We start from the raw sequence: 144,179 nt of genomic DNA on the forward strand, positions 1-144,179 counted from the left end.
AGCAGTGTCTGGGAGGCCTTCACCGCAGACGATCGCCGTGGCCAGGGGTCCAAAATCTTAATTCCAGTCAATGGGCGTTCATCTAGATGCTCCAGCGGACATGACATAACATACAAAATACTAAGAGGATTCTAGTTCTACACACAGTGACGTTGCCTGTCAAGACATTTCTTCATGATAAGGTCATGTTTGTGCCCTGGACGGTGAACTGCCGTGTCTGTAACGTGCCTGAGACAATTGATCATTGCTTTATTATTTGCCGTAATGCTACGTCCTTTTGGGACATATTACAAAAACACCTTAAAAAGGATATTTAAATTACGCCATAGACCATCAAATTCTTGCCTCTTGACAAAAACTCTGTCGTGCCTTATGATCTATTTATGTTGATGGGACTGTTCAGTCGTTTGAAAAGCCGTGTGATGAACAGGCACGCCCAGCCACCAAGAGCTTGCAAATTTGTTTCGGGAGCAGTGTGTTTTGGTTAAGAGTGTATATACTGCACACGAACAAACTCCAAACTGGATGCCGTACCTTGATGCATGTGTGTGCCTCCCAGAATTTTGATGCTTTGATGATGAGGCATTGTCGGACTAGGGATATGGCGGGCTCGCATTAAGCAGCCCAATAACTTCAGACATAGACAAATATATGCAAGTGGAGTTTTTCCTTTTTTACGGAAATTTTTCCATGTAAATAAAAAAGTTCTCGCCGTGGCTGAGTTGTCAGCGTAAAAGGCTACGGAACAAGAAATACTGAGTTCGAGTCCCACCTGCATTGTCTTTTTGCTACTAATAATTATTTTTATGCTTTTTTTATGTACTTGAGATGCTTTGTTAATTTTAGCCTATATTTTGTATCTGAGGCCTTTTTTTCGCCGGGCGACCAGTTGACCGGGCGTGTCAATATGCCAGGTCCCAGTACGCCCAGTCTCCAGCGTCATACAGGGCCCATAATCATGTGTGGCGCTAGGGAGCTGGGCCCAGAGACGCTCATTTTTTAATAGTGTAGGCCAAGTTTAATATGTTCATGGATAGGTGCAATAAAGAAGCGGTGCAGACAAAGCTCGAATAGAATAAATTTTTTTAACCAGTAAGAGAATGTACTGAAGTTCTGAACGAAGTATGATCAGCTGTGGCTTCCCTATAGTGCTTTCGTTGATAGTCAAAAGCCATATTTAGGCTTAGCTTGGTTCAATTAATTGAAATGACGCAATTTGTTTCTCAATTTTCAATTCGTGTGGCACAACGGGAGTAAATTGATCAAGAAAGCTGGGCTCAAAAACGGTTTTGCGCAACGACAGCATAGCTATGACCAGGCAGGCGAATCATTACAATTAAGAAAGGACAAAAACTACAAACTCGAACATAAAATCGTAAACATTCTACTGCCTTGTTAATGAAAGCGGTATGTATGTTGCCGGTTTGAGTGATGTCGATCACGATGTTGCTAAACAGTCTCTTGAAAGAGAAATGTGTCTAGTCTTACGCGCACACTTTGACAGCCTTTCTACAGGCTCGAAAAGCTGTCTCTCACTGAAGAGCATCACATCATGAGACACCAAGTAGACAAGAAGCAAGTGTGAAGGATGTTGACATGACAGGCAACAGCATTCTTTATTCCATCCAACAGTCATGCGCGAATTGTTCCATACTCTTCGGAATGGTTTGAGAGAGCAGCGCTAGGGGTCCAAATTGTCGTCTAGAGAAAAGGAGGAGGAGAAAACAACTTTATTCAAAGCACTTTTAAGCGTCGAGAATGTCCTGGGCCAGAATCAGCAAGGCCAACTGGTCCTTAATTTGTCAGAGGCTAACTAAGCCCGCCAGGTTGGTGGAGGAGGGTGTGGAAAGGGAAGCGACTATATTGCAACCGGGCAGGAAAACATGCAGTGTTCTAAGTTTGCATAATATTCAGAACAATTCGGGCATGTGGGGGATTGTCTGATTCGGTATAGATGATAGCGCAGAAGTAAGGATTGTATTTAGTTGTATGCGTCAAAATATGCGTATTTGCGTGGTAGTGAGGGATTTATCAGGAAAATGAAGTGTACGAAGAGTTTCCCTAATATTGTCATAGTGAGTGTTGATTACTTTTTGTAGTGAAGAATAGCGTCGCACGTGGGTGGATAAGGGCAGGGAATCCCAGGCGCCCGGTGCTGAAGTTCGCGGGCGAGGCGATGGATTACCTCATTGCCTGAGATTCCAGCGTGACCAGGAATCCACCTCAGTGTGACAGTGTTGGGACGTAGTTTGGTGAGAGCTCTGTGCAAATCATCCTGCGTTCTTCAGGAATGCGACCAATGTGAATGGCGCGTATAGCCTATATTGAATCAGTGTATATTGTATATCCTGAAAGGATAGGGTGTGCTTGTGCGAGGTCTTGAATGCTGGCGACTATTGGTAGGGTCTCGAGAGTCACTGTAGGAGGAGGATCTATGTAAGGACCGACGGTCTGCGTCACTATTTTGCTGAAGCTCTAAATTGAGTAAGCAGCTGCTCTGATGTCAGTTCGTGATGCATCTGTGTAGGCGATCGTGGAATCAGTAGGATGAACATGATTGAAAACGCGAGCGGAACGTCTGCCTGGGTTATTATCTAGAGCTATGGCGCGTCCCTCGCAGGCAGGGGTGCCTATGTGCCATTAAATACTGCTGCTGTGCAAATAACATTACAACTCTCAGTCATCCATTTCACCACTTGACTGATTCCTAGGAATATAGACGGACACAAAGCCCACGGCCGCGTAAACAGGTCATATTTGATGTACCATGCATTAGATTTTCCAACCATTACTAACTATGCCTCAGGTGTCATAGTTTTCATAAACTTGTTAAAACCATAAAAAAGAGATAAGTAATTATCATGATTCACACTGCGTGTACGGGGTCGCAAAACTGAAAAAGCGCAAATGTTTCCCTACGCCATGGTAAAATAAATTATATGTAGATTTCTTTCGCCCAGTGAAACGAACTGGCCTTAAAATTGTAGGGGTAGTTTATCTGATTTAGAGGCGAAAGGATGAGGACTAGGTTTTCGCTCCTAAGAACCCAACTCTATATTAGTGCAATCTATTTCCATTGTCCAATTGCTTTGTTTGCCTTTTTAATACACAGACTGGGCTTAAACTGAACATTAAAAAGACAAAGATCATGGCGTCTTGCCCTATCAAGTCCTGGAGCATCAATGGATAAGAAGTGGAAGCTGTGACAGATTTTCTGTTCTTGGGCTCCAAGATTACCTCGGAAGGAGACTGCAGCCATGAAATTAGGAGACGCCTGCTTCTGGGAAAGAGAGCAATGGTTAGCCTTGACCGCCTAGTAAAGAGCAGAGACATTAGTCTGCCAACCAAGATCCGTATAACTCGTGCTATGGTCTTTCCAGTTGTGATGTATGGATGCGAGAGTTGGACTGTGAAAAAGGCTGACCGCCGAAGAATTGACGCGTTTGAATTGTGGTGCTAGCGAAGACTCTTGAGAGTTCCTTGGACTGCCAGAAGATCAAATCAGTCGATATTGTCGACCATAAACCCTGACTGCTCATTGGAGGGTCAAATTCTAAAGTTAAAGCTCAGCTACTTTGGTCATCTGATGAGAAGAGAGGAGTCGCTGGAGAAAGATTTGATGTTGGGAAAGGTTGAGGGTCGCCGGAGAAGGGGTAGGCAGCGAACGCGATGGTTAGATGGCATCCTCGAGGCACTGCAGATGAAGTTATGTGATGTTAAGAAGATAGTGAGAGACCGGAAAGCGTGGCGTGACATGGTCCATAGGGTCACGAAGAGTCGGACACGACTGAACGCCTGAACTGAACTGAACTGATGTATACTCCATTTTATCACCTATGAATTATGCTTTAAAACGTATATTAGCCATCGTCCAGTGTTCAGAATTATATGACAGACTTTAGGGTCAAATCAACGCCGCTATTTCAGTATAATGGAAGATTGCTTCATTGCAAACAATAAATATTTGCTCAATTCCAGGGCACAGCGTCGCCTTGAGAACATTGACATGGTTTCTACATTTAAGGTGCGTTCTCATCAAGCTCCATCAGTTCAGTTCAGTTCAGGCGTTCAGTCGTGTCCGACTCTTCGTGACCCTATGGACCATGTCACGCCACGCTTTCCGGTCTCTCACTATCTTCTTAACATCACATAGCTTCATCTGCAATGCCTCGAGAATGCCATCTAACCATCGCGTTCGCTGCCTACCCCTTCTCCGGCGACCCTCAACCTTTCCCAACATCAAATCTTTCTCCAGTGACTCCTCTCTTCTCATCAGATGACCAAAGTAGCTGAGCTTTAACTTTAGAATTTGACCCTCCAATGAGCAGTCAGGGTTTATGGTCGACAATATCGACTGATTTGATCTTCTGGCAGTCCAAGGAACTCTTAAGAGTCTTCGCCAGCACCACAATTCAAACGCGTCAATTCTTCGGCGGTCAGCCTTTTTCACAGTCCAACTCTCGCATCCATACATCACAACTGGAAAGACCATAGCACGGGTTATACGGATCTTGGTTGGCAGACTAATGTCTGTGCTCTTTACTAGGCGGTCAAGGCTAACCATTTCTCTCTTTCCCAGAAGCAGGCGTCTCCTAATTTCATGGCTGCAGTCTCCTTCCGAGGTAATCTTGGCGCCCAAGAACAGAAAATCTGTCACAGCTTCCACTTCTTGTCCATTGATGCTCCAGGACTTGATAGGGCAAGACGCCATGATCTTCGTCTTTTTAATGTTCAGTTTAAGCCCAAACTTCTCACTCTCTTCTTGTACGCGCATCAGAAGTCTCTTGAGATCCAATTCACTTTCTGCCATTAAAGTGGTATCATCCGCATATCTAAGGCAGTTGATGCGTTTTCCAGCGATCTTCACTCCAGCTGAAGACTCGTCCAGACCGGCCTTCCTCATGATGCACTCTGCATATAGGTTAAATAGGCAGGGCGACAGTATGCAGCCTTGCCTCACCCCTTTCTCAATCGGAAACCAATCAGTAAGACCATGCCCAGTTCTGACTGTGGCCTCTTGCCCTTCATAAAGGTTCCTGAGGAGACAGATGAGGTGAATTGGAACTCCCATCTCTTGGAGAGCTTGCCACAATCTGCTGTGATCTACGCAGTCAAACGCTTTCGCATAATCAATAAAGCAGAAGTAAATGGGTTTCTGGAACTCTCTTGCTTTTTCCATGATCCAGCGAAGGTTGGCAATTTGGTCTCTAGTTCCTCTGCCCTTGCGAAACCCAGCTTGCACGTCCGGAAGCTCCCGATCCACATACTGCTGCAGCCTACCTTGCAGGATTTTTAACATCACCTTGCTAGCATGCGAAATAAAGCTCCATCAGTAGGAAAATGTAATTATTCACTCCCCCATGGGTGTTTTCTCAAGAAATGTTAAAGCTACACGCAACATATACGTTGAGTCTATAGTTGGGGTAGCAGCATGTTGCGCCATATTGCGGAATTTATCTGGCCAAGGTAACGATATGTGGAATCTTTGCCCCGCACATAGGGTAGTAGATCTTCTTGTTTTCTGCCGGGCAGTTCATTCTGTAGACTCTGCTGCACTCATATGGGACGTCGTCATTTACTTTGCTGCTTGTCTGTAATAGCCGGCAACCTGTGTAGATAAAGAAAAAATATTGGTTGATTTTCGCACAGGGTCTATGCCATTGGGAAGGTTTTACCAAGCGTAGCCTATTTCTGTGTTCGGTCCTTCCCCAGTCTAAAAAAACTACAGAACTGTGTCAAAAATACGACAGACTATCCTGTAGTTCTGTCGTAACCATCAGATTTTTCTGTAGTTCTGTAGTACTTTTCTGTAGTTCTGTAGTTTTTCTGTAGCATTTCTGTCGTCTGTAGTTCTGTAGCACTTCTCTATTGTAACTACAGAGATTTCGGATGTTACTACAGAATGTTCTGTTGTCACAACAGGTTTCCCGTCAAAAACCACAGAGAAATTCTGTCGTAACATCAGAAAATTTTCTGTAGTTTTTTCCGACTGGGAATTTTTCAAAGAAATTTGGAAACTTACATCACGATGATGTTCTGTGAAAAGTATTCGTTTCTAGGGGTTACTCTCAACATTTTATTGGGGCCCCCTAGAACATTCGTCAGTTAAAATTGGGAGCAGTGAAGGGCTGGAGAAAAAATTTGATCACATTGCTTTCTTTACCTACAATTGCGCAGCGCAGCTCATGGTTTGGGTTGTTTACCGCCCTCAAATCGAGAGATCAAATTCTTCCTGGTAAGTTTGCCACAGCTTCGAGTGTTATAAGGACACCCCACTAAAGCTACTGTCATTAACCTAACTGACCAGTCCACCCAGTGGCCTAAACTAAGCCACACAGATAAGTATTATAGAAAAGGGTGGAAGGGTGTTGCATTGATCAGCTGAATAATGAGCAGCTGTAAAATATGGAAGACGGGCTGAAAAATGTGTTGAAAAGTTTGATTGTTGAAAAGTTTTTAATCATCAACACATATAACCATGTTATGTAGGTTGGGCTGTTAAGCATGTACTGCTTTGTTCTCCGGAGAGGTCTTACTTTTTCTGCCTACTCGTGAATGATCAACTTCAGGCACTGTTTGTCTTGATAATTCATATTTAAAACATAAAATAAACACGAAATGTTGTTTTGATTGGCTTTGCAATAACATACAGTACGACCCAGCACTTCATATAGAGCGCTTGTGGACAACTTTAATTCTCATTGTGTGCATTCACTTGGCTGATCAACACCCTAAAATCAGTATTTTAGGATTTTCAGAGACAAGCATATCAATTGGTTACTCATTGACCAGCGGCAGCATTGTTATGCGACATCTAAATTTACATAAAAACATTTATAAATATAAGTTTTATTGTATGAAGGATATAAAGAGGCCAACGTACCCCTTCCACCACGTCCGCCAACAGTAACGATAATGAAACAGCCATTGTCTGAGTCAGCATACAACATCTTGAACTTAATCATTCTGCCATCTAGAAAAAAAAAAACGTCAAGACAGACTGTTGAGTTCATAATTGATAATCATGGCAAAGAACATTCAAGTGCGTTTAATAATTGCCCATCAGGATATAGAATTTTAAAAATTTTTTCACATCCCGCAAATCCGAAGAGTTCATTTAGGCCATCACTAGGCAGATCATTCCTGAAACACTGAAGGTGGTCTCAAGCAAATTAAAAAGGAAGCTTTATGTTTTCCTCTTCTGTAAAGATGGATGCATAGGACGCCACTATGCAGCAAACGCAATTAGAAATGCTGTAGTGGGGGATGTTAAAATAGTTAATGTTGTCAGTGGTCATACTCACTATTTTGTAATGTGCTAATGTGTGTTGGTATTACCACTTACCAGTTTCCCGAGTGAGCGTTAGATAGTGCAAGGTGACTGTTATAAGCATGCCATATGAATATATGTTTTAACCTGCGCATATAAAGCAGATAATTTATGAATGTATTCCGAAGCATTTTTAACCTGAATGACAACTTTTTAGTACCCTTGAAACAGCTACATATTGTGAAAGCAAACTCCATATTCTGAATACGACTGATAGGGAATGTGGGCTTTAGCAAGAGTCCTCTTGCAGGGAGGGGGGGGGGGGAGCATGCAACCACTGGTCTGTATGGTAAACACAATGCATGACATCGTCTTTGGAACTGACAAGTCCTTGGAACTCGAATAAGTATCTTGCCAAAACTCTGCACCAGTCCGTTTAAAACACATGTATTGCCATTGAATAACTCCCACTATTACGTCTATCCCCTATGCCAATCATCTCTAAATATTCGTTAATGACTGCGACATTGCAATAAGCGTGAAAAGCACAGTCAGCGACAAAAGGTACCGACGGGTACCTCTAGCGGTACAAAAGGTACCGCTAGCGTGTTGTCCCATCAGTACCTTTTGTCGCTGTCCTTTTTGTTTTCCACGCTAGTTGCAATGTCGCAGTCACATACGAATGAACACCAACCAGCCCAAGTGTCTTCCATGATCGTACTCTATTATACCAGGGACATTTTTCTCACTAACAACCCATACATGGTAACTAATTATAGCTAGGAGGTTCCATGATCGCTCCTTAAAACATATGCTTAGCTTCGAATCCACTCAATTCAAATGGTTTATTATTCGTTTGACTGTTTATATGTTGTTGCTATGCTAAAAAAATGTATTTAAGCCCAGGTGACCACTTTTACTCAGGTTTTGCTGCGTGGCTCGTGAAGCATCGTTTTCACTAAAAAATTGTTCACAACCGCACAATAACTTGGGCATGATGGACCAAGTATACGTCTGGGAATAAATGAAAACGACTACGTGTCTTATTTCTGAATTGTGCACTGCTCTATAGCAGTGCGACAACTAAATGCGCACTAGATTCAGTTTATTATTTCAATACTAAAATGCTGTTGTTAACACTCAATGAACTTTAATAAGTGGATTGACAGTAAGATCTCCACATCTGAGCTCTCACAGAAATTTGATGGAATATATAGTTATGGGTGGTTTTATGCTTCCGCTTAATAAGATATAGAGAAGCCAGAGGCCCCCTGAGAGGAGCTATATTCATTAAAAAAAAGAAAATATATTTGTATTTTAATTTTTGCATTCAGGACTGCTTAGGCTCCCGCATGAAGAATTCTATTTCAATATTTTATGTCTGTGTGCAGTGAATATTACCTTTGGCATACTATTAGGTTAGGACTCCCAGCAAGCGTCACAAGCAAGCATCCTGTTTTTTTATGTTCCTCACAATGGCAGTGAAGAACGGTAGATAGGTAAGACACAGATATGTTTCGTCACACTACGGCTGTGTTTTCTCTGACCTGCGCTTATGACTTACAGCTATGGCTATACAAGCCAAGTATGAGACAGTGCAATAATATCTACTACCGAGGATGCATGAGAGATTGTCGGCGATATTCATTGTAGAAAACTGTGGAATTGTGTGATTTTTAGGATCATGGATGTGGCCTATGTTAAGACTGAATATTGCACAGCGAGTACCCGCATTATATAAAAGTTATGAATTCTCATGGTGTTAGCCCGAAGCTGGAGTCTCCAAATGGTCGCTTGTCCTTCCTAAAACAAATTTGAACTGCTAGAGATTGGTGAAGATGGCACCACCGCTGAACTTGGTGATGCGAATTTCGGCATGCCGAAGGCGCAAGGTGAAGCATTGAGGAAGGCGCATCATTTTCTGTAGACTGTCAAAGTTTGTATGGGGCAGCTAAACCACTAGATGACATTCAACTGGATAGACGGCTTGCAGCTTGTGATATCAGATTTCCCCGTGAAACACGCCTTGCTGACTTTGTCGTCCCGTAAACATGCATTACTAAGAAGGACTCGCTTGCTTATATATCTGCTGCACATGGGCGTCACAAGAGTATACTAGGTGCCTCCCGATGAGCTACTAAATTTGTGGCACTCCCGTTCTCCCTGATATAGCTATTCGTCATCATAAGTCGAAAAGCAACTGTTTTTCTCTATATTAAAATAGCTTTTAACGTATTCACGTTGCGTATACGTTAGCAGACATCTTTGGTATATAGCTGCTCGCCATTTATTCTATTTGCTGGCATGTCAGGCTGTCGGAGTTCTGTGGCCCATAGGTAGTCAATAGGACATCGCTGACATCTGCCACAGTCGCATTTTGCGGCGTGTAGGCGTTGTGTGTAGTTGTTGCGCAATGCGCCCGCTCGAAAAAGATAATGCTGTCTTTCTTCTATAGATGTTTGCACACTAGCTCTCATTGCTAAGCTACGCACTGATGATGCCGCATTGTTTGGAGAACTCTGCATCTAAATGCGTGATTTAAATCTATCGCGAATTCTCGCAGCCGGAGCCTTGAGTAGAATCCGAGTGGGCACTTCGCTGACCCAAGCAGTAGAATTCTTCTGGGCATCGAAGACAGCTGATATGCCCTATTGACCTACTCCGGACGCAGAGACGCAGGAAGCTCATTCATTATTATTTTGCACTTACCATCAGGAAGTGTGCAAACTACAAATGGGCAGGAGCGCTAATGTATCAGCAAAATCATACGACAAAAAATCATTCCACATGAGTCCACAGCTCTGGCTCAGTGGCGTTTATAGATGTCACATATTCGGATCTTTCGCTTTAGGTCATTAATTCGGCAATGTATATTTTTGGAAAAAGAGACTATTTACTTATAGTTAACCTTTATTAACAGCCCCTTAAATAGCCTTTATGATAAAATCGTAAGAATTCACATTATGAACCACTTAGGCACTTCTGTAAGGTGCATACTCCCTTTCAGAAACAACTGACGTCAGGAAGCAGTGGAATCATAAGGCAAAAGGACTAAACCTCCAATATTTTTACAAATCGTTTACCCTTTTTCCTTTTGCCTTATGATTCCACTGCTTCTTGACGTCAGTTGTAATGCAGCCAATGCCACCGTTTCAGGCAAACCTATAATCTGGCAAGTATGCGTCACGAGGATACGAGCAATATATGCAGTAGGCGTTTCACGCGTCAAGCGAGTACAAAAGGTAAAAGGACCTACCCTACATTCGGCATCGCATTTTGAGAGCAATCCTTGCAGCAGAACCTGAAGTCATAATGAAATTGTTGCGATCTCTTCAATTCCCCCGATAATAACTCCGAAGAGCCCCGACGGGGTGGCGCATTACTTACCGCGCTCGACTACTGTCTGTACCCAAGGGTGCAGGATTGAATCCGCGCCTCGGCGACCGCTGTGCAATAAAAACGCAAAGCCACTGATTCTTGACGTCAGTTGTAATGCAGCCAATGCCACCGTTTCAGGCAAACCTATAATCTGGTGCCTGTGTGCTGCGCGACGTCGGTGCACAATAAAGAACCCTAGGTAGTCGATATTTCCAGAGTCCACCACTCCGGCCTCTGTCATTGCCTGAATCGCTTTGAGACGTTAAAGCCCACAAACCAAACCACTAATTCAAAAGACAAAAATCAAGACAAGACAGCAATTTTGTAGTTTAAATGGCTAGCAACGACAACCCATTCGCAGCAATACCCGATAAATATTTCAATGTCGCTCATTGAAGCATTAAACAACCGGTTTTAGACGCAGTTACGTAGGCAAAATAAATCCTACGTTGTATGTTTTGCACCAAGAAAAATATTTTACAACTTGTTCCCTCCAACGCACAGTGACTGTGACGCCAAATATGCAGCCGGGCACAGCTGCGCACTGCTTCCTTTGCGAAACACCGGTGGCTGTCAGGGATACTCGAAGTTGTGACCCGCAGGTTTTTAGGCCTTGCCTGGAGACTGTGACTTGTTTAAACAAGGGAAAGAACTGTGCTTTGGTCTAACGTGTTCATGTAACTGCTTGTCTCTTTGTGAGCTTCTGTCCTTGCAACTTCTTTTCATGTCTGGCATGAAAATCATTACTCGCCATCTCTTGGGGGTCTGGTCAATGTATATATTTCGGCCCATCTACAGGTGGGATGTCTGAAGCCATTAACTTTAGCAATATCGCGTTAGCACCGCAAGAAGCAAAACCTCATTTTTTACAGAACAAGGCTTTCGCAATCTCAGAACATTGTATTCACCTCAACATAACCTGAGCGTAGGCTACGTGGTCATAGTCATATGGCGCTGCAGATGCACAAAGGACCAGCTGGAAAATGGGTAAGTGCTATCTGACCAGACCCCTCGAAAAATACTATTCTGTCAGAAGGTGCTCCTTGTAGGGATGTTATTTATATTCGCAGGTTGGAATGCGAAAACCTTTTTCTGCTCACGTGCACCGTGTACAGACACTGCGATCGGAAAGTGGGGAAAAAATGTACACCGCACTACCACTTAAAAAATAAACTGCCGCCTACACCAGGAATCGAACCACTATCCACCTGATCAGCCACAAACGCGCGCCGCCCACTACACAACACCAGGATCGCTAGGATCAGAACGAAATTCTTGCCTTGCGAGCATGCGTTACCATGGCAACGTAGGGTGCGCCACGGTTTCGCCCAGCCGCGGAGAGCTCTGGGGTACACTGTATCTGATCGATGTGTACTCCGCCGTTGGACAGCAGGAAAAGAGGCACCATAGATGGGCACACCGCAGCGCTGAGGTGAGAAGGAAGTAATGACAACCCCGCGCGTGCACAGGCGGCCGGGCCAGCAGTGCTCAATCAAGGGACGTCGGGTGATGAAAGCGCGGTATTCGGTCAAAGTCATTCGGCCCGTGTAACTATAAGCGGCGCATTCTCTGCATCATATCTAGCCATGGATTCTGATACTGATGCTGGACCGAGTACGTGCACTGTTCTACGGAAGTGCAGTGCCAATTCTGACGACCCTCTTATTGTTACAGAAGACAAAAAAACAAAATGACATTTGAAACCAGCATTATATCTGGTTTGGTTTGGTAGGTGTGGTTCAACGTCCCAAAGCGACTCAGGCTATGAGAGACGCCGTAGAGGAGGACTTCGAAAATTTCGACCACCTGGGGTTATTTAACGTGCGCTGACATCGCACAGCACACGGGCGCCTTGCTTTTCGCCTCCATCGAAAAGCGGCCGCCGAGGCCGGGATTCGATCCCGCGTCTTTGAGAACAGTAGTCGAGCGCCGTAACCACTGCGCCACCCCGGCGGATCAGCATTATATCTCATATCCAATTAGCTATTGCGCGAACTTCCGTTCGTCTTATTTGAATGTAATTATGTCTCAAAAAACAGTTATGTAAAAAACTACTACAGTAGAACTATCCCCAAAGCCTTTCGCATTAGCTGTTCAGGGGTCTTAAGTGGCCCCTATTGTTTTTGTTCACTCGTTAAGATAAATACTTATAAAAGCAGTAAGCGGTAGTCAACAAAATGATGGAATCCTTACCATTGATGTGCAAAAAGTGGGTGTGGTGTTTTTAATACCTGCACAAAACCTTGAGCAGACCAGATAGGATAGGATAGGATAGGATAGGAAATACGTTACTTTCTCTAGGAGGGTCTTGTGCTAGTAGCGGAAGAGTTCCCTCTTCCGTCTTCTCACAGGGTCGGTGCCCCTATTCCAGGGCTCCGCTGAGCTTCGCTGCTCGCTGGGCGTGCTGGAATAAATCTAGTTGGCAATCGAAATCGCCGCTGGAGAGCCGGCTCTCCCACTGTTCCGCACTCGGTTCTTTACGAAAGCTGTCGTTATTTTTACATTGCCACGTGATGTGGTATAGCGAAGGTTTGCTACCACACCATGGGCAGGTGTCACGATATTGTGACGGGTAAATTTTGCTCAGGGTATGCAGGTTAGGGAATGTTCCTGTCTGCAGTCTTCGCCAGTACACGGCCTCTTGTTTTAGATCCCGATGAGGCGGCGGATAGCGGGTCCGTACCCCCTTATAGTAGTTAAGAACGTCGGAGTACTTAGGGCCGACTCGCTCGGGTAGATCGTCCGATTGGGAGAAAGCTCGGCTCGTGTACCCTCGATCTACCTGATCGGCGCGTTCGTTCCCCGCTATGTCGGTGTGTCCTGGCACCCAGTAGATGTTGTGTTTGACTTTTGATGGGGTCGTGCTATGGAGGAGCCTGAGGGCGGCGCGACCTATGCGGCCGTTCATGTAGTTACGGCACGCTTCTCTAGAATCTGTAAGAATGGTAAGGGACGTGTTGCATCGATACCCGGCTACCACCGCAAGAGCAACGGCCAGCTCCTCCCCTTCGGTTACCGTGCATTCCCTGACTGAGGCGCTAGCTAGTTCTTTTAGGTTGGAATCAATAGCTACCGCCACTGCGCTATTATGTGAGCTTCCTGTGTACGGAGCCGCGTCCGTGTATACCGTGGTGGATCTTGTAGCTAAATTTAGTTGTACATACTTCGCCCGGGCTGTTCAACGGGCCACATGCAAGTTGGGGTCCATGTTCCGGGGAAGTGAGCTAACCTTTAGCGTCTGGCGAATTGCGTCCGGTATGCTCGCAGTACGATTCTCGATTTCCGCAGTTGCACCTAGCCCCAGTGGCCTAAGAAGCGAGCGCCCCGTAGGAGTCTGCTGGAGCCTGGCTATCTGCGTGACCAGTTGGGCTTCTTTGATCTCTTCGAAGGTGTTGTGAACGCCAAGAGCTAGCAGTTTTGCGTTAGAGGTGTTCATTGGTAGGTGCAGGGCTGTCTTGTAAGCTTTGCGGATGATAATATCTGCACTTTCCACTTCTCCTTTGTTGAGGTTGAAATACGGGAGGGCGTAGCCTACGCGACTGAGTACCAGGCTATGAACCAGGCGCAGGGTATCCCCCTCTCGCATACCGCTCCGCTTCTGCGACACACGCGTGATCATCCTGGCGACCTGAGTGGTCGATTGCTTGAGAAGGCCGAGCGTATGGCTGCATCGCTGATTGTTCTGAAGCCACATTCCTAAGACTCGTATCTTGTCTCGTTCGGGAAGTAGCTGTCCTTCGAGGGAGACATTGAGGGTCCCCTCTTTGTGCTTCCCTTTGTGAACTCGCAAGAGTTCGGATTTTTCTGTGGAGCAGGCGAGACCTCGTGCATGGACATATTCTTCTACGCAGGTAGCCGCTGCTTGCAGCCGTTCTTCTTTCTGGCCGAGCGATCCGGAGGTAACCCAAACCGTGAAGTCGTCAGCGTACATGGCGTGCTGTATGCCTTCGATCTTCTCAAGTTGTCTAGCGAGTCCGATCATAGCCACATTGAAAAGTAGTGGCGAGATGACGGACCCTTGAGGTGTGCCTTTGTTGGGGGTCAAGAATTTATCGCTGCGAAGGTCTCCGAGCCCAACCGTTGCAGTTCGGTTGGAGAGAAAGGCCTTCACGTAGCTGTGAATCTTCTCGCCACAGTGGAGGTTGTCTAGTCCTTCCATTACAGCCGCGTGGCTACCGTTGTCAAGGGCCCCTTTAATATCAAGGGCCATGACCGCGTTCTCGCCAGCGCTCGGGACATTGGTGAGGACTTCCTCTTTGAGTTGTATGAGGACGTCCTGCGTAGAGAGGTGAGCTCGGAAGCCGAACATGCTGTGGGGGTACAGGTCTTCATCCTCCATGTAATTTTGGAGCCTCCGAGTAACGACACGCTCGTAGAGCTTGCCTAGGCAGGAGGTGAGTGAGATAGGTCGGAGGTTTTCGATCTGGAGTTTCTTACCCGGTTTTGGGATCATTACGACCTCTGCATTCTTCCACTCTTCAGGAACCGTTCCTGCGGCCCAGTCCCCGTTGAGGAAGGTTGTCAATTGGTCGACTGCCCCGTCGCTGAGGTTGCGTATGAGTGCATTATGGATCTTGTCTGCACCCGCCGCCGTGTTGCGCGTGCATACCTTTATGGCAGCGAACACTTCTTCCCTGTTGATCGGTCTGTCCAGGTGGGTGTTCGGTGTTCCCAAGTATGGTTTCGGGTATGCTGCAGGCAAGGTCGTGCCGTAGCATTTCTCTTTTACTTTATCTAACAGTTCCTTCTCCGTACCCTCGAAGGCGTGGATGAGTCTGCGGATAGCTTTCCCGCTTTCGGCCCTGGTTTGGATAGGGTCGAGAAGGGTCTTGAGTATACGCCACGTTTTGGCCGTGCTGAGGGTGCCGTCCAGCGAGCTACTAAACTGCTGCCAGCTCTGCCTGGCCAGTTTGGCTGCGTACTCCTCCGCTATCTTGGTGACTTCTACAATCTTCAGCTTGAGTTTCCTGTTAAAGCGCTGCTTCTTCCAGCGCTTGGTGAGCCCTCGGCGTGCCTCCCATAGCCTGAGGAGCCGAGGGTCCACCTCTGGTGTTTGCTCGGTGCGATCCACTTCCTGAGTGTACTGCTTCTGGATGTCTTTGAGTTGTTCACACCAATCATCTATGGAAGTAATTTCCCCTTCCAGGTCCGTGCATGCCTTGCGGAAGGCCGGCCAGTTGGTGATCTTGGCCGTACCGAGCTTGCGCTTGATGTTGGTGGCTGTTATCGTGATCTTCAAGATATAATGGTCACTGCCTAGATTCTCCAGCAGATTCTCCCACGTTGCATGTTTCGCCCTCCTGGCAAAAGTTAAGTTCGGACACGTGTTCTGGCAGACAGAATTGCCAAGGCGCGTGGGTTGAGTTTCGTATGTTAAGAGGGTACATTGGATCGCTTGCGCCGCATCCTCGACCTCTATACCTTTCTGATTATTTGTGGGGTATCCCCACTGCTGTCCGCGAGCGTTAAAGTCACCTACAATTAGCAGCGTGTTGCTTTTAGCAAGTTTGCTGGCCCCTAGAAAGAGTTTATGAAAATTCGCGTCCCGCTGGCGAGGCGGGCTATAGAGGTTTACGAGAAAGACACTCTTTTCCTTGTGCTTCTTTTTAGGAATAATTTCCGTCACTAAGTGCTATATTTCGTGTTGGGAATCGGGTCATGGGCTATGGTTACCAACTTTTTGCTCACCAGGGTTGCCGTGCGTCCTTTATCGTAGCACGTATATCCCCTGAGTGTCGGTGTCGTGTTAGTTTCCTGTAAAGCTATTATATCGGGTGTGGAGTCTTGCGTGAGTAGAAACTGCATTAGGAATCCCTGTTTTTGGCGGTACCCCCTGCAGTTCCATTGCCAGATTTCTAGTGGTGTTTGTTTAGCCATGGCTTTGGGCGTTGTTCGGATTGGAGCCTTCAGTGACGAAACGACGCTCTTGTATGAGCCTATCTCGGGCCTCGTTTGTTATTCGTCGCGTATTTTGGCTTTTGACGTGGTCCTGCCACGCAACTTTTTGCTCTATTAACGTGACCTTCTGTTCTAATAGGTTGGTTTTGACATACATAGCATCTAATCTTGCATGAGTTTGGCGAAACTCTTCTTTGATGCGAACCGTGAAATTCTCCACGTGCTGCATGAAAGCTCTTAATTCCTCGGGGCTCACGTCTAAGGCGGACGGGGGTCGTTGCACTTCTGCCGGCGGGATCGGGGGCCACGGTACCTGCCCTGTTCTTTGAGCCTGCATCTATTTAATGAGGTCATTGACTTTTTTACGGAGATATGCATTCTCCTCTCTTAGAGCTTTAACCTCTTCCGAGTTACGCGTAATATTTTTTTGATCCGAGTGCGTAAACAGTGAGTTTAGTGGGCCCGCCCCCCCAGCTCACCTTAACGCCGCCCTTCTTCTGTTGTTGCTTCTGCGACTGCTGCTGTTGCTGCTCCAGCTTGGCCGTTGACCGGTTTAGCGGCGGGAAAGAGTCCTCCCTGGATCGGCTCTGGCTGCGATCTTGCACTATGCTACGGTCTTGGCTCGAGGAGCGGCCATGGTCCCGCTCCGAGCTCAGCCACCTGGTTCGGCGCTCTTGACTCAGGTTCCGGTTCCGCTGCTGCTGCTGCAATTGTTGCAATTGCTGCTGGGGCTCGCACTGCAGCTGCTGCAGTTGTTGTTGCTGCTGCTGCTGCCGCTGCCAGTGTTGTTGCCTGGACTGCCGGACGCCGGTCGTGCTGCCCCGGAGCTCGTCAGTAGTTTTGAGGCGTCGACGGCACTCTCTGGTGACGTGGTCGCCTTGGCACACTATGCATTTCGCCTTGCACTGGTGCCCTTCTGGTGGGTCGTGTGTGCCGCACGTCCTGCAGAGCTTGGTGTTCTGCGTTGGACAGACGTCCGAACGGTGGCCTTGCTTTCCGCATACGTAGCAGATCTGCCTCGTAGGACGATAAGGGTAGGTCTTGAATTCTCCAGAACGGTAAATGACCCACTACGGGATATACGGGCCGTCGAAAGTGATGAGCGCCGTTTCCGACCTGCCCAGCATTCTCGCTTCGCGAATCTCCACTCCTTGGGATCGAAGCCGGAGCCTAGATTTCAGTAGGGCCGGTGATTGCCCCGGCATAACGCCGTGGATGACGGCACGCTTGAGGTCATCCGGTAGGACTGAATAGGTGTTGGTTTCATAGGTTTGGTCATTTATAGTGAGCTTTTCGATCTTCCTGAGCACGTCGGCGATGTCCAGGTCGGGCGTGCTCGCAATAATGATGTTCGAACCAAGACGACGAAGCCGATGTGAGCGGAATCGCTTCGCTTCGGCTCCAATTTAGATAAGCTTCTGACCGGATACCATTGCCCCATTCCGCATATGTTGGTGCATTCTGCAAGATCTCCCTGAGCAGGATCTGTGGAGGCAAGTCTGTTGTCCGTGAGTGCCTTCTTTGGCCGCCCGTGGATAGTGAACTGCCAAGCGGACATCGCGGAGCTAACCCTAGCTCCGGGTTATGAGCCTTACGCCGCTTAGTCATGACCACGATGCCCAAGAGTGTGATTAAGGGGAGCACGGAGGTCGGCGCCAGCCACACTGTCGCGTCCGGCGTCATGCCATGCTTCTTCGCAAGCAGCTATCGGAAGCCACTGACGAGGAAGGGCAGTCCACGCAGATGAATAAGGGCCCATCCACTCACGGTCGCGGCGGTAGTGATGAGGCGGAAGGTGGGCGAGGCCAGACATCGTCCACCGTCGCCAGCGGAAGGCCGTCGGACAATTATGTGGAACACCTGGAAATAAAACTCGACGTAGGCGGAGAACAACATCAAATCAAGAAGGCTGCAGGCGTCGATGATTTCTTGATCCCTGACGGGGGGTTCTTCACCGGTGCCGAAGAGGCAAATACCAACCAGACAGAGGACTTACACGACTGTCCATCGACGTCCTCGGACTCCGAAGGATCGGTTAGACCCAGGAGTGGACCTAATCAGACATCGGCTCAAGGTCTGGCGAATATTCAAGAGACGAACGAATTTCCTGCCGCGTCGCCGGTCAATATGAGCCCCGGACTAGGAGAGGCAGTGAACGAAGCCATGGAGACCTCACCACCGCAGCGGGACTGCGAGGCCGATATCTACCCACTGCAAGACGAAAATGCGGAGCGCTGGACGCTTGTTTCTTCCAAACGGCGCCCAAAAATGAAAGGGTCGAAGTTCGCTGTGTCGCATAGCGACGTCATTTTGCAGCCATGCGAGCCCCGGAAAGAAACAAGGAACAAGATAGCGCCGAAAGCCGCAGCTGGCAGAGCAGTGGCGCACGCGAATGGTGTGACGCGCTCTATATCAAAACATCTGGCGGGAGCGCAGCGGCAAATAAGGCCACGTCCGCCGCCGCTGCCGAAGGATGATATCAAGATCATCTACCGCCCCAAGGAAGGTATAAAAATCAGCGAAATCCGTGTCGACCAGCAACGCAAGCCCTCGTCGCGGCCAGCGGAGGAAAGATCAAGGAACAAGACTTCATCATGAGACTCCGGCCCGGTTCGAGCAGACCAGATGTTTTTCTATGCCTAATTTGCTCTAAAGCATATCATACAGTGATAAAAATTAGGTTCTAGGCGGCGAACTTCTTTAGCGAGGTATGTATTTTGTAACTCCTGTTGATACCTTGGAGACTTCTTGCTAGACAAGGTTCAAAAATAGTTTTTGAAGTGTGGACACGAAACGCTTGAAGGCAACCTTGAATGGGCTTCTTTGGCACACAGAAATCTTATGTCTCATTGCAGCATGCATTCTCAGATTTAACAGCTTCATATTTTTGGTTGAATTCCGCAATCTGAAAGCAATTAATGCTTTGCTCTTGTCACTAGCTTCTTCTGCCTGGGCGATTGTTTAATGTCAAGGCAAATATTACACCAGCCAGACAATCCCCGTATTACAGATAAATGAACACCACCGGACACGGAGTGCAGCATGTGCGAAACATTTAAAAGATGCCCAAGAATTCGCCTCCTACTATAAGGAACATTCTACGGATATGAGGTAATCGTATTAGCTACCGCGTTATCTTCACCTAAAGCCTCAGCATTGAGGAAGCAAAAAATCCAACTTTATTTTGCGGAAAATAGGAACCGTGACTGGTAGTAGTTTGCGGCCCCGAATATAGGTCCACGTCTAATTACATACAAAATGTGGCCTAGACAGTGTATAACCTAAACCGAATTTTGTATCTTGCCTCTAACAGGGGAGTTGGGTGAAAAGTCTTATATCTCCCAGGGACACACGAATTACAGAGCCTAGTGCAAACGTTCGTATGTTCAGTTACGGTCGTAGCGGGATGGGTCACGTAAAAAATGTACTTGGCGGGAGAGGTTGTACAGCGCAGAAGTCCAAAAAAGCGACTTGCTGAATTGGATGTCGGTTGGTTGCTTCAAGCAGTGTTGGTCGCACGCTTGTGTGCACCCGTGCCTGGCAGAACGCTCTTCCCGCGGATTTTTACTGCACGGTACCGTTCCTGCTGCGGCGAGACCGACTCGCGGCAGAATTTATATGATCGAAAGAAATTCACCGGCATAACGCTCTTAAGGCTGAAGCGCTCGCGAGCAAGCGTGCCTGACCGCAGAAAAAAAATGGCGTAGAGAATGATATCTCGTTTCTTCGTTTCTTAGCTGTTCTGGTGTGAAACGTAAAATGAGAAGATGCGAAAGAATGTCGCAGACACCGCTAAATTAAATGGTCAAACGTTTACTCTTGTTTCTTCGCTAACATTGCAAGTTTTATTACCTGCTTTATCTATGCAAAAAAAAAAAAAAACCAGTTTGCAGGCACAGGTTGTGTTATCATGCACACAGTTGGTATCTAATAAATGATACAGACATTCAGTCCGCGCATTCTCTAGCAACAAAGCAATGCGGGAATATAGAGTGAATGCATGCCTTCTAATATAGCTTGTGGTTGGTATTTGACGCATCTAATCACATATTGATATGCTGTACATCACCAAAATACATAACTAAACATTTACGCTAGCTTTTTTGGAAGAATCATTGTCTTCGAAACGCACTTACACCTGTCTAGTAGGTATTAAGGGGGCAATTTCAAACAACGCAACCACAGCGGCTTTCGCCAACTGTAATAGCCAGTACAATCAGTAGAGAAGGTGGTTCATGGAGTCAGCAGGAATGAGATGGACAGCGTACAAAAGACACGGAGAACAATCTCGACTGTGGCCGATAAGCCAACAAGTAGATAATTCACGCCGCTAGCCTAGCCAGGCGACTGACGCAGACGCTGGTTACAATTCAAAACGGACGGAGCCTGAAACGGTTGCTGCGGTTGCCGCAAGGGCGCAACCACGCAGGGGAGCTGGCGACGTCATCGGTGCGAGGGGAAAATTCAAGTTGTTCTAAATTGCCTGGAGGTTAAATCGACTGGGCCACATTAGTAGGAGGGATTTGTCTGCAGTTGTAAATCATTAAAGGGAAAAGGGGTTGACTCTGCAGATAGAGTATAGGCATATTCACGTTAGTAGTTCGCCATGCAGCGGTTTCAATTCAGCAAATCATTTCCTATAGCAAATGCAGTCTTAAATACGACAATATAATTTTATAATAGTACAATATAATAGCAAGAATATTGTTAAGGTTTATTTACAGAGTGATTCTGCACCTTAGCCTTGTGCGCTAACCAACAGATGGTGAGCTTTTTCTGCCCCGACCTCTATTCTGGAGAGCCTGTTTTTCACACTTTCTTTTCCTCTTCTGTGCGCATGCCTGAAATTTCCCCCTTCGCAGACGAAGCCTCTGGGCTGTCAGTCAGAGCCCCGAAAGTGGCAGCGCTTCATTCTTGCGACATGAACTACTTGTGTTTTCCGAGTGGGGTGGCCATGGGAACATTGGCGAGACACGACGTAATTCAACTCATTGATGCGTGTGAGCACAATGAATGGGCCTGTGTAGTGCGACAACAGCTTCTGGGACAAACCACGCTTGCGGACGGGTGTCCAGACCCACACGAAGTCGCCAGGAAGATAGGAGACATCCTGATGCCGACAATCGTAGCGCTGCTTAGAGCGGTCCTGCGAGGCCAGAGTGCGTAATCGGGCGACCCGGCGAGCCTCTTCAGCGCGGTAGAGGGTGCTCGAAACAGGCGGCTCGGTGTCGAGAAAACGGCAAAATGGTATCGAGAGAACGCCGAGGCGGACGGGCGTAGAGGAGGAAAAATGCACTATAAGCAGTTGTCGCATGCTTCGAGGTGTTATAGGCGTAAGTAATGAATGGAGGCACGTCATCCCAGCTCTTGTGCTGCGAGTCAACATACATCGCACACATGTTCGTGAGTGTCCGGTTCGTACGTTCAACGGGGCCATTTGTGTGGGGATGGTATGGCGTAGAGTGACGCAACTGGCAAGAACAGTTAGCGCAGAAGCTGTTCCATAATATCTGCCGTAAACTGGCGGCCTCGGTCACTGATAATGACACGAGGAGGCCCATGACGAAGGACGACAGTGTGAAGAAAGAATAGGACGTCAGCTGCGGTGGCGGAAGGGATGACGGCAGTTTCACAGTAACGCGTGAGATGATCAACGCACACGATGACCCAGCGATTGCCTTTGGACTAGCGGGGAAACGGGCCTATGAGGTCAACACCCACTTGCTCATATGGTGTGGTCGGTGGTGTCACCGGATGTAAGTGGCACGGCGAAGTCCTGGGGAGCTTGAACCGCTGGCACTGCAAGCAGTTCCCGTAACGCTGAGTCGTTCGACGCATATTTGTCCAGTATAATCGTTCTTTATGCGGGTAAGAGTCCTGGCAAACCCCAAGTGCCCAGCTGTAACGTCATCGTACATAGCAGGCAGAACAGAGGAGTAGAGGCTAGCCGGAACGACTAGCAGAAAGCGCGCACCGCCAGTGGAGTAATTTTTTCGAAACAGCAAACCATCGCGAACGCAGAACGGGTTCGCAGATGCCGGATCACGAGCTTTTTCAAAAAGTGATACCAAGTCTTGATCTTTTCTTTGCTCTCGCTGGAAAGTGGCAAGATCTGGAAATTGTACGGAAACGGCGGCAAGATAGTCGTCAACGTTGTCATCGCAGAGGGTAGTTGCGAGAGGGAGCCGCGAGAGGCAGTCAGCGTCAGCGTGTTGGCGGCCACTTTTGTACGACATTGTAAAGTTGGACTCCTGAAGGCGTAATGCCCAGCGGGCCAAACGACCGCAGGGGTCACGCAGATTCACCAGTCAGCAAAGCGATTGATGATCGATGATGACTGTAAAGGCACGTCCAAAAGGTACGATCGAAACCACTTTACGCCAAAAACGACGGCAAGGCACTCTTGCTCCGTCACTGTATTGTTGCGTTCAGACATGCTAATGGCGCGACTTGCGTCAGCGACAACGTGTTGGTTTCCGTCATGCCGTTATATGAGCACAGCACCCACGCTGATGCCACTTGCTTCAGTGTGGAGTTCAGTGGGAGCTGTCGGGCTGAAATGACGCAGTATGGGCAGCAAGGTAAGAAGAAACTTGAGCTGGCGAAACGCAGAATCACATTCAGGAGTCCATTTGAAAGGAATAGCTTTCTGCAAGAAGCATGTGAGCGGGTAGGCTACATCAGCAAACTTAGGGATGAAGCGTTGAAAGTAAGAGCAAAGTCGCAGGAAGCTCCTGAGTTCTTTCACACACTGGCTCTTTGATGCAGCTGACAGCTTCAATTTTATGTGGCTCGGGCCTAGCACTCTCTTTGTCAAACAAATGCCCAAGCGCAACGATCTGGCGTTCACCGAAGCGGCACCTCTTAGCGTTCAGCACGAAACCCGCTTTCTCCATGCAGTTAAGGACCACAGCTAAACGGCTATTATGCTCGGCGAAGGTCCTCCCGAAAATCACTCCGTCATCTAGGTAACACATGGAAATTTGCAACTTCAGTCCATGCAAAAGAGGGTCCATAAATCTTTCAAAGGTAGCTGGAGCGTTGCATAGGCCGAAAGGCATCAAGTTAAATTCACATAAGACATCTGGAGTCACGAATACCGTCTTCTCTTTGTATTTCGGATGCATTGGTATCTGCCAGTATCCAGACCGTAAATAAACAGATGAAAAGTAGGAAGCTGAATGGAGGCAGTCAATGGCATCATCAACACGCGGAAGCGGGTAAATATCCTTCTTTGTGACAGTATTAAGGCGGCGATAGTCGACACAAAATCGCCATGTGCCATCTTTATTTTTCACGAGAATCACAAAGGCGGCCCATGGGATAGGTGATTCCTGAATAATTCCTCTTTGCATCATATCACGGACCTGCTCGTCAATTATCGTACGTTCTGAAGGTGAGACACGGTATGGTGTCTGTCTAATCGGGTGTGCAGATCCAGTGTCGATCATGTGATAGGTGTGGGAAGGCGGTGTCGGTGGTGGCTGATCTTGAGCAAAATCGAAGACGTCCGCATGTTTCATAAGAACCTCCATCAATATTCGGCGGTCATTGGTGGGTAGCGATTCGTTTATCATGGACAGAAACTGGGAATCAGCATGATCGGGACGTCTAGTTGAACGAGCAATGCCGTCACTGAACGCGGGGATGTGCATAGAAAGGCATTCATCAAAGTCGGCGTGTTTCAAACCACGCGGCAATACGGCAGGTTCATTGGTATGGTTGACAGTCCAAAGCGTGGCACGGCCCTCGTTCACTCGAACAATGCTGCGGGGCACCAACACACTCTTTTTGGCACCGGAAAGGAAAGCGGGTTCCACCGGAGCGTCGAAGGTATTGGGAACCGCACCCGAAGACACAACTGGGACGAAGATGGCGGACATCGCCGGAACGACGGTATCCTCGAAGACAGAAACACTTGGACCGCCCGCGGCGATTCTTCTATGAGGGCCGATCGAAGGCTGGGGCTTATTGATATCTCGCCACTGTTGAAGTCGAGAGTTGCGCCACACTGCTGTAAAAAGTCAACTCCTAGAATAACGTCGTGCGTAGAGCGAGGAAGCACCGTAAATTCAGTTCTAAACCCGTGTCCAGCCATCGCTACATTCACATAACAAATACCAAGCGGAACCAATAATTCTCCCCCTACACCTCGAAATATGACAGTTCTATCCCAACCAAACATAACTTTTTGGCCAAGCCGGTTCATAAAATGTAACTTCATCACGAAAACTGCAGCTCCCGTATCCACTAAGGCCATAACACAAACACTATCCACTAACACTTCCAAGCGGTTCTGTAACGTAACGACCGGTATTGGAATTGGCAATATTGATGACCTTGCGGCCTCACCTCCATCGGCCGCACACGCTAGTTTCCCGGTGGCGGAGAAGAACGGCGGGGAGAGGGCGAACGTCGGGAGAGGCGGGCAGGAGGAGTCAGGCTGCGTTCAGAAGCTGGTGAGTCGTTGAGTGGTGGTGCGTAGCGGTAGGAGCCCGAAGGAGGGGGATAGGTTGGGTCCCGGACTTCTGGATTCAAGGTAGAACGACGATTTTACCACTGGCGCTGGTAGCGTGGTGCCGGGTTCCGGCGGCGGCAGAATCTGGATATGTGGCCAAGCATACCACAGCGGTAACAGACTGGTGGTTCACGAGCACGGTTCAAATAATAGTCCTCGAAAACAAGGATCGAAGCGTTCAACAAAGTCCAGCCGCTGGGGTCGCTGCGGTGGAGGTGGCGCACTGTAGTGGGAACGAGCTAGGGGAGCAGGGCCGCATGAGTCGTTTCGGTGGTTACGCACGGGAGGAGGAGCGGTGGAATCCCAAGAAGAGGCCCACAAGATCCATCCCAATTTGTTGAAAGGACATGGTAGGGGGCGGTATCGGGTTCAGTAAACCAGCTGGTCTGATCGGCGGCGTCTTGCGTAGATGGCACTCAGGTCATGGTTTCGGATGATGGGCAATTTCGGCCAGCAGTCGCGGCCTGTAGTACTTCTGGATTCGATTCAATGTGCGCGTAAACCCGAAATGCCCTACTGTTGGCTAGTCGTACAACGCATGAGGAATTTCCTGCCGGAGCCTTTTAGGCACAAGAAGCTGCGCTGTCTTGTTGGGAGCGAAGTTGTTTACCAAAACGTCATTGCTTAAGGCGATCGACAACTGGCTCTCAAACTTAGCAGGAGATTAAGCGGTCTTGCCTTCCAAGTAATCGGCTAGGTCTTTCAGCTGAGGATGTGATCTCTGCTGTTGTGCGAAACTGCTTGCCCTTAGTAGTCCCAGAAAGGCGTCGTCGTCCTCGTCCTTCGAAGGAGCGTCGACGGGAGCACTTGATTAGCAGTCTGCGTCGAAATTCTTATAGACTTCAGCCACGTCAAAGTCTTGAAGACGTAGGCTTCATCGGGCAAGGCGGCCTGAGGGGTCTTTCGAGTTAGCCAGCCAACAGAGCGCGTGGTATTCCCTTACCACCTTGAATGGTCGACCGTATGCGTATTGACGGAACTTAGAAGTGGCCCAGATGATCGCGAGGCACCCTTCCTTGATCGTCGAGTAATTGAATTCGGCTTTCATGAGGGGCCTGCTAGCGTAGATGATTACTTTCTTTTGTCCGGCACTCTTATGTACGAGAACGGCTCCTAGGCCCACACTGGTCTCGTCGGTATGAATTTCGGTCTCGGCGTTTTCATGAGAGGGGTCAAGGACAGCAGTAGACCGTAGGCGGCACTTCAATTCTCCGAAGGATTCTCCTTGCGGTGCTTCCCATTTCAAAGGTACGTCAGCCTTTGTAAGCTGCATCAACGGCTCGGCGGTGCGCGAAACGTTTCTAACAAATCGTCGATAGTAGACGAACAGCCCAAGGAATCTGCTTTCAGCTTTCTTATCGTTAGGCGGTGGAAATTGCTTGATAGGAGCTGTTCTCTCCAGGGCTGGGCGAACACCATCCTTGCTAATAATGCGGCATAGGAATCGCAGTTTCTCGTAGGCGAAGTATCATTTCCATGGTTTTAACATTAGTACCGATTACTTTATGGCATCAAGCACTGTCTGCAGCCGTTTTAGGTAGTCTTCAAAGTTTGACGAGAAGACAACGACGTCGTGCAAGCATAAAAAAATTTGCCACTTCAAGTCAGTCAGGCCTGTGTCCATTACTCGTTGAAACGTGGCTAGTGCGGAGCAGAGGCCAAATGGCATCACCCTAAACTCAAGCAGACCATCCGGTGTAATGAATGCGGTCTTCTCGCGATCTCTCTCGTCGACCTCAATTTATCAATAACTGCTCTTCAGGTCCATCAATGAGAGCTGCCTTGCATTGCAGAGCCGGTCCAGTGTGTCATCGATGCGAGGGAGAAGGTTAACATTCTTCTTCGCTATGCTGCTTAGGCGGTGGTAATTGACGCAGAGAACTGTCTCATCTTTCTTCCCCGAAACAACTGGAGCCACAAATGCGCTCTTCGACGGCTAGATCACGTCATCACGAAGTATTTCCTCAACTTGATCGCGTATTCCCCGCGCTCGGGCGGCGTTCATGATACGTAATCTGACGTAGTTGTCGAGCATGTTCCTCCGTAATGTCGCGGTGCTTTGCAAACGAAGTTTGCCGCACCCTCTACGCTGAAGAAAAATACTTGCTTTAGCTTTCTAGAAGAGTGCGAATACGATCTTGTCGATCTCGGGGTAAAGCTGCATTGATGTCGAATTTGGGCTGCTTTGTTCGGTTTGGTGCATCGGCTTCTGGTTGGCTGGGGAAGACGAAGATATCTCGGATGCCCGTTATTTTGTCTAGGAATATTCAGGTGCCGGCATTCTTCGGTGAAGTTCATGGCCAGCACTTGAGCTTGTCCATGACGGAAATGGGCGACACCTCGTGTGATTCCCAGTCCATGCTGTAATAGCTACTGGGTGCTGCTTTTGACGATTCGGTGGTTTATGTGTCAGCGTTGCCCACGCAGGCGACGACGCTTAATCAGGGCGGCATGGTGGCCTTCGTCGAGGCAGTTTAGAGCTATTTAGTGCATTGCTGTCGTCGTGGAAGGTATGGCGTTGTCTGTCTAGAGTTTCATGTGTTTTGAACGGTCGATGATCGCCCGATGTTCGTTCAAAAATTAAATGCCCATGATCACGTTGCGCAAGCATTGCTGTAGGACGACGAAGCTGGTAGGGTCGGTTCATCCTTTTACACTAATCCGTGCGTTTAATCGCCTCGACGCCCTAATAAGGCTACTGCCAGCGGTACAGATTAGCCGGCCATCCAAAGTGGTCGTCATCTTGAGCTGTGCGGCGATCGCTCTACTGGTGACAGTATAGTCCGCTACGATGTCCACTAAAGCGGTAACCATGCGGCGGTCGACAGCACCTTCTAGGTCACTCTTTCGAGTCCGCGTATTTCATGTTGGCTTCGGTGTTCGATTTCTGCTTCGTCTCGTTATGAGGTCATCGCCGGGGCATACCGTCGTCACCTCGCTGTTCGGTGATGTCATTTTGGCGTCTACTCGCGTCGTTGTGGATATTGACGTATTGCGCAGCGGCACTGTCACTTTTTAGCCTCGCCACATTTATCACATTTATACGAGACCTTGAGTTGTCCACTTTAATAATGAGGGAGACCCTCGTTTACAGATACAAGCGAAGACTGCCTCGATACGGTTGCTGGAGTAGGTATACTTTGTAGAATGAGAATATATTGAAAACGTACTTTTATGACAATTAAAAACGTCTTCAATATAGGCTAACACAAAATTATCACAAAAAGCATAGTATTGAATGCGCTGTTGGCTGCGTGTTCTATGATGCTTGCGCTCGTGAACTGTTGTATGTGTTTCTTCCTGTGTCCTAAATTATTGCGCATTTTTCTTATATTCTATGCAGAACCAACTAGCCGGTCAACATTCTCTTCTCTTCTATGATCTGTTTCCGCCGAGGACTAGCAGCAAAATGGGCCTCATTATATATAAATCAAATTTTTAATGTTAGTGTGTCGATCCTAAACCTGGATTTCCATTTTTTCACTGCTGTTAAACACAGCAATGTTTAGAGTGCTAACACTGCTAAAGAAAGGTAATATTTCCTGCTCTTCCAGATACTTTACTTCAACTTTAGCTCTTCATATTTCTTTGAGCCGGTAGTTATCATACAGTAGATAAGAAGAAGCACTTAAGTCTCGAACAATTTTTTGTTTGTCTCAAAAATTTAGTGTTTTCTTGGTTTCCGAAGAACTTATTTCATTATTACATAGACATCTCTGTAAAAACACGTACTCACTTTCTGATGTCCGAAAAGATATGGCGTTATGATGCCGGCGGGAACCCATTGGTGTAACAGTCATGCTGGTAGTAAGTTGAGTAACGAATGCCTTTCTGCGGCAAAAACAGTCAAAGGAAGTATATATCAAATAATTGACAGCAATAATGAAACTAAAGAACAACAAAACATGAATTACTTGGTACTCACAAAGGAGCCATCGTAGATCCAGTGGCGGAGTACACGATGTATCTGAAGTGGGCCCTACGAACACGCTGTAACTTCATCATCGCCTGGCACATGGACATCGGCATCGAGGTTATACCCTTTGACTGCATCGTCACAAAGATCATCTCACTAATGGATGTAAACTGAAAATTCAAGTTCAAAAGAGTGCTTGTCATTTGCTATTTTTTTAATTCCAGACTTTTCATTTAGAGAGAAATAAGTACTGTCATGTCCGCATGTATTTTTCAGGTTGTATTTGGCAAGTTTGATATAATTGCCGGATTATGCCGCTGACTTGGAAAAATGTTTAAAGCAGTAAATATTTGTGATTCGATCCCAAGAAAATTAGGCGTATGGAGCTACCAGCCGTCTATAACTAACCTTCCTGTCTCAAAATATATAAACCAAAAAAAGCAATTATTTAAATGAGTCCAGCTAAAAGTACTTAAAGCCGAGTTAAGCATTACCCAGCACTGGGAGTAACATGAGTGATATTTTATATAAATATTTGAAACAACTATGAATGCGATGAAGGACAACACTGGAGCAACGTCTTCTATGCGAGTCTGCATTGAGAATGATGACTGCCGAGATAAGCGCATGTGACCATTAGGAGTTTCCCTTTTTTATTCGGTGTGTTTTCTTTCCAACGCATCGTGAGGCAGTCGTGCCTAGTTGGATAACTACTTGTCGGCCGGCTTGCATTTAGTCTTTCTTAGTCCATCTCTTCCGTTCCTAGATCGACGTGTGGGCCCGGCCAGCCTGAGAGATGCAAAGGAATCGCGTGAAATGAAAAAAAGAGAAAAAGAAAGAATGGAGTTCCCTTGTTCATGTAAATGTTTGTTACCAGCTGTAAAGCATACCTCGCCCCGCAACAAAAACTTCAGGTTTAGGTTCTTTCAAGTTCTAGTAAAATCCTCGGTGCAAAGCTTTTTTTTTCTAACAACTCTTGCATACAATAAATAAAAAACTGAATTTTGCCATCACATGTAGGTCAAGTATGTGCCCTGTATGATTTCAAGTTATGATAGCCATGCTCGCAGCGATGGAATTTGCGTGTAGTTACTACGGTTCGAACTCTCAAATTATCCAAGCAGAAAGAAAAAATATGCCGGCTACAACCGCATTTATTCTACTAAAGGAATTAGCAGCAACACGTCGAATTAAATGGGACTTATCGAACAATTGAGAAGCAATGAAATACCACGAAAACTGTAAGAAGTTTGGGTAACTGGAAGGCTCAAATAAAAGTTTTTCTGATTATGGTAACGGAGTGTCCATATCAGTTTCATTAAACACGAAGGCCACCATGTGGCCTACAAACTTGCATGAAGAGAATTTATCTGAGGCATTATTGGTAGTATCACCGGCTTCGCAGGGATGGCGCATAAATATTTAGCACGAATATATAAAAGAAAAAAAAAACATTACGGAATGCGTTGCATGGTTACACCAAATGCAATATTGGTTTGCAATCACTACAACTTTCACTTCCAGTTCAATGCCTTGCTTTGAAGGTTGAGAAGTCCTCAAAAGAAACTATACAAACTCTTTGGAAGAGTTTTTCAGTAGCAGCAAATTACAACATTTTCTGGCCACTCAACACAACTGTAGTAGGCAATGAGATAACAATGGGTTCTGCATTCATTGCATAAGTTGAACATTCAACTCTGTGTTTTAATTCTATACCGTATATGGGATTGAACCAACCTTGACTTCCTAAAGGTGGCATTTGAGTGTCAACTCACGGGCACTGCGAAGGATGCTGAGTTCTCAAAGTGGGGAGGTTATGTCTAAGCAAAGCGCAGCGAGCTAACGAGCGAAGATTCTACGTGTAATTTTTCATAGAGCTTCGATATATTTTAACGGTAAGTGTAGAAACGTAGAGTGGATGATAAAGGGGGTCACTTGCTAGGAAAATACTTGCAGAAAGTCATTTAAGGCTATACAGATCAGATACTGTTAGATATAAACTGAAGGAATTATTTTCAGCATCCGACAAAAAGGTTTACAGTTTAGGATTATGGAGCCTAATGCAGGAATGCGACTCTCGGTTTCAGATGCAGCGCAGTGAAGTGCTCAAGACAATTCGACCAAAGTGTGCATGTTTATAGGCACTGACATCGCACACATGACGGGAGCCTTGTTTTCTGCCTTCATTGCAAATCAGACGCCAACGGCATGATTCGATACCTCCTTCTTGGGTACAGGAGTCCTGAGCCCTAACCACTGCGCCACTGCGGCAACAATAGGAAACGTATGCGGCAACAAATACTTATTGTGCAAATCACATATTGACAAATTTCAACACTAACACTTTGGTTTCAAGCAAACAGAATTTTTTTGACGTAATTACTTTAGCCCCGTCGGTGTGGCGCAGTGCATATGGCACTCCACTGCTGTTCCAATAGACGTGGGATCTAAACGCGGCCTTGGCGGCAGCTTTTCAGTGGAGGCGAAAAGCAAGGCACCTGTGCGCTGTACGATGTCAGTGCATGTGAAAGAACCCCAGGTGGTTCACATTTCCGGCATCTCTCATAGCCCGAGTTACTTTGGGACATTAAACCCCACAAACCACAATTACATTTATTCAGCTTTTGCAGCACCGGTACACACGTGTCCTAGTTTCGAATTAGGACCGAAGTTGGTATGAAGTACAAACGATGTTCACTGAGCCTAAATGATATCAAACATCTTTTGTTTGCTATGAATAAAGCAATGAAGATTGGGAAGGACAATTTTTGTCGTTTTAAATTGGCAAAAATTGAGCATTTTGTGCATTGACAAACGCGATTTATGTTCGGTCATATACTCGACTGGCTGGGATATATTTGACATCTTTGATTGCCTATGTGTGCGCCCCGCTATTTTACAGCCTTAACTGTATAGATTAAAATGACTGTTAAAATTTACAATCAAAATTATTTTCACTACTTCACAGTTTTAAAGAAAAGCGTGCGTCTTAATGTGTCTGTAAGAAAGTAATAAGAAAATTTTAATTATTTACAACTATTTTTCAAAAGCTCTTACCCTTCAGATTTTATCTCCTTGGCCATTGATGCCGTTTACAAAATTGGCTTTACCCCGTGATTGACCCCGTAACCATTGAGGTCCTTTTTATATCGGCGAAATTTTGTTTAAGCACACTGCATATATGCCAGCGCGTGCACATTCTTCTATATTAATTAGGGATAAAGCATTAATTGTATTGAATATACATGTCGGTACACACCCATACGCATATATCAAGAAAATGCTCATGGCTCAAAAAGAGCGCCTAAAAGCAACGATAATAAGCTAGCCAAACATTCATTGTGTATCCAGCTCGCCTGATGTAGCCATGATTAATATTCATCAGGCAATTAGCTTCACTTTTTGAGCGTATAAACATATGTCAAGCAAAACAAGATATTCTTCGGTTGGTGGCTGTCAGCATGTCCTCCAAATGAGAAAAACATATCATGGTGTATTAATAAATCAAAACTCAGTTGTGAGCAATCATCCACATGCTGATTGCCGCCGCGATATTTCTTTAAATATTTTACAGCAGCTTCAGGACTAATAATAACGTCTCGGTAATTATAAATATTGGAGTGGTTTAGCAGGATTAAACCTACCGAGTGAGTGAAAGCTTCATTACAAAAGGTTAGATGTAATAAAACTCTTTATCTACACATGGTCAAATTTATCTACACATGGTCAATCTTCATGGTCAATTTGACCATGAAGATTGGGAATCTGCTAAGAAGACAGAAGAAAGGAGGAAAACGAGAAGCAAGAAGGTTTGAAAGATGATAAGAAGAAGAGCGAAGAAGGGAAGGAAGACTAGGTGCATGTCATGGCTTGCGCCCTTCACGGGGTGTAATTATGTTGTCTCGACAGTAGGGTCCTTACAGTCACTTCCGGAAGTTAGGAGTAAAATTAATCACCTAATGCAACCTAAAAAGAAAGACACTGAAGGCAAAGTTTAAAGCGTGGACTGCATCGGTGAATTTTCCGGGCGACTCGCTGGTGTCGACGTCTGCGGAGCATTTTTTTCCCTGCTGGAGAGGACATCTTCACCAAAACATCGTTTTCTCTATGAATATAAAAAACGCTGACGCCACGCAACCACCGGAAGAGGGCTGCGTTAGAGGACCAATGAGAGCGGCAGCTGCGGTTACATGATTCTGGCCGGAGAGAAGCCGTTCGAAGGAGTTCCACACCCGTATCCGTCGGCATTGACAGGGGTCATATTTCAAGTGTGGCGGCGTCTTGGGTCGTTGGGATCTCAAGTCGTCAAATCAGGTCAGTGGGGTCATATGGCCATCGCCTCTCTCAATCTGTCTTGTGGTCGTGTGAGTGGCATTTTGGGTTAGTCTTCTTCGTCGTGTCTTGTGCTCGGGGGGAGGGGGGGACGGGGCGGAGGAACGGAGAGGTCTCGTTGGGCCCTGCAGGCTGGTGACCAGTGATGCGATGCCTCCTAACCTAATGTCGACGGCGCAAGAACAAGCAGGGCGCCGAAGCTCCGCTCCCGGATGAGCGGTGATGACGTACCCAGTGCCTCCAACCAAAATGTTGCGCAGCGGCGAGCCGATGCATTCAGGAGAACAGATAGAAGAGAGATGACGTCCAATGAGTGCGAGATGAATTTCAATGTCACGCGGCAGGCATACGTGAGCGCCCGCGCCACTGACAGCTTCTTCCTCGTCCGTAACAATATTTCCGCGCTTTGTCGCCAAGTGATGCTGCGCAGAGTATCATACCGTTAAGCTAACGGAGCCACCCCGCAAGGTGAGATTGCATTTATATGGCGTAGTCAAGCTTTTGTTTAAGCAACCCCAATTGTACATTTTTGCACTCTCCATCCAAAGCCATAGATAGGCGACATTTAAAACGCGGTTTTCAGTTATAACAAAAAGTAATTGGTTCAATAGGAAGCCATAAACACGAAAAATGTTTCTACTCACATCACTGGAATGTTGGTACTTCCCGTGGGCTGGATTATCTTCGTAAAGAATACTGGACGCGATCCCGATGGTGGCTAGCGTGTATATTGCAATAGAAATTCCCATACATTTCTTTAATTTGGTTAATATTAGCGGTAAGCGCAGAAGGTTTATTTGGTAGGACGTAGTATATTTTGTAAGGACTTGGCTTTGCCCTAGTCGGAATTTGATGATGTAAATGTTTCCAGTCTAACCTGTAATAAAAATCAAAATTAGTGGCCAAACTAGCAAGCAGTTATTGCAGACTCACCTTTTCATAAGTTTATTCGTGTCTTTGAAACGGTAGCACTGGTAGGTACTGTGGACGAATTTTCGAATGTAATTGAAAAAAATATATGCTGTGCCAAATCCTTCATAAATAATATAAAATTCAGATAGTGCTGACTCAAGAGAATATTTCTACAGGGCTGCAAGATGTTTCAAAGCAGGCCATTTGCTATTCAGGGGAGAATTAATATTCAATATGCTCTACGAGCTGGAATACCTTTTTTATCGCCATACTTTTACAGCATAGCCGGAATAGATGATGATTCCATTTAGGAGGTAAACAATTTTCGCTGGAAGATTTGGAATCTTCAGATGTGACAACTTCCTTTTCTGTGCGTGTGTTAATATTTTACAGCTCTGGTATTGAATAACAGCACTACAAGTCTTTCTTTTGTCCGAAATAATAACGGCACTATATTTTTCTTCTCAAATGCACCGCTTCTTCCGTGAACAACTTCCCAGTAGAGCAAGCAAGCAGTTTACAGAAAACATTTATGTGTTGTAGGAAATAGTTATCACGGCACGTTTTTGTTCCAAGCAAATGAAATATTTTGTTTTCATCGCCACATAATGAATTTCCCTTCAATCTCTTATCCTCTTGAAAAATTTTTAATACTTCAATTTTACAAATATTTTAGCCTCTTTAAAACTGCAATGACCTATGCACTGCACTACCTTAGAGCGTCATTCTCTAATGTTTAGATTGTAACACTTTTAGAGATTGTAAGAACTTTGTAATGTGTAACAAATTAGAAAAAAATAAAACATTGCAGGAACCTAAAATTTCTTTTCAAGGCTATGATGAAATATTGTTAATTATCCAGGCTGATACTTTCCTGACGAATAATCTCGTTTCTTTGAACTTACCTTCTCGCTTAATCACTAATCACTTAAGCGTTGCCAGTATACCTTTTTATAAACTTGTTAGCATAATTTATTATAAGAGAGTAAGTAAAACTTTGACATCCACCCAAGCCCAGCAACACGCCTAAACAGGAAAGCTATACAGCTTTCTTAGAAATTTCGTAGTTAAATTAGTGCTGGCCCCCCTGGTCGACTGCCCCAAAAGGCGGTAGGCGGTGGACCCAGGTTCGATCCCCAGACAAGGAAGAATTATTATTTACCTACGAAATTTCTTAGAAAGCTGTAACGCTTTCCTTTGTTTGGCCCTGCTCCGCGCACGAGGCGGCGCAGCGCGAAAGCCACGTTTGAAGGCGAGCCGCTTCCCGGAACTCCCTGTGCACTGCATCTCTCCTCTCCCGCCGACGGGGAAACCGGTCCTTGATAGGTCTCCGTTCAGACCCCATAAAACGAGGCGCACCAGGCGTCTCGCTCCCTCTTCACTCTCCTGCTACCCGCTTGCGGCCCGATTCCTGGCTGCTTTCTCTACTTGAGAAGGCACGACCGCCTGACCCTCGATCTGGCTGACGGACCTTCCTGCCCCTGAGTGAGGTAAAGACGTTTGCTTTATGGCCCGCTGCGTGTGTGTGTCTTGCTTCTTCCTCGGGTAGACGAATCGCATACAAAATGGCACCGAACTGGGGCTGAATTAGCACCCATGTAAAAGATTTCTCTGCCGACGTGGGAGCGCACGGCAAGGCTAACGGCGGGCGTCCTTTGTATGATAGGTGCGACGTCAGTTTGGTTTTAGGGATACAGTGTTTTCGGTTATGTGTGTGTTTTTTAGCGTCGGGCGGTTCGTGTTCGAATAGTTTTGCATATCTTGTACACAGAAGTGAGGGATGTCGTCACAAGCAGCCTTTATGACTAGCCTCTTGACGCGGGCTAGGTGGTAATCGTGAGCGAGCAGTTGGTCTGCCCCTTCCGGTCGGCCTTAATTTCGGTGAAGCATGCCGCTGATGAAAAACGTGGTAGATAGGATCGCTGCTTCGGATGCCAGTGCATCCTGGAGTGAGGCAAGGGACAGGGTAGAGCCCGCACAGGTTCCCGACGCAGCCACTTTTACGCAGCACATGACTGCAATGTTGTCTGTGTTCACCCGTCAGCTCGGTTCGGTGGATAGCGCCTACCAAGCCGCAGCGGCGGCGACAGTCTCGCGCCCGCGGATAAATGTAGAGGTCCCCTCCTTTTTCTGCTACACGGACGTGAAGTCAGTTCACGATTTCTTACAAAAACTCGAGGAATATCAGAGGGTACTGGGTTCCACAGACGGCGTAGTGCTAGCGCCCGTAATTCCCGTAGCACTTGTTGAGAGCGCGTCGCGCTGGAGATGACGCCAGCCAGCCTCCCAGTCGATGGTAGACTTCACTGATCGCTTCCGCGCGGATTTCTTGCCACCTGATTACGAGCGCCGGCGGCTTGAGATGCTCGCTTTGCGCAAACAGCACCAAGAGAGGAGTCTCCTCGAGTATGCACGTGCAATGCAGAAGCTCTACAAGAGAGCAGATCCCACGGCAACTGATCTTGATTAGATCGCGCGCGTGATCAGGCAGTGCCATCCGCTCTTCAAGCCGTGTTTGTGGGGACGTGATTTTACAAATAGCGGAACCCTAGCACAGGATGCGAGGGTAGTGCAGGCGGATTTACGCGCTGAAGAGCGCTACCAGCCACTCACCAGGCCAGCGGAATCTCTAGAGCGCTGAGGCCGGAGGCAAAGAATCCGCGCCGCCCGCCAGAGGCGCAGGCGTAATGACGCCAGAGCAAGGAAGGCTAGCGGAAGGCTCCGCTGTTCCTCGTGCTCTTGATCTCTACACGTTCGAGCAGCGGCGTCGAGCTGGGCTCGTCCGCGAAGTACACGTAGGCGCGGAGAGACGGGAAAGAAGTCCCCAACCGCTTCGTAGAATGCGGAATCCCAGAACGCGTGGCAGGTGAACAATCGGCTTTGCTGAAATTGCAACCAGTCGGGCCACGTGGCACGCGAGTGTCAAGCGCGGCGTATACAGGAAAACGCGGTCCGCCGGCGGCGATGATTGGTCATACCAGCCTGTCGCCGTCGACGGGAGAATTTCGCGGTATCCACGGCGGAAAATGCGAAGGGTACTCCCACGACGCTTCTCCGTGTGACCACACCGGCGGCGCAGATGTATTTGTTCCCCTCACCAGTAGAGCGCAAAGAGTGCTGTCACGCTCAAGCCCTTTATGCTATTGCGGTTATCTGGTCAAAGCTACTCTGCACGTGTTGACACGGGGCTCAATGCTGTCACTGGTTGGTGACAACGAGGTCGAGGCCTATCATAGATCCGTGTCAGGCCAGCCGAACTCCATTTGAGCTTAGCAGCCGGGACGGAAAAAGCGAAAGGAGGAATGCGTCTCGTGCTGCGCTTTGATGGCAGAAAGCAGAGGCATTGCTTTGTCTACCTGCCAGGCTTAGCCATACCAGTTATTCTGGGAAGAGATTTTCTTCCCAGCGGCATGGGGGAGAATGGCTATCGCTGCAGCCCCTTCACCACCCTCATACCCTTTGATAGCACACCCAGGCTGGAGTGCATGGCCCAGCTGGCCAGCGTCCACGCTTGTATGGCAGACGGCTCCCCCACGACGCTGCAAGGTTGCCCATTAGAAGCAATTATCGCGTCTTTCTCAGGACACGGTAGTCAGCGCCAAAGGCTTGCGGAAACTCTACTCCCATTTTCGCATTGCTTCATAGAGAAACCTGGCATTATCGACGCGTTTCAGCACGAAATTGAAACGGCTGATGTGAGCCCTTTAAGATGTAACCCGCGGCCGTTAAGCGCGCTTAAGAGACAGCTTCTCGACAGCGCCCTTGACGAGATGGCTTATACCGGCGCGGTGAGACCCTTGCAGAGTTTCTGGGCGTCCCCAGTGGTTTTAGCGTCGAAGAAAGATCGTTAGGTCAGGCGGTTTGTTGATTATCTAAAGCTCAGCTCACTCACGGCTACGGTTGTGTATCTTTCCCAGTCAATCGAGCCTGTGATGTACGCGTTAGGTAACGCAAGGTTCTTCACACTTCTGGATTCAAGGAAAAGGTACCTGCAGATTTAGGCGGCGGAAGGGGGCATTCTGAAAACTGCATTCACCTGTCACCGCGGGCTCTTCGAATTTATTTGACTCCCATTTGGTTTGTCTAATGCCCCGAGCACGTTCATGCGAATGATGGACATCGTGCAGAGCGATGCAAGGTTCAACTACGCGATAGCTTACCTTGGCGACGTCGTGATATGCTCAAAGTCGTTCGAAGAGCTCCTCATACACCTGAATTCCGTTCTTGAAAGAATGAGACGTGCGGGTCTAATGATCCACACAAAGAAAGTGCAGTTGGCATCAAAGAGTGTGAACCTCTTGGGCTTTGTGGTTGATGATAGCACATTGAGACCGAACGATGACAAACTGCAGCAATTCTGAACTATTCCTGCCCGATAGATGTGAAAAACTTGCAGAGGTTTTAGGAATGGTTGCTTTCCACAGGCAATTCATCCCTTGTTGCAGAGATCGCAAGGCCATTGAACCTGCTGCTGCATAAAGGCTCAAAATGGGCCTGGGGCAAAGAACAAAATTACGCATTCGTTGCCTTGGGCTGCGCGATGGCCAATATCGCTAGTTTGCGCCTCCCCGACCTGCATATACAGTTTGTCTTGTAGGCATATGCTATTGACGCCGGAGTTTGAGCTGTTTTGTGCAGGAACACTAGTGCAAGCTGCGCCCTGTTGCGTCCGCTAGGCGCACGCTCACATCGGCGGAGCGGAATTACTCTGTGACTGAAAAGGAATGCTTGATTATAATGTTCGCATTGTCAAAGTTTGACATGTACCTAGACGGAGCGGAGGCATGTTCGTCCCATGCTGTGCTGCCAGAGAGAGAAGGCGCAGCAGCTGGTGGAGGCAACTGCTCGCCTGCCAAAAAACGAGGCAGCGAGAAATCTGTCTTGGGGAGTAGCAGTCAGTAGGGAAGAGCTGACTAAGGTTGGTTGGTTGGTTGGTTCATAGGAAGGGAAAGGCGCAATATCTGTCACACTTGCTCTGTGGACACCTTAACCGCGCCGTAAGGGAAGGGATGAAGGTGGGAGTGAAAGTGGATAGAGAGAAAGGGGGGCCGTAGTGGAGGGCTACGGAGTAATTTCGACCACCTGGGGATCTTTAACGTGCGCTGACATCGCACAGCACACGGACGCCACTTCGTTTCGCCTCCATCGAAACGCAGCCGCCCAAAGCAGACGGTGTATGCCAGCGGGTGCTGACAGAGCTTGCGAGTAGTGCAGCTTCCACTCGGAACGCTGAGGGCAAGTACGACGCGTATCTTGTGAGCGATGAAGGCTTACTGCTCCGCTGCATCCCCCAACTTGACGAGGAATAGGCGATGACATCCTATTTTCGAGTCGTGATCCCGGGAAAGTTGTGGAAACGATTCCTCCGGTACTTTCACGACTCAGCGCTGCCAGGCCATGACAGCGGCAGTAAGACTTACGACAAGTTATGCCATGTCGCGACCGGGCCAGGTATGAGAAAGGATGTACTTGGTTACGCCCGTACATGCCCTGTTTGCCAAGTAGCCAAGCCTTGGGTGGGGAAGCCCGCTGGCATGATGAAGCCGGAAGTTAACTACTCGTGGCAAGTGGTCGCGTGCGATATCATGGGACCCCTTCCTCGTCCCGTGAGCGGAAACCAATATATCCTGATAATACCGAACCACTATTCCTGATGGGTTGGAGTATTCCCCCTTAGGATGCTTGATTCGGAAAGAATTTGGGAGAAATTGTTGGAGATATTCATTTGTTTCCGTTTTCATTCCGACCTGATTACCGACAATGCTTGTGTTTCAGAAGCAAAGTTAGTGAATTCCTGTCGGGCCTTTCAAATCCGCCACAGGAAAACGAGACCCTACCACGCTCAGAGCAATATAACCGTGAATCGGAATATTATGAGTATGGTGGTCGCGACGACCAAGCAGCACAGAGATTGTGACGCACCGCTGTCCGAACTGGCGTTCGCCTCTAGAACGACCGTGAACAGGTATGACACCCGCTTGCTTGAATTAAAAAAAAAAAGAGATCGCTTCTCAGCTAGAGAATGCCTTACTTGACGCGAGAGGCCCCCGCCCCCTCCTCTTATGCAGTACGCGGCAAAGCTCCGCGAGCGCCTTGAGGCACCGCTGCACGCGGTTCGTGAAAACCTCGATGTCGCGAGCGTGTAGCAGGCGGATCAGTACAACAAAGGTTAAATAAATTGGTTCACAGGAAGGGAAAGGCGCAGTAACTGTCACACTTGCTCTGTGGACACCCGAACCGCGCCGTAAGGGAAGGGAGGAAGGTGGGAATGAAAGTGGACAGAGAGAAAGAGGAGCCGTAGTGGAGGGCTACGGAGTAATTTCGACCACCTGGGGATCTTTAACGTGCGCTGACATCGCACAGCACACGACGCCTCTTCGTTTCGCCTCCATCGAAACGCAGCCGCCGCGGTCGGGTTCGAACCCGGGAACTCCGGCACAGTAGTCGGGCGTCTTACCACTGCGCCACCCCGGCGGCGTTACGGGTTTTTCAACACGGGAGAACTGGTACTGAAAAGAATGGATCCACTTAATAACGCAGAGCGCCAGCCACATTTGAAGGGCGCGCCACTTCCTGGCACTCCTTGTGCACTGCCCCTCTCCTCTCTCTCTCCGGCGGGGAAACAGGTCCGTGATCGATCCCCGCTCAGACCCCATAAAACGAGTAGCGCGGGCATCTGGCTCCCTCTTCGCTTTCCTGCTGCCCGCTTATCGCCCGTTTCCTGGCTGCTCGTCCGACCTGACAAGGCACGACTCCTTGACCCCCCGATCTGCATGACGGACCTGCCTGCCCCTGAGTGACATAAAGATGTTTGCTTCACAGCCCGCACCTGTGTGTCTTGCGTCTCCTTCGGGTAAAGGAATCGCCCGTACCTTATAATCCTGTAGCTGCGTTTTCATGGATGTCAATGAGTAATTACTCCCTATTACAAACCTACTCCACTATGGGGGATTCCCTAAATGTTCAATCAACACCGTTCTCACTTAGAGTTATGTTTCACCTTGCTGTCACGCTACCATCTAATCTGCTGACCGTCCTGGTTAGCCCAATTGGTAGAGAGACTGCCGCAGAAAGGCGGTAGATACGAGTTTATTCCCTACTGGGAGGAGTTTTTATTTAACAACGAAGTTTCTGAGAATTTTGCACAACAATCGTTTATAGCTATGCGGCTGCAGTTGGGCTGGCTGTCAATGAGTAGTTACTACCTTAATGCAAATCTCCTCTACACTGGGGGATTCCCCTAAATATTCCATTAACATAATTTATATCCCAACGAAGTATACAAATGATTAACGAGCTTAGGTGGTGGTGGTAAGAACATTTATTTACACAAGGATGTTTGGATCGGCCTGTAAGGGGCCGGTCCTTACAAACACTAGGTGGAGGTCCCTAGTTGGGGACCCCAGTGGCGGTTGCCGCCGCTCGGGCGCGTCCGACTAAGGCTTGTTGGGCCTGTAAGTCGTGGCAGCCGAGCAGGACCGCCTCCCAGTTCTCCCGGGTTGGGTTGGGGATGGGGGGAATAGACGGGTTGGAGGGGCAGGCCCACACCATGTGATAGACGTCAGAAGACACCGCTCCACAGTTTGGGCAGCTGCCACTAAAGGAGGGGTCAAAATGTTTTAGGGCTGCCGGGCACAGCAATGTATTGGTGAAAAGGCGGAGAAGGAGCCGCTCATCCGCCTTTTTGAGACCTTTACATGGGCTGGGGTAAAGGCGATGACAATTTTGATAGTACGTCGTGATATCTTTGAAGGTGTAGGCCGGATTAAAATCGGGTTCCTGATCGGGTAGGGAGGAGAAAACAGCCCGGTGAGAGAGCGCGCGGGCGGCTGCGTCTGCTGCCTCGTTTCCTGCCAAACCCTGATGAGCAGGGGCCCATATAAGGTAGCGGTGTGCGGGGTCCGTATCCCGTATGCAATTTAAGTAAATTTTATAGGCTAGTAAGGGAGTCCAGCCTTGTCTGACGTTCCGACAGGCTCCTCGCGAGTCGGTAATTATGTATTTTGAGTCGGAATGAGAGGCCGCGAGAGCAATCGCCACCTCTTCTGCGTGTGTTGTACTGTGGGCTCTGAAGGTGAGACCGTTAACCGTTTTGCTGTTGTGAACTACAGCGGCCGTGTACCATCCCCCGTGGTGAGGGCCGGAGGCGTCCACGTAGTATACTCCTGTTTTGTTGCCATAATGTCGGGCTAGGGCTTCCGCTCGTGCCAGGCGCCGACCATTATGATCTTCGCGTGACATATTCGCTGGCAGAGGTCGCACGCAGAGGGCGCGTCTCCACAATTCTGGGATGCGAAACCTGTCTTCCATGAGTGTGGTGTGTTGGATACGGAGTCGAGCAAGAAGGCGGCGACCCGACTCCGTTTGCGACAAACGCGTGTACTGATTTGTAAGGTGGGCCTCCCGGAGCTCCCGGAAAGTATTCACCACCCCAAGGGCCATAAGACGCCTGTTTGAAGTAGTGATGGGGAGGTCCAGGGCACGCTTGACAATTTTACGAAGGATAACCTCAAGGGCATCCTCCTCTTGTTTCCGTAGGTGGAGATACGGTGTCGAATATAAAATCCGACTGGTCACGAAGGCGTTTGCCAGCCGCAAGGCATCCTTACTTCGCAACCCCCCGCGTTTGTTTGAAACCCGGCGGACCATGCGGCCCACCTGGTCCCCCACCTTACGGAGTTTGGCCAATGTAGTGTCTGATCGTCTGTGTTTGTGTATGTAGAGTCCGAGTACCCGTATCTCGTCAGCTTCTTGTATGGGACCACTGTCTAAAGATAGAGTGATTTGAGTTGTGCACTTTCGCGAGTGGCGGAGGTGCACAAATTCTGCTTTTTGTGGGGAACACTGAAGACCACAGCGGCGGGCGTAGCGGTCTACTATCGTCGCAGCTGTTTGCAGGCTGGTTTCAATGTCCCCGATACTGCCATGCGTGGCCCACAGGGTGATGTCATCGGCATACAGGGCGTGCTGCACACCAGCGACACCATCGAGCTGGGCAGGCAGGTGCATCATAGCCAAATTGAAGAGCAGCGGGGAAAGTACTGCGCCTTGGGGGGTTCCGCGCGTGCCGAGTAGGTAAGGACCATGCTCATTATCTTGGATGCGAATGTAGGATTGACGATCCGTGAGAAATTGCTTGATGTATTGGAATGTGTTGAGACCACAGTCGGTCTGGCTTAGGTGGGTGAGTATAATCTCGTGTGTTACATTATCAAATGCCCCTTTGAGATCTAAGGCGAGTACTACCCGGTCATTATGGGGGCATTCGAGTGGGTCAAGGACTTCCCGATTGAGTTGCAGGAGGACATCTTGAGCGGATCTGTGTGGGCGGAATCCGAACATGGTGCCTGCGAATACATGTTTTTGTTCAAGATATTCAGATAGCCGGTCCCGCACCATCGTCTCCATTAGTTTGCCCACACGGGAGGTGAGAGAGATGGGACGGAGGTTATCTGTGTCAATTGGTTTCCCTGATTTAGGAATAAAGGTTACCAGAGCCGTTTTCCAGTCGCTTGGCAGGGGGGTGTCCCCGCGCCAAATCGCATTGATGTAGTCGAGGAGGGACTGGTATGCCGAGTCGGGCAGGTTCGTCAAAAGCTTGACGGTGACCTTATCACTTCCCGGGGCAGTGCCTCGTTTCATTTTGGCAAGAGCCGCCCGCAGATCATGGAGCTGGAAAATTTGATCCAGCTCTGTGTTCTCTCTTCCTGCATAAGAGTATGATGATCCACGGGGGTCTTGGGCTGTACACAGATACTGGTCCCGGAGTTTCTGTGCCAGTTGTGTCGTGTTGCCAGAGAAAGCATGCATGGCTCTCTGCAAATGTTTCTGTGTTTCAGTTCGTGTTTGGGTTGGGTCGATGAGGGCTCGAAAGAGGCGCCATGTGTTGCGGCTAGACATTTGTCGCGCGGCCGTGTTGCATCTATCCACCCAGTTGGAGTCGGCGAGATGGGCCGCGTACTCAGCCGCTTTCTGGGTGAGCTCGGCAATTCGAGCTTTAAGCTTTCTGTTGTGTTTCTGGCGTCGCCAACGGCGGACGAGGCTGCGACGGGCTTCCCAGAGGTGTAGGAGGTGGTTATCCACGTCCGTAACCGCCTCTGAGAGCTGGATCTGTGTTTCATGCGAGCGAAGGTGTGTCAGCAGCTGTTGAGACCATGCTGAGTAGCCTTGCTCGGAAATGGGTGTGTTATCAAGTGAGTCAAAATTTTGTCTGAATTTCGTCCAATCTGGGATACGGGCTTGTGTTGTGGGACGTTTGAGCGGGCGTGTGTGTATTGTAATGTTAAGGATGCAGTGGTCACTACCGAGGGTTTCCTTGGTGTTGAGCCAGTCTGCGTGTCTTATGTTGCGAGTGAAGGTTGAGTCCGGACACGTATCCCGTGTCACGGAGTTTCCTAACCGTGTTGGGCAGACCGGGTCAGTGTGGAGGGTGAGGCCCAACGTGGACGCAAGTTCCGCCAACTTACGTCCGCGCGACTCCTCCTTGCGATACCCCCACAGCTGACTGGGAGCGTTAAAGTCGCCCACGATCAGGAGGGGATCGCGACCCGCTACTCTTAGCGCGCGGCTGAAGAGGTCCGCGAATGTCACTCGCTTCAGTTTGGGAGGGCAGTACACGTTGAGTACATGCAATGGCGGGTCCCTGCGGCGGAGTGGTAGGATTGTCACCATTACATAGGAATAATCTAGTTGGACATCGAGATCCACTAAGTCGGCTGTGCATGCTTTGTGTACGAGAAGACAAGACGCGGGATCCTGTTGGAACGTCGTGTAATTTGAAAGTGTGGCGCCCAGGCCTGGCTCCTGGAGGGCAACCACGGCTGGTACAGACTCGAATGTTTCAAGGTAGAGGCGGAAATTGGCCCGCTTAGTGCGGTCCTTAAAACCTCTACAGTTCCATTGTGTTATTAATGTTGAGATGGCCGAATTGGAGGTAGAAGAGCGTCTTTGACTAAGGTGTCTCGCCATGATTGAACATTTTTGGAGGGGAGGAGGAGGGAGTGGCTGCCCCAGAGCCAGCTACCTGCGGCACCAAGGGGGTTGCGGCAGGAGCGGGGCAGCTTTATTCATTGTCCGAATCAGTGATCCGACGGTTGAATTTTGCAGGACGGGATACGTCCCTAATGGGCCCCGACCGACGGAGGAGGCGGGGGTTGTCCGAGATGTGTTTTGAGACGACCGCGGGTATGGCAGTTATGACCTTGGTGAAGATCTGGTCCATAGCGGCCTCGATCATAGATTGCATTTTTGAGGATAAGCGTTCCTCCATCGCGGAGATCGCTGTCACGAGGGCTGGCGACAGCTCCGCATCGCTCTCCATCGCGTCCGAGTTCTGTGGGCTCGGAGCGGCGGACGCCAATTTTGATTCTAAATTTTGAATTTTGTTCAGTAAAATTTCATTCTGTGCCCGGAGCACGTCAATCTGCTTTTTGTATTCCGCATCGAGCGCGGAGACAGTGAGTGGGGAAGAGGGGGGCCGGCGAGAAGAGGAGGCGATTCCCGCCCAGTTGCTCACCTGTTATGTTCCCATGCGCGGATGCCCGGGCGCCGGCAGCGCCACCCGTCTTGAGAGCCGGGAAGTGGTGGTTGTCCGTGCCACTGGGCGGTGGCGGTGGAGGCGCCTTCTTCTTCCCAGGCGGCGTTTTGATGTCGGTAGCAGTAGGAGCAGGCGGCGTTCCGCCATTGCCACCTGAAGCTTGCTGCCTTGGCTGCCGCCGTTTTGCTGGGGGCTCACGGCGTTTGGCCTTGGGGCCTGGTACCTTCAGCTGGCGGAATTTTCCTGTGCAGTCACGTGAGTTGGTAGGGTGGGCTTGCCCGCACACTGCACAGGATGGAGTACATTCATGAGGTGCCTTGACCCCGTCGACGGTCGGCACCGTTTGGCCACACAGGCCGCACTTTTCGTTGTCCGGGCAGGGGCATTTGTCCGCCCGGTGGCCCAAGGTACCGCATCGCACTCAGGCCGGGACAGTTCGCTTGTACGCACGTACAAGGGGCACCTCTGAATTATAGTGAATGAATCGCGGCACCACTTTGCCCACAAAAGTGAGCGCCGCGACGTTTGATTTTCCAAGCTTGCGGATATCGGCAAGCTCTCCAGCACGCCACTGGATCTTGTTTTGGAGTGACTCACTGGTCTCGTAGTTGGCAACGGTGATGACGCCGCGACACACATCACCAGTCAGTTTCAATTGGCCGTACATGGGGAGGTGACCTTTGGGTGACTCAATTTCAAATTCACGCAGAAGCTTGTCAGCGACGTGCGGTTGTCGGGTGCCTGCGACGATAAGATTTTGCTCCCACGTGGGGAGGAGGCTGAGCGATGCTGCGGCCTGGGTGCCCAGGTAGGCCGCGAACGCTGCTCCCAGCTCGCCATGTTGGAAGACATCCTTGAGAGCGACGGTCACCCGGGGCTTCAGGATGATGACAATGTCTTCGGGGTGAAGCCGCGGAAACGGCTTTGGTTTCCAAACGGGTCCAGAGTTACGTGGGGGCCCGCCGTGAAGTGCTGCAGCGCGCGCAGCAGCGTTTTGCTGTGTTGAGGGGTCATTCAACTTGGTGTCCGCCTTCTTGGCGTTCCGCTTGCGGGAGCGGCGTTCAACCAATTTGAATAGCCTCGGGTTCTCGATGGGCGCAGAATCCGGGCTATCAGGCGCAGAAGTTGCCGAAATCTCGGACCAGGTCATGGTGGCCGGGTCGTAGCCACGTTGTAGCTGTTGAGCCATCTTGCCGCTGTTGGGCGACTCACCCACGGCCGGGCTGCGGCGCAGCCGTTAGGCCTAGCGTCGCCGCCACGACACGCAAGTGATGATCGGCCCTAAAAATGCCTTAATAGTCCCACCTGTGTGCGGGTGGTGTCCACAGGTAGCTGCCAATTTCACACAGACAGTCGCAGCTGGCTTGATGGGGTTGAGGTCGAAATTTCGTTGCTCCAGCCAAAACTTTGGTGGAGCCGATACGCTGCACGTCCTCTCGCTTCGCTCGCTCACAGCGCCCTTCAGCTTAGGTTAGAGTCCCAGTTTAGTAAACTGATAAAGGGATATGTGTTATTGCCTAGAGATAGCGACGTTGACTCGGGATTCCAATGCATTGGATGATTCTGTTCCCATGTCCGTTTCCAATCTTAAAGGAGCTTTCCCATTCAGTACCTTTTGTTAAATCAGCCGTGTGCTGTGGTGGCATGACGTCAGCATGCAACACAACTCGTGAAGATCATCTGCCGAAAGTATGTCCAGGATTTTGCAATCAATGTCTACGCGGAGGCCGACACCTGCGAAATGCTCGTGCGATGGCGAAGCCAGGCTCGGTATTCTGGCGCTCATGGCCCTTTAAGTGTGAGCTAGAGCACAGGATCGGACCCAATTATTCCGAAAGAATCCGAGATTCCGAGAGAATCACAACTCGTTAAGAAATTAGGACAAGCGTTGGCTTCTAGTTGTCACAGATTTAAAGCTTTATTTGCAGTATGGATTTGCTGCCACAAAGCCGGTAAGAAGACCCTGCAGCCTGGTTACTTTTGGCAAAGACGGTACATTTAGAAAGAACTGTCGCCACCAAAAAAGCTGAAATTCACAGAAATCTGGTTCATTATACACAGTACTCACTGAACTAGAATAATTTCGCAAGCCAGCTTTTTTTGTGCCAAGAAATGTTTTGGACATTAGTATTCGGTTTATCACAAATTCTTCAATGGTATACCTTCAATGATATAAATATATATCAGAAAATACTTTTGACGCATCCTGATTTTTGCAGCTCGATGCAGCAGGCGTACATTTAGGTGTCCTGAGAGGTTCATTTTATTACTTATAATGGTTCATCAAAAAATGTTCCCACAGGCATCAAAAGAGTTTAAAAAAAATTGCATTTGAAATGTTTTTGCTTTTTTATTACACCTAAACGCAGGCGTGGATTATTCTTTGCCGTCATATTGGTGACATATTTTAAAAAATGTTTTCTGCTTGCTTTTTGGGCATTCCTGGATTTTGGTATTTTGTCGAGGCCCGGAAGTGTCCTATCTATAAGTGGGCATTGTCCATCTGGTTTAGGGAAAAAACGCGAACACTCCCAGCGTTTTGTCGAGTGCCTCTGGGGCTTGTTTACTTGTCTTATTTTCCTCATCTTAGTAGTCAACTTCGTTGTCCACGTCATAAGATAGCAGAAACAGCTAGAATAAGCCCAAACTTGTGCAGTTGCGCAGAGTGGATATATGTGTGTACAACGGAATTGTGAATGTATTTTCAAACTCTCGCTAGAACAACGCGGTTATCTCGGTTTTATGCACTTCAAAAGGCATCTGCCGGCATAGTTAAGCACTAGGACAAAGTTGAAACTGATCGATAAATTTGGGGTCAGATATAACAATTTTATATTCTAGTTTAAACAAATCAAATTATACTTCGAGCCTTCCCTCCTTTATAATTGAGTGTGTATGTTTGGCGGGACATTTGAACACTATTTGCGCTCATTTCAGACACGTTGTTGAGATCTTTTACTCACAAAATTGAAAAATATATAGATTTTACCAACCATCCAAACTTAAGATCCCTTATGAGCGATAAGGCGAAAAAGGTTTTTGAGTCAAGGTTAATGCAGTGTTTAACACAAGTGTTTCTGACATACTTAATCGTTCTACGCTCCCGTATCAAATGTGTTGCGATAGCTCTAATGGTATAAGACACAATGCTGGTGTAAATGTCTATTTTATTGACGCTGTTCATCTGTGACAATTACAGAATTGTCAGATATGTGGAGCGTCTTAGCAGAAGCATCGATGCTCACGGCTTGAAACACATTTAGAATCTGACTAAAGACACGATGCAGCCACTGCGCTGCCTTATAGTTACTCACGGTAAATTGCGTTGATTGAATACTGCGTGCCGATCGCACGATGTGCCATACATATTAAACGCAACTAGTGCGGGGGGCACCGCATACGTGGGGTGTCACTACATTCTTTTTCACTTCTTCGGGGTGACATGTGCATCAGAGATACCGCCGTTCAATGTGTCCGTAACGCGACAACAGCGGCTGTGCACGCATCAGCCGGAGTTGGATCGGCCCCCTAGCCGGAGCACTCCGATGCGGCCCGCGCGTCCGCAGTTCCGCCCCTACATTGTCATGGAGATGGCAGGCTAGAGAAAGAGAATTACGATGTTATCAAAGCAACCGAAAGTAGCACATAGGACTCTCCAATGAACAAACGTTCCTTTCCCTTGCGACCATGCTTTAATCGGCAAAGTCCAGCTTTGTAGTCTGAAAAAGTATGTTTCGGCTGCAGGAGTAACGTCCATTCTTTAACAAATTGAAAAGCATACTGACCTGGAAGTGTACTATACATCGTCTTATAATAGGGTGGAAAGAACAGTAAGTAGTATATATAGCTTCTAGGCATTTTCCTGTCACGTGACTAAGAAAATGAAGGAAAAATCATGTATGAAGAAAACAGCAAACTTGTACAACTTGAAATGCCCACGATTGGCTCCTTCACTACAATACGATGTAAAACATTTAGCCAAAACTCAAGTGAACCCCAAAGCGTAAAAAATTGCTTTTGAGCATAGATGAAAAAAACAGGGGGTAACTAAATAGCGCACAAATATTTGCCATAAACGAAGACCTCCAGTTCCTACGCTTCGATACAAATTGGTTCGACGTGTCCTTTTCCAAGACAAATCCAGCAGAAACACTGCAAACACCCTGTACAAATTTTAAACATTTTGACGAACAATGTACCACTTGCATCACGTTCAACAGCTTGGTGACCAAGAACCTTCACTCGTCCAAATATAAAATATTTATTGGTTCAATCCACCAAATTATGTTGTTTTGATCTCAAATATGAAGTTATATTTCGCCACAAGTTTCACTATCATCGTGAACTTCAAGAGGGACACTATATACTTAGGTGCAGTTTTTTTTTTTTCATTATACATTGGCGGGCACACTCAGAAAACGAGGACACTCACCGCGCTGAAATACCAAACACCAAATGCTTCGCGAAAAGATTTAAAGCTTCTTGCTTCCAAATGCTTCAATAATTGAGAAGAAAGCAACGGCATCATCAGTGCATGAAAGAACACGAACCTATCTATAAATAAGGCAAGGCATCGGTTGTGAATGACACTTAAGCACAGCAGTTCATTATAGATACAAATTACAATGGTGAAAGAGGGCACTCGTGACGAACAGAACTTGATACCCGCGAATTCGTTACCAAACCTGTTTGTTAATAATAGGTCGTGTTTCGCATCAACTATTGTGAAATAATTGCGGCAATGATATCCTCTAGCAGAGTCCGAACACAATCTTGAGGGACATGGTCAAACGCTATTCCAGGGCCACTTGCATTATGGCAACATGTACCTGCAAGTATCAAGTAATTCTAGAACAGTGAGCTTCTTCTGTATGATTGTAACAGCACAGAGTCCTCTCCTAACGACGGTCTGATGAGTGCCCATATTATCTCCCTTTCACAATTTGAAGCGTTCTTGCCAACATTTTCATAAAAGTTTTTAATTGACATTTGGTAGACAAATGTGACTATAGGATTTAACTTGCGTCAGCATGGACGGCTCATCAATTTCAGGTAACAAAAGTGTACGAGGGGATACAATATCAAGACGGAGGAAGTTTGGGGGACATATATGCTGCATTACAATTTTTTTTTAAGTCGGCGCTAGTTCTTTTTTAATCCTCTGTAAGAGCGGCAGGTATTCGTCTGGTCCTGGTGATTTACAACAATTAAGGATATATCAGGATTTACCATTATGTTTCCATGGACTGCCGGGAGCAATTTGCTTGTGGGACGTCCTTCAAAGGGGTCCTAAGAAAAATTCGTCGCCTGATCCGATAAATATCAGGTATTTCTATATTAAAAACGAGGATGCTAGTTCTCATGAACTTTTGATGTCGTTGCGCCTGCATATTATATAGAGAAGTATAAAAGTCGCGCGTCACATAGTTCTTCATGCACGGCCAATGAAGGATTACTTTAATGATGACATTGCGTGGTATTGTGAAATTTCACACTTGTGATTACAGCGCACTATTTACTGTTGCACATCGAAACATTGAAATAGTGAAATATTAGTAATGTAATTTAGTGAAATACGGCTGAGTTCTTGTTTAAATATTATATTGTTTAAGGGAAACTTACACAGCGGTAAACGCCAGATAACTCTCACAAGCACACCCCACCAGCACGAACCCAGCTTAGCCTGAGCGTCGTCTTCTTCACAACACCACACCAGTGCGCCGTCGTCATCTAGATATTGCGCACCGTAACAGTATTCCCCGCACGGGAGAAGCACCGTCCCGGTGCTGCCTACACAGGAAAACTTGAATGGTATGGTTTCAGACGGGTGACGTGCGCAATTTCTGGATGAGGGGTTGTGGAAGGATACTTAGGCTGTAGAGGGGCGATCTCATAGGTCACATCGGTGACTTGCCGCAGGACGCAGTAAGGACCCACGTAACGAGGCAGAAGTTTCTCGCACATCCCCACACGACGGGCCGGTAGCCAAAGAAGCACGAGGGAACCAGGAGGGTAGTGGACGTCTCGGTGATGTAGGTCATAACGACGCTTTTGTGGGCACTGAGACGCGCCAAGCCGGTCTCGAGCAATGTGGCGGGCGGCATCAACGCGGGCGATGGCGTCCGAAGCGTAACTACAGGAAGAGTTGTCAAGAGGCAGCAAGGTGTCGAAGGGGAGTAAAGGGTTGCGGCCAAAAAGTAGATAAAAGGGAGAGTATCAGGCGGTATCATGGCGTGAGGAGTTATAGGCGAACGTGACGAAAGGTAAGGAGATGTCCCAGTCACGATGGTGATCGGGCACATACATAGATAGCATGTCGGTCAGTGTGCGATTAAGGCGCTCAGTAAGTCCGTTCGTTTGCGGATGGTAGGCCGTGGTTAATTGGTGACGAGTAGCGCATGAGCGGAGAAGGTCATGAAGCACTTTAAAAAGGAAACAGCGGCCACGATCTGTGAGCAGTTGACGCGGAGCGCCATGGATCAAGATTATGTCATGCAAAAGAAAGTCAGTAACGTCGGATGCGCAGCTGGTGGGGATGGCCCTGGTTACAGCATATCTGGTAGCATAAGCAGTCGCCACAGCAATCCATTTGTTTCCAGACGTCGACGTCGGAAAAGGCCCAAGAAGATCGAGGCCCACAAGAGAAAACGGTTCAGTCGGCACTGAGATTGGTTGCAGGGGCCCACTAGGTTTAAGCGATGGTGTCTTATGGCGCTGACATAGCTCACAAGCGGTGACGTAGCGACGGACAGAGCGGTAGAGACCAGGCCAGAAAAATCGTCGTCGCACATGGTCGTACGTGCGTGATACTGCCAAGTGTCCTGCTGTAGGGGCGTCGTGAAGTTGGGCGAGGCCAGTAGAGCGCAGATGAGCCGGGACAACCAGTAAAAGGTCCGCGCCATCTGCACGCATATTGCGTCTGTATAATGTCTCGTTATGGAGCACAAACATGCTGGCGGAAGTATCGGGGTTGTTGCGGAATTGGTCTATGATTGGTTGCAGGGCAGGATTCCGACGCAGTTCGGAGGCGATATTTATAAAGTCCAAGATGGACAAAATGTGGTCGTCAGCAGTATGGTCGGACAAATCGGGAGGATCTACGGGATGGCGGGACAAGCAGTCAGCGTCTTGGTGTAAGTGGCCGGACTTGTATGCCACAGTAAAATCGTACTCTTGTATTCGCAAGGCCCACTGACCTAAACGGCCAGTGGGGTCCTTAAGTGGGGACAGCCAACACAAAGCATGATGGTCTGTCACTACACAGAACGATCGCCCAAACAAATAAAGGGCGAAATTTGGTCAGAGCCCAAACAAGTGCAAGGCATTCCCGTTCTGTAATTGAATAATTGTGCTCAGAGGACGAAAGCATGCGGCTGGCATAAGCAATGACGCGGGAGGACCTATGCTGGGATTGAGCAAGGATAGCACCATGGAATGCCATGGCCGCTAGCGTCGGTGCGCAGTTCGGTAGGTGCAGAAGGATCGAAGTGCGCCAAAACAGGTGGTGTAGTGAGGGCGGGAATAAGCGTCGTGAAGGCATAGGCTTGGTCACAACCCCATGTGAAAGGTACGTTTTTCTTCAGAAGAGAGGTAAGCGGACGAGCGATGTCTGCGAAGTTCCGAATGAAGCGGCGGAAGTAGGAGCAAAGACCAAGGAAGCTTCGCACGTCACTTGAGCTACGCGGGGTAGAGAACTCGCGCACGGCTCGAACCTTGTCAGGGTCGGGCTGCAGACCATTTGCATCAACCAAATGACCCAGGACTTTGATTTGGCGCCTACCGAAGCTGCATTTTTTGGCGTTCAGTTGAAGACCGGCGTGGCGAAAAACGGCCAGGACTGTAGAAAGTCGATCAAGGTGGGTTGCGAACGTGGAAGAGAAAACTACGACGTCATCTAAGTAGAATAAACATGTTGTCCACTTGAAGCCACGGGGGAGCGAGTCCATCATGCGCTCGAATGTCGCAGGAGCGTTACAGAGTCCAAATGGCATCACCTTGAATTGATAGAGTCCCTCGGGGGTGAGAAATGCGGTTTTCTCGCGATCCCGTTCGTCGACATCAATTTGCCAGTAGCCTGAACGCATGTCGATGGAAGAAAAATAGCTGGCACCATGCAAGCAGTCAAGCGCGTCGACAATTCGTGGAAGAGGGTAAATATCTTTCTTTGTTATTTGATTAAGATGGCGATAGTCCACACAAAATCTCCAACTTTGCTCTTTCTTTTTGACCAATACGACAGGGGACGCCCAGGGACTGCAGGAAGGCTCAATAATGTTTTGCGTCAGCATCTTGTCAACTTCTTTCTGTATTGCATGCCGCTCAGCAAGGGAAACACGATAAGGCAGTCTGTGGATGGGGCTAGCGTCACCCGTATTAATTCGATAGGTCACAACGGATGTTTGGGCCAATGGTCGGTCCCCGAAATCAAATATATCAGCGTACGACAGCAAAAGGTCGGAGAGAGCTCTGGCTTGGTCATCTGGCAGATCCGCAGATATCATGCTTGAAAAGAGGTTCGAATGTAAAGAAGCTGATATATGCTGTTCCGACGTATGCTGAGGCTTTAGAGCAGTACCTTCGTAGTCCGCCAAAGGTAACCAGATCAGCAATTGCGATGCCATGGGTCGAGCGGCTGAAGATAAGGACGGGAAGAGAGGTGCGGTTAGCAGTGACAGTCACAACGGTATGAGGGAGTATGATGTTGCGACGCAGAGCAACATCGCTAGTTAAGCAAGTGATGTATGTACCATCAGGAACTGCGGGGAACGGGGTCAGTGGAACATAAATAGCAGCTTCGGCTGGCAGACGAACAAATTCGGCGGATCGGAGGCGGGGCTTGACATCGGTGTTTGCGGGGCAGTAGGGCAGGTCTAAGCGAAGAAGGCCAGTTGAGCAATCAATCAGGGCAGAAAGGGCCGTTAAAAGTCGATGCCGAGGATCATGTCGTGAGGGCAGCGGTCGATAACAGTGAAGAGGACAGGGGTAGTGCGACCAGAAATACTGACGCGCGCAGTGCACGGCCCCCTGACGGCAGCGACGCTTCCATCGGCGGCACGAACGGCGGATGAAGCGGCGGGTGTGACAACCTTTTTGAGACGGCGGCGAAAGGATGAGCTGAGGACTGAAATTTGAGCACAAGTGTCAATGAGGGCAGTAACAGGGGCACCATCCACACAGATGTCTAGAAGGTTGCGGCGATGAGCGATGGTCAGCAGAGGATTTTCGGGCCGGGTCGTCAACGCAGCATCACCTCCGGGAGCTGCATTGGTTAGTTTTCCGGAAGAGAGCCAGAGAAGTGAGGAGATGATGGACGGTGAGGTATGGGCGAGCGGGACCTCGGGGTCTGAGGCGACGGTGAGCGGCTGGACATGCGCGTGGCTGGCGAGTTCAAGTCACGAGAGCGCGTATCCCGGAGGTGGTTTGGGTGTGGATGTTCGGCGCTGCGATCAGGAAAGTAGCAGGGTCGAGGTGGCGGAATCCAACGGCTGCGGCAATGACGAGAAATATTGAAGACACGTGAACAGTTGAAGCAGATGGGTCGGTCATCCGAGGTTCGCCATTCGTCCGGATTGCGATAGCGGTAGCGGTATCGCGTCGGCAAGGGCGCAGTTGGAGCCGCAGCTGCTACCACCGGAACGGTGGGTTGTACGGATGACTGTGCGTTAGGTTGGAATGAGGGCTGTGCGGAAGACTGGCCAGGGTTGAAGCCCACGTTTGCGTTGAAGCCCACATTTGCGAACTCCTGGCGAACGACAGATTGTATTAAGGCTATAGTAGCATCTGCCGGCTGAGGAGCGAACGCAACGGGCGCCATAGCCTCTATCTCTCGGCGAACAATCCTGGTCAATTTGGAGGGATGAGATGGCTGCTGCAGCGTTGGACTCTCTTCTCACGAAGACGTAGCAGCTGTACTTGGTAAATGGTCGAAGCGGGGAGTAATGCGACGGTGTTTTGCTTGCTCAAACTGCCGGCAAACTTGGAGTTGAACGGTGGGTTGTACGGATGACTGTGCGTTAGGTTGGAATGAGGGCTGTGCGGAAGACTGGCCAGGGTTGAAGCCCACGTTTGCGTTGAAGCCCACATTTGCGAACTCCTGGCGAACGGCAGATTGTATTAAGGCTATAGTAGCATCTGCCGGCTGAGGAGGAAGGGAGCACTTCAGGTGAGGGTCAAAGGAAGTACCTTTGCAAGACAAACAGAACCACCTTTGCAGGCTGCGAGGTTCGAAACTGGGTTTGGGCCCACTGCGGAGGAGGGGCGCGCAGCGGGGTTTACGGAGCCTGTAAAAGCCGAGCACCAGGCCGGGGGACGCTTGTACCCATTTTTACCGGTGGGTGTCCGGCGGTGGGTTTCGAACTGACCACCTCCCGCAGCCGAGACGGGCGCTCTGTACCGAAGCGGTGGCCTTGTGGTAGAGCATCCGCCTCGCAATCGGGAGGTACCGGGTTCGATCCCTGGTGCCGCCGGGTACCCACCGGTTTTTAAATGGGTACAAGCTTTCCCCCGGCCTGGTGCTCGGCTCTTCTGGGGTGAAATGCTTGGGAAAAGGGGTCACGGCCCAAATAGTTGCGCCAATGTGGCAGTGATTCGTTCCGCCATCGGACAACAATAAGTCCGCCTTGCGCGGCAACAGCCCATTATGTGGCCCTTTTTTTTTAGGACTGCTGCAGCTGAGGCTCTAAGGGAGCACTTCAGGTGAGGGTCAAAGGAAGTACCTTTGCAAGACAAACAGAACCACCTTTGCAGGCTGCGAGGTTCGAAACTGGGTTTGGGCCCACTGCGGAGGAGGGGCGCGCAGCGGGGTTTACGGAGCTTCTCCCAAACGCACACCCCTGTAAAAGCCGAGCACCAGGCCGGGGGACTGCTGCAGCTGAGGCTCTAAGGGAGCACTTCAGGTGAGGGTCAAAGGAAGTACCTTTGCAAGACAAACAGAACCACCTTTGCAGGCTGCGAGGTTCGAAACTGGGTTTGGGCCCACTGCGGAGGAGGGGCGCGCAGCGGGGTTTACGGAGCGTCTCCCAAACGCACACCCCTGTAAAAGCCGAGCACCAGGCCGGGGGACGCTTGTACCCATTTTTACCGGTGGGTGTCCGGCGGTGGGTTTCGAACTGCGGACAGTCTTTGCAAATCAGCAGATTGTAAACATCGTTTGCAATGCCCTTTAATAAGTGGCCCACTTTGTCTCGGACATGGCGCTGTCCACTTTTCGGCATAAGGCTAGAATATCTTGGATATAAGACAAATATGATTCCGTGGAAGACTGGGCACGGCATGCGAGGTCTTTTTGTGCGCCGAGCTTGCGTCCGATCGGCTTGCCGAATAGATCGCGAAGCTTCTCTTTGCACATATCCCAGGATGTGATATCATCTTCATGCGTCTCAAACCAGACGCGCGCCGTACCCGCCAGATAGAAGATGACGTTTGTGAGCATGAGGGTCGCGTCCCAATGATTGTGCTTGCTTACGCGCTCGTACATACCGAACCAGTCTTCTACGTCGACATGGTCGGTGCCACAAAAGGTGCCCGGGTCACGAGGCTGCGTCATGACGACTGTGGAAGCCGGTGGTGCAGCTGAATCTGATGTCGCGTCGGATGGCATCGTGTTGGTACCAATCTGGCGGCCTCTACGGAGATCCAGGTTTACTACGGGTGCACTTCCAGCAATCCTCCGCCAAATGTTAAGGGAAACTTACACAGCGGTAAACGCCAGATAACTCTCAGAAGCACACACCACCAGCACGAACCCAGCTTAGCCTGAGCGTCGTCTTCTGCACAACACCACACCAGTGCGTCGCCGTCATCTAGACATTGCGCACCGTAACAATATGTTTTGAGTGAAATAAAAAAGGTTGAGTTACGCATTAGCTTGAGCGCTCTGCATGGTACCAGAGGAATTTTGTTTAGATTGGTGGTGGAGACGACGAATTTTCATATTTAACTGGAAGTGTAACGACTTTTTCTTTTCACACTTTTTTTGCACGACACGCATGAGTCACAAAAAGATCCCACCTTAATAGCCGGAACATCAGGCTATTTTGGTAAAACACGACCGTCTATTTTCGCTTTGTAGCCGTCCCTATTTTACGTGTTTCGTTTGTTAATATATCACTCAAACAGGCGCTAGTATCATTACAGTGTGAGCCCAGTTATATAAATGTAAAAAAATTACACGCGAAAATAAACTAATGAACCCGGAAAAAACATTGCTAATTATTATTATTAACATCACGTGAAGATGGAGGATTCTGGTTTTGAAATCTCGTTTGAAAAAATTTTGATTTAAAGCGAGTATTTAGGAGGGACTAAGACACAACGCGCTCCGTCTTGTGTGCTCAGATTTCATCTCATGAAGCTTCACTGAGGCGCTGCGGTGTCATGATAGCCATTAAAATTATACCTTATATAGTAGTACAACAGCGTTAAATGCAGTTATCGAAAACTCTTATGCAGGCTTCAGAGAGGACGCCGTAGTCATGATGAAAAAATGAACCATGTTTCTGGGCATTCAAGGTATAACATTACCATTGATTGGCTGTGTGATTCTGAAATATCATGATGAGACAGGCATAAGCGAATTGAGAGAAGTTTGCAATTAGGAGCCTCCGTTAAACTGTAGAGTGAAATGTGAATAAATTCTTATGGAACCACTGATTTTGACTCGGACATTTAATCACCCCGTCACGTAGGCACATTGTGGCGAAGGATGAAAACCTTTATTTGTTTTCGATATTGCTAATTTGCGACCTTATCCCTGTGATTCTTGCACGCGGGTCAATTCTGCGTCCTTTGTTCTTGTTTTTGGTCGCGAGATGCTGCTTTTCATTTTTTTCGTTGCTTTTAAGAGGCGACGAGATGTACCTCAAAGTATCCGTCCACTCGCGTGAATTTCTACAATGTTCGAGTTTATACTAGTTACCGTTTGTGGCAATATCCAGAGGCTTCATCGCCTCTTTAAAAAATTACCGACGATTACGCTACTTCCTAATGCGAAATTTGAGCGCAGCAAATAAGCTGTTTCACCTTTTAGATAGATTGAGGCAAAGAAATCGAGCAACACATGTATGCGCTATCAGAGAATTTTTTTTTTACTTTTCACACGGATTCCTTTAACAAAGACTCCACTAACAGTTCTTGACAGTGATGAAGGAAGCTTTGTGGTCGGAGAAATAGACTGATATATGTTCGACTTGGTACACCAATGCTTGATTCTCAAAGACGAGACCTATACAAGTGCCTCACGAGGTTGTCACAGCCGTGGGACGCGTTACGAGCCAAAGGAACGGGATACGAAGAGGCGTCCGTGTGCTGTGCGATGTCAGCGCACGTTAAAGATCCCCAGGTGATCGAAATTACTCCGAAGCCCTCCACTACGACTCCTCTTTCTCTCTTTCCACTTTCACTCTCGCCTTCCTCCCTTCCCTTGCGGCTTGGTTGCGATGTCCACAGAAAACAAGTGAGACAGTTACCGTGCCTTTCCATTCCTATAAAAAATAAATGAGTTTTTTCTACGCGGTCATGCCCCGCCGGGGTGGTACAGTGGTAAGACGCCCGACTACTGTCCGGAATACCCGGGTTCGAACCCGACCTCGGCGGCTGCGTTTCGATGGAGGCGAAACGAAGAGGCGTCCGTGTGCTGTGCGATGTCAGCGCACGTTAAAGATCCCCAAGTGGTAGAAATTACTCCGTAGCCCTCCACTACGGCTCCTCTTTCTCTCTTTACACTTTAACTCCCACCTTCCTCCCTTCCCTTACGGCGCGGTTTAGGTGTCCACAAACTCGTGTGACATAGTGCCTTTCCCTTCCTGTAAACCAATTATTATTATTATTATCTACGCGGTCACGTTGTCTTGACTCGCTAGCGGCGGCAGCGGCATCAGACAGTCGCTGCTAGCGCTTCCTCCGGTGACCCCTCCCCCCCCCCCCAACCCCCTTCCTTTCCTTGTGTTCTCCGGCTGCTCCGCGCTTCCTGCGAGGCTTCGGTTGCCAAGCGCCGTCTCGAACTGGGGGGATAAAAGTGGGGAGGCGCTGGTTACGAGGCCGACGCCGACGCCGACGTGAAACCCAGGAACGAGCGCCAAAGAGCTGCGGTCTAAAACAAGCGTTTGCCGGTGTTAATAGGTACTAAACGCTACAAGGGAGCTCTTTGCTGCTATCGCCATCGCCAATTTCAGCTATTTTGAGGGCACAAGTCAGCCTAATAAGGAGGTGAGTTCAGTGCAGCTGCGCTTGTGTGGTCTTTTGTGATGACGGTATTGTCATGTCTCGTGAGGATATTTAAACACATTGGCTAAACAAGTCTCCAAATTGTTGTTGCATATTTATGGTTATATGCTTAAGGCTCTTATGCTATTGGGTTTTGCACACAATTGAAGGCACAAGACAGCACTGCAGTGAGCTGAACTTTTACATTTACGTCCAACGAATAAGTGGCAGAAGTGTGAAGACACATGTGCCCACGCATCCGCTCATATGAATATATTGTCGAATATTTACCACAGCCTCCTTAGAGGATGAGACTTCTTACATTATTTTTCTTTTTACCAACAATTGTAGAATCTGCTCGCAACCAACGACCATGCAGATTTATCAGCATGGCGTAACGATCACTGTTAGGTAAACGTCAGGCGTATAAAGGCTGTTTTAGTTAAAATAACCCTTCAGAACGCTGTGAGTGCAGAAATGATTTAAAAAACAGGAGCATTCTCAAGAGAGGCACTAGTGACACCTCCATTGCACTCTTATGCGGTGCTGCTCTCAGTGTTTGAAAATTAGTTTACTTCCAAGTGCTGGCAAACAGTTCGCAATGCGGAACAGCATATTGGCGAACAGTAAGAGTTAGGGAGAGCTTCTCTACATGCATCCATATCAGAATAAAATGTGTGCCTTCCTTACGTCCCGTAGAATCTTGCGATAGCATGGCAGCGACATAGAGAAATGCAAGCGCCAAGTATTTATGAATTGCAATAGGTTCTAAAGAGCAGGCGCTTTCAGGTGTGGAGTGCTCTGCTTGTCTTTGTATACACATTGCTAGCATACACATTGCTAAAGAAATGCCAACCATAAAAGGGTGTTTTCCTTCCAATGTGGCGACAAAATATTTTGCAGGTTTTGAGGCTGCCATGTTTTGTTAGCTATATGATCGTACGTTATAGACTGTCAAAATGTTTACAAATTAGAGGTACTAATAGTACATTTTTCGTACTTTCAAACCCTAGAATAGATGTTTTCACATCGTAAATAGAATCGTAACCGTCGACACTTATATTAGTAATAATTTGGCGTCGCCACGTCACATAAAGCATAAAAATATATTTGCAAAAGGTGAAGTTGCATATTGAGAAATATTGAGATATAAAAAGGCGTTTTTAAACGTTGCAAGGAAGAAGTCACTGCCAGGACAATAATTTGAAATATAGGTTACACACGTAAGACAGGAAGGTATAAAAAATCCTGAATATTTTGCATAAAATCGTTAGTTGAATGCTGAATCAAAGAAGTTAATCATTTTTCTCATAGCATAACGTTTGCGATTGTCAAATTGTTTTCAAATTTTACAAGTATTAGTGCATTTTACTCAATTTTTGCTTTATCATTAGGCCTATATTAAAGATCCGAGTATATGGTCTATACACAATGTGGTCGTTACCTTTGACCGCTTTCTTTACTGATGTGGGACAGCATAATGGCCGCATTTTTCTTACCACAACTGTACATAGGTATATACTTGTAATGAACTATGCGTTGTTATTGAGACAAGTAATTTTTTCATTGGTGGATATTTGGGAGCAGTAACGTTTCAGATTAGTTCTTTATCTGTATGCAAATAGTTGCCAGTTATCAATTGCTTTTATGAGTAAAGGTTGCAAGGGCAAAGCCTCTCGGATGATGTGATTTTGATGCCTTTTTAGCCGCATAACTGGGTTCATGGCTGCGTGTTATGTCGCACACATAGCGGTCTACGGCCTTACTGTAGCTTTGTCCAGCATCTGTGTCAATTACTAGAATAAAGGCAAAATAATTCAAGAGCGACATCAGTAGCTCCACCGGGTTTTGTATGAACAATTGTGTTTTCACAGTAACAACACTGTATTGCTTATTTCACAGAGGATGTTGGGTTTACTTAGGTTAGTAGCGTTCAACGTTCAAAAAGAAACTAGAATACGAGAGACGCCACAGCCCCGGTAGATTTGGTGACTTGGGGTTCTTAAACATTGGGACTCTTTAACCCAATGCACAGACTTAATCGATAAGCGGCCGCCAAAGTCGGGATACAATCCTCCGATACATATCATGTATGAACTGCAATCGAAGCATTGTACAGCTAAAAGTTGTTGAGGTAGGGGTGCTTGCAATAAGTTCAGTGTGGGGCTGATATCTTTAGGAGGAACATTTGAAAAATCACGGACGACAGATTTAAAATAATTCACTATAAATTTACTTTGAAATAAATTATTGTTCAAGCAAGCCGATTAGTTTATTGCAGTTTGCACGAATTTGTTTTATGCCAATGAAGGTAAAAAATTAACGCACTTGGACTCGATACTGATGTCTAGTTATCAGTTATATTTCGGGGGCTGAATTAACCGCTGTAATGAGTTCGTTTTTAAATGAAGTAATTGTTTTGTGATCGGTTGATTGTCTACCGTAACGTGCACAAGGCAGATTCTGATTATTATACTGTTTTATAATTGGTGAAATTCACTCGTATTCATTCCTAAATTTAGGGCTACTCTTATGTTCCCCCCATTTCGGCCAGAGACGCCAGTTATTCATAAAATAACAAACCTAATGCCATTATTTCAAATTCTGAGAAAAATTGTAGGGTCTCATTGGGGTTATACGGCGTAAATCTTAAACAAAATAATTTTATCCGCTCTGTGCATTGGCCGTTCGAGACGATCTGCAGCCATATGCTTAGTGCCATTACGTAATGCTCCTGGTTTATTTTTCTGAGGGTAGTTAAGCAACGTTGAACAGTCGCCGCCTGTGCAACAGCTTGTACCGCATTTCTCAAGTGGTGTAAGCCAGATGTGGTGTGCTTTATATTCTGGTTCTTCTAATTTCATTTCGTTAACGCTTTAATGAGACAGTATCGCATGCCTTTTAAAAAGCTGCTATCAAAATGGGACAAATGCAGTCTTAAAATATTCAAAACTAAATTATATATAAATGTCATGAAGTGTACACCAGCTTGCATCCGAGATGTCGTATGACAAGCTATGGTATTTTGCGCGTTTTACATGTTGAATCTTTTGGAACATCTGGAATTCTTTTTGAGTTTATTTTGTTTTTCCGAAACTGTATCTGTAAAATCCAGAAATAATTGAACATAACCTCCTCTCAGAGACTGCAATGATGTCGAGTCATATTTTGTGTATCCCGTATTTGTCAATATGATGCGTATTTCTTTACAGTAATGCAATATAAAGAACAATTTGCTTTTTAATGTAAGTTAACGGTTAAAAAGTCACAATGATTGAAAGTTCGTGAGCTGTCCAGAATGACGCCTCCGAAAGTGTGCGCAAGTCGTGTCGTGAGGTTAAAGAACCAAAAAAAAATTACATAGGCAGGAAAATACCAGAATAGATTTATATTTTCCTTCAACACTTAAAATGCAATACATTTGAGTGAATGGTAATAATTATACATTGAGAATCGACTTAAAGAGATTGTACTAAAAATCGAAGTCGTTTGTGTTTAGTTTGGAAGCGCAGCTGACCATTTTTGTGGAGTTTGGAAGGATTTTGATACGAATTGTAATTTGAACTTACTAATATAGTTACAAATTTCATATTGCATAACGAACATGAGACGCAACCTACTGAGATAAATTTCAGTTTCGACGCCTTATTGCAGAGGATGAGTTGGAAAAAATGTTTGATGACCTTGACAGAAAATGTAGAAAAATAGGCATCAAAACTGCATGCAGAAGTCGAAGATAATGTTCAACCGTCGCGGGGAGGAAAGCAGTTTACAATAATTAGCTAAGCGTTGGAAATTGTAGCCGAATATGTCTATCTAGAACAGGTAGTAACCGTATATCCCGATTATGAAATGGAAATAACTAGGATAATAAAGTAGGGATGGAGCGCCTTTTGCAATTACTCGCAGATTATGACCAGAAACTTAGGGGTATCGCTCAAACGGAAATTATATAATAGATGCATATTACTTGTAGTCGTAAATGGGGCTGAAACGGCGACGCTAAAGAAAATGTTTCAGCTTAAGTTGACGTCAACGTAGAGGGGTATGGAGCGCAAAATGCTGGGTGTAAAATTACCAGATAGTAAGCGTGCTGAGGGGGTCAGAGAAATAACTCGTGTAAATGACATTCTAGTTGATATAATAAAGAAAATGACATGGGCAAGGCATGTAGTGCAAAGAGCCAATGTGGCCAAGGCATTCGCCACGAAGCAGCGGAACCACAGCATTTGAGGCATTCGCAACAACGTCAGCGGCACCGCGGGTAATATCGATGATAACAAAGGGAAGAGGGAGGTGACTGCGAGAAGCGAACATGGGAGAAGGTGCAAAAAGAACAGTCGCGTCGAAAGAAGACGGTACACACACGGAAACAATCACAACACAGTTGGGCGGAATGTCGGTGCCGTCCGCGACAAGTTTGGCGCAATAAAGAGACTGTGCATCGTCGAGAACCGCATCTCAGAGTGCAGAGAAGGCGACGTGGGTACGGGCGCAGTCAGTAACAGGATTGTGGCCGGGAAGAAAATCCCAGCCAAGAATTAGGTCATGCGAACATGAAGCAAGCACCACAAAACAAGACGATGTATAAAACGTCCGCGATAACGACGCTCACTGTGCAAGCCGTAGACAGACTAACGGGATCTGCGCTAGAATTGCGAATAGTCTAGAAGGCGGTGTGCTGACTTTATGAAGGGCGCGGCGAAAACATTCGCTAATGACGGAGAGTGGCGTCGGTATCGACAAGCCCAAGTGCACGAACACCTCGAACAAAAACTTCCGAGAATGTTAGGCGGGAACAGAAGAAAAATTGTGGTAGGCGAAATGTGCGCAGTTCGTTCCCCAGAAACTGCGGCTGCTAGTTTTTCGAGTCTTGTGTCACGTTGCGACGCCGCATCGGCGACGAGGACCGACGGCGAAGGGATGGCGAGCGGTCCAACAGAATGTGCTGGCGACCCGACGAATTGTGTGGTTGCCTCGAAGATGTGACCAAAGGTAGGCGCAAGGTGTCGTACTGATAATAGTAGTTAGGCATAGTGCGTGCAGGAAAAAATTCAGAATACGGCAGCTCATGCGGGTGACGTGCCCTGGAGCACCGCAAGCATAGTAGATATTCCGGTTGTAATTCGTGCGCCAAGGATTATAGAGACTCTTCGTTAATCGAAACTGCGAAGCGACAGACGGTGACGCCACAGGCGGCACGTACGCAAATGGCAGCGGCGGCGGAGGATGGGCGGTAACTTGTGCATACATGGATGGCATCTGTACTGGCACAAGTAGAGGCCGCACTACACCAGGGGGCTATAACTTAAAGGTGCAGCAAAAGGTGTGGGCTGCACTGGAACAAGGTCGACATGAGGTGCTAAAGGCGCTAGCTGGCCAGATCTGGCAGGTGCATCGCAACTTACTGCGAGATGGAGTGTAGAATAGTGGGGGTAAGCAGCTGGGCTGTAGTAAACTGACATGGGCCAGAGGGGAGCCTAAGGTGTCAGGCGACCTCGTCTCGGACGAAATCTTTGATGCGAGCAAAAAGGTCGCTGCTCAAAGCCTGGCCAGAGATGTGGTCGCAGCAGGTATGGTGAGGGTGACGAGTGCGGAGGCGTGGCGCCCCGCTACTCGTCGAATCTTTGACAACGGTTATAGACCGACGCCACTGTGGTGGGGCTTTTTTGCCCACATCATGTGAAATGCATCAGCATTAAGGCCCTTCATTATGCTCTTTATCTTGCTAGCCTCATCTAAAGATGAGCTCACACGCTTGCATAAATCAACAACGTCTTTAATGTAGCTTGTGAAGGTTTCACCTTCATGCTGAGCTCGCACGCGCAAGGCTTGTTTAGCGCGTAGTGTCAGCACTGTGGCCCGACCGAAAACATCCGCCAACGTTGCTTTGAAGGTAGCCGAAGATGGCATGTTAGCCTCATGATTTCGACACCATTTCTTAGCAATGTCGCTCACGTTGATTATGACTTTCTTGATCTTTGGGCCGCCATGCCAGTTGTTACGAGGACTCATCGGCTCATACGAAACCAACCACTCTTCAACGTCCTGGTCGCCTTGCTCGCTGAAAACTACCGGGTCTCGCTGCTGCATGGCACCGGAGCATGAGATGAACTGCGAAGGTGCTGCCCCTGGCTGTTGGCCTACCTTGTGAGTCACCATGGTTATCGTAGGGCAGCGGATATCCACGGTGATCGTGTAGGAGTCGTACCTTGTATGTCCACAAAATGAAGAGGGGTCTTTTGGGGTTGTGCGGAGGACTGGAAACGGCGACCGATGACGCGAGGCGATCGTATTGCGAAGCACATGCTCATTCTAACAAGACAGCTCGAGCTTTCAGTGCGTGCGAGAGCTGATCGCCCAAGACCCCAGCAGCCTTCATTGTCTTTTGTGTCGGCGCTGTGTCACCTTCTTCTTTGCAAGTGTTTTCGCTGTATCACAAGCAAAATAACTCATTAGAGAGTGTCCTGATGTTATATTTATTTATTTCCTAAACAAAAGTTTTAAAATATTAAAAAGCTTGGAAATGATTGTACTTGTAAATGTTACCGCAATGCATTTTGAACATACGACATTTATCAGCAGAGAAAGAGGGTTGTGGAAAATGGGAAGATAGAGGGCTAATTTGAAAAAAATAAATACCTAACCGGTTCATGTCGAAAAAACGTATCGCTTAAAGTTCCCGCCGCTTATTGTAGTTCAGAAGAGTCAATATTTCCATTTTTATAACAGGTGAAGACGTCTGATTTGACTTGATTGTTATTTGCCTTGATGCGGTACATATTAGGCATGTGAATGAATTTCTACAGAAGGAGGCCCCAAGGTAAAAACTGTCAGGGGGGCCTCCTGTGAATAAGTACAACAGTTAAAGCACAAATATAAGACAGATAAACAAAATAAGTGCACAGAGAGGACCCTAATTGTAAAACAAATTTAAAAAATGCAAGGAATGTATGAACAAAACTCAGTATAAGCACAAATACTATTTTACAAAACGATAACAAAGTAACCATGTATCATTGGCAAGGAACGACAAAGGAGGGGAATGAAATGTTATCAGTAATACAGAAAAAAGTCAATGTAAAATAACATGAAGGCAACTTTATCATAAAAAGGCATGTCAGTATGCCTAAGCCAAAACATCCAATTCCTAGTCCTGCTTTATTATGTATCTAGGAACCTGTTCAGCGAGTAGTTTTTTAATCAACAGGAAAGGTGGATCCCTTCAGCAATAGTGGGATGGATGAATACCTCAGAGTTTTTGATTTGCTTTAATTTTCTCTTTTTTTCTCATATCGTATATAAGATAAAAAACAAAGGAAAGTAGCTGTATTGTGTATTTTACTATGTAGAATTTGGAATAATGAACCTGCGTAGTCGCATATGAGTACTCTCGCTTGAGAGCAAATATTAGTCATGCGCTCCTCCACACTGGGCGAAAGCTCGTTTGCGATTGTTCAATGGTTATAGCACTGTTGCACTGAGCCAGGCATCTCAGGTGCAATCCCTGCCATGGCGGCCACGTTTCATCTGACAATAAAGTATTAGTCGCGTGGTAACTACGTGAAAGCACAATCGTTTCTGCCTCCTATTCTTCATTGCTGCACATTTTCTACTCGTGCTCCTGGACTACTTTTTTGAGCTTGTCAAAATGTAAGTTCGCACGCCTTTACTTCGCGCACAATGAGACTGTTTAAAAACATCTGTTTTTCGATTTGCTCGTGGTTCTCACGCGTAACAGATTTCTCAATCTTTCTAGTGTTCTAGATCAGTTTGATAATATTAGTAACACATTTGTAAGCATCCTTTGATCTAGATCAGCAATATGAGAAATAAGCATTAAGTAGAACCTGAATAAAATTAGTAATATTTAAGGTGAGCATTAAGTTTTTTCACCTAATATATTTTTAACGTAGTCTCTTTCGTTCGCATACGAAAATGCAATAAGCAGCTTTAAATTACGGTTGCCAAATAGTTATGTAATTGGACAACGTAGTATTTTGGAGGACATTTTTTTGTTTTTCTTTGTGCTGAATGTCCGAAACAGAGCGACGGTGCACACTCGGGGAATATACACACAGTGATGCTTCTCGGAAACATCCCATCAAAAAGCTAAATTTCACAATCGCTTTATCTGTGATGGTGGAACTCAACATACTGTTGCAGAGCAGGAAAATCTGGCCGAAAAACAACTGCATACTGTCGTGCTGCTTCATATTTTCAACGCCACATTACAAAGTGTAGTTCATGTTCTAAGGTCGCGGATGCAGTGTATTGCATCACAGCGATTTTTACACTAAGCGAAAAATGACAAAATATCAATATAAATATGGTATAAGGATAATATATCACTCCACAGTTTTACAATTAAATGGTGTTTCGTGGGTTATTTTCACCACTATAACAATAAACCAAGCGAACGTCAAAGAGCTCAAGAATTGTTAATGTAGAACACATATATTGCCCCGATTTTAGCCTATTAGGAAAATTTGGATCAATTTAAGAGCAATATCTATCAAGAAATAAGAAGTAAGAAATATTGTGCAAGCTGCTTGTTTCCCTTAAAGGGTAGTATGGCTATATAGAAGTATACAATGAAGTTTACCCTAACCTAGCTCGAACGAACGCCTGCGTCACAAAGTTGCGAGCCTTCTTTGGCGCCTCGAGCTCTAACCAGCTGGCAATGGCTTTCTGTCTCAGCATTCTTTAAGTAAATGCATTAATCTAAAGTCACGTCTATCTGCATTTGAGGCGGACCTATTATATTCATGTCTTGATACCAGCGATGTCTAAAAAGGAACATGATTCCTGAGCAACTGCTAATAATATGCAAATATATTTCTCTGTACAAATTCGGGTAGTGAGGACAAAATGCAATGGTGTTAATGCTATGCAAAATATTAAAAGTGATCAGATGCCTTGACATTTAAATTGCTCAAAATGTGCACATAGAACAGTCGTTTTGTGCCGTTTCTCAGAACAATAGAGAAAACAATTTTAGATTCTTATTAATAGTGCGGATCTCGCAACAGGCGCTGGTGTTTCAGTTGGCATAGGTTTGGACGGAGCGCCTAACTATGCTTGTCATCTGTTTAAATATATGCATTTTAACTCTTGCACGCATCGTCTCAACGGTGATCTCGTACGAAAATAATCCCAAATTTTATAAACACCAACGCGCGAATGAAGTAAGTACATTTCCATTTATTCCAGTGAAGTATCTGACTGTGCTTAGCTCTCATCTGACCCAGTGCCATTATTAAGGCCCTATTAATATAAAACGATGCCGAATTAGCGTGCACCAAATCAATACCTTTAGTGACGGAGGCAATCAGTGCAAGTCCGTCCCGAAGCAACATGAAGATTGTAATAATAAAAGCTAGTTGCATTATCATTGCATTATTAAAAGTTAAAATCTCTGGATACGAGCATTCAGCCTGATTCATGAGAAGTGACGATTGCGAATTCTGGCCAGGTAGGTGTTCAGAGTCGAAAGTCCCGTCGGGTGGAGCACCTGACATATTTTAAGGCGTTGTGATGGTTTATTGATTTTGAGGATTACTCTCCCGAACTGGCATCGGCATTAAGCGTCACAGTAGCACTGGGCTTCAGATAATTTCGACTATCTGGAATTCAATATTTCTATCATTAGGGCGCCTCGTGTTTAGATTTGCACTTCATGCGGCTTAACCTAATTCACCCATCACGTCTGCGTAGAGTGAAAATTGAGGTAGGTGCTGACAAGGCTCTTAAGACGTCAGGACGTTTTTACAATTACCGGGTGTTGGAAGAACCAAGGCAGCGATTACAGCAAATTAAGATCGGGAAGTACACCATCGCACACAGGCACATAATGAATTTTAGAAACAGTCCATACTAAACACTTGTTGATGCAATCAAGGCATGCTGCAAATATGTACGACCTTATAGCGCATCAATTTTGGTAGTAACGCATTGTTTAGTCAACGACCATATGAAATGCAGTATCGTCTCCAGAAGAAAGAAAGCTTATAAAGTTGCAAAGGCAGAAGCCTGCTAGGTGCATGGCAGAATGTAGTATTGTACCCGCGGACGAGCTTGGTTCATGCAATCGCAGACAAGATCGTATTCCGTAGATGATCATGCATGAAAATACCGATGAGGCAATATGCCGGCTCAAAATTTCTTTTTGTTTTTCATGACCAACCGAAATCCTACAAATATACGTTACTACGTAACGTACAATTCGTACTTGTTCCGGCATGCTTGAAACCCGCACTCCTGAGCGAGCCGCACATTTTTGCCCCTGCAAACGTGGAGGAAAAGGCGCCTGTGGGAGCACACTGATTACAGTTGCAGCGCAGTGCAACTGTACTTCCTTTCTGCGGAACTTTACCCCTTATCGTGAAGGCGACCCGAAGAAGTAGTAGTAGTAATAGGTTTATTAAAACAGAGGAGCATGGGGCATGCATGCCCCTGGGCCCCCTCACGGCCTCAATACACTCAAACGTTCATGTTCCTATGGTTCATGGCGTCGGCAGCCCAGTTTGTGGGGATCTTCTGCCGAACCGGGTCCTCAGTGAGCAGCAGGGTCTCCCAATCTTCCCAGGTGGTAAGACGCTCTAGACCCTGTGGGGGAGGATCCGCCGGGCATTGGAACAGGATATGTGCGAGCGTGGCGGTGGGGTTGTTGCAATGGGTGCAGGAGGGACCGGTGACGGTGTGGTGGTAGCGAGACGTACTATAAGGGGACGGGAGGGTGCGCTTCTGGAGTCGTCGCCAGAGCGTCTGGCAGTAGTTATCTAGAGATGGGTGTGGTGAGGGGTAGAGAAGTCGATCGGCATGATAGGCCTGCTTTAGCTCACTGAAGGAGTGCATGCGATCAGGCGTGAATCCCGAATCGGAGGCCGCTGGCGCCCGGTTTTAAGAACCTCGGGCTAACGCATTGGTGGCCTCTTTGCCGGGATTCCCGGAGTGCGCAGGTACCCATATCAGCTCAACATAGCGGGGCGGGTTGGCGCCGGGCGAGCTCAGTATGCTGAACGCAGAAACGTGAAACGTGAACGTGAACTGAATGGCATAGCTATAAAAGTTTTTCGTTATGTAGATGACTTTTTGGTGTTTTTGAATCAAGGATCCCCCAGAAGTGTCACTGATGTAATTAAGATTTTCAAAGAGAGGGGCCAGGGTCTAGGTTTCACTTTTGAGCTACCGGACCCTGGTTCTATACGGTTTCTTGATTTGAAGGTCTTATGCCATGAGACAGGGCTGTGTTGGGAGTATAATCTATGAACAGCTAAGCCGCTCCTAAGCTACAATTCAGGACATTCAAAGTTGGTAAAGGCAGGCATAGCGACCTCTTGTCTCAAGGCTTCTTTGGTGAAGTCGCGCTCCCAGAGGATCGAAGCCAGCTTCCAGGAGCAAGTTAAAAGGATTAGAGACGCTGGGTTTCCGGATGTTACGGTGGCACAAGTATCGGAAAGGTTAATGAATACGGGTTTAAATTTTGAAAGGAGTCTGATAAAGTTAGAGAGAACGCAAGAAAAGTGGGGATTCCATACTTACACGAAATTTCTCACCGTTTGAAAAAGGTTGTCGAAAGATACGGTTTAAAAGTACTTTTCACAGCTAAAAATAAGCTGGGCAACATCTGTAGTGCAGTGCGGAGGAAGCTGGATTCCCAATGTGCCCAGGCGAGGATGAAGTGCACAGTAGCGCGCAGGAAACCGCTCATCGACTGCGATACGGCTGTAGTATATTCCATCCCGCTTTCATGTGGGAAATCTTACATTAGTCAGACAGGCCGTTGTATTATTGAGAGCTTGTTTGAACACCGCAGATCAGTAAAAGGAACTGTGTCGTTTAACCTTGCCGTTCATTGCCGGGAGTGTAAAGATTGTTACCCCCATTTGAACAGGAGCACTATCTTGTTCAGTCACCCTGATCGGATATGCAGAGAGCTGGTCAAGGCGTTTCTGATAAATAAAGAGTTTGACGCATGCGTAGCTACACCTTCCGTTAATATTGAACAAAAAGAGATTCACGCTCTCGGTGAATATTTAGCGATGAAGTGTTAGCGGGTGTTTGCCATGTGGGAGGTTGATAGGTTTGTTAGTTGTGTTGAAGTGTTCAATCCTGACTTAGCGCACGCGCACTGTTTCTAAAAGGGCACCGCGGTGGTTTTCACGTGTGTCGTCTTGATTATATCTTGGTTGGTTCCTATATAACTACACCTTTCTACAAAAGAAAATAAAAATTCAGTTGTTAGAAAGCGCTTGTGTCGTCTCCTGTTCCTTTTAGTCCTGTGTTTTCGCGCTGCTTTAAGGTGAACTCTACCACGCGCAAAATTTAGTATCGCAGATTAAATAAACTGGGAATTTCCTCAACGTTCACGGCAGGCAGGGGACATCTTTGCCTAACTCCGCAAAATTATCGCCAGCAGGATGTCGTGTTTAGATTACAAAGGACAATATGGAGGGAATTGTGAATGGAGCATGTGCGTGGGGGTTCCTATATATGTATATTGTGAGCGCAGTGCGCAAACATCGATGTTTAAGGCTTTTCAAGTATATCTTGATACCTGGAAGTTATTGCGATGTGCGCAATTTTCAGGACTGCGCGCGGACATGTTTAAGTACATGAAAATGCTGTAACAGATCTTTCCGCTTTTACCAAACTGCTGCCAGCATCCTTCATGTGCTACAGCTCAGCAATTTTATTGTGCGCTGTTTTATAGGTACTTGGTGCTCGTTTTGTATTCATCAGGTGCATTATGGTCTATGTCCCGGCGAGTCTTACATACTGACATGAGTCCCGAATTTGAATTTATAGCTAAAGCTAGATACTCTAGCCACCACAGACAAAAATATCCCATCTTAGTTATGCCATCGCTGTGACGGGTTAAGCTGTTTCGCGGCATCACAATCACATATCGTCACGCCAGCAATTCAATTGAAGGCTGACGTAGTGACTTCAACAAGTTTGTCCGACCGACGCATCTTCAAAAGAGAACTCTTGGGAAGGTTTTCCACGTTAACTAGCAAACAGAGAATGATGCAGCATACGTCTGACGAAAGATACAGAATATCGTCATATAGTGCTTCCAAACAAGAGAAATAATATTGTCACGGTGTTGGCGACTGGGGCTAGATTAACAGAGCCGGTACAGGTAGAATTGCACGGTCCAAGGCTTAGGTACGTCCTGCGAGTCCGGAGCCGATTCACTTCAACGTCGTCTTTCACTCCGAGCGCCCCCTGGCATTCCTCCCTCCTTAAGCGTAACGCACATAGTTACACGTGCACACAAGCGTAAAAAAGCAACCTCCCCCCCTCAAAAAAAAAGTTTGTAGATGTAGTTTGTCAGTCACCGTGCAAAGTACGGTTTCAGTCGCAAGACATGAACTGTCTCTGGACGAGGTAGCCGACGGCCTGTGTGCTCTGATCCATACGGGAGCACCTCGTAATTGACGCTACTATATTCATCCTATTGAATTCAAAACTGCCGGATCCGGACGAGGGCACTCAGGCTCAGTAGCCGCGCGTCTCACCATTTAAGAAACAGTGGTATGAGAATTTTTGTGTTCTAACCTTGTTTAAGTAGTGGTAAACACCAGTTATATAACGCGGCGGCACCCAGATCAGCCATATGTGGAGCTGAACCTGCGGCTCTTCACGCGTCTAGTCATAGGACGAATCAGTTATCAACCCCAATCCAAGCGGTTGGGAACATACGTCTTAGGCCTCTGCATTTCTAACAACGGCACTAAAACCAATGAAATAAAAGCTGTTCGCAATTCTGTGTTAAGCATTGCGACACTTATCACACGCCTCATATCAGAGGCTTACACACGCCTCCTCATTCAAGCCGTTTCCTAAGCAAAATAACATATCCTCTCCCACACCTGCATCTACATCTCATCATAGAAGGAGCTGGCGAAGAGTTTTATCGGAATGGCCTATAATACGGCCCTTCTTCCCAAATCCACAGAAACCGCCAAATAGTTTCAGTGGGAGGTCTACACACCATAGATAATCTATTTGAGGCACACGTAATTGACCAATACCAAAGATACTCCATGAATAAACCGGACGCATCTCTTAAGTCAAACGCATAATCGCCTATCCAGTGAAACAACGCTCTATAATGCCCTTCCGAAGTCAAAGGCGCAACTAAACTCACCTAGAGCACAATTACTACCGACAAATTCTATTGCTAAAACACGTCACAAGCATGACCCTCTTTTCACCCCTGCCGTCGATGTGGACGCCGCTGAATGTCTTCACGTAGTGGAGGCAATGCCGTTGGCAACGAATCAGCAGGCTTGAACTTCACTGGAATAAAATATTTATTGGGCTGACTTGCGCGCGTAAGAGAACGAATTAATCAGCGGCAGGGATAGAAACAATCTTACTCGGCGGTCGTCGGTCTACTATTGCCCGTCGCATCCTTGAAAGCTCAATATAAAGGCGGTGAAGAAATATTTAGATAATGCCGTAAATTGTGACTAGCATAACATGGGACATTCTAGAAACACACGAGAGTTGATGGAATGTTTGAAATACATCGAGGAGCATCTTTTGCCAGAAAGAACATGCTAAGGCTGCGTCTCGCAGGAGTGAGCATGAACAAAAAGGGAATACGCAATAAATTCAAACACTGAAATCACACCGCTATAGCGCATGCCGGCGGCTGTCTTAAAAAGAAACATATTTTAATGGTTCGTGGCGTTACTTCCCCTCAAAAAAATCGCCTCGATGTTTGAACTTAAAGAGATATGGGCCAACATGACCATTAGCAATAAACATGAAGATTGTTTAGCGAGCGATATGGCCTAAAGCGTACAATATGCACAATTTCTGGATGCGCGCGACGTAGCTGAAATGCTGTGCCGCCACCGGAAATGACCTCTTAGTCCAATTATCCGACTCGGCGGAGCTTCTTGTAAAGGCCGAACTATCGGCGTAAAAGCTTTCCACTGAGTCCGCGGCAGCGAACAGCTTAAAAATCACGACTTGATCTCCCGTCTTGTACCCAGCATCGCGTCGTCGCAATTTTTAACGTCAGACATTGGTTGGTTGCTTATCTTTAATGCCCATTCGGACCAGTCTTCGGGCTTCATCTGTGCGGTGCGGTAGCATCTAGTGTTCCTGTGGGCTCTCTGCCAAACACAAGTACCCAAGTAGCCCAACGTGGGGGCTCGCATTGGGCCCGTAGGGGCAGCCCATACCGGCCCCATGAAGGATTGGCAACACGTACCCAGAGGAGGCCCGAAGGGGCTGCGCAAGCGGCGGTTACCTACCTGACCCAGCCCTATCAAGGCCAGGATAAGCCACCCTTCCCCTCCTGGAAAAATGTGGAGTTAGTTCAGTACATGCTCGTAAAGCGGAAAAGTTACTGCTGCATATTTTCTGCCAATACTGCATAGTTACCGTAGTGTTTAGAGTAAAAATAGATAGTCTTTATTCATGCCATGGATATGGTTAGAACAGATATCTGAAACCTCCAGAAGAGGCAAGTAGCGGCCGGTATGACATTAATTAAATATATCAAATGATGCCTTAAACATAGGGTGAAGACGTTTTAAAGCGCTAAGCCCGCCATAGCCAATTTGGGGTCCGCTGCGGCCTGTAATGGGCAACCCCAATGGGGCTGATCTTATTTTTGCCGCATGGAATACTAGCGTATATTGCACTTGCCTGAGAGTACCCCAAGAAATAGCCATGTAAACAGTGTGGGGGCATGCCCGCTTTTCAGCTCAGGCACCAACCATGCGGGGCCTATTTGGCTTTTGAATGGGCTAGCCAATCTTCTATTTACTTTAAGCGCACCTTTGCTTCGGATCCGCATTAAAGTGCCCCGTACTAGACTATTGCGGGCAGAAGCGGAAAGGAGCAATTTCCAGCCCCGCTACAGGCCAGGCGAAAATTATCGAGGTTTTTGATGGGCAGCCCTCTTCGGGCAGCCCAGCAATTTTCTGCATAAAGCCTACATTTCCGTCTGACCATCCCTAAAGTACCCCTCAAGGGTCCCATGTAGGCACTGTGCGGGCACACCCATATTTATCCCCGCCACGGCCCATGGGGGACCCATTGTGCTTTTGAGCGAGCAGCGCCTTTTATATTAGTCCAGCCGTTTTCTACACAAAGCCAAAATTTGCTTTGCATTGGCCATAAAACTCCCCAAGCGGAAAGCCCAATCTGGGCTTTCGCGCTTGATCCCTAAAATGGTTCCTCATGGGTGTTGTTGTGGTTTCCCAAGCCCAACGTGCCCATTCGAGCCCTAGGTGCGCCACGCAATGTGTGCTTTTTTGGGTAGAAACGGGCTAGGCCTGGTCGTATCTTGGACGGCAGTGTTATTCGCAAAAATGATGGTAGAAGGCGTCCCATGTCCTGTGTTTGGCGTCGACGTACACATGGCGATTATGGCCGTGATCATCTTGTTGCGGCACTCGGTAAGTCTGTTAGTCTGGGGATGATACGCGGTAGTACGTTGGTGGCGTGTATGACTGTAGGTCAAAATAGCTTGCGTCAGCTCAGCCGTAAATGCTGTTTTCCTGTTCATGATGAGTACTTCTAGGGCGCCGTGTGGAAGGAGAAATTGTCCGACAAAAACTTGGCGACTACACCCGTGGTTCCAATAGGCACGGCTTTCTCTTCAGTGTAGCGCTTAAGTTGCTTGGTTGTTACGACGATCCACTTCGTAAGCATAGATGAAGTCAGAAGAGGGCCGACCAGATAAATCCCAATGCTTTGTAAGGGTTTGGTCAGGGCCGGAATGGAAACTAGCTGGTGTCATCAGGCGTATCTTGCGCCCCTTTTTTCACGGCAATTTTTCACATAAGCGGCAGGTACCGGTGGACAATAATACGTCTTTTGGTCCGATGCGACGTGCGTGCCATCCCGAGGTGCCTGCCTTCGGCTCATAGTCGAAAGGCTGCAAAATTTGCCTTCGGAGTTCCTTAGGCATAACAAGGAGGTATGTGGTCTCGTTGGCCCGAAGTTCTTCACGAGGCCGTAACTGTTTAATCCGAATGACGATAAATGACACCTGAACAAAGGAGGAAGAGATGCAATATATCATTTGCACTAATTAGCTAGGTATTTCAAATCAGGGTTTGAGCGCTGCCGCTGTGCAATCCTACTAGCGCTTACCGGTTCGAAGAAGGCGTCTTTGTCATCATTCGGCGGAGCTTCAAATGGAGCTCATGGCAAACAGTCTGCACCGGAATGCTTGCAACCAGACTTGTAGACGACTGTAATGTCGAATGAGGTGCGGTGAGTGGCCAGCTGGCTAGGCATACTTGAAAAACCGAACTGCGCAAAAAAGGGCGACACAAGAAAAGCTCGTCTGCGCTTGTCCCGTGTTCTTTTCTTGTCCCGTCCTAGTCTAGTCAGTTCGGTTTATCAGTTATGTGATTTAGATTTCCTAAATACGCAGGCTCCATCGTTCAAAGCAGCCAGAGAGGTTTTATTTTGGCGAGGCATTCATACCATGTTGATCACTCACAACCCTGAATGGTCGTCCATACTAATAGGGGCGAAAATTTGATGTGACCCAAAAGCAGGTAACACTTTCTTCGTCGTCGAATAGTTGGCTATAGCTTTCGACAGGAAACGTGTAGACTAATCGATAACTTTTTCCGGTCCGTTAATTTCTTGAACGAGAACAGCGCTTACGCCAATGCTGGTTGCGTCGGTAAGAATTTAGGTCACTGCATTTTTGTCGAAGTAGCCGGGGACAGGAAGGGACGGTAAACGGTGCCTAAGGTCCTCAAAGGATTCTGCTTGCGGTGAATGGCACAATGGCTATGCAAAATACGTCAGAGGTTCGGCAAGGCGCGACCAGTCTGACGAATCACCGGTAATATGTGCACAGTCCCAGGAATCGCTGTACAGCTTTCATGTTACCAGACTAGGGAAACTATGCGATTGGAGCTATTTCTGGGAATGAGGGCGAACTCCATCCTTGCTTACGATATGCCCCAGAAACAACATCTCCTTGTGAGTGAAGTAACACTTCTCTGCTTTCAAAGCTAGCCCTGACGACTTGGTTGGGCCGAGCACTATCCGCAGCTTTTTCAGGTGGCCTTCAAATTTCAAAGAGAAGCCACCAACGTTGTCTAAGTTTACCAGAAAATTCGACTACTTTAAGCCACCATTATGCACTGAAACGTGCCTGATGCGCAGTGAACTCCGCAGGACATTACATTGAACTAGAATATTTCACCCGATGTGACGAACACTGTATTCTAGCGGATCTTTTCCGTCGTCCTTAATTTGCCAGTACTCGCTGTTCAAGTCCATGTCAGAGAAAGACTTAGCGTTGCAAAGATGATCTAAAGCGTTATTGATGGGTGGATGCGGGTAGACACCCTTTTTGTTACACTTTTCAAGCAGTGCAAATCCAGCATGAGCGACGTGTACCGTCTTTATTCTTCAACAATACGACTGGCGCTGCGGAGGGGATCTTCGATGGTCGGTTCACGTCATCACCAAGCATATCCTCAACTTGATCGGATATTTCCCTGGCGTTCTCGGGTGCACGGTAGAGGCTTTGACGAAGCCTTCGCGTGCGGTCATGCGTGAAGACGCAGTATTTTGCCAAAGCAATTTGCCGCACTTTTTACGCTGATTCTTAGAAACACAGTTGCTTTAGCTTTCAAGAAGAGGGCGAATCCAGTCGTGTCTGTCTCGTGGTAATGCTGCGTTGATATACAACGTGGGCTGCTAACTCGGTTGGGGGCATTGTCTTTAGGTTGACTGGGGAGGGCGAAGACATCCCGCGTGTCAGCTAGGTTGTCGAGAAAAGCGATTGGCGTGCCCTTGTTCAGGTGCCGGTATTCGGTGAAGTCTGCGACCAGCATTTGAGCTTGCCCAGTACAGAAATGGACGACGCATCTTGCGTTTCCCAATCCACGCTTCAAAACTGGGTGTTTTCGCCATGACATCTTCAAAAGTTTCTAACTTTGCCAGTAACCATGAAGACGACGATGCTTGATCGGAGTGTTACGCACAATGCTTCTTCGAGGACGTTTAGAACGATAGGTCACGTCGACCTCGTCGTAGTAGTTACCACCTTGTCTGTCGAAAGCTTGATGGGGTTTGATCGAAGGTGGATGATCACCCAATATTGACTCAGAAAATTCATACCCAGGATCATCTTACGATTTCTGAGGAATACCAAGCTTATAAGATAAGTACGCCCATTTACCGTCACTGCTGCGGTGCCCTTCACGGACGGAGTAACAAGGTGACCACCAGGGATCTGGTTTCTTGCATGTTGGCTTCAATGTTAGATCTCTGCTTCGTCTTTCGCTGAGATCACGGCCGGGACACCCCATGATCACTTCGCTGGGCGGTGGTGTCAACTTTCAGTCTCGTCATGTGGTCGCCAATTTTGTCATCGTGCGTAGCGGCTGTGTAATTATTACAGCGTCCTTTCTCTTTGTCGGCGACGGAGGATCTTTATTTCGCGTAGTAACCCGACCTCCCACGGCTGCTGTCTTCATTTATTTTATTTTTTATACATATATCAATGCACTGGGGATTTGAACAGGAAGGACATTTAATATAAAGCATACCAAGGTGAAAAGGACTATGGGAATACAGTGGCACACTTTATTACTCAGTTCTACAAAGAAGATCACCGACGGCTGGTAAACATGATCATACTGATAAGTTAGGCATTGCCCACATAGCATAACATAGAAGCGCTGATATGAACGAAAAATGCCGCACTAAACTTGAAGTTAACTATTTGGGATGACATTTGAATTATGTGATAATGACAGGAGGTGATTTTCAACACGTTTGGCAAAAGTATCGACTGATGTACTATTAATGATGTGATGATGAAGGTTATTCCACTCTCTTACTGCAAGGTGAAAAAAGGAATATTTCAGGCAGTCAGTGCGGAAGGAGTATTCTTTTGGTGTTTCGGTATGTTTGTGCCTGGATGGTCTCGCCTCTAAGGTCATGGTGTACTTAGTTTTATCAAGATTAAGCTTGTTATGCAGCAATTGATAAAGCAGCTTAAGAGGGGTAAGTTTGGTTCTATTTTCCAAATTGTGAATGCCAGCGTCAATTAGTAGTTGAGTCTGTGAGTCAGTATACCTGGACCTGTTAAACATAAACCTGACTGCTTTTCGATTCTAATTTACTTACGAGGCATTTCGTGTGTGATAACCAAGCGACAGTCGCATATTCCAGAATCGATCGAACAAAAGCGTTATATGCATTTTGTTTTGCTGAAGGCGAAGCTTCAACAAAACATTCGACTAGAGGTCTTCTGAGAAACAGGAGCCGTTTTAATGCGGCTGATGTCACATATTTGACATGCGACTCCCATCTGAGATCATGTGATATAATTACACCGAGGTATTTATAATTGTTAACTCGCTTGAGGGGAGTAATATTCACGATATAGGAATATGAAGACTGACAGACTGACATTTTTCCCGTTATTGTTGAAAGAGCAGCCTTATTATTATTAAGGTTCATTTCCCAGTCAACACATCACTTGGATACGGCTTCTGCAGCGCTGTTTAGGGCAATGTGGTCATCGTTAGTATTAATTTTCTTGTAATTTATACAGTCCTCTGCAAAACGTGTATTATTGACATTGACATAAGAGGATAGATCAATCATAAAAATTAGAAATAAAATTGGAGCCAGGACACTGCCCTGAGGTACTTCTGATGTTACTCGTTCAATGGTAGAGCACTGATTGTTAATCTCGACATTGTGGGACCGATCTGTCAAATAGTCTTTAATCCAGTTGACAACGTGGCTGCTACCAAGTGTGCATTCTAATTATTTAATAAGTTTTTTATGTGAAATAAGGTCAAATGCTCTTGCGAAGTAAAAAAAAATTATATCTACTTGTTTCAGACTGTCGATGCTCAATGATAGGTCATGAATTTGTTCCAAGAGCTGAGTAACAGTGAAAAGACTTTTCCGAAACCCAAGCTGGAATGGCGTCAGAATGTGCTGTTCGAGAAATGTGATTATATGCATAGTCATGATGTGTTCGAGAAGTTTACATAATCTACAAATTAAGGAGATGGGTCTGAAGTTACAGGGTTCACTCTTGCTTCCGGCTTTATGTAGGGGAATAATTTGGCAATTTTATATTCTTTGGATAAGGCGCTTGTTGATAGCTATTTATTAAATAGCATGAATAAGTATTGGGCGCTCTATTCGGCGTATCGGTTGAGAAATATGTTTGGTATGCTGTCCGGGCTAGGATGTTTTTTTTGTGTGTCTAGTTTAAGTAAAAGATTCAATATACCTGATTCACTTATATATAAAGATGCTAGAGTTAACCTATATAATGGGACTATAGGGGCGAGCTCAACATCATCAAGTGTAAAAACAGATTTAAAGTACTTATTCGTGCTATTAGCATAGTTGCGATCTTGTTTTTGGGCGTTCTGGTTCTTGTTTTGTATTTTGGGTTTGAGAAAGTTCCACAATATGGGGGGGGGGGGGGGGGAGAGCTTTTGAGAAAATTTGGTAGAGTATTGGGGAAATATTTGGTTTTATCTGAGTTCATCTTTGATTTCAAGTATCTAATGGCTTCAGCGGGACAACCTCTGAGTGCAGGTGTGGGTTTTATCTTAGATGATTTTCTTAGTCGTTTAACTTTTCGTTTGGCATGAATCACAGCTCGTGTTAACCAAGGGTTGTATTTTCTAGTTAGTTTTGTTTTCGTCGGCTCATAATTCTGAATAGAGAAGAAAACAGTACGTTTGAACTTGCACTATAAGGATTCAATATATACAGAAGGTTGATTTGACATTTCTTCAAATGCCGTGAATTCATAAATAAGGTGATCAAGGATATTCGAATCCTTAGCATGACTGTAATCGTGATAGGTAATTTTAGACCTAATGAGAGGCTCTGTTTTATAAATAGGAATAGTGCATAGAACTAATTTGTGGTCGATATTCCATCAATATATTCGAGTCCTGCTTGGTCTGCTGAAAAGTGGCTACTGAAAAATATTAGGTCAAGAATATTAGACGTTCTTCCTTGTACACGAGCAGGCGTATTTATTACCTGACACAGAATAACTTGAAGCATGGAATCGACAATTATCTCGGAACTAGGGGAGTGAAACTGTAAGTTTTGCCAGTTTATATCTGGCAGACTGAAATCTACTAATAAGATTAGTTTAGAGCCTAGAACATGGCGTTGCATGTAATCGTACAAGGATGACAGTGAGAGATGGTCGGATGAAGAACTACAATAGACGCACCCCACAATGATAACGCGAGAGACTAATTTCATTTTTCAAAGGATTGCCTCAGCACCCTGAACATCCCGCAGTACAGAGAAGTGTATTGTTATTTATTAGAATAGCTACACCGCCGCCACGTGCAGGCCTATTCTTGCGTATGATAGCGTAATCTGGAGGTGTAATCTCGCCATCCAAGATATCGGCTCAACACCAAGTTTCTTTTATTGCTATGAAGTCTGGCTCAATTCAAACAAGCAGTGATTCGATCCAATTCATTTTCTTCAGGATGCTGCGGTCATTAACATTTGCGAAAGTTATATGCGGCGCTGTGGTTTCCGTCTAGGCCGTGGTTTCACTGCCTCGCCTGGAGGATTTTCTGTGTTTTTGTGGCTGTCTGAAATGCTACAATGGGCCACCTCACCTTCAAAATCATCCGTGTTTTTTTGGTTGTCTGGACTGCTCAGATGAGTTAAAAGGGCCTCACAACCATTTGTGTCATCCCAGCGGTATAACTGGCGATTTAGGCGTAGTTTATTATAAACTAGCGACATTTTGTCTCCTTGTTCTTTTATCGATTTTGCCCATTTCCACAATTTTTTTCTTACTTCCTTCACCCGAGCTGAGAAGTCCTTTCCTATCGCATAGGTAGAGCCCTTCAACTTGTTACAGTTTTTAACAGTTTTACTTTGTCTCGGTAGTCTAGCAGTTTAAGTATTATATTGGCCTAGTTTTATCCGTTGCTGGCTGTCCTGACCTATAAATTCTTTTTATGCTAGCAGGTTCGATTTTAAGAATGTCCTTCAAACTTTTTTCATTCATTAGTTCATCAAGGGAAGTAGTATTTTCCTGTGGATCTTCTGGGACACCATACACTATTAGATTGGATCTTCGAGAACGGTTTTCAAAGTCCTACACTCTAGATTCAAGAGGAGATACAACTTTTTGCAGGTTAGCAACTTCATTCATACAGTTTGATATTGTGCTGTCAAGAATATCTAGAGTTTCCAACTTCGCGTCGATGGATGCTAAGCACCCATCCTTAATTTCTTTAATATCCTCAGCAATCCTTTGTATTTGGTGCGCAAGTTATGCAAGGTCGGGTCCCGGGTTAGTTTCGACATCACCAGACAGCAGTGATATTTTCATAATGGTACTAGCTAAATCGCAAGTAAACACACAAAACAGCCCATGGCACGCCAGCACAACAAAATACAGGTTGCTCGAACGATAGCATTTGCCGTACCATTTTCTCACCTGCGTGAAAAAGACGAGGGGGTTAGTGATCTGCATTCTGGTCACACCACCGTACCCATTGGCCAATGGAAGACTCAGCTCCGGCTTTATCCTCAGAATTACTTTCCCCTTTGCAGGCTAGGGGACCCTCGTCATTAGCAATAGTGGTCCGGCGACGCAACGTGAGCAGTACGGCGATGGAGAGCTGAATAGGCTGCTGTCGATGCGTACTCTGCGCTGTGCAAGCAGTATTAAATTTCTTCCAGTGATGCTTGAAAACGGGGTCGTGCGGCACTGACGGAGAAGCCCAGAAATCGGAGGCGTCAGTGTGATTATTGTCATTGAATATTAGAAGAATAGTGAGCGGTTGTTTGCAGTCCTCAAGGCGTCGTACTTCCTAGGGCTCAAAGGTCGTTAATAGGGTTGGCAGAGGGGGGGGGGGGGAAGTGGCAGCGATCGGATGCGGCTTGTGGGTGTCGATGGGGCTTGGAGAGTGAAGTCGGGGTACAGAACGGCGTAATACAGCAGCGTAGTTCATCAGTGTTGCTTCTTTAGTTTAATACGTCACAGCCGTCTCTTGAAGGATGGCCAGTGCTCGCTGGACTTGCTCACGAATGGCATCAGTGAGCGACGCAACTTGCGGCTGTGTTGGCAATGGATGGAGTCGGCGCAGCTCTTGTCGACAATCTCACGAAGGTTATTCCCACTTCTAGCGGCTTCGTCGCAGTTTTTTGCAGCGAACACTTGAAGAGGTCGGTTGTGTATTCGAGTATAGGCATCTAGGGTCATTTCTATTGAGGATGCTTCTTGTCCGATCTCAGCCACTGATTGGGGTAGGTTTCTTACGAGGCACGCGAAAAGGGATTCTTTGAAGCCTCTCGTCAAAAACGTTATATTCTGTGCCTCAGTCATTGCAGGGTATGCGCGACGAAAAAAATTCGAGAGCAACGTAGAATCGGCACTGCAGAGATGCGGAAACATTAGCGTTCCTGGCCCGTACATTGCATCACATTTTCTCTCATTGTCATTATTGCTGATGTCTCCACTTTGTACGCAGCCTTAGAAAATGCTAGACTACAGTACTTAAGAAACTATAAATCTGTAGAATAGGCTAAAAACTTCTATACAACAGAGTATAGAAAAACATGAAGACAGCCATAGAAGCGACTGTAGATATCTGGGGCAACATCCATAGCCGGCCATACAAAATATTTTCTATACCTGACCATAGAATATTTTTGTATGATGCAGTTCCACACCAATCAATCATCAATCACTGGAACCAATAATTACCTTAATATGAATTTCGTCCGATTATTTTCGGCACGCCCTGCCGACAACTATTGCTATGACGCCGCCGTCTTTTGAGACCAAAGATCTGTATCAGCTGTAGCTCAATACGTGTAACTATTACTTCCAGGTGATTGAAACTCATCAAATGCTTGTCGTCAAAAGGCAGAGTTGGAACCCGTCCTGGCCTCCTCTCACGCCTTGCCAGGCGCTAAGAAGGCTTGAGAGAATCAGCGGAAATCAATTCCGGTACCCGTGCTTTTACAAGCCTCCGGGGGCACCATTAGCAATGTGAGCTTTTGGTAACATATATTTATAGAAGGTTTGACATATATTTCGAAACCTACTATTCGCTTTCTTTTTTGCTTGCAGAAAATTTTTCTCTACCACACTCACTACCTCATTAAGTGCGCTTCATCATCGTCCCAATGTTCTGAAATACCAAACTCTGCCGGGTAAGCTCATTATTTCTGGAACATCGAAGTGAAAAATGGCTATTTTTAATCTCTAATGACAACGCCGGTCTGTGTTTTTCAAATTCCAGAGAAGTTTCGTTTTAAAAATGCGTGCGAAAAATAGACTACCATCTATATACATTAGGTCATTAGCGTAGTTGGCTTCCAGTAGGGCAGGAATGAACGATCACCCCCGAAAAAAACCTTTTTCCTTTTACAAGCACTCCTCACACGCTGCTATTCTTAAAAGGAAGCTGCCAGATATGGCCGCCATGCAGGAAAATTTAAAGAAGTGCGAAACATATATAAAATTTTCCTATAACAAGTGCAAGTGCAATAATTATTGCGTCTTGTGGCAGCAGATCAAATCCAAGTATTCGCGATTGATGAAAAAGAGCGCTAATAAACAAGCACTAACATGCAAATAAAGCACAGTTATTGTTACCTAATCCTGTTCCTTTTTTTTTCTTAGGATTATCAGCTGCCGTTTTGGCAACTGTCGCTAGAGGACACTTTTCGTGCTAACTCATTGATACTGCGGTAGTAATATTAAAAACTCGCTATGCATCGAAAGGGCAACGCTACATGTGTATGCGGAGGTTTATTTCTTCAAAGCTTCGGAACTGAAGAAGCTGTAACAGCAGTCCCCGATTAGCGAGATCAGCCTGGCGCGCGAACTAAAAGGTGACGCGGCTCGAGCACAAGCCCGTCTTCTTTAAAATTGTCCTCAGCCACAAAAAGAGCCAACCTGGCGACTTAAGGGGTAGACAAGACCAAGTGTTCATAGTAAGGCTTGAGCAGTTGGACATGCACTTTCTCGAGGCTGCGGCGACGGAGATCGGAAGACGGCGTGAGGGCTCAATAAGCGAAAATCACCTGAGAGGGCTCACAGTGGTATTTTCGCTTCACGTCCCGATAGAGACCATAATATTTTCAGGCAGTTCTAGTGAGGCCCGGTGTACTGTGACGTATCCAAAGCCAGACGAAAGAACCAGGCGTGAAAGGCGGGGCAGGTGCATTGTCTTTGTCCAGAGCTTGTAGAAGTCATTGGGTAGCCGTCGTGAGGGACCATGCGACCTGGCGAAAATCTTCGGTGCACGTGGCAGCTTGTGAAACGCTGGCGCACTCAGACGTGTCCGGGTGGTAATTTAGCTCTGTATCCATGGGAATGGAGCGATGTCGATCCTAAATAATGAAGAAAGGAGAAAATCCTTTAGGAGAACCAAGTCCCAGTTCGTGTGATTCGAGGCGATGTACCGTCTTTGCAAAAAGCAACCGAGCTACTCTGCTGGACCGCGGAACACGCACTGGGGTGAGCGGCGGCGTGGCGGTCGTCGTCGGTGGCCGCCGCTCCCCGGCTGCGAGTGTAAGTTTGCTAACCTTGGGCTGCTCCCTTTCTTGGAGGATAAAATGTAAGCGGGGAGCATTCGCGGCGAGCGATTTCATGCCTCTAGAGCACTGTGGTAGTCATGGAGGGCGCTGTGCACAGCAAAACTCGCTCAACACTTATTTTGCGCTGCCACCGTTAAACTGTGCTCTTCGTTAGAATTCCTTGCGTGTTTAATCCTATTACAGCGCTCCATTCAATTAAGCGGTTTTGAAGGGGTTGTTTTTTGTCTTTGCAAGCTTCGCACGGGGAGGAGACACAAGAGAAACCTCGGTGAGAGTTTTCCCGCAATTCCTCGTCTTCAATAGTGACGCTTCTTTGAGCCAGAGAGAAACAGAAACAAGGAAATATTTTCCGCTATTTCCAGTGCGGCTATTCCTGTCCATGTAATGAGTCGAATCCGCCAATGCCACAATTGCCGCCGCGTGTTAACACACACAATACTTGTAATACTGGGCGTTTTAGCTTCACGTGCTATCAGCGGAGCCGCGATGTCACTGAATACACTTCCGAATGAGCTGTCTCATATGTAAACATTCGAAAACGCGTCGCCCGGTGTGCGGCTATCTGCGCATCTCTCCATGGTCAGCGATGCTTGTTTATTTTTTCTCGAGCAGTTTTTTGTCATCGCTAGCGAAACGATACCTTCGTGCTTCCACTTTCGCGTTGAAGGCGGCAGGTCTTCAGTGGCAGATATGGAGACGAACCGCAAGATCGTACGGCCTGCAGCAACTGTTGTACGCGCAAAAGCGACACGACGCGCGTATATGCTTGCTAGCGCACACTTCGACGGCTTCGTATTTTCGAAGTATTTGTGAAAAGAAGCATGTCCTTTATATACAGAATAGTTGTATAATATGCTTGGTATCATGCTTATTTAGTGCGCTGGCGTGTCTGGCATGGTCATTCGGGTTGAGCTTCGTTCAGAAGCGGAAATACTCTGCCCGGTATCTGTTCCAGAAATGACGCGTTCGTCTGGTTTCTCGTTAATTCATAAAGGCTGAACCGAAATGAAATCGCGCGGAACTCTCATTCCGGAAATTCCTGTATGGTCCGTGGCTGTTGTTTCAGAAAAAAAAAACTGGACGCCAGGCTGGAAAAAGCATGCAGAGCTATAAAATAACACGATTACATTTGAAAAAGAAAAAGAAAAGAAAGAAAGAAAAACATTTATATGTTGTGTTAGAACTTTGGTCTTCTCGACCAGCAAGCACAAACTTTAACCACTACACCACGGCAGGATGCGGTCGGGGTGGTTATATTTCTGCTTATATAGTCAACATTGCTATTTCGTACTTTGAGTATTTTTGTAGCGTGGAGAATTTGTGGTTGTAATTGAACGATCGCCCTTTCAACATGCTGAATCTTTTTTTTTTGGCTATTACGAAGGGTTATCCGTGTCCCGCATCTTTACAATGCGTCACTTTTTTGCAGACAAACCTCAGAATGTCACAATTTACTAGTGCTGATGTGTTTTGTCATTGTCTTCGAACGCATGCAATTTTCGCTACATATATATATATATATATATATATATATATGCGGTGCACCAACACTTGTAATACTGCTTGTTTTAGCTTCACCTGCTGCAAGCGAAGCAGCGACGTCAATGAATTTACTTCCTACCAAGTGTTTTGCATACGTAAACACTTGAGGAAGCGACTCCCGATGTCCGGCTAACCTTTGCATATTTCGATGATCAGCGATATGTTTCATTTATTCTCGAGCTTATTTTATTCTCTCGAACTAAATGCTATGTTCTTGCTTGCACGTTCGCGTTGAAGGTGGCAGATCTTCAGTCGCAGATATGAAGATGCACCGCAAGATCGTACAAGCTGCAGCGACTGTTGCACACGCAAAAACTAAACGCGATGAGTGTATGTACTTCTAGCGCACACATCCACGGCTTCATATTTCTAGGTATTTGCGAAACAACGCATACTCCACATATACAGAAAAGTTGTAACATATAATATGTATGGCTTCATGCTTATTTAGCGCGAAGGCATGTTCCGATGTGGTCATCATGGTTGAGCTTCACGATCCGCCCAAATTGTGTTGAGAAGCGAAGATACTCTGTCCCGTATAGTTTCATTCATGATGGGTTTTTCCGGTTTCAGTTAAATCGGATACGACCTGTCCTGTATATGAGCTCAATACAAAACTGGTCTGCCCTGTTTCGTATCTATACCGGTTTGGGATGTCCTGTATGAGATACATTTTGGGAAAGGTCTGTCCTGTAATAACTCTATACCAGTCTGGGTCATCCGGATTAAGATTCATACCGGACATGACCTGTCCGGTATAAACCCGATTAAGCTTCATACAGGACTGCTCACACCGGTATGAAATTTATAGGGGATAATACAGGACCGGTTCAAACCCGTTTGGCGCGATACGGGATTTTTCACTAGGGTGAGTCCGCTTCTTTCAGTGAGGTGCGCAGTGCAAGTGCAATTAATTGCGTGGCACTCTCGGAACGAAGCGTGAATGACGTTGGACAATAAGACTGGGCTTCGGTTGCTGAGAAGCTCACGAAGGGCTTCGTGTCTACGGATGAACCGCCGCAGAAGAAAAGATGCCACATTCTGTGCTTTCGTAGCATGGAGATGGCGTTTTGATCCCACTGTGACAGGCGAGTTCTAGCACCAATAAGCTTTCATTAGCCAGATGCTGTGTGCTGAAGGGGCGCGTATAAATTAATAGCAACGGCGGTTAAAAGGGGCAGGCGGAAAAAGGAGTGGCAGCAAATGACCAGAACTACGGTGAGTGGGAGGCTTGCGGCGTTGGCAGTCATGGCACGAGCACCCGTACTTCAAAACAAAGCTCTACATGCCACGCCAATAATGGCGTAGGCGTAGGTGCGTGTACCACTTGAAAATTCCCGCGTGACCGCAGTGCTAGTCAGTCTGAATATAGGCCCGTAGGTGTCCTGAAATGACGAGGACCCATTTTCGTCAATCAGAATTCTAGTTCCGACTGTGAGTAAAGCGTTTCCTTTGCCTCAAGGACGCCGATGAAATGTACCTTCCAACATGCCCTGCCGAGCGAAAACCGTGAAAGAGTATTCATCAGTGTGCGCCAGATTAAAGTCTGGTAACTTGCAGAGTACCTTGAAGTAGGCATGAACGTTGCAAAATCTGTCTCCTAGTACTTCGACTAGAGTCTGGGTGGGGGAACTGAGCTGAGGGGACGGGGAACCTCAAAAGCGGCTTCAAGTATTGAACCTGTCTCAGAGGTCGGAGGCCCGGCAAACGCATTGCGGTGGAGGAATGATCCAAGGGCTGAGGGACGCATATTCGGCTAAGTGCGAGTGCTCGCCCTCTACGGAGGCCCGTATGGGAGCTCGACTCGAATTGTCTGACAGTCAAATCCTACGCTGCCCACATTCCCCTCCAACTTCCCATAACCCTATCGTAATTCCTATTTCCCTTTCCTTACAACCCATCCCTTCCGCTACTTCCCAGGGGAGATACGTGGGGTCTCCCCGGGCCCGCTTCCTTGCTGCGGGTCGCTTTAATAGCACATCCCCCTTTTATTTAATAACTTCAAATCAAAAACTTTGGTCCTATTGACCTATTCAATTATTTTTCGAATTCAGAACTTTCTGCAATGCAAAATTATTTTCTTTACCCTTTTATTTATATTGGATTGGTTTAAGCCCGTTGTGCTTTATGCGGTGCGGGCCGGGCACAATTATTTTCCTTACTTTATTCGCCCACCCTAATATATGTAAAGCAGGTTGTCGCGGATGTCAAAATATGAAGCTTGACGCCACAGGGCGCGCAATGGGGTGACCGCCGAGGAGTCGTAGAGTAAGTCAAGAAGAGCCCTAATGTAAGGATTATTGCGCTGCTTAGAAGGCATGTCCCTGTTAACGGCAAACTGCGCAAGAGCCTCAAATTCGCAGGGGCTGAATATATATGCCAGCAGCACGGAGCGGGATAAGGTATCGGTGTCCTGAGACACGACATAGATGTCATGTTCCTGGAGCCCATCAGCCCATTGTCCCAAACAGCCGGAAGGATCTTTTAATAAAGGAAACGAACAGGGGCATGTTGGTCCATAACTAACTCGAAATGGTGGTCACACACATATGGCGAAACATACCGACGGCCCACGCAATGGCGCGTCTCTTTTTCTGCTAGACTTGTTCTGCTCGGATTTAGTAAGTGTGCGGCTGACATACGCAAAGACATATTCGTCGAATCCTGCTATGCGCTGGGCAAGCACTGCTCTGAGACCAGTATCACTGGCATCCTCGTGGACTTTCTTCAGATCCGCCGGGAGGAGGGCGCCGTGAGGAGACGCGCAGGGTGGTTGATATTTGTTGGTTGAGGTTTGATGTTTATGTTCTGATTCAAGATACCATTTGTACAAAAATAATCTGACGGCTAGCCTGCACAGCTGTTGTAGACCTCATCGCACGTAGGCGTCATCGCATGGTATCACATCAGTGCAGCTGATTCAAATGGCAGCAAATGAGGTGAAATTGCGGAAACCCCACCTGAGATAAGAGCAATGCACTAGAAAACATTGCAGTTTCTTAGTGGAGGAGGGCGTGGGAAACACAGTCATGGAACGAAGCTTTGCAGAATCAGGGCGCACACTATCTTTTGAAGCGAATTGAGCTAAGATTATGAGTTCACGTGCAGAAAAAGTGCATTTTTTAGGTTAAGCTTCCGACTGGCAATAAAAATAATAATGCGGAAGCATTAATAGGCTATGTTCGTGAGGCGAAAACGTGTGCGCGAAATGTGACCTCACGACTGCTCATCTGCACTCAGTAAAAGTGTGACAAATGCCGCTCTTTTCCTTTCTTGTAATCTAATTACATTTACTTTTCGGCCCCTTTCCCACCCTTAAAACCAATCAGTAATCCGTAAGCGCTATCAGGCTTTATAAAAGTAAATATTGAGAATGAGGAACGATGATAATTTATAATATAAGAATAAAATATCATAGCAATAAAAACACCTGGGAATAAAAATAACAAATCGGCAATAAAAAAATAATAAATAAAAAATAAAAATGTACCAAGCAAGAAATAATAATTAAAAAATAACTATTCAAATATATAAAAATTAACACTATCAGAAGTAAAAAGCGCAATTATAAAAACATCGAGTCAGCAATAATATTTCCATGTTCTCCCAATGCAGTTTTTGCCAAGACCTCAGGATGTTTCACCAATTTCGCTGCTGCCGGTATGAAAGCAGCCTTTCAGAGAAAAGGCCGAAATCCCAAACTTTGTTAGCAATGCGTCTTATCAACGAGTACTCTTGAAGATCCGTATGATAAGGCAGTTGGCTCGTTGCAAATGTCACTTGCCGAGTCACTCTCATATAGCGCAAAGTTGGCGCCTTAAGCTTATTTTCAGTTATAAATAAAAACACAGATAATGTGGAAATTAATTTGTTCTTTGGACCAACATAATCGGAGTGCAGGTCATCAGATTAGCGCGCTGCTGAAATAAACTCCTTGTCGGATAATTACGACCTAAAAGTAAACAAACCTTGCAGCTCCCTAGCAAAAAAACTGTACGAGTCTAAATAACCTCATACAGGTTTCACACACAAAACTTATACTAAACTTATCCAACTCTCATATAATCTCATGTATTCCTCATAAGTTGAATGATAATTGTATAAGATAGTATGAGATTTGTCCAAGTTTTGTAAGAGTTTAGTATGAGAAATCGGTATGAGGTTATTGTTATTCATAGGATTTTTTCATTAGGGATATATGTTAGCAATAAAACGTACTTGAAAGTAATGTATATTAAGGATGCCTGCTGCCTAAAGCCCACATAACTTGAGTCTGGCCACGAGCCTACGCAAGTAAGTACAAAAGCAGCGGCAACTGCAACAAACGCTGATGCGGAACATTTTAGAATTTGCTCACTGTTGTTGTGAAGCGAAAAGTTATATTTTGCAGTCAGTGTATATAAAGGACTGGGAGCAGTCTACTTGATCTTTCGAGTAAGGACAGCGAACAGCTCTTTAATATTGTCTGCTTCATTACCAGTTCAACAAAGTACAATATAAGGGAGTGGCAAAAAATAATCTAAAGCCAGTTCTTCCTTCAAACAAATATATACATTTGGGTAGAAAAAAAGGTAGGAAAAGCGCTTGAGATTTTAACTGAAGCCCCAAGAGAAATATGTTCTCACCCAATAGGTGTGGGTTAGAAAATATTCACTTCACTTGGATGCTCCAAAATACCATCGTACATTAGGGGAAGCTTCAAAGTATCAACTGTATATATTTTCCTTTACGTCTGAGACAGAACATGGCCTGGTATTCGTAATTTACTTTCCTGGTGTCGAAAGAATCACTCGTGAATACTTGGAAGGAAGAAATGGAGCCTTTTTCAACAAAACCTCCAGCAGTATCAAGTACGCTATAAAGAGAATGTTTAGGATTTTCTGTTGTGTTTGTAAGGTGTTATACTATGTGACTCCAATGTACAGCGAGCGAACGTTCATTTCTTCAGGCTGCAGAATTTTTTTATTCAAGCAAAAAATATATTATTTACTGGCGTTTAAGGGTTAATGTGGTAGCTTCGGGCTGAGAGTGAGTGTGGCGTAAGAAATCAGCGCCCAAGTTGCAAAGTTTGTGCAGACGAGCGATGATACTTGGGAGCATCGGCGGTCGGCAGTATTAACTCTACCGCGGTATGTTGATAACGACGGGGATTAGCTCTGCCCCTTATTTTCTCGGGATTATGTATGTATTCTTAGATATCCAGCGATCGATAGCCAAAGCCAAGTGAAGGTACACCGTAGCAGGTTCTTCAGGCCGCAAATAGTATTTCATGGCCTTTCAAAATATATGTGGCTGACCTCAACGTAATGAAAATAGGGAAAATGCTTATCAAAGGCTATCAGAATATCAAACTTTTTGAAGATTCTCTTCGCAGATATGTATTTAACGTGCCGCACTATACGCCTGGGCCGAGCAGACAGGACATGGTCGGCTGCGCACAGTGGAGACGTCAGATGTGGAGACGAGTTCCTCGGTGCATATTGTAACATGCAGATGCCTAGCCCTTTTTAAAATCTCGTGTATGGTGTTGCTTATTCCCTAGCGCATGCTGGGCTGACAAAGAAAGCATTATGCGGTGTTTCTCCCCAAAAATCTTTCAAGATATCTCCCGCAGATGTTGCAGTGATATTAGTACTATCTGCAGTGCTCGTTCAGAAGACCAGCCCTACTGGCATGCCTTTGTGTCTGAAGCATTCTCTTTAGTTCACCCTTTATTGTCAATCTCAAAAGGGTATTTGAGAGTTTTCACAAAAGCGCGGTGAAAGCTGCTCCGTGAAGCTTCTTTTCACCAAGATCACAATAACATTTCTGGTAATGGTGACGTGGATGTGTGGACAATATTCCAATTTTTCTGAAAGTAGGTTTTGAAAGTCTTGTGTTCAAGATGAATATTATAGCGCACGAAGATGTCTGCTACTGTTTGCCCAGTATTGTACAGAATGTTTACAGGAATTGCGTTTTCAACCTGTCTTAGGTCTGCCTGATATTTTGGTTCAGCCATAATAACTTGTGCAAAAGCAACTTAGAAGTTACAGTATACTGTGGAAACTGCTGGAAGCGTTTTAAATCTCTTATATGGGGACAAGGTATTTCTTTTCAGCCTTATAAATGTGTGGAAAAGCACCTTCAACACTGCAAGATAGCATGGATTTTGATTTTGATTGATTTATCGTTTGAGATAAAGCATTCAGCATTCCGAGGATCAAATTTTTTAAAAATTCTTATAGGAGCATGCTGCCACATCGATGAAGTGTCTGAAGACAGTACAAAGTTTCACCGCAGCAGATGCTAAGGAAAACATTTTTTTCGCTCAAAATTTATCTGGACTTGGAAACACTATCCGTGATTGAAAAAAAAATTAACTAGTTTTTTTACTGAAACACAGGTGGGGCAGCGTTTGAATTCAAGATCATGTATGCTGACAGTAGAAGTGGATGCTTCATATTTGTGACAAGCGAAAGGCCATTTGGAAGAAGTGAGTTTCATTTCACACGAACACTACGCTATATATGACTTAGTTTATCTATACCGACGCACAATAAATATAATAGCTGTTTTCAGTCTTGCATTCAAGTGCAATTTCAAGACGAGCTCTGAATCAAGAGCGACTGTTAGCTCCTTTGTTACGATTTTAAGAGGTAAACTCACTTGAATGCGAGAGAAATCTGAGCGTGTCTGCACTTCAGTAAGGCACTTTGTTGCACATAGGAGCCGTATTATAGAGCAAAGCAATGAAATGTTTTCATATTTTTCTGAACAAAAATGGAAGAATATATAGGTGCCTTCCTGAAGTAATCTGTCATTTTATTTTGGGTACATTTTGGCTAATTTTTTTTGCTAGTGTGGAGGAAACCTGCTTATTTTTTTTACAAACACTAATATGTGCAGTTAGACGCTGCAGCTGTCCACGGTAATTTTGTCCCAAGCAGAAGGGACAGTTCTGCGTGGAATTAAGTGTGGCCCTATGGAGAAGCACCTTCAAACAAATAGCTTCCAGCCGTCATTAGAAACCATGTCATATTTTCGGATGACAATCGTCCTTTAATAATTATGACCTTCCTCGTACATTAAAACGAATACTGATGTTTGAAACATGAAATACACTCTCCGCAGGTGCCACTCAGATATAAATTCAGCAATGTGCAATGCTGGCTGAATAAACAGCACTTATTCATGCTAAACCAGTCCAAGGCCTTAAAATGCAGCGGCTCAAATTCTCCTCCAGGAGGTTCATTAAGCTGCAGATAATGACACTTAATATATTTACAGAATGCGTAGAAGCCATCGTTTTCTACGAACTCTAGAGACATGCTAGTAATAAGCCTGATTTTGAAATATCATCTAACATATTTTTCTACACAGGGTAAAAAGGACACTTATATACTGATGCATCAAACAACAGGTAGATTTTGTATATGCTCAGTAGATAAAATGTATGGCCTTATATCATTTAATTTGCACTGCTGTTATTGAAAAGAAAAATGTGGTATAAATAATACCTGCTATTCATTGGAGATCATGGGTTTTATTTCTCATTGCAGATGTTATAAAATTTTTGTCACGAAACATTACTTGGCATTGGAAATTATTTCTAGAGTGCAAGTGTGCAGCTGGTTAGTGTTTAGTGATAATTTGTTTACGTTTTGACCACTCTCTTTTAAAATATATCCAGCTGTCCAGCTGGATATATTTTAAAAGAGAGTGGTCTGAGGAAACGACCATGACGTCACGAGATGGCTATTTAAAGGACTGTCCTTGCGAGGGGCTCTTCAGTGGGTGCGGCAGCAACGCCAAGATGCATCGTTCAAACCCATTTTTGTTCGCAATCCAGGTTACGCTTGGCTGCCTGCTGACTTTTTCCGGCCCTTATTCGACGGCTTCTTCAGCATGCAATTCAACGACGGCGCTGGACGGGCTGCCTGTGACCCCTGGTCATGTCTGGCACTTTCATCAATCACCAGATGGAGCCAACGGCTACCGTCCGCCTAACAGTGCAACGTTATCTGAGGAAACGACCATGACGTCACGAGATGGCTATTTAAAGGACTGTCCTTGCGAGGGGCTCTTCAGTGGGTGCGGCAGCAACGCCAAGATGCATCGTTCCAACCCATTTTTGTTCGCAATCCAGGTGAGAAAGCGGTTCGGCAAATCTTTTCGCAGAAATAATGTCTGCCTCGTTTTGCTGCCGTGCCCACACCTTTTGCTTGAATGGGTTTATGACCTGTCGGTTTCCTTGCGGTTTCTGTTGCTGCTAGCTGGTGATGTCGAGTCTAATCCTGGGCCTGATGGCACAACGCTTGTCGAACAACTTAAAGCAATTGCAAAAGACATCCAAGAGATAAAGAATGAAAAAACGGTGACCAATCGGAACTAGGAGCAATAGATAAAAAGCTGGAGAAAATTGGAAAAGTGGAAAAACAGGTAACAGAATGTGTCCAAAGGATTGATAAACTCGAACAACTGGTTATGTCCTTGACAAAAAAAGTTGACGATTTGGATAACAGAAGCCGCAGATCTAACCTTATCATTTATGGTATACCAGAACACGAGAACAAAACGCACCAGGACCTGCTCGATGTTGTCGAGAACACAATCTTTGAAGATAAGTTAGGAATAAAAACGGCTGGAATCGAAAGAATACATCGCCTTGGGCGAAAGCAAATGACTGATGACCCCAAACACAGACCTGTGATTATGAAGTTATTCGACTATCGTGACAAAGCGAGCATACTTAGTAAAGCAAAAAGTTAAAAGGGACCGATTACTCAGTTAGTGAGGATTTTTCGCGAAACATAAGAGACGTTAGGAAGAAGCTATGGGAAAGAACAAAAGTGCATCGCGACCAGAAAGAGAAAGTTTTCTTGACTCACGATAAGGTCAAAATAAATAACCGCTTGTACACCTGGGACGATGAAATCAACGACATAGTGGAAGTTGCAAAAAACGAAATCTCGAGCGACGGACCAGCCAAGCGGACTCGAAACCGCGGACGGACCTAACTGTTCTCAATGGTAATGTGCGCAGTCTTGTAAACAAGACTGAACAGCTGGAGGCAATCCTGATCGCCCATGAACCGGACATTATTTGCTTGACTAAGACATGGCTGCACGCTGACATTGCAAACGATGAACTAGCTCCTCCGGGCTATACCATTGTGCGAAAAGACAGAGAAACTAGAGGCGGTGGTGTTGCTTTGCTTCTCAGGCAAGGCATACACTACTCATTAATGCCTGATGTTGCAGGCGTAGAAGCAGTTTGGTGTAAGATCCGATCAGGACGAAGCCACATCTATGTTGGCGCCGTGTACAGACCCCCCCCCCCCCCCCCCAAGCTGAAGTGACTTACCTTGATCAGCTTCTAGAGTACATGCACAAGCACATGTCGGGAAGCGCCATAATAATGGCAGGGGACTTCAACCTCCGTGATGTAAACTGCAGCTCTTTGAGCCCATCCAATGTAACAAACAATATCTTGCTCAATTTTTTATTTACCTTCAACCTGACCCAATTGGTTTCTAAGCCTACCCGTGTGCAGTGCACTTCAAGTTCCATCTTAGACCTTATTTTCGTAAGTAATCACTTTTTGAAAGGAAAGAATAACGTTGATGTTCTTGAAGGGTTATCTGACCATGATATGGTTCTGTGCACGCTATTGATCCCAAATCAAATTCGCCAGTGCAGTACTAGAAAACACGTGTACGCATTTAACAAAGCAGATGATAATGGCATTATGGCCTACCTTGCCCACGAATACTACGACTTCCATGAACTGTTTACTGAGGGCTCCGCCAGCATTGATGAAACCTGGTTACAGTTCAAGGCTCATATTATGCACTGCCTGAGGCAGTTTGTACCACTAGTAAAAAAGACTATAAATAAGCACAATCCGTGGATTACACGCGAAGTCATACATTTCAAACGCAGAATTAAAAGATTAATGAAACGCAACAAACTACGCCCGCTTCCAGACTACTGCCAAAAAGTGAACTCATTGAACAGATTGATAAAGGAAAAACAAAAGTAGCGAAGCAACACTTTTGCAGTACAACGCTCAGTAATTTTATCAAGCACTCCCCACAGAAATTCTGGCGTTATATAGGTCGCAAGGACAACGCCCCAAAACCGTTATCAGCGACTGAAGAAAAGAAACAAGCGGAAGCGTTTAACGTGTACTACTGTTCCGTATTTACACCTGATAATGCATCACGCATGATTTCAGGCCGGATAATATGGAGCAAAATGATGCTCTAGGCGCGCCAGTTATAACCGAAGCAGGTGTGTTATCGCTGCTTTGAAATTTAGATGACAAAAAGTGCAGTGGCCCAGACGAAATCCCCAATTGCTTTTTGAGACGTTATGCTGAACCTATAAGTAAATACTTATGCTTAATTTACAATAAATCAGTCTCCGAAAAATGCCTCCCAGCTGAATGGAAAATTGTAAAAATCGTGCCAGTTTACAAGTCGGGCGATTCGTCTTGCCAGTCAAACTATAGGCCAATTTCTCTGACATCTACTTGCTGCAAAATCTTAGAAAATGTAATTTTAAAATCGATCACAGAGTTTGTTGAAAAAAACATCCTCCATTCCTACCAACACGGCTTTAGGAGAGGTCTGTCTACCGTTACTCAACTGGTAGAGATCCTGCATGATTTCGCTAAAGCAATTAACGACCAAACCCAAATAGACGTAATTTATCTAGACTTTTCTAAGGCCTTTGATCGTGTCTGCCATGCAAAACTGCTATCAAAACTTCAGCACATTTTAGGGGATGGGCCAGTTGTTAAATGGATAAGCTGTTACTTATCCGATCGCCACCAGTTTGTTCAGTACGGTGCCCACACTTCCCAAACTGCACCCGTCCTTTCGGGTGTACCTCAGGGCTCCGTATTAGCCCCTATCCTGTTCCTTCTGTTTATAAACGACATAACTAGCAAGGTGGAATGCAAGATTAGCTTATTCGCATACGACTGCGTCCTATATAGAGAAGTGCAAAAGCGCCAAAATCAAATTGCTCTTAACAAGGATTTTAATTTGATAGTCCAATGGTGCTCAAACTGGCAAATGGCCGTCAACCTTAATAAAACAGTATCAATGTCAATTACAAAAAAGAAATCCAAACTTTGTTTTTCGTACAGTTGCTACATCATCCTGAACTCTGTCACCCAGTATAAGTATTTGGGCGTCGTAATATCAGCAGATCTCGGATGGGCGGCTCATGTGGAATATGTGGCAAGCAAAGCGATGCGAAAGCTAATGTTCCTAAAAAGGACCCTGCGTACTCTACAAAGGAAGCCAAGCTTCTGGCTTATGAGACGATTATACGCCGAGCAGTTGAATACGCGAACGTGGCGTGGTTTCCATTCACCCAAAATCAAATATCTACTCTCGAAGCTGTCCAGCGAAAAGCCGCGCGTTTTATCTGTAACAGATATACGCGAACCGACTCGCCGACGCAGATGCTGGCCGAGAACGGTATTCATGCATTATCTAGCCGAGCGATGCTACAACGTCTCAAAATTCTGTATCTCATCCTGCATAACAAGATTAAAGTAAATCCTGACACCTATATTTCTTTTAATACCTCCAGAGAAACCCGTCATAAGCATCATCTCGCACTTCAAGAATATTTTTGTGCTAATAACACATACAGTTTCTCGTTTTTCCCGCGAGCTGTGCGAGACTGGAACTCTTTAGATCAGGAAGTGGTCTCACAGTCCACTATCGACAAATTTGTTGAACTTGCTGGAAATTGTATATTGTCAACCACGAGGAAGTGATGACATCATTATGTGTTTGTTTTATTTTCTATGTATAATGTGAACCTGTGATGACGTCAACCTGTGAATGACTGTATCTTTCATTTTTTATATGCTTGCTTCTTTTCTTTTTGCTAGTATTGTAAGAGTTTTCGATTTTACCCTTCTGTACATATGTGTGTATGCCTGTATGAGCAAAGAACCCACTCCTGTAAAAAGCCCTCATTGGGATTGACAGTATCTGAAAATAAAAAAAAAATAAATACATTAAAAACTTGTTTTATGGATCGAGCTTATATTACAATTGCTTTTAAGAATTTCAATAATTAAACATTTCTCAATTTTGGGAACTTGTAATAATGTCCTATTTGGCACAGTGAGAATGTTGAAACATGGGGAATTCTTCGTTTGAGCGGAAGGTTGGGGTAAAAGTGCAGAGACAGAACTATAACTTAACGAAAACTGTTCATTAGTTTTATAATATAACCAACGTTGAAATATGTTAAGCTTTTGGGGAAACCATCTGCACATATAGTTTTTTGAGGTTTCATATATATACCATCCCGCCGTTCCATGAAATGCAACGTATCCAATCACAGGATGTCTTCTTATGCAGGCTGCCGGCTTCTTAGGACGATGGCTAAGATGAAATATCCAATTCCTCAGGCCTGCTGGAAGGCATACATCGAGAATTGTCCAGCGAATGATGTATTAATCTACGAAAAACGTTGTGGACATTTCCTGCAAAAATGGCAGGAGTGAAAAACAAGTAAAGGTTGTGAATGTATGCCAGACTGAAATATTAAATATTTTACCTTCCTCCCAAACCAAGATCAAAGTGGTAATAGCAGAAGACATTTAGTCGTGTTCTGAGAATTGCCGCTTTCATACGTTATCATAAGGGCTGTATATCGCATACAATCTAAGGTATAGCCGCAGCTTTGTAATTTCTTACAATATATAATGACATATGTGCCAATCTCGTGTGCTGATCCTTTGACACTGACCGCAGAAACTGCTGTGGAAGATGCTTTCTTTAGACAAACACGTTTAACGTTGGGCACCTATCGAGGTACAAAAGGTCCAGAGCTAATTAATTGTTCAATGTTATGCTACTGAAAAAGTTGTATGAGGTAATAACATCACATTTCCTCACACAATATCACTCAATTCACATAAGAAATCGCATATAAGTCGCATATAATTGCATAAGGTCTCATAGTTTCTTGTACATTATCATAAACTAAGTACGATATTTTATGATATTGATGTACATCGTACGAGGTTCTATGCGATTAGATGAGAATACATGAGGTTATTGCCCCGTAGAACTTTTGGTTTTTCTGTAGGGATAGTGTAGCTTTTGGAGGTCAAATGCTACACGTCGAACGAATCTCAGAGTGAACACCTCCATCCGTGAAAATTTCATCATATCGTAAGTCCTCATTCTGCAGCCGTTGTGTTGTCCAGCGCAGCGCCGGCGGTGGTATATACCGCGCCAAAAACGCAGCGGCGCGTTGTTCATACACGAAAAACGAGCAGGATAAAGGGAAACCTGTTCGAAGAAACCGTCGCTCTTGCCGTGTCAGTCTACGTCAAGGCTGTTTATTTTCTCTTTTTCTAAAAAAAGGAACATCAGAACATAACAAACTTTGTCATGAATAAAGTAATTGACAAACACAATTTAGGAGATTATATTTGATACATCCCTTCAAAAACAAATCTAATGTCACTAACAGGCAATATTATATGGAAAGCTCTGTTCGAGGCCATGTTTCGCTGAGCCCCACGGATATATTTCACACTGAAGTTAGACCAGCACCTATTGTCAGCCTCCTTGCAGCGGCTGCTTTTCGGTGCGCAGGAGAGTCGCGCAACGCATGACAGTTTTTTGCGTCCAAGCTCGCACACCGTCGTCTGCAAGCGTGCTCGCGCCGTGGAAAGTACGCATGTAGCTGTTACCGCTATCTGCAGCGCCACCTCTTCCACTTGTTCGTAACTACGATGAAGCTGTTGCGAACAGTCTTGTGGGAGAAGCGAGCTAGCGCTAAATGACGCGTCCTCAATGGGGCATTGCTCTGTCGCATTGGTGGACGCCAACATACAGCAGGAGCATAGGGCACACGTCGCAAGAGTTGGTGGGTAATTGCCCTCCTATCAGATGAGGCTGCGATGAAGATCTATAACTTGCTTGGTTATGAATCCAAATATTCGATATTCACTGAATTTAATATTCATTTGCCACTTCTTCTAAACTTTTGGTTACAATAAATACGCGTGGTTATTTTAAATACTTTTATTCTTTTGCTTTTAAACAAAATTTGAAGTCCGCAAGACTTCTTTTGCTAGACTAGTAACACAAATATTAGCGAAAAAAATAAGCAACGAACATTTCATGAAATGTGAATGCGAATGAGAAGAGAGTTTTTTAATCAATTTTGTGTTAATCATATTTTAACAAGAATGTCTGATTGCTGATGTGTTGAAAGGGTTTGGAGTTTTCTCGAATACTCACCAGTCTTCATTCTTAGGGAAGTAATAACGAGTTCTCTTCTAAAGGCTCAGCTCCATGAGCCCTCGAAGCGCGCGTTCTCGCGGTTGGATGCGCGCGCGCCGGCCAAAGGAAGTCTGCGAATGCGCTACGCGCCCCCTACAGGCGAGCGCGTTCACGACGCACGGATCCTACAGTGCCAGATATTCGGCGCGCGCGCTGCTTGCCTCCGAATTCCAACGTGAAAGCATCGATCAATTAGCGGGCGCTCTGCGTCGTGTATATCAAACATTTCTTTTGTATGTTCTTGTGTTTTCATCACAGAGGGTGTAAAAATGCTCCAGAAGTGGGGGCAGAGCCTCCACGACAAGTTCCGCCGATTATGCAGCGCGTGACTAGGCGCGTACTGCGCCATGCGCTTGGAGATGTGTGCCGCTTTTTTTGCGCGCCGGGGCGCGGTGCTCTCTGCGCAGGCGCGCACGGCGCCCGGCACGTAGGGCGCACAGGTATCTATGGAGTCGGGCCTTAAGCGCCAATTGATCATCAGTCATGGATAACCTGTCTATTGAATCAGAATAATGTATTTTTGTGCATGGAATATTTGTTTTATCCTTGAACTAGGAGCATTTTCAGCTCGCCCAACATTGGAACTCGAGAAGCAAGCGAGCTTACCTAGAAATTTTAATATGAGTACGTGAGGAAACTATGACACGATAAAACATTTGAAAACCCACTAAAATAAAACAATAAATTAAACAATCCAGAGACGGCCCAGAATTGGCACATTAAAATTATATGAAGTAAAGATAAAAACATTTGATTAAAGAAATACCTCCATAGAGCACGGCAAGACATCTAAAAACGTCAACGGCAAATAAATCGACACTATTGTAATGCTAGTGACAAAAACTGGGCCTTGTGTGGCAGAAGAGAAGAAAGAAGAGAAGTGAAGGAAGTAGCAGTGGTGTTTTAGAGCTAGCAGGCCTCACCTTGTTCCGATCTCACCTGCATTGTAAATAAACACCCCTTTACTATTGAGTGGACAGGGCTTAGTCGACCCGTTTTCAAATACCTACGGCGCTACAAGAACAACTGCAGCTTCACCGTATGATCGCCGCCTTGCTGGACTGTAACCACTTCCGATCCTTATAGGGAACTGAACTGACTCCAAACGTGCACTCCGCAACGCTGGAAGCCAGAAGGCGATATCCCTGCCCCCGCTAGCCCTATTCCGCATCAGTCTTAGCGGAAACCACGGACGTTTGCAGGAGAAGAGGGAGAGGACGTCGCGAAGTAGTTAACTAATTACCAAAGAGTTAGACGGTACAACCTACTGCACCCTGTCCCCATGCTAACCAATGTCAATTTCTATCCGAACGATATGGCGATTATTTGGTTTGAGAATAACTTCGACAACCGGATGAATTGGGAATGGTTTGCAACCGAGTTAGAAATCGTTTTTGCGTCTTTTTTCAGAGCAAAAAGCTGGCTGAGGAGACCCTTGACCAAAGTTCTCAATTTCCCTGTGAAACTTGCACCACCTATAATGAAGAGATCGTCCGCTTATTCTAATGCGTCAATTCAAACATTCTCTTGCGGAAGATAGAGTCGGCCACCATTTGCAGTGCATTGCGTCAATGTGTACAACTTTCTTAATTGCCAAAAATAACCTTGACACTGTCTCTGATGTCATTAGACACGTCCGCGCGTTTCAAGTTCACAAAACACGCCAAACGGCGCCAAACGTGGGGCGGCTGGCATACGCGCCTAGCGTGGTTAGCCTTGATGACCATGCCCTAGTGAACCTCTAGTTGACTATGCTGCAAATTGTACGAGAACGTCTACGCCTCAACCCACACTGTTAACAAATTTGCACCCTTAAGGGTGCAGCTCCTGTAAGCGCACCCTTCCCACATCCTTATGTTTTGCTGTTTTTTTAAAAGGTGCGATTCGTGCATTTTTACTTTCAGCACACTCATGCAGCTTGTAAGGGTACACAAGAGTGTTGCAGGGCGATAGGTTTCGCGCTACCATATAAAGTTATCACGTAATCTACTATTACATTTACGACAATTTTCAGGCTTTTCCTCACAGCATTACAGCAGTATGGCGAATCTAGACTATGGGGTCATTGTGGGTGAACGTTTTGAATTTCAGCATATTTCGCCCAATTCTTGCTGCCAGTCCTCTGATGTCGCCGAACGACGCCTCGCGACCTTTACCTTCGTCGGCATTGGTCTCCTACCTCAGAGAATTACGGCCTAAAAGTAAACGAACCTTGTCGCTATGTTCGCAATAAAACCTACTTGAAGGTAATGTATATTAGGGAGGCCTGCTGCTGAAAGCCCACGTTACTTGAGTCTGGCCACGAGCCTAGGCAAGTAAGTACAAAAGCAGCGGCAACTGATGTGATACAACGCAGCAAACGCTGATGCGGAACATTTCAGAAGTTGCTCACTGTTGTTGTGAAGCGAAAAAGTATATTTGCGGTCAGTGTATGTAAGGGGTTGGAAGCAGTCGACTTCATATTTTGAGTAAGGACAGCGAACAGCTCTTTAATATTGTCTGCTTCATTACCAGTTCAACAAAGTACATTATAAGGGAGTGGCAAAAAACCAATCTAAAGCCAGTTCTCCCTTCAAACATATACATTTGGGTAGAAAAAAAGGTAGGCAAAGCGCTTGAGGTTTTAACTGAAGCCCAAAGGGAAATATAGTTCTCACTCAATAGGCGTGGGTTAGAAAATATTCACTTCACTTGGATGCTCCAAAATACCATCGTACATTAAGGGAAGCTTCAAAGTATCAACTGTATATATTTTCCTTTACGTTTGAGACAGGATATGGCCTGGTATTCGTAATTTACTTTCCTGGTGTCGAAAGAATCACTCGTGAATACTTGGAAGGAAGAAATGGAGCCTTTTTCAACAAAACCTCCAGCAGTATCAAGACCGCTATAAAGAGAATGTTTAGGATTTTCTGTTGTATTTGTAAGGTGTTATACTATGTGACTCCAATGTACAGTGAGCGAACGTTCATTTCTTCAGGCTGCATAATTTTTTTATTCCAGCGAAAAAAATTTTCTTTACTGGCGTTTAACGATTAATGTGGTATCTTCGGGCTGAGAGCGAGTGTGACTTAACAAATCAGCGCCCAAGTTGCAAAGTTTGTGCAGACGAGCGATGATACTTGGGAGCAGCGGCGGCCGGCAGTATTAACTCTCCTGCGGTATGTTGATAATCACGGAGATTAGCTCTGCCCCTTATTTTCTCGGGATTATGTATGTATTCTTAGACATCAAACGATCGATAGCCAAAGCCAAGTGAAGGTACGTCGTAGCAGGGTCTTCAGGCCGCAAATGGTATTTCCGAACGTTTCCGCGTTCGAGAGGCATCACCGCTAGTGATGACATATATATATATATATATATATATATATATATATATATATATATATATATATATAAATTATTTATTTATTTCAAAAAATTACATCCAGTCCTCACTTGTCACCCTGTACTGTGGAGAAGCCTGAATGCCTAAATATTTTTATTCAGCATTACGTCGTCAATTTACATGCTAGGGCTAAAGGGCTTGGCATGATTTAACCTTAGCCTTGAAGCAATCGACTCCATTAATTTAGTTAGATCCTAAATTTTCTTTAGTTTTCCTTTATTCAATATAGTTCATTTAGATGTGTTTGACCTGTAAATAAGAACTCCAATGCAATTTTATCCACAGAACCAGGCTGTGACACTTGAGAATTATAAGCAAAAACAAGATCAGCATAGATGTTTTTAAACAATTAGTATAAATCGCTGAAGCGTCACTGCCTCCCCATTTTCCACCCATAACGCTTCTCAAAATCAGATAGGTCTTGACAAAAACTTTGCTAATAAATTTACTCTGATTAAACCTTCCTGCGCACTGCAGGGGTAATTATTTTCTGTCTTGTGTTACCAGGAAAGATTTTTCAGCTGACATCAGTGCCTCCAGCTTAAATCAAAACGAGTTTTGTCTACCATGACATGACTCAGAGAAGACTCGTATATTACGCTCGAATCATTACCATAACCGAACCATAAATTTGCGCCACCTGATAAGAAACACAACATTAAAGCCATTGGGACCAACATTAATGAAATGTAATATATAGGTTCTAGTCATTCTCCTAGTTTTATGCCTAGCCGATAATGAACCTTGTCATTGAAAATATTTCAAATGAACAAATTATCTTAACATTCGACCTCGTGACAAGTTGCTTGGGTTATGTTCGTGAAGAAATGAGCGGTACAGACTTGTTCCACGGTTTAAAGAATATAATGAGTGCTCGTCAAGACTTTCGACTTCAGCCACGACTGGCGCACAACATATAGAGTTGCATTATCCATGAATATTACCCTTTTGTTCGAACTTTTTTCGAACGGTTTGCGCAGTAACTGGCAGCGCCATTATGCAATACACTTCAAGCTTAATGTCGCTATATGCAGAAATATTCAATCATTTCTAAAAACGAATTTCTATCTCTCCTCAAACGAGTTTTTTATTTCTCAATACATGTAATAGGCATGTTGCGTATTAGCATTCGTTTAGGACATTTGAACTTCGAAAACGAAGAAATTGTCAGCATCTTGCAACGCCGCCAAGTGCCATATGCGAGACCAGTCTTCAAAAGATACACGTGCACAAAATATGATGTCTGACGTCCGGGTTAAAAGGCAGAGTCTTTGTTACCGCATATCAGCACACGATGTGATTATGACGGCTATCTATGTCTTGACGTGTACGCTAATGGTGCCACGCGGTATTTATGCTGTATTACCCTACGAAGACAATCCGCCAAATTTCCGACACCAACGGGCTGCTGAGGCAAGTAATTTCGTATAAATATTCACCCAAAGCCTCTCTCCATGTTAATGTAAGTCAATTTTAGAGGGGAATTAATCTGATATTTATGATAAATGCAATATTGTAAAGATTAAGATGTACCTGCAAAAGTGGAGAAGAATAAGATATGTGCGCTGTTCTTCAGTGACATCGCTATCGGTGCGCGCGCTGGACCTGCTTTTACGCGGACCGTTCCCGCCGTGCTTATAGATCATGTTCCAGTACCTCGAATAAATCCCTAACCTACAAAAACAAATGCATTGTGCAATATGAGTGTTAAATAGCAAATTGCAATCTGTATGTCGGCGTGCGCTTATTGTGTGTTGCGGAACAACTTTCCCAGTCAAAATATATTGAGCACAGCTGCCAGAAAGCTTCCTTTCCAGAACGAGTATCTTGCCTGAAGCGTCCTAACAATATTGAAGAGGGTATGCTACTCCATTAGCGCACTCATTTCCCTAAGGTTCTTATATTACATTAACAATGTCAATCCATCTTTGACCGGGAAGACTATTGTAGTACTAACAAGTAGGCTGCTATGCCTACTTAGGACAGATAGCAGGCGCAGGCCCGGCCAATGAAATAGAAATAACAAGAAGATTGAGATGTAGCGCAAATAGTAAGCACTTGCATACAGTGACTACCAGCTTAAAGATACCACTAGGAGGAAAGTATATAATATTTGCGTCTTACCGGTGCTTACCTATGGGCTGAAATGTTAAGGCTAACAAAACGATTTTACTTATGCTGAGTGTTCTGCAGAGAGCCGTGGAACAGACTATTTGTAGGTATACCGCTAAGGGACAAGAAACGTGCCGAATGGGTCAGAGAAATAACTCGTGTGGATAATATTCTAGTGGAATTAAAGAAGACATGTGCATGGACAGAACATCTGGTAAGGAGAAAGAATAACCGGTTGTCGCTGAGGCTAATTAAATTGATTTTATGGGGGAAAAAGCGTAGTAGAAGGTAAAAAGCGAGGTGCGCGGATGACGTTAAAGTTCAAATGCCTAAAGTGAATACATGCAGCACAAAAGCAGGTTATATGAAGGAGTATGGGAGAAGCCTTCGGCTTTCACTGGGTATAGACCAGCTGATCATGCTAATCATGATGACTACACCCCTCTTGCGTAGGTTTCATGGTATGGCCGAGCAAACACAAAGTGTAACGAATGCGACTGCTAGCATACTAAAGCTATTTAGGATCTCACGTGAAGGCAAGTCGTAACCGCCTGCAATTAGTTGTTGAGACTAAGAGCTCATCATATTCACGATTGTACGCAAGTTATATCTGCACAAAGCATTGCTCATGTTCGGTTTACCTCACCCCTCATCGATGTCTTTCGACACTTGCGCGTGATTCGTTTTGTGCTCGGTGATGAAAGACTTCTAGAACAGAAAAACTATATTTAACAATCGTTCAGAAACATGGGGTTGCATAGCAGAGGCTGCCCCTAAAATATATGCACCTCAGCTCAGCAAATGCAACGCAATCGTTAAACACAAAAAGCAGTTGATGCGAACAATTAACGACGCAACTTTCATATCGCAGCACGCCATCGGTTGGATTAACAGAGAAAGAATTAGATATGGTAAAATATAATCTGCTTCCATGATTACGAGTCTCAACTGATCACTTCACATTCCTCGAATAATATGCTGCTAGTGTGTCATTAATTACGGGGTGCACATTTTATAAGAATTCGTGTTTCTTCGAAATAAAATCTGAGTTATAAGACAGCGCTTCTCTCTTGTCCCGTTGTTCCGCGCTGCTTTGTCACATCTTCCATGAGTATAGCTCTCTTATTTATTCATCTGTCATGTGTTTTTAGCCGAATTACTCCGAATATTTACGATTCACTTTCTCGCAGGTGACTGCTCTTAACCAGATGCTTGTTGTGCTAAGGCAGAGCCTAAGCCCATTGATGCGCCCTTTCACGCCATGCCAAGCAATGAGAAAAATGTTCCTTGTTGGTGAAAACCAATTCAAGTACAAGATGTATGGTACACCCAGCGGGGATCCGTACTCTATGTGAGCTCTGAAGAATATCTCTTCATTTGTGTCTTTTCTACAGGTTACCTCTATTCACTTTTACACTCGTGTGACTTTTTTTCTATACAGGTTTTCCTTTATTACAAATATGAGGACATCAATAACTGCTCTTCATCACCACCATAACGTTCTTTCATACCAGACTATTGAAAGTAAGTTTATTGTTCGTGTGAAGACGAATAGAACTAGATAAGAACAAGTAGGTAAAAATTACAAACAGTTAATAGAAAGTGCTCTTATACTTCCAATAATCTTTGCATCTAGTGGTATCCTCAAAGAAGCGAGTACTTTGGCGTTGAGGGAAAAACATGAAAGTTGTGTGCTTTCGACGCAGCAGATCTGCTTTGTGCTCCCTTATGAGGAAATAAATATCAGCTAAAATGGGTTAAGTTGATTCGTCACAGCAATGTAGAACGCATTTAACAGCAACTTTTGCCCTAAAAGGTTATCTGTGGTTTTACTAACAATAAATAATTTGTCTCTCATCTTTCTGAGCCTAACCAACTGGGCACAGATAAATTATTGTACTGTACAAAAACTTCACGTGAATTCGAACAGAAAGTTGAATTGAGTAAAAGTACGTTTACGGCACCTCTTCAAGGAATCGCCTGTGTCAAGTTACATAGTAGGGCACACAGCAACAGAACTTATCGCTTACATCACTAACGTTCAGACATCTAGTCTTCTCGGCGATCATCGCAGATCGGAATGATCCTACATTCGAGGATTTTGTGTTCAAGATGTATAATGCATTATGCCCATAACAAGCCCAAGCAGTTTGCTGAAACTACGAACGAAGTGCAATCTCTTGTGGACCGGTGAAACTATTCACAAAAGTTTGGCTGACATGTGTCGGTGGTTTTGAGCATGCATTAACCAAAAATAGGTTGTTTAGCCAAAATGTATACATGAACAAACATTTAAGATGATCGCCTATTTAAATAACAATATAGTACATATTGAATGCTGCAAAGTCAGCGGCAATGACTTACGACGACTTCGACATCATTGCAATCTACAAAAGGCCGTTATAGGTTATAGTCCTCATTTACTAACACGTGCACTGTGAAAAGACGCCGCGCTCAGTTACTTTAAGTAGTCACACTAACTGAAATAGTAATGAAAGAATTATGACTGCAGCTCTTTTCTGAGCCTGCTGCGTCGCGAGCAGAAAATGCTCAAATGGTAATCCACCTGAACGGCATGATGACATGTAATTCAACATTTACATGCCTAAATGCCGGTTTCTTCCCCTGTTCATTGCAAGACATTGTACAGATCAACTCTCATTCATAACAAAGAATACAAAACACAATGCTGCCTCAGTTCCCTATTAATGGGCGCAGAGCTTTCATAAAGGTAGATAAACGGCTATTACTAATACTGAGAATCACAAATGTGCCTATCTTTGCATAAAACCTCACGTTAAAAATAGCTTTGAACAAGGAACACATCTCAACTCCATTTATTCGCGTCATACATTTTATTTGACCAATTAGGCATTTTCAATTGTAAATTTTAATCATTTTTCCATGAAGCGCATAGAATTGTGGCGCTTCAAAGCTCTCCTATATATTTAGGGTACTTTATAGCTTTACCTTTGGATAACCACATTTTTCTGCTGATCAGCAACTAACATTACCTGTATTGCTCCTGAAACTAAATCTGAATAACTCACAGTGGATGGGTAAATTTGTAATCCTAATATTAACGCACACAAACAAAACACGCACATGCATAGTAGAACGTTACCACAAAAGCAACAGTTCGTTTTCTAAATTTATTTCGCTAGCAGGTTCAGGATTGCTATTCTCTTCATCAAGTCACCTTTCCAATAATGAAGTTTTCTTATTCACCGCCTTTAAGAACAATAAGTGTGTCCCCACCCACAAAACTCACTCGAGTGAGGGTGAGATTAAATTGCATGTTGCACTCAATAGGCGGTGCTTCGTAAAAAAACAATGTGAACAGCAGCATCGCAATAGTGCAAGTGGATAGAGAATAGAACGGGTGTGCAGTGGTACAAAAAGGAACAAAAAAGAAAGCGAGAAAAGAAAAAGTGGGGAGGGCTCGAAAAAAGGTCGGGAGGGGGGGGGGGAGAATCATCTGCGCGGTCATTGATGCAGCTGCAGGTGGCCATGAGCAATGCTCATCGCCGACATCGCCCAAAGACGGCCATAAGGGGCGGCCTGTATCTGATGTCAGTACGCAATGAAAACAACAGAGAGGGCGGGGAAAAATTGTGGTGGTTAGCAATAAGAGAAAGGTTGAGCGCGCGGCTATCGATACGGCCGATGGCAGCTACCGCCCCAAAAACGGCCATCCGCATTCGGCTTGTCATCTAAATTGACAGGACGGCCCGGGTCTCAAATAAGCCCAGTGCATTTATAATCGAAAAATGCTATCTAACGACATATGACTCAATTATGTAGCACAAATCCAAAGTTCATTATCAGTTAATAATTCGCCTAGTTTAAATAAGCCTTGCCATTAATGCGGTGCTATAATACTCGACATAAGCTGCACAATGATGTAATTCTAGCGCTACTACGGCTTCACCAAAAGGTTTAAGATTGATGGTGAGCTGCGACATTTGCCCAGTATTCGGATATCATCGATATATTTAAAAATGAATGTGATTTAAATCGAGTCGAAGGCCTTCAGTATGGCTCACCTGATAACCAAGAGGATTACATCAGAATTAAGAATCATTTATTCATTTGAAACACACTGAAAACGCCCGCAACCAGCGCTCCCAACCACTTAGCAGGCCACTTTTTCCCGTCTCAAATGACAGTCGCAGGCTTCACCTTAGCCCATTGACTTCCAGCCCAGCAGTTTATATCCTCATAGCTCTCTGGTTATCACATTACTCGCTTATGCGCGGAAATGCTCATCCCAGAGACGTCACATGCGGTTCCGTCGGTGGAGAGGGCACGCAGCCCCGGGGACGGGGAATCGAAGACGGCGACTGCGAGTGCTCAGCTGTCAATAATATTAAAGGATCTACCACGTATTGTGCGCCGTGGGACAGGAATGTTAGAGGCTTGCTTGTTAATGTTAAAACCAAAGGGCCTGCCGACAGTGTTTGGTGTCCTGCGTCTGCCACTGCACAGCTGCACGCAGGTATTTGTGCACAGCACAAATACCTGCGTCTGCCACTGCACAGCTTTAAAAATATTCATGTCACTCTTCCCCAGTCCGGCGTCACTAATACAAGGAAAAAATAGGATCATACTTCATAAGTTTGATAGATTCGCCCATAGCAGCAATGCTTCTCCTAGGAAACGTTCTGCTTAAATGAAGCAAAATTAAACTGCTTCCCTGTATGGGCAATAAGAATGCGAGAATTCTGAGTTGCTCTTGACAACTTAAGGAACAACCTCACACTGTATAAAAGCTAGATTGTGTTTTTTCTTTGTTTTCTATTTTCCTGGTGGCATTTTTTGTCCATTCTTCGTAAACATTCACGTTATTTCTCCGTATTCCTTCCTTCATCTAAGCAAACAGAGACCACACTTCGGTTCAGCAGGCTGCGATCCTTGTCAGTGTCGTAAATATATTTCGCAATGAATCAAATTCACATTTGCCTTCTGTCTTTTTAATTTGTTTTTTCTGTATAAGATTTTGATTTCCTCTCTTGACAAATCACTAACAGTCCCACTATGGTTCATGATATTCTAAGTGCGTCATGCTTTTAGAAATATCGTGAACATTCGTTTGGTTTGGCGTCATGTATTCGTGAGCAACGTTATTTCCGGTTATGAGTCTTTTCTCTCTCCAATTTTCTTTTTATTTGTCTTGCTTTCGCACTTTTCTCCTTCCTCATTTTTCCTTTTTTCACTCTTTTTCTTTCTTTCCCGGTCCGCCACTTGTCGTTGCAGTGCGGCGCCGTAACAGATTGAAATGTCGCTGTGATATTTATTGAAAGAGGGCATCGCAGTCTCTAGAAGGAAGTTCACATAAAACCAAGGAAAACAGCATAAAGCATGCAGATGGTGCTGTTTTTAGCGGCTCCTAACAATTGTCTGTCGGTTGTCACTCCTCCATATCCCCTAAATTGCGCGTCTAGAGACGTGATACGGGCCGCCGTCTCCTCGCCGGTTTCGGGGCGGGGGCTGCCTCCAGCCGAATCGAGAGCCCCGCTCAACCTTTCTCATATCCCCTTTCACCGCACGTTTGCCCAGCCCCTCTATACTCTTTGTTTTTGTTCCTTCTTTTTGCTTACAACGACTTCACAACCATTCTCGTCTGGTTCCACTTGCACCATTGCAATGTCCACTTGTTTTTTTTTTTTGGTCGCAGCGGGGCACTTTGAGTGCGTCATGCTATGTAGTCTCGCCCTCGGTCTCGAGTGATTTACAATGGCGAGGTCACATATCCTCTGTTCTTCAAACCGGTGACCAATGCACATCATTATTGTAAAGCTGCCCTGACGAAGGGAATAGTTTATTCCTGCAGCTGTCGGCGACAAAAATACTTCTTTGAAAACGTTGAGTCGCGTTTGTCGATATATATATATATATATGTGTGAACGAAAGAAGCCAACAGTCGGCGAGGCCAAGGAAAGCGTTGGGGATGGTACTTCATGTATTTTTTTTATGTTTACTTGTAGAATCAAAGAAATTAGTAAGGTAATCTGTTTAGGGGAAAGATAATTAAACACAAAATAGACCAAAAAAAACACAAAATGCCGATGGTGGGAGCCGAACCCACGACCTCCGAATATCGCGTCCGGTGCTCCCTCATTTTTCCTTAATTGATCTGTATATATATATATATATATATATATATATATATATATATATATATATATATATATAGAGAGAGAGAGAGAGAGAGAGAGAGAGAAGGACAAAGAAGGACAGTAATCGAGGTTTCATGACCATTTTCTGACAGCTGCTTATATTGCGAAGACTGCCTTTGTTACCGTAGACTGACAATACGAATTTAAGGTTACGCCATTTCGAATCTGTAACGCACCAGACACGCTGCAAAAAATAACGAACACTGCATTTCAAAGCCTGAACGGGAGCATCTGTTTATGCCATCTGGATGATATCGCCTTTTCAACCGACTTTTCCGCCTAGATGACTCGCGTTCCCCTGATCTTCATCTGCCTCAGCTGCGCTGGTCTTCAACTGAACCTCGAAAAGTCCGCTTCGGCTCCCGCCAGCTCAAACTACTCGCACACGTCGTGTGCAGAGATGGAGTTTAGCCTGTTTCTGACATCTGTGCGCCAGTACTGACTTCCTGAAACCGATCTTTTTCAAACAACTGCGAGTCTTCGTGGGCCTGTGTTCGCACTTTGGTCGTTTTGTTCACAATTTCGCATCCATCATGCCCACCTAGCACAGCTCATAAAAGGCACCACTAACCTCTCGACATGGATTTCAGCCGGCGATGATGGATTTGCGACGCTGAGCCCTGTTCTGACGTCATTACCAATCCTTCGTTATTACGAAACTACTGCCCAAACAGAAATACACACCGATGCGAGTAGTCGGCCTCGGTACCTTCCCATCCTCGCCCAACGCAAGTCTGGCTACTCCGAATGCTCTTACCAAAGCGGAGTCCCCCTGCTCCGTTACCGAGGAGGAGTGCTTAGATATTGTGTTGGCTATCACGAAGTTCCGCGCTTAACGCACTCTCCTTCGAAGTAGTTACGGGTCATCATGATATCTGCTGGCTCGCGTCTTTCAGGGATCCGCTTGACCGACTCGGCTGCTGAGTTCTCAGGCGTGAGGAATTCGACATCCGTGTAGTGTACCTGTCTGGCAGCAAGTATTCTGACGCCGACGCTCTTTCCCGATCACCAGCATGCTCGATTGCATGTCGTCGCCACATCAGGCTTTCTTGATAGCACTTATCATTTAGGGTAGGCGTTCTAATTAACTACGGTGTCCATGCGTTGGTTCTCTGCTGATATGCTTGACACCACTCCACGGCTACCCATCCTCGGGCACGTTCCCGACAAGCCTCTGATTTCACAATTTGAGAATGCCTCATCTACTGCGAAGCAACTGTCACTCAGACGACAGAAATGGGCTTCTCGTCGTTCCGCGCCACCTCCGCACCGATGTTTGTATCGATCGTCAAACTAACTCGCAAAACGCTTTTCTGGCGTCCTGAAAACCTATGATCGGTTTCGTCGGAGGTATTACTGACGGGGAACGTACAATTCCATATGTCGCTACAGTAGCTTCGGTATCGCCTGTCAACAAGGCAACATTTTGTGCCACGATTCAAGCGCTCTGCAGCCTTTACCGTGTCCAATTCACCCATTTGATCGTGTGGGAATCGGCATTTACGGCAGCTAACGTTCAGTACCGCTGGTATCAATAGGTCATCGTCGCCGTCGCTCACCTGACCCATTACGTGGAGACCGCCGCGCCTCCAGTGGCGACAACCGGAAAGGTAGCACATTTTATTCTGTATCACTTCGTTCCTCGACACGGCACCCCTCGCAAGTGACTGAGTAAGAGAGGTTGTATTTTTCTGTCCGAAGTAGTCCAAGACCTCCTGTCCTCTATAGCAGTCGAAATCCTCTTGCATCGTCTCTAGTGCTGAGATGAATCTCTTCAAAATTGGGCTTTTGTTTGGACCAAGGATTTCGAGACCACCCATATATTTTACAATGATAGGTTGATGAGTACCCGAAAGATGTCTGCGTGTTCCACTTTTAGCCCTTGAGCCAATAACACAAATCTGTAATGAGTGTGTTCCAGTCGTTCAGCCTTAGACTCAGATATTTGGTTCCTATTTGCTCTCATATTATGGCCGGTCCAGTCTTGTAACATGCCCTTACGGACACAACATATCATGTGCTGTAGTCTTCCGGTGTGCGACCCATTGCATCCGATGGTTTAATTGAATATTTTCTACCTTATTTGACCATCAAATCTTCAGCTACTCCGACGTCGCAACCTAACTGGGAATGCGTCTGCAGGAGGCTGGACTCTAAACACTGTTATGTGTGCATTTCTTCTTTCGGCAGTGTTCCCTTTCGATTAATATGGCTGTTCTTGCAAGCGGCCGTCAGGACGTTGCTTTCTACCACAGTTTGTTTCCTAAATTTTATTACAGTACCTGTTTACTTGCTTTAAGTAGAAAGGTCAAGCTTCGGTGCGGTTTTTGACTGGCTGTCGATTGAGTACCTATTTAGCTCTCGCGAAAGAGTATAAAGTGTTTATTCATAACGGAGCAATTACCGCCACAATTGTACCATTTTTTATACTTTGGCCTCATTGGCCACGATTTGCTGATCAGAGCACATTAAACGCCACATCTCCGGGCGAAAAAAACGTATGTATTTAAATTACAGAATCAATCGCTTCATGTGATCACATGAATCCAAAGAAAAGATTTATATCTTCGGCCATCTGCCACCTGTGTGATGTGCATGAAACAATTGAATATTTCTGCATTATTTGAACGAATTGAATTATTTTTTGGCACATGCTGCACAGAACAGTAAAGAAATACATTGTTCTAAATGCGCTGGTCACGATACTTTGTAGTTACTGAACTTGACTACAAATCCATTTCCATTTTCATGCTTATTGGACTCCATGCTTTGGAAAGAGGAGCATTTTGGAAAGTAACTTGAACCTGATTTGCCAGAAAGAATTTATTTGAGCCGAAAGCTGCACTAACAAAAACATGTAAAGAAATGCGTTCGCAATATATGTAAAACGATGATGCCCCACTATCCCTTGCAGCCTCCTCTGTCTTACTGTTGCGCACAGTTTGGGTAGAATAACAAGATTCACTTATAGAAGACGCGCTCAGCAAAAATGAAGCAGCGCAGTTCCATACTTGGAAGAAAGCCTTCTCAGCCTTCTCAGCCTCTCTAACTGTCGTCTACGTTTCTTTTATTGGCGGAGAAATCTGATCACCACTATGGGTATAAAAGATTGCTCTCCACTGCCTCGTACAAAGACTTTCACGAAAATTGACGAAGTGATTTTACTTTCAAAATTGCCCTCTCCGCCCCAAATGTCAGTAATTCAATTGTTTTTTTACTTAATTGGCACAACACTCCAAAACTTAACAGACGCTTTCTTAGAAATAAAAAATTATGATGCTAGTTGGCATATGAAACACACAAGCAGTGGCTCAGCAGCCATAACACACTAAGAAAGACAACAGAAGTACTCTACTCTTTTCTTCATCTGCGTTGTGATTAAATTGCGCCTCCGGTCGTGTGAAACGCTTTCTGTCCCATTAACAATCAAGTTGTAGCGTGTCACAGTAATTTATTCAAGCATTATTTGCACCTTTCTGCTTTTACTGCATTGGTTTGTGGCCTTAATAAGGAGACGCAAATCTTCCCGGGAACTATGAGCTGATACGTGAGAGTGCACCTCTTACAACTATAGTCGTTTTTGCTTCGATGCATTTTTTTTGCGATGTTTGTAGTATCGCACAAGGAAAGATTTCAAATTGCCTGTATCAGAATGGCCACTGCTTATTAAACAGATGCCCGCATCATTATACATGTTCTAAAACTAATCAATTCTGAATAGAAACCTGCGATATTCTCAAATGCTTGCAAATGGCACAGGTTTCCTATACATAAAAGCCGCATTCGTGTATATGACTAAAATACCAGCACTAAATATTTCCTTACTCCTCCACAATCTCACTTAATGGGCCATTACGAAAAATCACAAATACCGTTGAAACGTTTTTGCCGCTCGTGAAAATAAATCTGGCACATGGGGCGGACGATTTCTTCTCTGAAGTAACAGAGAGCGTATGTTGGGAATATATCTTTAAATATTATTCTAACGCTGGAAATAATAGCTGCCGTGTTTATTGCATGTCTAGGAGGTCCATATACTTCGTTCAAGATCATGTATGCTAATGTGGAGAATGGCTGCTTCATCTTTGTTGTCAATGATAGGATACATGGAAGGGGTGAGTCTTTTCTCCAAACCTAAGAGGAAACTTAAGAATGCCGTGTTTTCTTTTATAACAGTGAGATAAAGAATTGAATTTTTAGCAAAGTTGAACCATATTCATTTCTATGATAAGCACAAACTAGTAAGAACCTTTTAAACATTGATTCGTGCTTTGTTCTACCTGTATGTGAGCATAAACAACTCACCTCATTGCCTTCAGAATTCTCTGTTTTGAATTCTCAATATCTACATTAAAACTATATTTAATGTGTTAAAGCTCGATTTTCTCAGAATACACCAGAATAAGTAAAACTAGTTATGTATACTATATTTTTGTCGACACATGATAACACTTCTCGAGATGTCACAGAAGCCCCTTAGTGCCAGCCTTAATTTTCCGCTTAATTCGACTATATTTTATTGTTTCTGTGGGGTTATCTGATGTTCGGCTCGGTTCCGCTTTTGAGGCCATCCAAAATAATAATGAAATTCGCAGATTGTGTGCGCGACTAACGTATATTACTTTGAAACGAAATTAAATTCACATGATTAGCATAGAATGCTGCACTGGCGCCTATTTAAAATTGCATCTATATATTTCAAACATTAGGCACTTGCATAATTATTGGGCTGTTCGTAAACAAAGAAGTTTCAATTCAGAATTATTTCATATCTGCAGCGTTCATTAACCGGGTGAAATGACAACAAACCAAGTTTTCCGAAACAGTTCTCATGTCCGCAGAGAATCCATGCGCATATGGCTAATGTGGAGGATGGCAGAATCCGAGTTAACAGAAGCATGGCTCCTGATAAAAGTTCCCGCACCCTTTGTTTTCGCTTGACTCCTCTTTTTTGCTTAGGCATTTTCTTGCAAAGCTACTTACCCTAACGCCTTTTCGTTTTTCATGCAGCCTGCCGGCTTGTTCGCACCTTGCGTACAGCAGAACAAAGAGTTCCACAAGCCTGTTGGAGCATTTACTTGAACAATTGCCCAGGGGAGGATGTGGTAATCTTCGAGCGCCATTGCAGATATTTGATAGCAACTGTGCTGATTTGAAATAAACCTAGACTAAAGAAGGTACTTCTTAAGAAGGCAGGCTATTTGGTGTTGGCGATCGGACCAACTAACGGGAAAAAGTCCTTCGCTTGTGGATTCAAACCGAGGTGAAATCAAACTGATCACGTTCTCAAGGCATTTCTTTAGCCTACAGAGTGTTTTTTATACGCACTTTATGTACGTTAGATGTATGCAACATCTCACGTTGTGCTTCGGCTATCACTGCCTTCATCGTTTTAAATAAGTGCTATTCAAGATCGCAAGAAGCAGCAATAACTTGGACTGCTTGTTTCATTTGCGCACCATGTCTTAAGGTGATGCTGGAACGGATGTTGTTGAAGCTTGAATCGGTTTTGTATGCCTTCTGGAATCACGATGAATGCATACTGAGTTTCGTTCGCGGCTTGTCTCAAGAACAGCATCACTTTGGTATACGAGAACATCAGCACTCAAGTAAACGGATTCTAAGGATGCGGTTCTGTAATCTAAAATATTTGTTATCATGGTCAAGCGGTTCTACGTCAAGATATTGGCTGCAAAGCTACCCTAACCCGTCTGTAAAACCTGTCTTCACAACACTTTATGCCAATATTAAAATACAAAATTCTTTAAAATTTTAAACGCAAAACATTCCTTAGTGGAACTCTAATTTGCACTGTCAAAATAAAAAAGAATCTTGTTTCTTCTCTCTGAAAATCTTGCGCAAAAAACAGCGATATTGTGGTGAGTTCAATGTCAGGAATGTTTTCTCGCAAGCGGATTCTTTGTACAGGTAAACTGCGGCGCAATTTCGCATTCTACACTGCACCTCATCGTCTCCATCATCTAGCAGCATGGACGTACTACTATTTTGAAATGCACAATTTCGAATTATAACTCTTACTGACAGCAACCTTGTAGAACATATTATTCAAAATCATGACTGGGATGACTTGTAAACTGGCGATCATGAACAGTTGCATGACTAAATGCTACAAGAATACGACAAAACATAAAACAAATCACAAAAGAAAATAAATATAACGCAAAGTTCGCCCGAAAACAAATGGATTACTAAACGTATAGAACCCTTTCACCGAAAATAACAGGTCTAGAAAAAAGCAGGCAGAATCCAGAAGATAAGAATCTTCGACAACAGTTTAGTACGCTCCTCAATCAAGTAACCGCATAGATAAGATTTGCAACACGATAGTATTTCTCTCTACAATTAGATCAGATATCCGGTAATGAAAAAAAGACGTGGTCTTATCTGAAGGAAATAATAGGGCGTAGCCCCGATAAGAATTCAGACAGAACGCTGCAAAAGGGTTTCCCACAGTTGTGTGGCTAACAGGTAGTAAGTCAAAATCTTATCTGTGCCTTTTTATTTGCGCCAGTAAATTTTTGAGAGTTGATAGCAGATGCTGGCAACTTACAGTCCCTTTACCGAATATTTTAGAATCAGTGTATCTGCCTGAAACGACGGACAAAGATGTCTTGGTTATTGTAACGAACTTTCCCGGATAGCAAGCCATCAGGTCGTTATGGTTTGAGGCCTCGCCACCTGCAGGTTAACATTAAAGAACTAGGGCATATAATACTGCGCGTTATAAAAGGCCTCTTAACCATCGAGAAAATCCCGTCACTAATGATTGTGTCAGTGATACGTCCTATACATAAAATAAAGGAGTGATACAAGCAATTATATATCAATAGCCAATATATCAGTTATATATCAATAGCTTAACATACACAATTGAGAAGTACATGTCTGATGGTATGATGAACTTTCGTGAAACGCACTCACTAACCTCTAAACCACAGTTTTGATTCAAAAAACGTAAAAGTACTATAACGCCATTGAAAACTTCAATGATGTTGTTAGCAAAGCTATAGACTATAGACAACATTGAAATCGCTTTAGCATTATTCCTAGACATATCCAGGACCTTTCAACTGTCGATCGCAGCTTATCCATAGAAAAGCTAAAAGCAATGGGGTTTCGAGGAGTATTTGGTGACTCATTTAGGCTTAGTTTATGGGTTTTAGCGTCCCTAAGTGACGAAGGCTATGAGAGGTGCCTTAGTTGCGGACTCAACAAATTTCGACCACATGGATTTCGCTTACGAGCACTGAGCGTCCACAGCACGCGGGGGAATCGCTTTTCTCCTCCATCGAAGAGCGGTCACCGCGGCCGGGATTCGATCTAGCATCATTGGGGACAGTAATAGTGCTCCCTAACACCACTGCCCCCCCGCGGTTGTGCTCAGACTTATTAATGATTGCTTTATAGAGAGATATCAAATAGTCCCTCCGGGATAGCGCAGTGGTTACGGCTATCGAATACTGATTCCAAGGAAACGGGATCCAATCCCAGCCTCGGCCACCGCTTTTCGACGGAAGTGGAAAGCCAGGCACCTATGGGGTGTTCAATATCAGTGCACATTTAAGAACCCGAGGTGGTGGAAATTTCCGGAGTCCTCCACTACGGCACCCCTCATAGGCTGAGCCACTTTGGGACGTTAAACTCCAGAAACCAAATCAAACCAGATATCAAATAGTACGGAATGGAAGTGCGGCAAGCGAGCCGATGGCATGTAAATATGTAGTGCCCCAGGTTTTCATTATTGGTCCAGTTTCATTCATGATTTACACAAATGACCTACGTATGGTTTCACTGTCATCATCCTTCTTTCAGTATGCAGATGACAGGGTATTAGGTTTTACACAAATCGTATGCACATGCCGCATTACAATGCAATCTGACATTTTGTGTATCATTTCCTGAATGACCAGAAACAGTATTTATAACCTAAAATAAAATCAGTTATGTGTATTAGAGCCCAACATAAACAAGCTATTCTCGACTGCAATCTCTTCCTTCAGATAAAATGTAGAGACAACTGATCATGTCGCCACTTCCATATATGACAATCATTAGATACCTTGGTCTATATACAGATGGCACTCTGTGTTGGAAAGAACATGTTATGTATGTGTGCAATACATTGAAAACAGGAGCAGCGTATATTTAGATGTTGCGAAATGGCGCAAGTATGAAATCAAGGTATAAGTCATATAAATCTTTGGGAGAGAGCTTTATTCGTTATGGCAAAACTATATATAAAATTACTCCCTTAGTCGACAAATAAAAATATACAGACATCTTTACAGAATATGTAACATCATAGCATAAAGAAAAACCTCCATAAATCTCATAAGAAGGAGACACTGAAAGGAATTTTCATGCTTATTTTCCACCAACTACATACTTACATAGTACTAACCTCCAGATATTAAGCAATGATTTCAGAACAGCGGTAAAAAAGAACGATGTTTGAGGGAATCAGAGAGATGCCATATTTCAAGAGTGCACACAAAATACGGGAAAAGGATGAGAAGTGATTTTGTGCAATAAACTTTTAACAAGCTACCTAAATAATACACGGTGCACAAAAGTATAAAAGACATGAAAAGAATGCTAAAAAAGTGGTGCCGGCTCATTTCATAGTATATGTAAACTTGTGTACATTTCTCTATATCTTGCGTTGAAAAATAAATTAATCACGTTATTCTGAATTTAGTTCCACATCAATCATTGTATTTGTCAAGCTGCACGCAAGTTTCTAACAGTTCTTTTTTTTTCTACCAAATCTTGTATTCTGTTATACTTGTGTTTGTACGGTATGCATCTGCCGCTCTGCCTCCCATCCACAAGCATGACATCATTAGGTAGGGCAGATATTTTTCCAAGAGAAGACAATAATTATAATTATTATTTCTAATCCGCTAATTTTAGTCCTTTCGCCTACCTTCCTGTATCTGTCTAATGTATCATTCAGTCTGGAATAATAAGTGAGAATATAGAAACCCGGCCATCTGAAAAATTTTATTTAATTATTTTAATTACTGCAGAAAAGAATGGCTCATCTAGAAGCGATATGAAATCAAACTTTCACCATACAATTGCAAAAAGCATAGAATTTTCAAATGATCCTAAAATAATAGGTATATCGATCTGATATTATTAATAATATGCAGTTGATATGATATCACAATATTATCGCGGATTTGTGAGAAGCGAAGAAAGGTGAAAAATGAAAATATCCAAAAAGACGTTTCATTTTTATGGTTGAATCAATTTCTGCAAAGACGTGATAATACCCTAGCATATAATTATACAGGAGGCTAACTTGCACTAGCTGACAAGTTTCTACATTATCCTAATGAAGGTCAAATCAAAGAAAATGTTTCCTTGAACACATGTAAGTCAGGCATCATTTTTATGGACGCGCTAAAATAGTTTTCTTTCATGGCACTGACTGTAATCAAGGCATCTAACATTTCTTTCTCTCTCTCGGCCTATGAAGTATTAGTGTTTAGGATAGCTAAACAACAAATTACTAAAATAATAACGTTAGTAGAGAAAATAAGTGATTGCGCTGGGCTTGTTTTGCATCCAGATTTTGAGTGGCGTTATGTTTTTGGTGCAACACATTTATGAATGTTTCAGCTCATAATTGTTATGGCTGCAAATGGACGCCTTTTACGGACGGTGAAACGCTAAAATTACGAACTTTAGATGTAATTCTTTGTTGATAATTAGCCATTTATAAGCTACTCGCTATGCAAACAATTTCGCTAAACAAATAAAAATATAATATGTCCATCAACCATGCCAGGAATATTCCTCAGTTTTGCGAAGCGCATTGTACACGTTTAAATATGATGGCAGTAATTGTTGATCCTGTGTGTAAAAGCGGCCTTCTCACGGTCTCGCTCATCAACCTCTATATTCCAATATCCACTGTGGAGGTCAAGGGACAAAAAGAAGTGGCACGGCGAAGGCGATTGAGGGAGTCATATATGTGCGAAAGCAGTACACATCTTTTTTCGTGGCGTTGTTGAGAGAGAGAGAGAAAACCTTTATTACACATAAGAATTCATGGCGCGCAGGCCCCTGAGTGCCCGCACGACCCCACTGAAATTCAAGTATTTATGTCCCTAAGGATCATAACACTGGTAGCCCGGCCGGTGGCGATGGTCTGCACGGTCGGGTCCGCCGAACGCAGCAGGGCCTCCCAGTCCTCCCAGGTCTTCAGTTGCTCTAGGCCTCGCGGAGGAGAGTCCGCCGGGCAGAGGGACAGGATGTGGAGGGAAGAGGCAAAGGGTTCTGAACAAAGGGTACAAGCTGGAGTGTGGAAGAGGGATGGTAGTGGGAAGGAGTAAGGGGTGAAGGAAGAGTTTGTGTTTGCAGTCGCCGCCATAGTGTTGCGTGTTTAGTGTCTTGGGAGGGGTGGGGTGTGTTGTAGAGCGGCGCTAGGCTCTGTAGGCCTGCGTCATGGGAAGGAGTAAGGGGTGAAGGAAGAGTTTGTGTTTGCAGTCGCCGCCATAGTGTTGCGTGTTTAGTGTCTTGGGAGGGGTGGGGTGTGTTGTAGAGCGGCGCTAGGCTCTGTAGGCCTGCGTCAGCTCGCTGCGCGAGTGCATGTGCTCCTTCGTAAATCCCGGATTAGAGGCCACCTGAGCTCGGTTTAAAGAACCGCGAGCTAAAAGGTTGGCAGCCTCTTTTGGGGATTCCCGGAGTGCGCAGGCACCCATATCAACTTCGCATGGCGGGGCGGGGGTGCATCGGGCGTGTCTAGTATGCTAAAAGCATGAACATAGACTTGGCCTCGTGCAAAATTTATAATTGCTGTTTTTGAATTTGTTGGAATGTACTGCACTTCCGTGCGTGTTATGGTTAATGCAATAGCAGCTTCCTCTGCAGCTTCTGAGGAGGTAATGTGATGGGAGGGGATGAGAAGGAATCCACCACAGCTGCGGCCGTTTCATCACCCGTGCATGCAGCCTCTACCCATACAGCGTCCGACTCACCGCCATAATATCGGTGGAGCGCCTTTGCACGGGATCTGCGGCGTTGATCATGGTAGGATGGATGCATATTTTTCAGGAGTGGCTTGATAAGTAGTCTTTGGTTGATGTGTCGAGGGATAGAGATCAAAGTTCTATCCTTCTTCGTGGCGAGGACAACAGGCGAAGCCCAGAGGCTCGTCGACAGTTCGATAATGTCGTTCTAGAGCATTTATGTTACTTGGCGGCGGATGGTGTCACGTTCTTTTTGAAGACTACCAATAGGGACGCTGATATAGTGGACGTTCGTCATCGGCAACTCTAATTCGGCGCTACATTAGTGGTGTCTGTGGGACCTTGGAGGTTGATGCAAAACAATCGCGATACGAATTGATAAGATTCTCTATGCAGCGTTTCTGACTGGCCAAGACGTGCGGGTTCCCATTGGTCTGAATGGCTGTTGTCCGTGTTCCGGAAGCCAGTGCTACTATCAACTGCTCGCTTGGTTAAAAATGATTCCGTGAGCTGCTCCCGACTGTCTGTAAGAGTACCATACTCTTGAAAAAAATTCATTCCGAGATTAAGACAGCACTCTTGTAGTGCGTCAGAGGTGTCAGTGAAAGTAGAACCGCAAATCTCTATGCGGCAAGTGCACATGCCAATCGGCGTCGTCACATGGTCAGCGGCGGTGCGCATCATTGGCCCTGGCCAAGGCGTCAGAACCTTACGGAATGCCGTAGCAAGCTGGCTGCTTTTGTTAGAAAATCGGCGCCGGAATCCACGGGTGCGGTTACATCACAACTGTCGGCGGTCACGCAAAAATGTCCTCGGAAGCGATCGCAACTTCAAACTTGTTTGTATTCACAGAGAGAGAAACAGTATATACAGCTTCTAAACAATCGTACGTTTGAGAAATATGGTTGGGTAGGGTGCTATCAGTAAATGAAGTCTTACTTGCAGAAGGCAGTAACATATTTGAAACACTTGTTATTAACGTAAAGCATTAAGAGACATTTCACGTAAGGCTGAGTGAAGAATTCACCATGCAGACACTCAGATAAGCTGCAGTTGCCACAATTAAAATGACAGTGCGGTGTCGTACTTCTCATCTTTACAAGAAGTACACCATTTATGGTTGCTGAAATAATAAGCTAGCGCTATTGGTTTGCAATGAAACTGTATGTCTATTTCAGTGCTTCAGTACTAAGGCCCCAACTTAGGCAATACGATTATACATGTGTGTTAAGACTATTAATTGAACATGCCACTATCATGCAACGGTTGCAGTCGACAGTGCTAGGCAATGATTCCACAGCAATTATTCACTCGTCCTGAGGGCGCATACCACTGCTGAATTTACAGGTTCTGGCAACAAGTTGCATTTTTGAAGCGCAGTTGAACGCAGTCTTGAGATCAGTACTTAGACAGGCAGCTTCAATAATGTGCTGCCAAAATTCCTGAGCATATTTAGAACATGACGCAATATTTATTACGGATTGTTTTCTGGATAATTGTTCCACATTAGTACGGCATGCTATGTGCTATGCGCACCCCGAATACAAAGGGCCGCGCACCAAATTTGAATAGCACATACGTATACTAAACCGGCCTATATACTTTAGAAATATGGCTCTACTCCATTATATAAACAAGCATGGATCGTTGGGCATATGTACTTGTACCTTTCGTGCTGTGCCAAGGGCAAAATGGAACATTCTAGATCTTGCCATGTCTCACAAAGTGTGTTAGACTGAAGTAAGCTGACGAGTTACAACGTGACTAACCGACCAGTTAACTATTGGCCTCTGCCTTTTCAACGTAACTTGTAATTTTGACTTTGGAGTATGAAATATGATTGATTCGCAATTACGTCGCAGATCCTGTGATAGTCAGTGGATGTTGCCAGCTTAATACATTGAATTATCACAACACAGAAAACCAGTCATCGCACGTCAAATTTGGTTTAACCACTTTTAATCACTAGTAATATTCTCACAGGGACGTTAGGCAAGTAATTATAAAAAAATTGTATATATTATTTGCTCCGCGTGCCTTTGTAGTCTGCCATAGGTTTTACGCCTTCATAAGGGTTATCTGCCTTGTGCAATGCTTTTCGTAAATTTCCATGTCGTCCTCTGGGCAGTTGTGCGAATACACGCGCCAGCAAGCCTGTGGAACTGGTTCGCTGGCTCTTCTGATCTTCCTAAGAAGTCTGCAGGCTGCATAAAGTTAGAACGTACAATGTGATCGTTAGTTTTGTCTAGAAAGGCTGGAGGTTCTATCTTCTACATATGCAATGTATTAAGAAGATGCACGTTTTTACGAGTGCTGCATTTTAAAGCGCAGGCCAGGAGCCTTTCAATGACTTCAACTTTCTTGGCCCTAAAAGCTCTGGTGTGGCCGACATGGCCGCAATGCCAGGTTGGGCCCTGACCGACTCTAATCCGTGATGGTCAAGCGTTGCAATAGCCCTAAGACAACGAGACAAATTAGCACCGATAATATGGCGGTTACCTGAAGCAGCTTTTATAACACAAAAATGATGTTGAAGGCAATGATACGACATTTTTCGTCTCACTCACTAGCGCCGAGAATCGCCAAGTGGATATTAAGAATTAAGGTACCTCAGTGACGGTTTCTGCCTGGCAAATAATTGTCGGGCCTGCAACCGATGAGATGAATAAAAAAACCTCAGGCACATTTTAGAGTTGACGACTATGTTGAGAAGATCAGTTCCTTTTAAAAACCTATTTCGAACACGCATTTATAATTGGTTCTATAGGAGAATTTTCTCATATCTGTGAACAAGCTAAATTAAGAAAGGAAAATTAAGATTGAGTTTTGTGGAATTCAGCGTAGTCATGTATTAGCACTTTTAGCTGCAAGAGATCATAGCTTGAGCATCGGACACCCGCACTACAATTCAGCAGTTTGATGCAGGCGCATTTTTTTAAAACGCGCATTTGTTGCATATCAGTGTTCAATCTTTTTTCAACGTAAAGATGACACCTTGGGTTTATAATTTATTGAGCAGCGTATCTGGAAAATGTTTGTGCATAAATGCAACATTTTTCAACTCCTGTGCTCCTCTCCTCTAGACATCTTTTTTTTTTTTTTAATTGTGTTCCTGATGCGTTCTGTAACGTTTTTGTTGCGTTCGTGTCAATGTTTATTGAAAGTCTGATATCGCTAGTTTGTCCGCTGCCTCGTTGGTTGTTTTTTGATAAGAGTTACCCTTAACACGGCTGACCGAAATTTAACCTCTGACTTTATTAGCAGATATAAATTTTAGACAGGTTATAGTTATTCTGTGGCGTTCATGCTGTTTCTGGGAGGACAGTTATCGAACTTAGTCTTAGCATGCGAGGGAGAGGGTCCACACCTCTCGAGCAGATAAATGAATGCCACCCTTGGAGAACTGAGGCACCGTTTAAAGTTATCTATGTAAGCACGCTATTATAACTCTTTTTCCACCAAGCGTTTATTAATGCACGGAGCGTAAGTGCTGTGGAATGACAAATGCATTTGTTGGCAGAACAGATGCATACCTCTCGTTCATGCTACTGGCAGAGATGCTTTCTTTTTCTGCTAATTAAAAACCGCTGTTGAAATGTCGATTAACGTGTACTGTAGCCGTCGGTATTGTACCCTGACGAAAAAATGGTTGTGCTCTTCTTTATTTGCTGAGATAGAAAAGGGGCCATAGACATGGGTGTTTCCGCTTTCACTTGGATGACTCAAAGCGAACATTTCTCAAATTTCATAGACAAAATTTACGTTTGTTTTATGTACGATGTATCTAATGCCATTGCAGTGTGGTTTACAAAAATACGTTCAACACTTCTGTATATCTGGCATTCTTAAGACATTAAGTGATGAAGTGAAAAGAATACAGACACCTGTACCGTAGCGATCTTTCATATAGACGCTTTAACCCATTGGAACAAACTCATTGTCATAAATTAAGTCCTTGAGCCACGTTTTTGTTAGTTATGCGAGAGCAGAACATTTGGAGAGGATAAGGGCCTCTAATTCCGCGGTCTTGCTTTTTAGGCTCCTAAACTTGTTATTTATTAACTTTAATGACCGGGCGTTAACCTTCTGGTGCCAGTCAGATGAATTTTTTTTTTCGTCGCAACCGAAGAAGTCATAATTGATGCTCGGTTATAAACCAGGTTACCATTTTGCTTTGCTCCTTGTCTCTTCTGGACAGCTTTTACAGAAGTTCAGGCTTTAGCTCAGGATTATGCGAGAGCCTTATCTCGCATAATCTGGTTGGAGAAGTCTTTAGATAAGGATATGTTAGAGCTAGTTAGCTTATGAGCTGACCTGAAGGACATATTTTCACGATATTGAAGGATTTATGAAATTACAGGACGTGACTTGCTTGCGTTTTGTTCGCATATCCTATGCACCTCTCAATTCCATCAGCCTTCCTGGAGAAATATTTCATAAAAATGACTTGTACTTTTTACTAGTTCACCGTTTGAGTCATCACTTGGATGATGAAGTAGACCATAGATGAATAAATTGTTTCTGCGTTCTCCATTATCCAACACGTCAACATATTTCCGAAGCGCTGACATCTACAACTCAAGTTACGCCACTGATGATTCCGCATTCCCGATTTTCATGCCAAGAGCAATCAACTTTCTAACTCTTAATCGATGTCATCAATAAGTGCAGTTATTTTAGTCAGTTTGTTTTCCTTTTCTATCCGCGCGCACTGTATGTCCTCCACTGTCAAACAGATCCTTTTTTGGTTTTTCGACAATTCAGATAGCATTTTGTTTTCAGATGGCCCAGGTTTAGCTCCAATGCCACCACAAGATAATAAATGATTCATAGACGTAAAAACATAATTCCAAAACCTCTTAACACAAAATGAGCCTGGCAGCTGGCGTAGAAAACGGTTGTCGCTTTGATAGGTAACAAACATCCTGAGGCTGCTAACATATTCACGCATACGAATCTGACAATACCTATCCCCCTTTAGTAGTAACTTACATATATGTGATTCAAGCGTATACAATATTATACTCCACCTATCAAGAAATTAACTGTGCTTTAGCTTGTGGTTAAACTTGGAGTTACGTGAGGGCAATCGGCATGTCTACGCTGAGGTTCGGCTTGAAAGTAAAGGCATGGCTTTTGCACATAGTAGTTTACGCTATGGTTTCAGCTTTGTTTATGCCATATGGGGAATCACTTCAATTATGAGCACCCCTTCCCAGTCGAAAAATACTACAGAACTGTGTCAAAAATATGACAAAATATCCTGTAGTTCTGTCGTAACCATCAGATATTTCTGTTTTCCGTAGTACTTTTCTGTAGTTGTGTAGTTTTTCTGTAGTATATTTCTATTGTCTGTAGTTCTGTAGTACTTTTCTGTTGTAACTACAGAAATTTCTGATGTTACTACAGAATGTTCTGTTGTCACAACAGGTTTCCCGTCAAAAACAGCACAGAATGTCTGTCGTAACATCAAAAAATTTTCTGTAGCTTTTTCCGACTGGGTTGCCTCTTGTGGTTGACCACTCTCCTTCGGGGGTAGAATACTTCAAGTGGTATGACTTCGTCTCGACTTGACAAGTTTAGAACGAACCTTCTGTCCTACAACTCGCTGTTGTCGTTCACCTCAACCAGCTACAGAGTTATCTTCTTCACTTTTTATTTTCCTTCTTCGGACAAACACGTCCTCTTCGGACACGCATAAACAGGCACGGCGAAATAGGGATACTGTGGCCAATCTAGCTCTCGCTGCAAAAATAGTCGTCTGTGCTCACCCCGTACATCAGAATGAAATACTTTGAATTCCTGTCGATGAGTGAACATGAGGATGTTAGAGAAGGCTACATCACTGTGTTTGAGTCCGGCGATATCCAGAGGCAGTTCACTTTCTCCGGACACCGGCTTTGTAAGGTGCTATCCAATATATATTCATGTTAATAACCTAATCCTCTGAACGTACCAACACATTTAAAGAATTGTGTAGCACTGGTACGCAGAAATTCACCGAAAACGGTAGACGACGTATCTGGACTACTCCCCAGTTATTTAACGCAGCCAGAGGGGCAATTTTTGAATGAACTGATTTTTATGGGTAAAGAGAAGTTGTCGTTAAAATTATTTACCTGAATCTAGTTACACGCTTAGTTATGGCAAGTACATTAACGGAATCGAACTAAATCTTAACTACCGTTTCATTCAAAATCAAATTATGTTGACTGAACAACATACTTATTGATTTGAATTACGTATTTGCGATTTTCATGAGAAGGTAGTGTATTGTTACTTAGAATTTTGAATTTTACGAATACAGTTGTGTGAAGGAATAGCGCCCATAAAATTTCAGAAATCTATATTGATTTTTGCAGTACAGAAATGTATATATTGTAGCATGTGCAATACTTGAACACGCAAATATCAACGCTTCCACCTTAGTCAGACCTCGCAGACGCCGCTGCAAAAGAACTAAAAGATTCCACAAGGACAATTTCAATACCAATCTCACGAAGAGATGCAGCAAGACTTGTAGCAACTGAATCATGGCGATTGCAACGCTCTCTGTGGTGTGACCCGAACCATCAATATCGACCTCTGCACCGAATAGATCCCACTTGCGTCTTTCGAATTCCTCACAATTTGAACAGGTGGCATCGAAACTGTCTACACAGAATCCGCTTAAATGTGTGATACACAAACTACTTCTAACATAAAATAGGCATAGCGAGCAGGCCTCTGTGCTCTACATGTGATGTGTGTGAAAATTGTGAACATTTGGTAACCTCCTGTCAACGGTTTACTGCACATCGCAGGACACTGCGCAATAATTTAAGCTTACCTAAAGAAACAACCTTGCGCCTTGAACATGTCCTGGGTCCTTGGTGCCATGGATCGTCTGCTGCGCGAGCTACCAAGGCCTTACGAACTTTTCTAAAGGACACAGGGTTGATTAATAGCCTTTAAAACTCATCTGTGTGTGATTATGTGCGTATGAAAGTTAACTTTTCTTAAGGACACAGGGTTGATCAATACCCTTTAAAACTCATCTGTGTGCGCTTATGTGAGTGTGAAAGTGTGCTACACCGATTCTCTTTTTTTCTCATTTATTTCCCCTTCCCCTCCCACAATCTGTCACCCTCATCCCTCAACCCTCATCAGGAGTAGCATGCTAGGCTTACCACCAGGCAGACATCTCCTGTTGCCATTAAAATATATATATCTCTCTCTCTTAGTCATATATGCAGGCTAAATATCCGGAGGGACTAAAGAAGCATAAATTAAAAGGAAATAGAGGCTGTGATGCTTGTATATGAACACTTCACAACACACCTGTACACAAATTTGCAATAAAAATAACTGCTGCACTATGCTCGGAATGAGAATGACGCACATCTCTTGCGTAGCGTCAAGTATAAATATTAGGCGAGCAATAAAGGTTAGCTCTAAATTAGATATTGAAGGGTTAAATAAATGTCAATATTGTATACTGTCAGAAATTTGGACCGGAAACAACAAAGAGTTCAAATATCAGGAGATTTCTGAAGTTCAAGACAGTGATCATTGATTTGAAGTGAATAAGTGTAGTCTCAATTAGATAAAGCTGATGTTTGACAATATATGACATTTCATCAGTTCGTTACCATCGTACGCAATGGTACATTACCCTCTTAATCATAAGCGTTGTCGACTCACCTCTTCCAGCTTGCCTCCGGTTATGCACAAAGATGAAGCAACCACTCACCGTGTCAGCATACATAACCTTAAACGGAATAAATGGCCCACCTAGTATGTATATAAAAAGAAACAATATATGTAGAGTTTGGTTCAGAATAGTAGCTGGGCTTCAGTGTGTATGTGCGAATGGGTCTATTTTATCTACAATTAGCCAGATATATTAGGAACCGACACTAAGTGGTGTTAGTATTGACTGCTCCACACACGAAAAAACTGAACATCCACTGCAATATTTCCACTTGTACAGGAGAGCGACAATAATGCTTGGCATTCCTGTTCACTATCTCCAATCGGCTAAACGAGTTGTCGCTGAACACAGGAAGAAGACTTGCAGGATATTATAGCAATGTTTAATTCAGACATCCAGGAAAACTTTAGCGCTTCGCCCTTTACGGGATAACGGTTCGTTCTGTCTGCGAAAGGGTAAACATGACCTGATAAATAAATCTGTGACCAATTGTGCAATCCTAAAGGATGTGTCCAGCATTACTTCGTAGGATAATATAAATAAAAAACGGCGCAAAACTTCACAGTAATTTCGTACGTAAGATGGGAAGTTGGGCTAGTTGAATTATGTTTATTTTGAGGAAATATACAACGCGAACAGACACGAAGTACACAACACAAGCGCTCTCTCCCAAATGACAGGACTTATGTTGTGTATTTCTTTGTCGCTCGTATTAGTTTGCGCTGTACATTTTCTAAAGATGAAATTTAGTCGAACTGAGTTCATGTTTTATCTAGCACAGGCAGTTAAATGATGCGGTCTGAGTGATAATAATGTACGGAGAGTTACAGCCTGTAAGGGCTACCATGTAAGGAGCAACAGTTATGCTTGCATATGTCCATACAGTTTAGGGCGGTTTAGTTGAGCACGAGAACGCGATCCATGAAATTTTTAACCACTTAAAAATTCTTACAATTTTATAAAAATGGGAACAATTGCAATATATTACAACGTGTAGTGGAAGAAAGAGATGCGTATAATAGTGCGTATAATAAGTATAATAGTACCCAGACACTCGGGTGTTTTAGGCCCGGCTTTGGAGAATTTATGTGCCGGAGGGGCAATTCAATTATGTCCTCAGCCACCCAATTTATAGTAGGGTTTTTACCCCTGAGACACCATACACTGAGGCTAGTTCTGCACTTATTCTTCTGACATGCGCATTTACTGGCCGGTTTCACTGGCCAGTGCAAGCAACCACCTTGTGCTATAGCAGAAAAACGATTACGCTAATTCAGCCATTCTCTGATTGACCGCGGGATAGCAACAAGCAAGTATCAGGGCGTAATTTAAGAATCCACCTTGATTTCAGAACTGAAAATGAGGTAGCACAAAACTTCACATTGTCGTAAATGGAAACCCTCATTCATCATGATTATCTGCCACCTTCTAGTTCTGTGCATTGAATGCCACGGTTTTCGTCACCTTGCATGATTCCTGGTGACTGTAACATACCGCTATCACATTGCCTTCTTTGGGTGTGTTCGTTGCTTTAAAATGATTTATAGTACGTTACATAAATATTTGGTGTCTTTGCATTTAGCGGAAAGCGCGTGGAAACAAGACATGGTAGCGCGCATTCTTTGCATTGCTGCAATACAGCTAAATTGGTTGCTGATTTATTTCCTTCAGTATTACATATTTATTTTATTTAATTTTTGTGTTAATCTGCAGCTTCCAGTAATAAAATACGGTTTTTTTCTTGTCAGTCTTGTGAACACAAAGTAAACAAAATTCGATCTAGGGGATAGGTTGCAAGCTCCACCCCAACACTTCCGTACTGAGCCCAGTTTGGGGTCTTTATTCCCCTAGTAGGGAAACGAACGTTTACCCCAACGCCACCAGACATCTACCACCTTTCTTCTTCACTGGCTTTTTCCTCGGTTCTCTCGAAATGACCCAATCCACATGACAATATTCTTACGTGATCACAGGCGATGTAAATTGGCTATATAATGGAAACGCTTTGACCTTTCGTGCCGCCATCATATACTACTGTGATGATAGTGATCATGCGTGCGAGTACGCAGGTTACTCGTGGAAAAGAAATAAAGTGCGGCCGCGTACGGGATGAGCCAGTGCGCGTGAGTTTGTTTGAGGTAGGGCAGCGGTACGGACATTCCAGAGCGTCGCTAGGCTGTTGACTTCACCGTTGTAGGCCTGGCGTCCAAGGCAGGCTCGCCAGCATCTGCCGGCACCTGCTGCGGGGTCTGGTGCCGCACAGCGCTTCGCCATCTTGTAGACAACTCCTAGAGGCAGCGCGACTGTACCATCTCGCGTGACCGCCACACTCATGCCGCTGAAGCACCTAAACGTAGGACGTTTTTTTGGACATTCCCATTAGACCTAGGCTAGGCTGTGTCCATGTGGTAGCGGTCTAGTGCGTGCTTGTGTCCATGAGCGTGATCGCGTACCTGTTCGGAGCTCCTGAATTGACTCAGGCTTACTAATACCACCACAGCTGCCTCCAGATTGGATAATTTGAATGCGAGTGTATCTCCAGGGCACGCAATCTAGAGCACTGCAGCTGGAGATCAAAACCATAGGTCTTCGTATTGTACAGTGCCTTTGGCAATGTGACGCACCGTAGGTAGGCCGGCCGTCACGGTGTGACTAACATTGTGTATGGTTAGTAGCTTCTCACCCCGCGCTGATCTTTATTGTAAATATCGCCTTGTATATAGTTTGTATGTGCACTGTTTCATGTCATCAACGCTGGCTCTCATTAACTGCTACCGTCAAGGGAGCAGGCCGCCCTCGACCATGAAACAGACGAAAAGAGCTATGGACCCAACCCGTTTGGTGCCACTGTAGTAGGCAGCTGTCGGATGTGCCAGGTGTGACCGTGCATTGACTGGAAGAAGTTACTTTCCAACAGTCGATGGAAGATGCGGATCAACCAGTGTCAGATACCACGGCTCGGTCAGTACCTGAGGCTTCCATCAGACACTAGACTTTCTCTTAACCAGGATACAATACCAAGAGAATGGTTTCAATTTTAAATTATTTTTGTTTGATATGGCGGTAAAAACGATGGTGGCAGCCCGGGGTAAAGGTTGTCGGTGTACACCCTGACAAAGCTACGAGCCCTCACTTTGAGAACACTACAGCAGTCAGTCATATAGTATAAAAAGTGCATGACATTTGCATTTTAATGCAAAAGAAATAGTGAGAAAATAAAACTCTAGTCAGTTTACAGTTATCAATGTACGAACAAATGCACAACGAAAACATGTAAAAGAATATTGCACTTACGGCAAGCAAAAAGGGTTGTTGTGACACTGTGGTAACTTGCGTTCTTCATGCCCAGTCATGAGCGTTTTGAAAACAAGGGTACTAACTGGTAAAATCAGGCAGACTGAAATACTTGGGTGCGTTTTGATAGAGTGAGTTACCTAACGACAAGTAGGTTCCGAAGCGGGCAAACTGCAAAAGGCCAGTGTGAAAGAACGGGAGTTACTACATCAAAGAACTCCAAATTTCTGAGGAGTCGGGTGTTATTTTTGACTCACCAAATCGAAAAAACGAAATTCTTGAACTCAGGAAGCCAGTAGGATGAAGAATGGCATTCAAGAGAGGAAAAACAGAGGAACCTGAAAAGCTGGAAGTCCAAGAGCATAAAAGGCGGGAACGCCAAAAACTTCATAAAGAGGATGCAGCTGGAGATTTCAGCGCGTAAAAGAGTGCAGAAAACCATGACGCTTGAATTTAAACTCAAGCTTTGTGGTTTGTGGCTTCCGTTGTTTAATGTCCCAAAGGTTCTGAGGTTATGAGAGACATTGTAGTAGAAGGCTCCGGAAATGTCGACCACCTGTCGACCACGTGGGTTCTTAACGTGCAGTTTTAGCGCACAAAACACAGGGTCCTTGCTTTTCGCCTCTACCGAGAACTGGCAGCTGCGGCTGGGGGTAGACCCCGCATCCTTAAGTACAATAGTCGAGCGCCAATCACTGCACCACATTGGTGTGTGCAATTCAATGTAACGGTTTGAAACAGCGAGACATTCTGCAGCTGTTCATCAGCGCCGACGATGTGGCAGTCTATCTGGCAGATTTGAAACAGCGATACATTCTGCAGCTGTTCGTGACCGCCGAAGATGTGGCAGTCCATCAGGCAGATTTGTAATATGTCTGCACAATGAAGCGGTTTGAGCGAGATAACTGGGTGGCTCTAGATTGGTAGCTCTTGTCTGCACTGTAGCCTCGGAGGAAACCAAGCACGTCCTAGATGGCGACTTGAAAACTTATGATGAACTGAAGCAGTGATTACTGATAAGACATCGCTATATTGTGCTTAGCTTTACATATCAGGTGAAAGTCGCAGCAACAGAATGACCAGAAAATAAGAATGTTTTGGAGCAAATTGAGCTTTCACCAGAAAGCGAATTACAGCTTGAGAAAGCGGCCCAGCAACGCGACCGCAGCATCAAGCCGACCGTGTCTCGCTGTCGTGACGCTGGGGCTACGTCGACCCGGCCTTCACTTGGTAGCGTGCAGAGACTCGGGGTTGAAGTAGGATTGAATCTTCGAAGTTGGTGAAATATGTACAAGCAGGTTTAATGGCACTTTGAGAAACTTATTTACAAGATTATTTACACGAAAAAGAAGGGTACATCAGCAAAATGGCAAGCGTTAAGAGTTCATAGCGAGAAGCGACTGGATGAGCCGTTTACCCAGGGCCCAGAGCGACATTTCGTGCTCTGCAGCGTCCTTAAAACCCCCTATGTCCAGCCCCTCTCTGAAGATGCTGACCAACCAAATCCAGGGCACGCCCCTCAGGTATCGGCATCCAATCGAACACATCACTGCACTGATGGTCTGAAGCACTGACTGGTCCGGCATTCATTCGTTGGGCGTGATCACTTGTTGGCGGGAAAAGCTTGGGAACGGCGAGGAGAGGAGGTACATTTCTATTCTTCAGCAAAGAAACCACAGGCTGGTTCTGACAAGTGGTTTTACTTCTCAGAAACCCGAGTGCACGTGGCGCCGCATCCGCTCCCAGCATTGTCCGTTTTCGACAATTGCAAATCTTTCCTGCATTCCTGGGAAATCACTTAATGGCTGTATGCGTCATGCTCCTTTCTTGTCCTGCACGTCAGCGGACATGTCACTCTGTCGTCTCCTTTGGAAAGTAGGCATTCCCCACTGGACGATAGGGCTTATCGACTGGAAGGGTGAACAAAAGAAAGAAAGCACTTCCTGCATTTCCCGCAGGGGGACGTTTCTTTGTGTTTTTCCAGACGTTCTCTTGGCAGGGTCAATTTGGCATTTGCAGAGTGTCCACAAAGCAAAACAGGCTTACAAAACAGGATTCCTGGAAACAGGCTCACTTAGAGCCATTGGACCATCACCACATATTCACAATACTTTTCCATGCCCACAGGCGAACAATAGAGCGCGCAAATGCGGATGCTTGGTCGTAACAGCCTCCTCCCCCGCCAGAAGAGTCTCGGAGGGCAGCAGTCCCAGCTGCTGCATGAAGAGACGACTTAATGGCCTGCACGTGAACGCTTGAAGCTCGCTGTTGCTTGTCGCGTTGTCTTGATTGTTGTAGGCCAAATTGCTCGAGCTGTCTGAAACTCAACCACATGTCGAAGCAAGCACTCGGCTCCCGTCTGAAGAGACCAGGTTAAAAGAAAACTGCCATTGTTGTTCGAGCAAAGCCCACTCTCAAGACGTTCAGGACCCACGTATTCCTAGAAAACCAAACGTGCTGCTTTACATAGCCACACATATACAAGCGCACGAAAAAAAAAAAACCTGATTATCAATTTGGATACATGGTGAGGAACATCTCGGACCGCTTAGAAAGAGCGGCTAAGCGCGTCCGCATTCCTATTTAACTTCCCCTTTTTGTATCTTATTTCAAAATTGTACTGCTGTAAAATCAAGCTCCACCTAAGAAGGCGACTGTTCTTCGATGTCGCAGTTTGCAGCCAAGCCAGGGGACAATAGTCCGTCTCTACGGTGAATTTGGCCCCTCCAAGATAGCACTGCAATTTTTGAATGGCCCATACAATGCAAGCGCACTCTTTCTCTGACGCGCAATAAGCCCTCTCTCTAGAACTCAGTTTTCTGCTCAGGTAGAGCACGGGGTGCTCATTACCGTCGTCATCTCTCTGGCAGAGAACAGCACCTAGCCCTCGATCACTGGCATCACACTGGACCGTGAATTCTCGGTCATAGTCTGGAGCTCGCAATACCGGACGGCTAATCAGCACAGCCTTCAGGTTTACGAAGGAGGCTTCCTTTTGTTCGTCCCAGACTACATTTGTCGGTTCTGTCTTGCGGAGAGCGTCGGTCAGAGGGCTAGCCAAAGCTGAATAGTTAGGGATGTAGTGATTGTAGTACCCAGTCAGACCTAGGAATGCTCGAATTTCCGTCTTCGTGCTCGGCCGCGGATAGTCTGCTACCGCAGAAATCTTAATCTCGCTGGGTTTCCTGAAACCCTGACCTACATTGTGACCCAAGTAGTCCACGGTCGCCCTTGCCAGGCAACATTTCTCGGCCTTTACGGTTAGTCCAGCTTGACGCAAAAGGCTCAGTACAGCTCTTAGATGTACCATATGGTCCGCCCATGAGTCGGAAAAAACCGCAATGTCATCTAAATAAGGCACTGCGAATGTTTCACACCCCTTTAAAACCCTATACATGAGTCGGGAAAAACAAAATGGAGCATTTTTGAGCCCGAAACTCATCATTGTTGGCTGGTAGCTGCCCGTCGGAGTGACGAAAGCCGCGTATCTGCTGGCGCGTTCAGTGAGCGGTACTTGCCAGTATCCTCGAGTAAGGTCCAGCGTAGTCACATATGCCGCTCTACTGACCTGTTCTACTCTCTCCTCAATATTCGGAATAGGATACACTTGATCCCTGGTGAGAGAATTTAGCTTTCGGTAGTCTACCACAGGCCTAGGGTCTTTACCTGGAGCTTCTACTAAGATCATAGGCGAAGCATAATCGCTTTCCGAGGGTTTTATTACTCCCAATTCAAGCATGCGAGTTACTTCCCTATCCAGAATTTCTCTTTGCCTTGGAGAAAATCGGTAGCACCTTGATCGCACTGGCACGTCTGAAGTCAGCTCAATATCGTGCTCAGTCAAATCAGTCCTGCCTGGCCTGTCCACGAAGCAGGCCTCAAACTCGGTTATTATCTCGCCCAGATCGGACAGCTGGGATTTCTTTAGTTCTCCTCTCTGCTCCGTCTTTTTGAGAAGCTCCTGAGCGTTGCTTCCTTTTCCGCTGAGGCAAATCAAGTTGTCCCCCATCTCCTCGGGAAGGTTTAACGTTAGATTTACCACGGCTTCCCTCTGCACATAAGGCTTCATAAGATTGCAATGATAAATGCGCACTTCTTTACGCCTATCGGGGATTTTCACTGCGTAGTTAGTGTCAGAAAGCTCTGCAACGACTTTAGCAGGTCCTTCCCACTGTACTTCGAGCTTATTCTTGGGATCATTGGCTTGCTCCATAGCTAAGTCCTCTCGGGTTCCACTTAGAAGTCTCGTGAGATTACTAGACACCGGCGGCAAGAGGTTACTCTCTAGAACGTCCTCATTCCGTGTCTTATCAAGCTCACTTTCTAGTTGACTTATCTGAGATGCCTCGCTCTCAAAGTTTTCTGACCGGCTATCTTCCGCATCGACCACTGTTTTAACTGCCGTTTCTTCCGCTGTGGATTTTTCTGGAATGAGCAGTGTAGCTAGTTCTCGCGCCTTTGAACGTGTTAAGGCTGGCACAACTCTGTCTCCGAAAAGGATGCCCCTCTTTCGCAGTAGCATGTCCGATTTGTTAGAGAACAAATACGGATAGCACTTAGGAAGCTTTCCTGAAACGGCAGCCTCGGTTGTTAATTCGCCGAAAGGGCCCTCGATGACCACGTTCGCGATCGGCAAGCACACACTCTGTTCCTCAACTACCTGTCGGATCCATGCACACTGTCCTGTATAGTCGGAAGGCGATACATACGCCGGATGGACAACATCCATCGTTGCGGCCGAATCGCGCAGTACCTTGCAAGGCTTCCCGTTGAGTACTAGGTCATGCAGGTAGGGTTCTAAAAGCTGCATATTTTCATCGCAGTCCCTGACATACGAGAAAGCAATCTTTTCTTTCCGGCAGTTGACGGCAATGTGACCCTGCTCATTACACCTAAAGCATGTGAGCGGCTTCCTAGCCTCAAGCTTATTCTTTGTGTTCTGCACGTTGGTCACTTCCCCACTTTTCTCACTGCCGTCCTTTCTAGGGAATTTGCCTGAAGAAACCTTCATTTCTTCGTTTCCAACTCTAGCAAAGTGCCTTTCCTGACGGTTTTTCACACTGAACTTGGGATTGCGGGGCCTATCCACTGCTGGGTTGCTGAATTGTCGGCGCGAAGCATACTCCTCAGTAAGTTCGGCAGCTTCAGTTGCCGACTTAATTTCGCCTCGGTCCTGTAACCAATTTCTTTCTTTTTCTGGGAGGCAGTTATAAAACTGCTCCAAAAGAATTCGCTCGACTACAGCGTCCCTATCACTGTAGGAATCTGTGCTCTTTAGCCACTCGCCCAAATTTACTCTTAAATTGTACAGGAATTCAGGGTAACTCTCGTCCCTGGACTTAGTAGCGTTCCGAAAACGTTGTCTGAACGCCTCGGCGCTAAGCCTATACTTTCTCAGAAGGCAAGCTTTGACCTTCTCGTAGTTGTCCGCCTCCTCCTTGCTTAGCCGCGCGACAACCTCCGCTGCCTCGCAGGGCAGAACCGTCAATAATCTCTGAGACCAAGTGTCTCGCTGGAAGGACAGTTTTTCGCAAGTTCGCTCAAAGTTAGCCAGATACAGACCGATATCCCCTGATATCACATATGGCTGCATGTACTTTGACATCTTGAAATCTGCCTCCTTGTTGAGAAGAGGCACCGCTAGCTGGGGACAATTGCCCGACCTCTTGCTCAACTCTAGTTCTAATTTCCGGAGCTCAATTTCTAGCTCCCGCTTTTTTGCTTCTCTCTCAAGCTTCTCACGTTCGTGCTCCCTTTCCTCTTTTTCCCTCTCAAGTTCACGCTCCCTTTCCTCTTTTTCCCTCTGACGTTCGCGCTCCCTTTCCTCTTTTTCCCTCTGACGTTCGCGCTCCCTTTCCTCTTTTTCCCTCTCAAGTTCACGCTCACGCCTCTTTTCCTCTTTTTCCCGCTCTTTCTGCTGTCTGAGCTGCTCCTCCTTTTTTTGGGCGATGAGGTTCCATGCTTCACTGAGCTCCTCATCATCGGCTCCCAAATCTGTGATTGCCTTTATAATCAAAGGTTTTCGTGCCAAACCTCTTGTATCAATTCCCAATTCCTCACACAATTGCAACAGTTCCGGTTTCTGCAGCTTTTGTAGGTCCATGATCGCTCCGAGTGTCGGCTACTTCCAAAACAACAGTGCAAACTACCAAACCTAAAGGCGTTTCAACACTTTTTACCAGTTCTAAAATCTAACCCTGTTCTAGAACCTGGTCCACATCAGAAGAAAAGCCAAGCACTCACCCACACATGCGATCGATGTTCCGAGCTGCTCTCTTGTTGGCCGATTGTTGCTCCTGCTTGTTGCTTGAGATGCCACCTCCGATCACCAGATGTGGCTTGTAGATTCTGATCCACCTCGAATCACCAGATGTTGTAGCTTGTAGATCCAGATCCCACCTCCAGTCATCAGATGTTGTGGCTTGTAGATTCAGATCCCAACGCTGGTCACCAGTTGTCGTGACGCTGGGGCTACGTCGACCCGGCCTTCACTTGGTAGCGTGCAGAGACTCGGGGTTGAAGTAGGATTGAATCTTCGAAGTTGGTGAAATATGTACAAGCAGGTTTAATGGCACTTTGAGAAACTTATTTACAAGATTATTTACACGAAAAAGAAGGGTACATCAGCAAAATGGCAAGCGTTAAGAGTTCATAGCGAGAAGCGACTGGATGAGCCGTTTACCCAGGGCCCAGAGCGACATTTCGTGCTCTGCAGCGTCCTTAAAACCCCCTATGTCCAGCCCCTCTCTGAAGATGCTGACCAACCAAATCCAGGGCACGCCCCTCAGGTATCGGCATCCAATCGAACACATCACTGCACTGATGGTCTGAAGCACTGACTGGTCCGGCATTCATTCGTTGGGCGTGATCACTTGTTGGCGGGAAAAGCTTGGGAACGGCGAGGAGAGGAGGTACATTTCTATTCTTCAGCAAAGAAACCACAGGCTGGTTCTGACAAGTGGTTTTACTTCTCAGAAACCCGAGTGCACGTGGCGCCGCATCCGCTCCCAGCATTGTCCGTTTTCGACAATTGCAAATCTTTCCTGCATTCCTGGGAAATCACTTAATGGCTGTATGCGTCATGCTCCTTTCTTGTCCTGCACGTCAGCGGACATGTCACTCTGTCGTCTCCTTTGGAAAGTAGGCATTCCCCACTGGACGATAGGGCTTATCGACTGGAAGGGTGAACAAAAGAAAGAAAGCACTTCCTGCATTTCCCGCAGGGGGACGTTTCTTTGTGTTTTTCCAGACGTTCTCTTGGCAGGGTCAATTTGGCATTTGCAGAGTGTCCACAAAGCAAAACAGGCTTACAAAACAGGATTCCTGGAAACAGGCTCACTTAGAGCCATTGGACCATCACCACATATTCACAATACTTTTCCATGCCCACAGGCGAACAATAGAGCGCGCAAATGCGGATGCTTGGTCGTAACATCGCATAGACATATCTCGTTCGAGCCACCGGCTGCTGAAACGGTTGGTTCCAGCTCATCGCTTAGGAAATCGAGGTGGCGTCCTCCGCCGAGATGAACTGCACGAAGGCTCTTGTAGCTGTATGCAATTCGATTCCGCCAAACGAAAGTTGGGAATGGCTAGTAAATGAAACTCTCGACGCCGGAAGTATATTTACGAATAATAGGCGGATGCTTTAGAGAAACAATTTTTGAAATTGACGGACACTGACAAGGAGTAGGGATTTTTTGTGCCCTGAGGCTCTGATTTGCTTTGTGATCGCAGCAGCCCTATTGCGAAAGCTTATGTTCCGCAAGGCATTAACGAGATTCAGTGTCCCAGCACTTGAAAAAACCGTCATGTTTTGTTAGCGTGAGAGATTTGGCAGGTGGACGGGTTAATCTCAGTTTAGTGGCGGGCCGACAAGGGCTTGAGCCTAGTTCGAGGGCTGGCGCGAGTGAGCTTGGTTTATACCTGTGTGGCAGGGAGACCTGCGCTGCTATCTGTGATCATACGCGGCACCGCGCTTGCACGACGCGAGCGCCATACTCCCCCCGGTTACCGCCATCTAGCAAGAGCTGACTGCTGTTAAATAGGAAAGCGAAGGCAGCTGCATGACAGCATTCATTTAAGCCGAGAACACGTATTAAGCTA

The 144,179-nt window shown here is 45.5% G+C and overlaps 1 long non-coding RNA gene across 2 annotated transcripts; it reads left to right on the forward strand.

Annotated features, from left to right (window-relative positions):
- The first annotated feature begins 8,693 nt into the window (after positions 1-8,693).
- Positions 8,694-109,432, forward strand: LOC146174113 (uncharacterized). 2 transcript variants are annotated; one of them, XR_014702381.1, is made up of 3 exons: positions 8,694-8,769; positions 109,098-109,258; positions 109,349-109,432. It is a non-coding gene; the product is annotated as an uncharacterized LOC146174113 (long non-coding RNA). The 2 variants fall into 2 exon arrangements; XR_014702380.1 differs by lacking the exon at positions 8,694-8,769 and adding an exon at positions 84,995-85,159.
- Positions 109,433-144,179: the final 34,747 nt, after the last annotated feature.

Source organism: Amblyomma maculatum, chromosome 11, assembly GCF_055883805.1.
Source record: "Amblyomma maculatum isolate TAMU_Amacu chromosome 11, ASM5588380v1, whole genome shotgun sequence".
NCBI classification, from domain to species: domain Eukaryota; kingdom Metazoa; phylum Arthropoda; class Arachnida; order Ixodida; family Ixodidae; genus Amblyomma; species Amblyomma maculatum.